This window comes from Miniopterus natalensis, chromosome 9 (genome assembly GCF_054644295.1).
Source record: "Miniopterus natalensis isolate mMinNat1 chromosome 9, mMinNat1.hap1, whole genome shotgun sequence".
NCBI lineage: Eukaryota > Metazoa > Chordata > Mammalia > Chiroptera > Miniopteridae > Miniopterus > Miniopterus natalensis.
In genome coordinates, this window is record NC_142089.1 from 4603088 (window position 1) to 4719713 (window position 116626).

Sequence of the window (116626 nt, forward strand, 5' to 3'; positions counted from 1 at the left end):
CCTCGCCTAACTTCCAGGCTTCCCACGCTTGGAAAGCGCTTCCCCCAGGCCTGGCTAACGGCCCTACGCTACGTCAGCATGTAGTGGACAGGGCCGGACGCCCGGCCCGACGGCAGCATCCCCGAGCTTATATCATTCATTCTATGGATGATATTCTCTTAGCTCATCAAGGTCAGGCAACTTTAAAGGAAGCCTCCCTGACGTCCGGCTGTCCTTGCCGGGGTGGGGACTACGGATCGCCCCCGAGAAGGTGCGGAAGGCCGCTCCTGTTCAACACTTGGGTGGTCTTATCGAAGGACGCACCGTTCGTCCTCAGCGGACACCTTGTCTACTCTAAATGATTTTCAAAAATTACTTGGGGACATCAACCGGTTGTGTCCGGCTCTAAAATTAACGACTGGAGCATTGTCACCCCTCTTTGACGTCCTCCGAGGGGACCCTTCTCCTACCCCTTCCCGGCAGCTGACTCCGCAGGCACGGGGAACGTTAACGTTGGTAGGGGTGCTGGTCGGCGCTCCCAGCTCCCTAGACTCGATCCTGCTGAACCCATTTCTATTTTAATTTTTCCCACGCAACCTACGGCAGCTGGTGTGCTCCGGCAAGAGGCGGGGATCTCAGAATGGCTGCATCTGTCTCACTGCCCTTCTAAAGTGCCTACCCCTCCCACGACCTGGCCGCTCAGTTAATAGCCAAAGGCCGCCGTCGATTACGGCAACTCATAGCTCAGGAGCCGGCTACCTGTCGCGGTGCCTTTCACACTGTCCCAGCGTTCCTGGCCGTGGCAGAATTCTACAGGCTGGCAGGTGGCCCTGGCCAGCGTTCCAGGCTCCAGCGACAGTCCCTATCCAGCCGACAGGCTCCTCCAGTTTGCCTCTGTTACTTCATCTGTATTTCCACAGGCAATGCAAGCTCAGCCCACTCCGCAGGCTATCGCCGTCTTTTCTGATGGCTCGAGTTCTGGCCGAGCCGGGTACTCGCGTGCCCGGGGCTCCAAAGAGGAACAGACCCGCCATTCCTCTGCACAGCATGCAGAAATTCAGGCTCTTATTTGGGCTCTTATGCGATTTTCAGCCGGACCTCTTAATATTTATAGTGACAGTTCAGACACTGCCGGAGTCGCACAATCGATTGAAACGGCGACCGTAGGTCACACAAATTCTGGGGCGTTGTTCCATCTCTTTACTGCTTTACAAAGGACAGCGCAGTGCCGTCCACAGGCCTGTTTTATTGGCCATATCTGAGCCCGTTCTGGGTTACCCGGTCCTCTGGCCACAGGGAATCAAAAAATAGATCATGTGGTCACTCACGCGAACACCCCCTCTGCTCCTGCAAAGGCTTCCCCTGCGCTGCATCACCAGAGCGCCTCCGGCCTCCGCCGGGATTGTCATCTCACCCGGGAACAGGCTCGGGGGATCGTAAGGCGATGCTCTCAATGTCCCAGTCCCATTCCGGCCTGGCCGTCCGGGGTGAATCCTCGGGGTCTCAAACCCAACCAAGCCTGGCAGATGGATGTTACGCACGTCCCTGAACTGGGCCGACAGACAACGCGGGGTCCACGTTCGTGTGGGCACCTTCTCCAGATTTATGTTCGCAGCTGGTCAAACTGGTGGAAATGTCAGCAAGGTTACGACGCGTTGCCTAGATGCTTTTGTGGTCCTAGGGAAACCCCTAGAAATAAAAGCCGACCACGGACCCGCCTATACCAGCTCCTCTTTCCAACAGTTTTGCATCCAGTATGGCACGGTCCGTAAAACGGGCGTCCCGCGCAGTGCTCAAGGGCAAGCTGCCGCGGAAAGCACAAACAAAACTTTAAAAACTCAATTATTAGAAAGGGGGAGACGGGTGTCGTACTCCACAAAACCAACTAAATCAATCCCTTTATGCTTTAAGTTTTTTGAATTGTGACGAGCAGAGCGACGTCGGGCCGGCTTCCCGCAGGGGCCTGCGGGGCGAACATGGTGGAAGGATTCGCCACGGTGGAAGGAAGCCGGAGGGGGCCTGACCCGGGACTAACGCGGGAGTGAGGTCCTGTTTGTGTTTTCCCAGGAGACGCCGATAATCCAGATAATCCCGTCTGGGTGCCGCAGCGAGTGGTGCGGGAGGACCATGGAGGGCGACGACTTCAAGCCCAGCTTCGAGAGACCGAAAGCGACTCGGCCGGTGGGGTTCCTGGAAGACCCGGCAGAGCCACTCGCCAGGTGAAGCTCCCTACTTGGGGACAAGTGAAGCGCTTGACAAGCGAGGCCCAGCACAGACGTGGTTCACCTCCACCAGCACATACAAGCTCTTCAAAACGGCAAGGCCCCCGGGCTGGATCCTGCAGAACTTGCTGGGAATTTGTGAAATGACCTGAAAGGTTTTAACCCTTTTAATTTGCTGAAACATGCTGCGTGTTATCTGATATTCATATGAAGTTTGCTATTGATGCTATTTTGCTTGTTCTTGGTCAGCTGCAGAATCTTTGGAGCCCAGGCCCGAGAAATACGGACAGCCATGCACCGCCTACACTTAGAAAATAAAAAACGGGGAGATGTGGAGAGCGGCTGACCCAGGAGGCTGGTCGGGACTCGGGCAGGAGCGAGGCTGTGCCCTGCAGACCCCGAGGGACCTGGGCCGGGGCAGAGGCAGAACCGTGCCTGGAGCAGGGGCCCCGTCCACCACGTGGGCCGACACACTGGCCCGAGCAGAGCTCCTGCCAGAGGCTAGCAGATGCCATCAGCCAGGCCGCGGGCAGGGGCCAGCTTCCGTGTACACCGGGGGCAGCTGTCACAACAGAGAACCCCCAAGATGTTCTGGGCGCAGCAAAGCAGCATGTGCTGAGAAAGCTTGCCAAGGGATTGTTCCTGACATTTTCAGCTAGCCGAGTTTCCTTGAAGAATTGCTACCCTGATGTATGTGATAAAGGCGCTGAGCTTGCTTGGGGCCCCTGTCTCTCCCTCCGAGGGCAGGGTCCCACCCGGCCCCAGCTTTAACTGTCCTCCGTGTCTCTGTGCATTTCTTTTCTTTTCTTTTTAAAAATATATCTTTATTGATTTCAGAGAGAGGAAAGGAGAGGGATAGAGATAGAAAGAAACATCAATGATGAGAGAGTCATTGATCGGCTGCAGCCCGCAACCCGGGCATGTGCCCTGACCGGGAATCGAACCCCGATCGCCTGGATCCCAGGTCGACGCTTAACCGCTGAACCACGCCCGGCCGGGCTGTGTATTTCTTAATCTCCCATCGCTCCCTCTCAGGATCCCCCACTTCCCCACACAGGTCGTGGCACAAGAGGCCCCGTGTTTCAGGGTGCCCCCCACCCCGGGCCCTGCATCATCACTTCCCCTCATTTTAAGGCAGAAAAGAAGACCAGCACTAGAATCCTCCTGTGGTGCCTCAGTCAGCCGGGGGGCCCAGCAGGGGTCTTGGCCCTGTCCTCTGTGGGCGCCCCCTGCCCCGCATCCATCCTGCGTTTCAGGCATCCCAGACCACGACGCTGGGCCTGGCCCTGCTTCCCAGGTTCCAGGGCCATCCGTATTATGATCCACCTCAGCAAAGGAGACAGGACTATCCTTACCCCCCATTTACAGATGAGAAAACAGAGACCCAGAGACACGAAGCGTCCTACCTGTCTGCCTGCGGCTGCTCGGCCCGGTGCCGGGATTTCAGCGCCGATCCGAGGGGCTCTGGAGCCTGCGCCCTTTCCTGGCCTCGAACTGCACTCATGGCCGCCCTGCTTGTCTCACGATGTTTCTTCGAAAGAGAGGGAACCAGAAGCCGTGGGTCTTGGTGCTGTTTCTCATTTTAACTCACCGTGCATCAGAGATCGTGGGCATCTAATGAGATCTTAAAAATGAGATTTTAAAAATGAGGTTTTAGGAGCAACTTCAGTCCCAATAAGACGGTGAGTCATCTTCGCCTAACGTTCCTGACAACTCTGTGAGGTAAGAATTCTTCGTGTCTCCCATTTTACAGATGAGGAAACTGAGGCACAGAGAGGTGATGTAACTCGCTCAGAGTCACGGAGTGAGTGGGTGGCAGAGACAGGATTCCAGCCCACCCAGCCTGGCCCTGGCGCCTAGGCCCCTAACGACGGCACCACCAGCCTCTCCCAGGTCAGTGAGCCGGGCTGGTTGGTGCATCACTCAGCTCACACTCGGTGCCACAGCAACCTTCCCTCTCTGCTCAGCTGATGGAGATAAACCCCTCCCGGGACACCCCCTCCCCGCACCAGCCAGGCCCTGCAGCTCTTCCAGGTGTGTCTGCTCTCCCACAAACAGGGCTCAGGTGGGGGAGTCTGTTCATGAGATACAGACCCATCCTGCCAGCGGGCTTTTCCAGGAGAGAGAACCCCAAAGCCACTGTGAAGGAGCCAGATGACGGCCGGAGGAGGGTGGAGGGGAGGGGGTGGCCTGAGGTACCCAATGGAGTGACATCTCCCTGGGCGCCCTCTGCGTGGTGTTTCTGGGCAGCACACACCGTCTGTGGATGTCCCTTAAAACCAGCGTCCTTAACGTGTGACCCCGGCCCCTTCCAACATGCCCCCTCACAACTCCAGCCATGCCCTAACCTCCCTGACTCCCCTATTACCAACCTCCGTCCGCGAAGGAGCTGCCAGATCTCCTTGTCGCTCCATCTCCACGTCACTTTAAACTTCCCAGAGAGATGTGTTGGTGAAATAGACCCCAGGAGGTCTAGCTGGTGCTTCCTTCAGAGCCAGAGGAGGCTCAGCAGAGGGCAGGCAGGCCTTGCTGGGTCTCCGATGTTAGGGCACAGAGTTGGGCCTGAATGCTTCCTCGGGTGGCCAAGTTGGCACCTGCCACATTCTCGAGGCATGTTCAGCCCCTCTCCACCCCTCTGGGGCAGCTTTGACCCTTCTGAGAATGATTGGAGGCAAGAAAAAAAAAAAATGCATTTCTCTTCTGCAGAGGCAGGTCTAAACAAGGTCATGCACTTGGCCATTTGCCTTTGTTCAGCGTGTGGTTCTCAGCCTCGCAGCCCCGTGTCTGTAGGATTTCCCACGCACGGCCTTAGCTTCAACGATCAGTCCGATTCCACGGCCTGACTTGTTTCTCCCATGGGGTCAGGAGCCAGCTCCGCACAGCTGCCTGGATGTCCTGAAGCACCTCTAAACCCAAACGACGCACCAAGCCTGGGACACAGGCTCCCAGTCTCGTGCGCGGAGCTCTCGTCTCTCTGTTGCACACGGTCCCTGCCCTCAACGCTTCAGGGCACCCTAATTCCATCCAGCAGTTCCCAGCTTCCTCCGGCAGCCAGCTGCGGCCCACTCGGCTCCCCGGGTGCGGGCAGGAAGTGCTGGGAACTCACTCGGCCAACATCCGGCGGGAGTCGGCGGTTAAAGACCCCAGCGCCCTCGATCCACAGGTGGGCCCCATCTGATGCCGGTTCCCAGAGTCCTCTGCAGGGAGGGAGGGTTGAGCTCCAACTGCCCGAGGTGGTCGCTGACTTGCTGCGTAACCTGCTCACTTCCCCACTCTCCTGATGTTCCCTGGGATCTGCTCCAAAATAAACTACCTTTGCTTGGATCTTCGCCTCAGGTTCTGGAAAACCCAGACTGAGACACCCCCCGGTTGAGTAAACCTCCCCCCAGGGCCCCGCCCTCGATGACTAGAGTCCTGGGAATCTCCCTCGGCCCCAGTCTCTGGCCTCCGGTGGGCCACCCAGGCAGGTGCGGTGTCCACACTGCCTCCCTTCGAGGCTCCTAAACCAGTGAGCCTGAAAGCAGATCTCGCAGCCGAGCCCCGAGACGACCGCAGCCCCCGACAAATCTTAACGGCAGCCCGTGAGGGCCCTGAGCAAGGAGCACCCCCTGGGCAGGGCCACGTGCCTGATCCACAGAAACCCTGAGATGACAGATGTGTGCCGTTTTACGTCGCTACGGTTTGGGGTAACTTGTTACGCAGCGACGGTTAACTAATACACTTTGCCTCTCACTCTTGCTCCCCTTGAACGGGAGCCCCCATGAGCTTTAGCAAATGAATTTCACCTTGGGCTTCATCTCCTAGGGAACCTTCTCCGCCTCCCGTCCCAGGGGCCTCCATACTGTACCAAAGAGACAGATCCTTGTCTTCAAAGTCAGAAGCAACCGTCCCTCGATACGCAAGTGTCCCACCCATTTCTCCAGCTGGAACTTCTGCTTTAGACCAGTTGGGTCTGACGGACTCGTGCCATGAATACGATGGCTTTTCATACCAGTTACGCACGTGTGACATCGCTGGGCCTATGGCTTCCCAAAGCAGCCCACAGCATCCCCATGGAGGGCGGGAAGCCGCACCCGGGCTAGAAACTGGAGATACCCCAATTCCGGCTCCTCCCCCCATTCGCAGCGTTCATTCCGTATGCGACTAGCACGGCTCCTTTCCGGGGATAGGGAAATAAAGCCTCTGATTTTCCAGCTACGGGGAGGGGTGGGGGTGGGGGTGGGGGATCGGTTTTCTGCGCCTTTTACGTTCCTTCTCTCTTGCAGGCTGGCTCCTAAACACCCCACTGAATAATTGCTCCCCGTAACATTCGGGCTAGAAAGTGTATTTGGGAACTGCCTGTGTTTCCTCGGGTCCACTTAGTGCAGGGGGTGGCATTGGTTCTACACAAAGTCCTCAGGGCAGCAAAACGGAATATTCTTTTCCTCGCCAGCCCCTCTGCAAACAAACAAACAAACAAACAAGCCCTGGCTACAAACCCTGGTTAACCAGAAACTCAAGGAAGGACCCCCGCCCGCTCGTTTCACTCCGGGAGAGGAAAATGGACTGGAGTCAATGGAGGCGGGCGAATTCTGAAGCTCTCTGTCCGGAACCTCGGACGGGACTCCCGCTTCTCCTCGGGCCACCCACAGGCTTCAGCAGTGGCCCAGGACGGGGGGGCAGCACCGGCCCTCAGAGGCCACCCCCGCGACGCTCCTGACCCGTCTTTGCGGCATCAAAGGCCCGTGTTAAAGGGCATCTCCGGGGACGGCTGCGTGACGCACACAGCACGGAGCCCCGGCTCCTCCCCGCGCTGCTCGCTGAACCCTCGGCTAAGAATAACCTGCCAGCCTCGCAATTAAGCCCCGAGCACGGCCCAGGGGCTCGTCAGGATGCGGTGGCTCCTCGCCCCGAGGGCCCCTACTCAGAATCACACCAGTTTCCATTTCAAGCTGTTTGTCTGACCCGAGTCAGTCCCCGAAGGCTCCTTCCTCCTTCTGTCTTAAATAAAATCACCCGGGGACACCTCTCGGGATGCCTGGCCACGCACACACTGCCCTCTCGAAATAGAACAGCCTGGCTGCCTGGGAGCCAAGGAGTGAGCACCGCTGGGGAGGGGTCCGGCCAGGCCGGGGCTGGTCACCGACACGCATTTCCTGAGCTCCCGTGGGGACGCGTTGGGTGCGCCCGCAGGTCGGGGAGGTTGAACACAGACCTGCTCGGCGCACAAAGCTCCAGCCCCCAGGCAGGGGAAGGTGAGCTGCAACCTGAGAGGTTGGGAAACGGGTGTGTGTCACCCGGGACTGTACCTAAAGGGCTTGTAAGGAAGGCCTGGCTTTCAAGTCCTAGTTCTGCTGCTCATGACCTTGGGCAAGTGACATAAGCTCTTAGTCTCAGTTCTGTTTCTCTGTAGGTGGGAACAGTACCCACCCACCTCCGGGGGGGGGGGGGGCATCGCAAGCTTCCAACGCAAAGAATCTGGGCTTCTCTAAGCCGCGAAAGGAAAACAGGCGTCTGCTTAGGGCCCATCTCCCTCAGCACCTCGGAGGGGACCCTGGGGATGGAGGGGGGAGGGGCTCTGCTCCCAAAGGTGGGGGGAATGATGGTGCTCCCCGAACTTGTCTTGCTGTTCATATTTGGGAGCTGGGTTCTGGGGGCATTCATCACCTTCGGCTCCCGGCTGAGTTAGTCGTCTGAAAAACAGCTTGTTCTTCACCTGACCTCGGGGAGCTGCTGCTAAAAGTGGGGGCAGCCCCACCGCCGGAGGGACAGGCTCTGCCCTCGGGACTGATGAGTCAGGTGCGAGGCCAGCACCAACATCCGGACTAATTTGTCCCCAGCAGCAGCCGGCTGCCTGCCGTTTCCTCCTCTCCCACCCTTATTTGGAGCCCCTGACAGCTGAGCCGCAAACCCACTGGGCGACTGAGCCGTCACCCTCTGCTTCCCGGCATGGGTCCCACCGCCCAGGAGAAAGAAGCCCCAGGCATCGCTGTGAGATAACCAAGGACTCTTTTTTGCTCTTCTCACACCTTTGAAGTGGGGACCTCTTGAGGCAAATCAACAAGAATGTGGCTCTTGCAGCCCAGGTTCCCGGGGGGCAGTTGGGGCTGCTCAAGGTGGAGGGGCCGTGAAGAGCTCTGCTGGGCTGATAACTTTAAAAGGGCATCTTCTGCGGGCTCCTCGCTCGGCTGCTTTATCGCCGCAAGTGACAGAATGGGGAGGGTTCTGCCCCTCCTGCGCTCGCCGAGAGCCGGGGGGGCTATAAAAAGAGGAGGCGCAGGGCAGCTGGGAGACGGAGCCGAAGGTCGGTGGAAGGGAACCAGAGAGGACAGAGAAGGCAGCAAGCAGCAGGCCCCCCCTCGACCGCCGGCATGGGCTCCTTCCCCACCATCACCGCCGGCCTCTTCTTCTTCTTGGCCGTGCAGCTCCCGGGCCAGGCCCGCGCCAACCCCGTGTACAGCTCTGTGTCCAACGCCGACCTGATGGATTTCAAGGTAGGGGCCGGTCTGGGGCCGGGGGACTTTGGGGTGCTCTGCCAGTCGGTGACGCCTTTCTTCCCCTGGCTTTCCTTCCACGAAGAATTTGCTGGACCGTTTGGAGGACAAGGTGCCTTTAGAAGAGGAGGTCCTGCCCCCACAAGGACTGAGTGAGCAGAATGAAGAGGCTGGGGCCGCTCTCAGCTCCCTCCCTGAGGTGCCCCCCTGGACCGGGGAGGTCAGCCCAGCCCAGAGAGATGGGGGTGCCCTTGGGCGGGGCCCCTGGGACTCCTCCGACAGATCGGCCCTCCTGAAAAACAAGCTGAGGGCGCTGCTCGCCGCCCCCCGGAGCCTGCGGAGGTCCAGCTGCTTCGGGGGCAGGATGGACAGGATCGGAGCCCAGAGCGGCCTGGGCTGCAACAGCTTCCGGGTAAGAGGAACTGGGGGTGACGCGGGGTGGGGGGGGAGGAAGGAAGCTGGGGTTTCACTGAGTCTCACGCCTCGTCATAGAACACCTCCAGGGGATGCTCTTGGCAGGAAAGCGACCAGCATAGAAGCTACTCCCTTGGGAGTTTCTGCCCCAACTTGGCGGGTGTCCCGTGACTCTGGGGACAGCGCCATCACCCTTAGCTACAGCTTGTTGAGAGAACGCTGAGAGGAAAATATTACCGCCGTGAGCACCGGGTACTTAACAGGTTCACGGGGCCAAGTCTCCTTCATACGGTTGCCCGGCAGGGGATGTGCCTCCCTGGGACCGTCGGAGCCCAAAGCTCAATTGCAATTGACCAGAACTCACCTTTACGCGTCCAGTGATCAACCTATCAGCTCGTGCGACTCAGAGGGTCGCCAGGCTGACGTGGGGACTGGGGCGGGGGGCCGTGAGCAGGGTCCCACGAAGCCGGCTTTTCCAGCAGAGCCAGGTCGCCAGGCCTAACGCGTCCGTCTGTGTTTTCTTCTCAGTACCGAAGATAACGGCCATGCCCCGGCAGACTTGGCGAGACCCTGGTCCCCGGGGGCCTTCCGCTGCCCTTTGTCCCATCTCATCGCCGTCGAGCTGTGACGAGCCCCCTACTCAAGCCGCCCGTCAGCCTTTCTCACGCTTTAGGCTACGTGTAGATACAGCGGCCTCCCCGCGGCTGCCCCGCCGCCTCCCCCGGCCCGCGCCTTACGCTTTAGGGTCACCCCTCACCTGCTACTCAGAGAGTTTTGAAAAATGAATAAACTTCAGCACCACGGACAGAAGCCGGGGCGCGGGCGTTGGCGTGATTTCTTTCTGTTTCCCGGGGGAAAAAGGATTCGGCCGGATACTCCTTCTCGCGGTTACTTTTGCCAGACACAAGGCGGCTCAGTGCCGTTTAAAAATAACGGATACGCTTTGCTTCTAGAGCAATTTGAGGTTCGCAGCAAAGCTGAGCGGAGGGTGGTGCAGGTTTCCCGCAGACCCCCAGCCGCTCGCGCGCCAGGCCTCCCCCGTCGCCAACACCCCCACCGGGTGGTGCATTTGTTAGCTGCTGAGCCCCAGTGGGCACGTGGTTATTACCCAAATCCCACAGTTTACGGAGTTCCCTTTTGGCGTGCATTCTGCGGACTTGGACAAATGCGTTCCTCCTCTCTCCTTCCTCTTTATTAGTATTTTTTTGGGTGGGGATTTGGGACTCAAACTGCAGTTCTCAGCCGGCTCTCTCGCTCCAGCGTCATCACAGGTCCTGAAAACGCCCCAGGAGACCGACAGGGCATTTTGATTTTTAGATTTGCTCACATGCAGGGACCTTATTTGTTAAAAAGAAAACTGAAGCATCTAAGTTTTTCTCTCCCTGGTTACACCTAATGTGGCTTGTATGCAATAGACAGTTTTTGCACACCTAGTGCCTTCTGGTTACAGCTTTTTTTTTTTTTTTTTTTAAGGCACATTTAGAAAATGAGCGCACCAACAGGGGTGGGGACGGGATAGAAGGGGCCAATGGGGGAAAAAAGGGGACACCTGTAACACTTTCAACAATAAAGATAAATGTAAAGAAATGAAATAAGGGCACTACATTTTCTCTAGTACACTTAGCTGGGGACGCTTAGCTGCTGCAGCTGAGTCAACTGCACTTTTAAGAAGAGTAGGCGAAGAATTGGGTTTAATAGCTGAGCAAAGTGAAGACAGAAATGTTTGCTATGCAGACAAACTGCAAGTTCACGCGCCTTCTGGGTACTGACGTGTTTAAAAAATAGCCACGGTCTTTCCCTAACTCAGGCCCAAGGTGCCTGGACTTGTAGCCTTGACTACAGGGGGAGCCCCTGGAGAAGACGCAGTTTCACTGTATCTGCTTCTGAAAAGGTCTCCGAGGTGGAACGACCAGGCACTAAGCCCCCCTGCAGCAGGGAGACGCTCTCTACCCTATTTCCCACGTCACCTCCCCGCGCCCCACTCCCTGGGGCGGCTGCCGTGACCCTCCTCCTACACCCACACGGCCGCTTCTCCGTGCCCAGATTCACGCTGTTCCTTCTGCCTGGAATACCCTTCGTCCAGTGCTCCCAAGAACATCTGCTCATTCTTTCTCAAGGCTCGTTGGGAAATGCCACCTCCTCCAGGAAGCCTTCCCTGATACCACGTGCCCAGTATGAGTTACTCTTCACTGGCAGCCTTGTGTGCATAACTGTTATAACGGGGAGCAGTCTGTCTTGGTAGCCATAGTCTCTGTCCCCGGGTTGCAGGCTCTCCGAGGGTAAATGTCCCTTTTAGCACCCCCGGTGGCACACGGCACAGTCCATGCTCAATAAATGTCGGTCAAATTGTATTGGTATTGTACGGAAATTGGGAAGAGGTGATAAGGGAGCGACTGGCTCCGTGTAGAGGGACAGGGAAGCCAGGAGTGGGTGGTGGTCAGGGAGTGGAGTCGGGAAGGAACTCTAACCACTTCCAGTAAATACTCCTCGTGTGGGCTCCACACGCGGGAGGGCGAGACACCGAGAAGCAGGCCGAGGACAAGGGTAGAGCGCGGAGTCTGTCCCAGCCTGGCTCCTGAGGTCAGGCGCCGGGGCAGCGGGGGACAGTGGGTCGGCCGAAAGCGCCAAGCGCACAGAAAATGCCCCTGGGGGTTAGGAACCGTGGGGACAGGTGGAGGGGACCGGCTGAGGCCATTCCTGCTGCTGCTGGAATGGCAACTCGAAGCGGATCAGTTAGAGGAAAAGTCACACTGCTGGCAAGACCCGAAGGGAACGAAAAGCAGTGGCACGTGGCACCGACGGGAGCCACAAGGTCTAAACATCCAGACTCGGCATCGGTTTCACGTCCTCTGGTAGGCTCTCAGGGGAACCCGTTTGTGGGGCGAACCCCTAAACACAGTCGGGGATGAAGATGGGCGGTTTCTCCGGCGGGAGAGGAGCAGTGAGCAGACCCGAGTGTCAGCCTGAGGGGGACAGAGGGCGCCTGTGAAGGTAGTGAGCGGGCCCCGGGAGGAGTCTGCTGGGGAAACTGAGGAGCGCTGAGCTATAAACTGCGTTCCAGCTCTGGATTTGCACAGCAGAGGGTGTAAGGTAAACCAAGTGCGCGCTGGAGAGGGAACCGTGCAGACAGAGGCTAACGGAGACGGATGAAGGTGTTTTATTCCGACACGGTAAGGTTGTAACGAGAACTTCCAAGTTCCAAAATTCAAATAAAAATAGGATTTTACAAATTAAAAAAATACAATTTATATACACAGTGGAATTAGCTAACGTTACTGTATAAACAAACAGTGCAAACGGAAAAAAGGAAGCTGCTGCTGTCAGAACGGCCAAGGCCTGCGGGGTGCGGATATCGGAGGCCTTGTCGCCCAGGGCTGTCAGTGCGCAATCTCACATCAGCAGTGTCACCTGGGTGGCTGGGTCAAGCAAGCGTCCATTCCAGCCAGGAGCCGCTAGTTAATCAAGGTCACGAGCAAACCATCCCTCAGAGTGCAAAGGCCCCAAAGCCGCGGGGGCTCTTCCCCTCACTCCCCCACTCACTGCAGCCAGGGACCCCGAAGCACCACGCTGGAGACAAGACAACCACCTCTAGCCAAGCCCAGAGCCCCTCTGTGTCATCTGTGGATGGACCACATCCCTGGGAGGCCACGGCTGGGGGGACCAGGGGAATGTTGGAAATGCAGGAGCGAGGCGTATTTTGTTACAAGTGGGCAGTGGTTGTCATCGGGCTTATCTGGACAGGACAGCCGTCCCCGGAGGGCAGGAAGCGCCTTCCCAGAGTGAGCTCGGGGAGGAAGGCATTGCGTCCTGCTGTCTGTCTCTGGACTACATTGATGGGGACAAATATCTGGTGGCTCACAAGCAACGCGATGGCGCGAGGGCTAAATTCCGATGGCATTTACCAGCGGCCTTCGAGACGGGTGGGTGCCTATGACCCAGCCCCGGACGCGGGCCCCAGCCCCGCCCATCTCTGGGAGGCTGGGAAGGGGGGCAAAGCTGGGGCCACTGGCCTCCGAGAGGAGCGGAGAACGCAGTCACGCCCTAACCGCTGCTCTGAGACGACACGGTCACACGGAGAAGGGCCTGTCTTTTTGGTCCTTGTGATTTCCCCAACGACGCACTGGGGGTTTCATGCCCGCTTCACAAACCCAGTTTACCCAGGGAGCTGAAACACTCAGACCTCCAAGTGCTTCTGGGCAGAGACAAGATAGAAAGGAGGGACCTCGGTCTGTGGGAAAAGACCCTGAAGCGGCCCCTGGCCTAAGAGGGATTATTCGCTGAGTGTACTGAGCACACACTCCGCCCGCGGAGCCAGGGCTGACACATCCCCAGCTGGAGGGTCTTGGCATCGAGGTCAACTCGAGGCGGTGAAGGAAGTGGTGCCAGGGCCAGGCATCAAGGCCTGCAGGCAACTTCCAGATTAATACACAAGAAAACTAAACGCAAGCGAATGCCACCCGAGTCCCAAAGCACACCTGCCACAGGGCTGCCTGATGGGCCCAGGATGCTCGTAACACATACAGAGAGCAGAAGGAAGGGGCCAGTAAGAGCAAATGCCCAACGCCGAGGGCACTTCGGGGCCCTGTTCAGAGAGGACCAGCAGCCTGGGGAGAAGCTAAGTCGCCGAAAGGCAGAGGGAGGCTTCCTGGGTCTGATGCTAACACACTGGGGCACGTCCTGGCAGGAAGCACCCCCCTCCCCGCTCCAGGAAGACCCTCCTAAAGTTTCCATTTCTGGGTCCCTCAGCAGGCAGGGGTGGTGGCAGCAGGGAAGTGACGGGTTTGTGAAGGGCGGAAACCCTCCTCCTTGAGCATGTCACCTGTCTCATCACCACACCTGGGTAAGCCACATTGCGCACCTTGCAGTGTCGCTGGCTCAGGACTCACTCCTTTCCATCGTGGAAATAACCGTACCATTCCCCAGAGCCAAGGGGCTTATCTGGGGGGGGAGGGGGGACGGGGATGGGGACGGGACAGGTATGACTGCTTTTAGTTAACTTGGGGGGCTCGGGGGCGGCACCAAGCTCCTCTGGGCTTTACCAGGAAGCTGCAGGCAGGAATGGAAGGGAGGTTTAGTAATTCAGTGGAGGGGAAGGGAGGGGACCGTCAGGTAAAGACGTGTCACCAGGGGACCGTGAGATTCGGGAAGTGGAGAGGAAGCTGAAATGGTAAAAACCAGGGCAGAGGTCAACCTGGCCCGACCATCAGATTTACATTCAGAGAGTGTTAGTGGGGGTTCAATGCTTTGTGCTTCTGGAGGGTTCTAAGGAGACTGAAACCACAGGGGCCAGACCAGAGCGCAGAGCTCACCCCGGAAGCAGGACATCTCCCCTAAGTGAACGGCTGCAGGCGCTGCGCTGGGGGCCCAGCAGGGGAAGGCCTCCCTGCAGCATGGGTCTCTGCTCAGTGCCCAGCTCCTGCACTAGGAATTCACTTCATTTTGCAACTGGTGTTCCCCCAGTGCTTGCACGGTCCCTCGCGTCCTGGTTTAAGGCAGCAGCCGCGCCCCCCCAGGAAAGCAGCAGAGGGGGTAGGAACACTGCTCTCTAGGTGTCACCCTCCACGGTGAGGCCTGACCTCCCTCTCTAGTCTTGGCATTAGTGGGGTGGAGGGGCTGGGGCCTGTGCCAACTCTGGATGGAAGAGCTCGGGGAACAGGAAACGGAAAGATACTTGCTGAGAAAGACAAGTCCCAACTCTGACGGGTCAAACCACCCCCAGGATCTTGACCAGCAGGGCATTCGATGACTGCAGGCTTTCCAAGCGAGTGTGTGATGGGGATCTGCCATGTCCTGGGGCAGCCCCCACCAGCCACGACAGGGGGGCATGGAGAGCCGCCTCCCCAGGGAGCTCTGGCAGAGGGTGCTGGCCCTCAGATGGTCTGGTAGTGCTGCCGCAGCCGGGCCTGCAGAAACTCGTATGTCAGGTTGTGGCGGGTGATGATCCCAACGATCTAGGATGAGGAGAAAAAGACCCATGTCACCTGAGTCACACCCAGTGGGGTAAGACCATGAGTGGACAGAACTCGCCCCGCCTTCAGCAGAAGTGGAGGAGAGACCAGGTCCTGCACAGTGAGAGCACACACGGCATCAGGACACTCGCTTTAAAGGTCACCGATCTCCAGACGGAAGGAGACGCACAGGTAACTACGGCTCATAAACTGGGGCCAATGGGTTGCAGTCGGGCCGCTAAAATCTGATTTCTCATCTGTGTAAACAGGGCATAGGCTCCAGCTTTCTTAGTCCCTGCCACCCCCAGCCTGCTTCATGTACGTGGACGAGGCAGAGCCCAGGGCACATTCTGATGGCTGTGACCCTACAGCTCGTAAATACCATCTTCAGAACCACTGAGTCGCTGTCATACTGATTTATAATAAGAAATACATATTAGGAATTTCTTAAGTGATAGACTAGCAAGAGTGTCTTTTATTTTTCATGAACCCCTTTCAACCATACCTGAGTTTATGGTGATGATATAACTTTTAGAAAGGCCCTAAGGATGGAGGCTGGTTGCCAGGGGAACCAACAACGTGACTAGAGGATTAGAACTTTCAGCCCCAACCCCCTACCTAGGGTGGCTGGGCTAGAGGCTGAATCATTCACCAATGGCCAATGAAGTTATCAGTCATGTATGTAATGAAGCCTCCACTAAAACCCCTGAATTACAGGGTTCAGGGAATGTCTAGGCTGGTGAACGTGGAAGGTGCTAGGACTGGGGTGGCATACAAGAGGGGGCACGGAAGCTTGGTGTCTCTTCCCACAGACTTTGCCCTACACGTCTCTCCTACCAGGCTGTTCCTGAGCTGCATTCTTTTATAACAAACTGGTAATCTACTCAGTAGATTGTCTTCCTGAGTTCTGTGATCAGGGGCCACGGGAACCCGATTTATCGACAGGTCAGAAGTACAGGTGACAATGGGACTTCCGATTGCACCTGAAGTGGGGGTGGAGGGACAGTCCTGGGGGACTGAGGCCTTGACCTGTGGGATCTGACGCTCTCAGGTAGACAATGTTGGCTGGTGTCCAGAGAACACCAGCTGGTGTGGGGACCCCACATCTGTGACAGATGTGTGCAAGGTGTGAGTGCAGAGGAACAGAGCTTTTCCTAAACAGTCAACTTTCAGTTGCTGCAGTGACTCCCATGTCCCTGACGAAGGTGCCTCGCACCATGAGCTGCTGGAACTGTCAGTGCAGTTGTGTCAAAGATACGATTGGACCCCCTGCATTAACCAGCATCGGAACAAGCTGTGCTGTGCACTTTGACCTCAGAGACGTGTCACTTTCTGGAGGGGGATTTGGCGACGTATGAAAAGTCTCTAAAAGGTGATCACTGCAGGAAATTCAAGTGCTCCTCAGCAGAGGTCAGTGGGAAAGTGAATGGACAGGCACAGAATGGGTGCTGTCGAGCCCTAAATGCCATCAGTGAGTGTTTCTGCTGTGGGAAGTCACTCTCTCTAGGTTACGCAAAATACCAGGTATTAAACTATAAGTAGTGATGGCCTTTTCATTAAAACTTGGTATATACAATCTCTATTTATAGATGCAAAGAAAAAGATAAAGCATGTACCTTGAAAAATTAGCATGGCTACCTCTGTAGAGATAAGCGTTTGGTATTTGTTTTTGTTTTTTTGCTTATCTGTATTTTCTTACTTTCCTACAATCAAACAAAATCGTGTAATAAGGAAAGCATGGAGTTCTAAGAAAAAACGGAAATCTGCAGCAATAATTACTAGGTGTTGTATTTTTTAAAACTCCCAGTATTTTACCTGAAATTCTCTCATTTAGTGTTACAAATGCCCAAGACAGCCAGGGACTGACATCGCCCCCCCCACCCAGCTGCTGCCAGGTCAGCAGGGAGGAGGTGGCCCTGAACTTTCTAGTCCACAGTGCCACTGGCGACATCTGCTGGCCACGCTGGACACAGCATATAAGAAACAGGAGACAACAGGGGGAAGGTGGTGAAGCCACCCTAGGGCCCACTCCCTCCTCACTCCAGGTGGGAGACATTCAGAGGTTTTAGTCTAGAAACTTCCCTGCGGATTCTGACATGTCCTTGGGGGTAAGAAGCCCTGTGGTTAGTGGGTCCCTTCCAGGAGGTGGTGGGTGGTGAGGCTGGCGCAGCTGCAGGCCTGTGGGTTCTCCCTCCTCCCCGGACTCAGACTCACCTCTCCCACAGCATTCACCACCGGCAAGTGCCGCAGCCCCATTGTTCTGAACAGGTTGAAAACTTGGGAGACGCTGGTGTTAGGTGACACAGTAAAGGGTGACGGGTTCATGTACGGGGTGACATCCTGCAGAGAAAAGACAACTCGAGGTACCTGCGGCCGGTTCTGCCCTAACCAGGACAAGACGCAAACCAGCAACAACTAGCAGCAGTCCTCTCCTGGGCCCGACTCTAGGGGACAGCCCTTCTCACCACAATCATCCGTGGGTTCAGTAGGGTCAGGTCCAGGTCGTGGATGTCAGGGTACCGTGGGTAATCCTCAGCCATCTCGGCGTAAGAAAGGCGCGGCTGGCTGGCACTCTGCAATCCCAATGAGACACTGTACTTGCAGGAACTGGCAGGGCCATGTGTAGAGGCCCCTCCCTCTTTCTGTCCATACCTGCCCAGCCACAGCCCCCCAAGAAAGACCTGAGAGTGAGGTTGCGCAGAGCAGAGGCCAGAACAAGTGCTTTGGGGTGAGACACAGTGACCCAGAGCCAGTTCCCAGCCTGTTCCTAGTTGTGTCACCCAGGCAAGTCTCCCAATCCCTCTGAACTTCCCTTTCTTCATCTGTAAAATGGACATGGCCATTCTGAAGTTTAAATGAGAAATGTGCTAACAGTAGCTATGTGGGTTGACTTGTGTCCCCCCAAAAGATAAGTCCAAGTCTAACCCCTGGTGCCTGTGAATGTGGCCTTATTGGAAATCAGGTCTCTGCAGATGTGATCAGGCTTTGAGATGAGGTCACATTGGATTGGGGAGGGTCTTAAATCCAATGACTCTGTCCTTATAGAAAGTGGAGACACACAGAGAGAAGACCAGAGGAAGCAGAGATGGGGTGCTAAGTCTAGGGTCAAGGAGCGCCAAGGACTCCTGGCAACCATCCCACCCTAGAAGGGTAAGGAAGGATCCTCCCCTGGAGCCTCCAGGGACACCGTGGCCCTGCTGACACCTGGACTTCAGTGGCAAACGGAAGCAGCAGCCACAGGAAACTTGGACAACAGCTCTGTTACTGTTCGTACACCTGAGTCTCACTGCTGCTGTCACTGGGCACCTGGGCCACCACCACAAGCGAGACCATAAGTACTGGTGACTGCTCAGCCCCAGTCTTCCTCCCACTCTGACATGTCTTCGTTCACCCCGACTCCGTGCTGCACCCAGCCAGCTCTAGCTGGTTCCTGCCTGCAGGCGAGGCCTCTGTAATCTGCCCACTTCACGCCTCCAACTGCCTTGTCCCCTGTGCGCCACTCATCACCCCTACCCCACCCGGCCTGTCCAGTCCTCCACACTGACCACACCCTCAAGACCCCGCCTCTCCATCCCTTGCTCCTCCTGTCTCGCCCCAGGTTGGCTGCTCTTCCATAGGCCAGTTGGGCCATGAGTGACCTCAGGCTGACCTCCCATGGGCAAGACCTGAACCAGGAGAGCCAGTTTTAAAACTAGGTCGCTACAAAACTTTTTCAGTCTCCTTTCTCAGGCTCCATCTAAAGGAATGAAGTGTGTGAGACTGAGAGGGTCTCAGGTCGCTAGGGACCACTTTGAACAACACGCCTCACCCACTCCTGATTATCGCTAAAAACCAAACAAAAGAAAAAGAAACTACAGGGGAGTTCACGGGAAGAAAGGTTTCTTTTTCTTCTGGTAACACATGTAAGGAAGTTCATGCATACCAGAAACTAAAATGTACAAACCATATTAAAAGCCTGTAGCTGGCAGGACACCTGACAACAGGTGCAGAGACCAAGTGGAGAATGACCGGGGGACTCACGCCTCCTGCAGCAGAGGACCTGGGGGTAGCACGCTGGCATGTCTCCGTGTCCACCTCCTCCCGGAAGTGGAGGGCTATGCTCCCACCCTCGAGCCTTCCAGAATCCCGGTGCGGACAAGAGACACTTACCGACTGGCTCTCGGAATAGCAAACTCCGCGAACCAGCAGGGTGACAAGTTGCGACCGAAGGATCAGGCCGTGAAAGGTCAGAGGGCGGAAGCGTTCCTCCATGGTCCAGTCTTCACTCGGGGACTGGTCAGGGTATAGGTTGGGGTAGGGGGTGTATCTGTTATATAAAAACCAGACGCTGCCTAGTACACCCTCAGCAGGGCTGTGCCTCACCCACGTCCCAACCGACTCCCCAGATTCCCTAAAGTCTCAGGAGCTGCCCAACAACGCCCGGCCAGAGGGCTGACCCGTCCTGAGCCCCTGCGGGCGCTGGCGCCTGCGCGGCGGGAGCGGCTGTGCCCTCACCTCCGCTCCAGCATCTGCTGCAGGAGGTCCTCCTTCTCGGCCGGCTCCTCCGAGGTCCCGTGCTCGTCACACATGTTCCGCAGCTCACTCGACGGGTAGGACTTCATGGACTGGCTGCGCCTGCGCTGCTCGCCCGCTCGGGTGAGGATGCTGGATTTCTGTGGGTGAGGGGGGCACATGACCCAGGTGAGGCAATGGGACTCTCCCTCTGCCTGGATTTCAAACCAGGAGCATCCCAAGGACAGAGAACAGCCAGCTCCGAGGCGGCCTGGTCAGAGGGGCCACTAGCAGGTGCAGAGCACACTGCTCTGGCTCCTTCCCTTCCCTGCAGGTCCCATAGCTTCCAGTGGCGGCTTCTCTCTTAGAGTTCATTTCTGTTGATGGCAACTCTAGAACCCTCCCCTCATACAACCTGCAGGAACCCTGCAGACTGCTGATTAAAAACAAATCTGTCCCTGTGCTAACTGCGCGAACAGACACATCCTGATGGCCTGAGAGTCCGTACTGGCCATCGAGTCTACACTCACTGTCCCACAGAATGGAGACTGCTGATGTTCTGAGAGCCAACCTTAGCCGCCTCATCTGCAAGGTGTGACAAGCACTAGTCAGTGTGAGCACTAAGGAACCACTTGTCGCCTGTCACCTACCTCTCCTCTCGGGCTGCTTTCCTACCTTGAACTTGATGTTGTTACTGATGAGCTGGTTGCCCTTCATGAACTCCTTCTCATTGCCGCGGTTCTCGGTGACCACCGGGAAGGCATGGTGGACCGTGGTGCGCAGGATGCTGACCAGAGACTGGATGCGGGTGTGCGGGTAGACGTAGGTCAGGTTGGGCTCCATGATGTCACTGGCTCTCAGTCTGGGGAGGGAGGGAGGGAAGCCATCCAGACTCAGGCCTGAGCCCACAGCACCCGGGGAGCAAGCCATGATGGGCTGCACTGGCTCTCCCTGCCTGGGCCCCTTGGGTGCCTCTCCTGAACTGCCTCCTCTGCACATGCCCTTCCCCAGGCCTGAAATGCCCTTTCCTCGACTCAGCCCTCAGCTCAACGTGAAAAGTCCTCTCACCACAAACCCCTCCTCTTGTCCAGGGGACTGACTGGCGACCCCCTCCTTGCACTCCATGGCACATTCCCTGTGTAACTACTGAATTGCTAACTACACTATTGGAATTAAAAAAAAGTTGCTTGGGTGCCCCTTTAGACCAGGGATGGCAGCTGCAGCCCAAAAGTCAAGCCCCTGCCTGTCTCGTCTATGCACTGTCTACGCTGCTTCTGTATCATGAGGGCAGAGCTGGGCAACTGACAGAGACCACCTGGCCTGCAAAACTGACGTTTACCATTTGCCCCTTTACAGAAGCTTGCTGACCCCCACATGAGACCACAAGGGCTGTGTGTGGTACCTAGACACAGAAGGCCCAAACCATCGGAGGGCTGATGGACCACTGGGTGATTACAGTATAAGATTTCATTAGGAATGCATGAGACAAGCTAGTTCTCAAACAAGGATTAGCATATCCTTAATTTAAACTTCAGTCTTAACACAGACTTATGCAGAGCCCTTGCTTCCTACTTAACCAGAATACCACAGGAACCAGAAGAAACCCTGCCCCAGCTCCCAGATACACTGAGCTGCTCGATGTTCCCAAACCTGCTTGGGAACAAATGAGCTGGCTGTTTTAATGACCTTCCTGTTATTTACCGTTTCACTTAATTCCAACCCAATAATCTAAGCACTTCCTACCCTCATACAAGAGTCTATAAACCCTGAAACTAGGACATGAAGAGACATCATGGCCTCACTTGTCCATCTCCACCTCTGTCTCCCACTCCAGGAGCGGCACTCCTCGCAGGCCCACGTGAATGTCGTAAATGCCCTTATTGAAAAAGTCCCCTGTCCACTTGGCCACCTGAAATACAGAGTAAAGACTTGAAAGGAGGCTGCTGCGGGATGAACTTGGCCGTGAACCGGGAAGAGGCCTGGAAGGGGAGTGCTCACCATCAGAGTGACCATAATGGGAAGCCCGTAGGTGATCTCATTGGTAGATTCAATAAGGATGACGGTGAGACTGACAGTCATACGCACGACCCCGCCCAAGAAAGCCGCGGCACCAATCAGGGCGAAGGTCCCTGAATAGATATGGCCCAACCCAATGTAGCTGGTGAAGGAAGAAAACGAGACCGTGGCTTAGGATCGCACCGCAGGGCGGGGCAGGGGCTGTGGTTCGCCAGCTCGCAGAGCACACACAAGCATACACACACAGTACCTTTTGAGGACATTGGCCACTAAACGCCCAAAAGCAGCTCCACACAGCAGAGAAGGCACAAAGAGGCCGCTTGGAACAGAAATGCCGTAAGTCCAACAAGCGAGCAAGAAATAGAAGACGAAGAACAAAGCCAAAGTGATGGGGCTGAAGGTACCTGCAAGGCAAGGACAGACCTGAGTCCCACTGCCAGGTGCCCGCCAAGGCCCACCTTGGTTCCTACAAGGCCCTTCCGTACCCCAGCCGGTCCACCTCCAACACCGGGGGCAGAAACGCTAACATGTCTGGGCTGGTATTACAAAGGGAAAGTCCTGTTCTTGCTCAGAATTAAGGGGAAGCCTGGCTGTGTCCGAAGGCCAACAGGGGGCACAGGGATACTTATTTCTTCTATGTAAAAAAAAAAACCAACCTGCCAGGAATGGGCAGGCGCACAGGGACTCACCATCCTGGTGGAAGAGCTGGAGGATGGCGGACTCCTGGGGATTGAAGAAGAGTGTGGCCATGTCATTGTAGGTCTCATTGGGACAGAAGAAGGTCTTGACACTTGAATTCACATCTTCTGATGTGACCTAAGAAACCGAAATCAAAGTCAGTACAAGGACAGTAAAGGTCAGTACATCTAACAGGGGCACTTGAATCTCTAAGTGGGAGGTCTCCAGCTACGTCGAAAAAGTCTGGCACCCAAGTTTCCCCTGTAAATTAAACAGGCAGTAAAAAACAGATCTATACCCAAGAACAGCCAACTGATACTGTATCCCCTGCATTTTGAGAATGAATGAATCAGCACATGGTCCCTCATTCATCCACATTCATAATGAGAATGTACTGCAATTATGATTCACCGTGGGCTGGGTCCTCCCTCTTCTCCCGGTGCTGATTGTGTGTATGATACTATTGGAAGCCTGGCCCGGAAACCCTGTGGACTGGGGGAAGATGAGGCAGGTGACAGACCAGTGGCCGGGAGCTGACAGGTTCGCTGAGGAGCGTCCAGGGTATGGCTGACCTAATGCCCCAACTTTGGATTCAAATAGAAAAAGCCTCCATCCTGAATTAGCTGCAGAAGCAAAACCACTTCCACGTGAGGCCTGATGCAGACACCGTGCTCCTGGCTGCCTTCCCAGGAGGCTGAAAACCCTGACTGGGAAAAGAGATGCTTTCTCCACACGTCAGACCTCTCATTTGCTCCATCATTCAGTGTAGGAAGATGAAATTCTAGTGCTGCCTAACTCATTAGAAAGCAAGGGCTGCCCGGCTGGGCGTGGCTCAGTGGTTGAGCATTGACCTAGGATCCAGGCAATCAGGGTTCGATTCCCAGTCAGGGCACAGGCCCGGGTTGTGGGCTCGATCAATGACTCATCATTGATGTTTCTCTCTCTCCCTCTCCTTTCCTCTCTCTGAAATCAATAAAGATATGTAATACTTTCAACAATAAAGCTTAAGCCTATAAAAAAAAAAAAAAAAAAAGAAAGCAAGGGTATCTGGATTATGAAAGCTCTGGTTTTCTACTTGATGGTGTCCGATAGTATGGGGGTGTACTTCACACCTATCGCTGGGCATACAAACAGTGTTATTACAAAGCTCGTTAAGGGGCTGGACTTTTCCTGGACTCAATTCTACTGATAACACTGTAGAGGTGCCCTTATGTGGACACTGTAAATACACTAGGTGATGGGTTTGTATAATCCTACCAGATGAACCTGGCTGGGCAATACACTCAGATGAAGGCTGTCGTAGGAAGTAGGGCAGTGCCCCCTGTTGGTGGAACATGGCAAGGAAGAGCTGGCAAAGGAGAAATGTGTTCAGAACAGTGGCAGGTAGACAAGCTGAGAGGACTGTTACCTGGAGCAGCAATGAGTCATTCCCGATTTGACTCGAAGACATCTGTCGGCATTCTCCTAACACCATCGAGGCCACGAACACCAACACCGTGGTTACCAGAGACACCAAGAGGCTCTCTAAGACTCTAGGAAGCAAAGGGCGGCTGTGATTAGGCGATAAGACGACACCCCAGTCTTGGGACTCAAACGCACAACCCCATGTACCCCCAACCGTCATTTCCCCAAAGAGCATGCACAGTAGCTCCCAGTGGGTCAGCACATGTGCACAATCTGTCAGCGACGTGCTGTGTTCAGCCATTTCTAGGTAAAAAGTGGGCAGCCGTGGACACATCATCTCCCTCTGGGGAACAAAATAACCTTTCATTTCAGGTCCCGGGGTGAAAGTCCCACTGACCCTTCTGACTTTGCCATGTGTCCTAGTGGCAAGTCAGGACAGGCTGGGAGTCAACCAGCAACTCATATAAATGAAGCTCAGATCCAGCCTTTTGGCCTGTGTGACAAATATAGCAGATTTCCGGCCCATCTACGTTCTGTCTTAGATGTGAAATCAGAGCTGGTGTAGGAAGCAGGGTCTGTTCACGTAATCGCCTCCCCGGGGAGAGGTGGCCTGGTCCATACGAAGCTCGGGGAGCTGTGCCAGGCTAGGGGAGGCGGCTGCTCAGGTACCTGACGAGCTTAGGCTTCGGGTGCACGTTTCGCATCCGGTACTTCGCAAGCCTCTTGTTCAGACAGTTGAATGTGGCTCCCAGGAGGCCCCCAATGACCCCCATCACGATGAAGAAACCCAAATCCACAGCTGTCCAGAGGTGACATTTTTTATCAGAATCAGAGCACTGAGAGAAGGGGCAAGAAAGGGAGAGAGGAAAACCATGGTGCCCATGAGAACAGGACGGGGTGGAAGCAGAGGAGACAGACGCAGGATGCGAGGCCGCCTTCTGGCTTCGGGAGCCTGTGCCAGGCGGGGGCCTGCCCACAGCAGGGGGCATGCACAGCAGGCCACGCGGCAGAGCCCACCAGAGGCTGCCCGACCTGCTGGCGGTCTCCGGCGCTTCACTTAGAGTGGTCACCACGGGCCAAGCAAGAAACTGCGGGGAAGGGACAAAACATACCTTGAAGTCGCCGAGGCTCAGCAGTCCCGGGAGCTGGAAGGAGCCCCAGCCCCCAAGCTGAGTCCCAGAACGAAAGAAGCTGAGGGTGAAGGTGGCACACATGGAACAGAAGAGCTAGGGACAGGTGACAAAAACAGAACGCCCAATAGCGGCGAGTCCTACTTTCTCCCTGACCCTCCTCCTAAAACCTGCTGCTCCACCCGGAAACCTGCCAACCCAGGTCTGGAGCAAGGACCCGGTAACCATAGCGGGAAAGGCGCCCCCACATGGACAACTGCACAACAGGCTACAAGCAGCTTTCATTTCAATAGCCTGTTGTGAGAACCTATTTAGAGCAGACGATGCACCAGATCCTGTGCCAAAGAGAAACAGTAAACACAAGAGGAAGAACATGCTACTCTAAGACAGGCAACGGGGGTTCAAGCCTGGGCTCTGCCGCCACCTGCCTGATGACCACGGCCAGTTCCACGTTTTCACACCAGGTGGCTCGAGAGAGGACAATGGCAGTTTGATGTGAGGAATGCAAGGGCACGCGTGTGGAAAGTACAGGAAAGTCCGTATTTGGCTGTTATGAGTGTCTAAAGCACAGGACTTTCCAGTATGGTTGACCATGCTGGTCTCGTCAGAACTAGTTTATAGCTGGGGAATGGTTAAGTTTAGGAGGTTCTCATGGAAGGTTGTTCTCACCACTTTCCATGTGAGCCCTTGGTTCCAGAAGGATGAGGCCTCCTCCAGACTGAACAAGGTCCCCCCAATGGGAGCCCCGAAAGCTGCAGCGACACCGGCAGCCGCTCCTGCTGATACAAAGTCCCGCTTGTCTCTGAGGAGAGAAGAGACAGACACTGTATTGGACAAAGAGCCCTTAGGCCGCAAAAGGCAGTTTTCCCTTCCTATCCACCAACGTTTTATCCCGGGGCCCCGATGTCAGGGCTGGAGGACAGTCTCTGGTGGGGCTGACTGGGCAACAGCTTCCCCTGAGCACCAGACACTCTCCCCAGCTTGAGTTCCTCCAGGAGGAGGGGTCCCGGTCTCCTCTCAATCTCAGCGCCAGTTCAGTCCTGCTGGGCACACTCGCCCCAGACCTTCCTTCCAAAAAGCCACAGCTTCATGAAAACCTCCAAGTGCTGCTGACATGCAGAGCAGCAGGTACCAGTGACCTGCAGGAATACCAAGCGGGGGAAGGTGCACCACAGCTGTGACCCAGGGCCCGATCCCAAGGGCCTTGTGTGCTAGATAGTTTCACACACACAAGTCCCACAGGGCAAAAGATCCCGAGGAGAGCACCTTCCAACCCAGGAAGGCGGTGACCCAGCACACTGCTCTGGAATATGAAATACCCTCTTGACAGTATGCCTGGAGGCTGTCTCAGTTATGTTTTCCATCTCCACTGCCTGAGATGCTTCCAGGACTCAGGTCACGACAAAGCAGAAGCCACCAGGCCAGCCAGGCCCTTGCTGCTTATTTTCAGGACAGTAGCTTAAAGCCCACCTCCTTTCTGACACCAGGGTTCACACGCAGCCTGCCCAGCAGCGGAGACGACGAGCGGGCTAGAGCGAGGATCACGTCTGAGGGGCAGTAAGTGAACAGCTCATTGTTTCAAGAGAATCCAATCCGCTCTGGGTGGCATGGCTCAGTTGGTTGGGAGCCGTCCCATCACCAAAAGGTTGCCGGTCTGATTTCTAGTCAGGGCACATGCCCAGGTTGCAGGCAGGAGGCAGCCAATAATATTTCCCTCCATCTCCCTTCCTCTCTCTAAAAATCAATAAAAAATCTTTAAAAAAAAGGAAATCTAATCCCTATTATCAACAAGGCAAGTAGTAAAAGTGTTGGAGAGGTTGTGGAGAAAAGGGAACCCTCGTTCACTGCTGGTGGGAATGTAAACCGGTACAGCCACTATGGAAACCAGTAGGGAGGTTCCTCAAAAAATTAAGAGCAGAGTTATGATATGACTCAGCAATCCCTCTTCTGGGTATCTACCCAAAACATTCGAAAACATTTATTTGCAAAGATATATGCACCCCCATGTTCGCTGCCACATTATTCATGGTGGCTAAGACATGGAAACAACCAAAATGTCCTTTGTGGGTGGCTGTATGAAGATGCTGTATGCAGACATACACACGATGGAAGGCCACTGCTCAGCCACAAGAAAAGATGAAACACTGTCATTTATGACAACATGGACTTGGAGAGTATCATGCTAAGCAAAATAAGTCAGTCAGAAAAAGCTAAGAACCGTATGATTTCCCTCATATGTGGGATACAAGACTGGAACTCACAGACACAGACAACAGTAGGTTTGTTACCAGAGGGAGGGGGTGGGGAGTAACAGGTAAAGGGGGCCCAATATATGGTGACAGGCGATGTGACTGTGGGTGGTAGGAGCACAATGTGATAAACAGATCATGTATCATAGAGATCTACACTTGAAACCTATATAATTTTATTAACCAATGTCGCCTGGATTATTTAACTTAAAAAAAGAAAGGGGGAAAAAAAAAAAAAAAGAAAGAAAATTCAATTCCTAACCTTTCCATACCTGTCACTTCGGAAATAGGGGAAGTTAATCTGGATCTTCCGGAAGGAGATGCTCTGAAACTAAGACAAGAGGAAACAATGTCAGAGAGGGGCCCACAAGGGCCCCATCTGCAGGAACCCAGGGGAGTCCCCACCTTGAGCACACTTGGGCGGATGTGCTGCAAGAGGGAGAGTCCAGAACAGAGCCTGGGAAAAAAGCAGTGATCTTTGAGAGGCACTTCCTTTCCTGCCCCTAAATTTCTATGATCTTCAGAAACTGCATCTGTACATAGTCAACAAGCCAGAAAGAAAATGGGGAAGGAAACAGCTGAGCGCAGGGCTGGGAGGAAATGAAAGCTGCTGCAGAAGATGAAGTGAGCCCTGCGCAGGGAGTGGCGGTAAGGAAGGGCCAGGAGCCCCCTGCCAACCAGGCACCACATGCTCGCGCTCGCCCCATCCCCTCACTCCCGGGAGCCCGGGGCCTGGGTGTGAAGGTGAGGCGGCAGCAAGAGATCGGAAGATGGGCTCTGGACGAGGCAGTCCTCTCGCCTGTGCTTCAACCACTCACTACCAGCCGCTCATGCCCCCAGGATGTGAGAGGGCCACATCCACAGGTGACAGATCGCAAGGAACTGAGCATCTCCAAGCGGCAGCCCGAAAGGATGGGAGCTTCAGAGCCCTGGGCGAGCGCCTCGCCCTATGCTGGGATTAGTCCCCTGCTACCTCAGGTGCCCTCAGCGCAGCCCTGTGCCCGAGCCACCTCAGATGTGCTTCCAGCATCTTGGGACTCAGCAGTGTGGAGCTGACCCATTGAGCCACTTTACACAGAGGTGCTGGGCAATGGCTGTGGGGCCACAGGTGACTTTCATTTGAACAGACTTTATGTCCCATTTCTGCTCCTAGGACTTCATTAAAACTGAGGCACCAGTTACCCCTCTCCCAGGGGACAATTCATGCAGTTTTCTCATCAACCCCAGCTGACATCAGATTCCAAAGTCATGCTCGGGTGCTCCCAATGGGTTTCTTCCAGACTGAATCACAGGACGCCCCTACCCGGGACTCACCCTCCCAACCTACGCACCCTTACCTGAGGGAGGCCAGCGCCCACTACGGCTCCACTGTGGATCATGGGGCCCTCCTTCCCCACAAAGAGCCCTGGGAACAGGTGAAGAAGGGAAGACCATCAGTCAGCATAGAACCGCCTCCAGTTCAGACACCTCTGCTGGGCAGCCCACCGCTTGACAATATAAAACAGTGGTGCTCCTGTGACTAACAGGGGAAGTGAGTCCAATTCCCATCAGGTAAGAGGAAATACTCTAAACTATAACTTGGGCATCGGCAAACTACAGCCTGTAGGCCAAACAGACTCGCTGACACAGCCTAAAATATTAACTATTGGCTGTTTACACAAAAAGCTCTCTGGCTTTGCTAAAAGCCATCTCCAGAAACCAACTAGATGGTCTGTCTACTTCCAAACTGAATGGTGAGTCAGTCAGAGAGCTCTGAATGGTGACTTACCTACAGCGTCTGCACTTAAAAGCCAAGCCAAGGACAGAAAGTGCGGAGGTCTGTTTGGGGGCAGGCCCTCTAACCCAAATCTACTTCATTCACATACATAATGCTTCCTGTCATCTTCACCCCTTGAAGACCTGAAGGTAACTACCAGAAAGACCCTCCTTACCTCCGGCTACACTGAACAGCACTCCGAAGGCTTTGCAGAGCAGGGTTCGGAGACGGACAATTCCGGGCACCTTCACGCCATTCAGGTAGCATTTGATCTCGGGTATCCCAGAACCTGCTGCCACGGGCTGGCGGGAGAGTAGGCACAGCCACACACTCAAACCCACCGGCACTATGGCCTGCCCTCACCGACCTCAATGCAGAGAGACAACGGGCTCTTCACCACCCGCAGCATCCCCTGGGGCCCGGGTTTCTGACTCAGTAGGTCTGGGGGGATGGGAAGATGTGCAGTTCTACCAAGTTCCCAGTGACTCGGCATCACCTGGGGAGTCTTTCAGCGATCCGTGCAGGCACCCCACTTCCAGAGACTCTGATCCCATTTGAGGTCCCCGGGGGATCCGTATGTGCTCCCCAAGGTGGAGAGCCACCCTCCAAATCTAGATGTTTACTCTTTAATCTCACCAGGGGTTAAAACCTTCACTTTCAAAAACATTTCTAAGTGAAGGAGAGGCCACTCTCTGCAAGAACCTGTGTTCCAAGTATAATTCAGCTCTCTGACCTCCCAGCAATGGTGAAGACGAGTGTAGGACCCAAGACGTCAAAAGCAAAAAGGTAGCACCCACAGCCCTCACCTCTATCAGGACAAGAAGGCTCCCAAAGAAGACGAAGGTCAGGTTGAAACCCAAGAGTTCGAGGAGGGACAGGGCGAGGCACCCTTTCTGGCTGCATTCCTCCACCGCTAGGGAGTGGGTTAAGGAAACGTGTGCTGTATGTTTCTAAAATTAAAATAATGGTGCTGTATTTTAGGTACATACTCCAGCTTCCTTTATTCTCAGTTGACAGTACATTTTTGAGACTTAGCCTTGCTGATACAGTTCTGGTCTGCGTTCATATTAACTTCTGCACAAATTGTATCATATGAACATCACGTGATTTTTCCATTTTCCCGTAACAACCTTTCACAATCACAAAGCTGCAACGAACATCTCTGCACATGTCTGAGAGCCACAGCTGGGAGAGGGAGTCATGAGCTGAGGGAAGGCGCAGCTTCCTATTTATTAAACTTCCATTTCCCTGATCAGCGGCGAGGTGAGCACTTTTCCACAGGTTTATTTATTGGCCATTCAATTTTCCTCTCCTGAGAAGAGCCTGTTCGAACCCTCTGCTAGTTTTCTATTGGGGTGTTTGGGCCTTTTTCTTAGAGTTGTAGCTCTTCCTGTATTCTGGAAAGGAATTATCTTCTCTTAACTGCACAGTGAAAACCTCGCTGAGACTGTAGGTTTTCACTTAGTGTATACTGTTGTTTTGGCTTTTTGTTTGTATAAACAGAATATTGACTTTGATGTGGTCAAGTTTTCTGACCTTTCCCCTTTCACTGTCTGCCTTCTGGGGTTTAAAGAAATGATTCCCTACTCTTACGATCTCTTATTTTACATCTTCAATCTACCGGGAATTAATTCCTAGTACAAAGCAGGAATCTCACTTTGTATTTTTCCAGATGGATAACCAGCATCTTTTATTAAGTGGCGCATTTCATCCTGACTTATCACACTGGCTCTGTCACTCGCTGTACCTCTGTACCCGTACGGGCTGGTTTCTGTGTCTCCATCATGTCCCATTGTCTAAATGGGTATTCCTGCACCAAGGGGACACTGTTTCAATGACTGTACCTTAAATTATATGTCTTGACATCTATGAGGGCAAGACCCCCTGCTTGTTGTTCAAAACTATCTCAACTACTTTTGGCCCTTTACTCTTCCAAACAAATTTAGGAAGAGAGCTTCCAAGTTCCATGAACTATTCTATCGGCATTTTCATTGGAACAACATTGGATTCATAGGTTGACTGGGAAAAGCAGGCATCTTGGTGGTTTGTGTCTTACCAACCATGAATGTGAGCGTCTCTCTATACATCCTTTTGTGTCTTTCAATGGTAATTAAACACCTTAAAGCCAAACGGCTAATAAACAGCTCTTCACAGATCACGTCCACTGTTACACTCATTTCCAGACAAGACAGCACGATCAGCACCCGCTGAGATCCAGGAGGGCTGAGAGCGGAAAGGATACATGTCTGCACCACTCCAAACTTGAGCTGGGTGAAGAGGCGCACAAAGAAGTCCACGAAGAGACCCACCTGAGGGGAGCAAGGAAGCATCCGTCACACGGCTTTCCCGGGTGGTACAGGCACTGCCCTCAAAGGCACGGGCGCGCCCCGGCGCTCACCCAGCAGCGGGTGAGTGGGCTTTGGAGAGTGACTCTGGCTCTCCGAAGGCCCCGCTCCACCCTGGCCCCATTGCCCACCAAAGAGCAAAATGGAGGGGTACAGCGATGTTGAGAGGAGGTGAGTAAAACAGAGGGGAAAGGATGCCGGCGAAGATGAGAACAAGGAAGACCAATGTCTTCAGCGACGCGCAGCTACATGAGCACACAGCTTAGATTACTTTGAGGGGAAAAAAATTTTTTTTTAAATTGATTTAGAGTGAGGAAGGGAGAGGGAAAGAGAAGGAGGAGAGAGGGAGGAGAGGGGGGAGAGGAGAGAGAATCATCGACTGGTTGCCTCCCATATGCACCCTGACCAGGGATCGAACCCCCAACCTGGATACGTGCCTTGACTGGGAATTGAATCTGCCACCTTTTGGTGCACAGGACAACGCTTAACCAGCTGAGCCACTCCAGCCAGGGCCAGCTTAGATTACTTTGAATGACAACATTCACTTAGCTGTATGTGGGTTTTGCATGTTGGTTATTTCTATTTTACATAACTCACAATTTTGACTTATAACTGTCTTATACAGTCAATGGTTACCCTGGTAAATAAGACAGAACCACTCACATTCCACTATTCCACTCTCATAAGACGGGCTCTGGGCTTAAAGGAGACCTGGGAAGACTTCTGATTTTGTAGATTCATGATCAAAGGCTTCATGCTTTTAACTCCAGACTTCCCTCAAGCCAATGCCAGAGGCTTTTAAATACCAAAGCAGTAAGTGGTGACAGATCAAAGGACAAGAGAGCCAGGAGCAAGAGGAACCAGTAGCCACATTATAAAGGCAGGCCTGCCTTCCTAAACCATGAGGGTACAAGGTTAAGTTGCTAGTATTGATAAATGGCAGTTCAAAGGAGTTTGATCTGAAAGTGGAAGGAAGACTAACAACTAGATGGCTAGGGACTATGCCTATTGCAGGGAAATTTGCAATCAGAACCATATACAGCAAAATTCACACCCTGAAACTACAATATAACAATTAGATTGGCCCAAGTTGCCCCACACTGGTATCCATCAGAATGTTACTAGAGAGGCCTCTACATGCCATTAGTCTTAACTACTAAGATGTTCCTTGACCTCCAATTTACTACTAGTAAAAATCTGACAAGTGCCATGAAGACAAAACTGAGTGGCCCGTGTGGCTTTACTACACTAAACACATGTTTACATCTTATGGGCATATCATGCAGGCTTAAGTATGAGACTTGTGGTCAAGTCCAGAGAAAGGTGACAAACAGGCTGCTGCTTAGGAAAATATAAGACCCCTATTAAAGACTGAATGATTGTGTTTGTCTCCCACCCCAAATTCATATTGAAATTCTAGCCCCCAATATGATGGTATTTGGAGGTGGGGCCTTTGGGAGGTGATAAGATCATGAGGGTGGAGCCACCATGAATAAAATTAGTGCCCTTATAGAGACCCAAAGAGGGAAAGGGGATTGGGGAGGGCAGAATAGGTGAAGGGGATTAATTGTATGGTCATAAATGGTAACTAGACTTATAGTAATGAACACTATGTAGTATACACAAATATTGAATTATACTGTAGTATACCTAAAATATATATTGTCTTATATACCAATTTTACCATGATTAAAAAGAGAGAGACCCCAGCCAGAGAGCTCTCTTGTTCCCTTCTGCTATGTGAGGACAGAGCAAAAAGATAGTTATCTATGAACCAGGATGCAGGCCCTCACCAGACACTGATCTACCGGCCCTTGATCTTGAACTTCCAGCCCCCAGAACTGTGGGAAATAAATGTCTGTTGTCTAAGCCATCCAGTCCATGGCATTTTTGTTACAGCTGCCCCATGGACCGAGACAACCCCCTACTCTAACACTGCACTGATGGAGGATCAGATTGGATGTGTACTGCTTGGATTGGCTGCTCACTTTTCCAGCTTTTTGTCTCCAGGTTAACCATGGTAAGTCAGCAGCTATGGGTGGTTCCAGCCCTGTGCTACTATAACCTTTTACAACATTTCATAATCTTTTCTTGTCGGCGATTCATGTGTGAACGTGCTGACCCCAGAACCCAGTGCGTTCAGGCATATTCCTCTGCCCACAACCACCAGCTCTACCTCATAGAAAAAAATGAGCAATGTGCAGGGAAGAGACCCAGGACAGCACAAAAAGTCCACTGAGACCTACGGTGTCCTGCTGACTGGCACGCTGTGCTACAGGCGAGGGTGCACTGTTTACAGTTTTGTTCCCACGACTTTCCTTTTCCCCTACGGTGACCTCAACACCCACTGAGGACTCTCCCTTCCATGTTCTCTATGTGATAGGGTCACACCTTATCCTAAGACACAGGGCTTAACCACCTTTGAGTGCTTTAAAGAACACCAGGGCTGCATGGCTCACTTTCTTTTCATAAAGCAAAAGCAAAAGAGAAGCATGAAAAACGCTGTCAGGTTATTAATTAAAAAGAGAAACAGGACAAAAGACAAGGCGGTCCCTGTAATGACAAACAACTTACCTGTCAGGCCAGAGCTTACCCCTGACCCCCTCCACCCCCCATGCCCTTCCTGCTCACCAGACCGGTGCAGACTCCAATGGCAAACACCATCATCCACTTCACTGCCTCGAACCTTCGGCCTTTCTGTTCACACAAGGAAAGAATGACTCAGTTTATTACAGGGTGACGTTGGCTCCAGGGAAGGAACATGCCTTGGCCAGCCAGTTTTAGAGTGACCTTCGCAGGGAGGGTGCTTTACAATGCAAGAATGATGAGTTTAAGAGGCTGGGCTGGGGGAACTCTGGCTGGGGGGAGGAAGGTCAAGGAATAAATGCCAGATCTCATGAAAGGGGTCAAAGGGCAAGGGGTAAAGGTAAAGGAGCTGTCGTGAGACTTCCTCAGCCCCAAGAGATCAGTAAGGGACTCACCTTATTATCCATGGTCTCCAAGACTTCCAGGTAAGGGTCATTGATACAACGATCGTAATCCAAGCTCTGAAAGAGTAAAAAAGTCATAATATGGTATCATATGATCCCATTTTGAGTAACAGATATTAAGCTTATTTGTATGTCGGCATACATGAAGCAGAAACGTCTGGGAAAACTGTTAGCAGTGGTTATCTCTGAGGTGCTATTTTAGGAGGTGTTCACATCTGGGTATTTGAAATTTTCATAGCAAACATGGTATACTTGTTATATCTGAAAAAAAAACAACCACCCTTTTCTTTTCTGATTATAAAACAAAAAAACCACAGTAAAAAATTCTGCTGGGAAACTAGGCTCATTCATGAGTGACTGTGTGTGTGTGTGTGTATATATATATATAATTTTTTAATCATGTGAGTGACATCACATTCCAGGAACAAACGGGGAAAAATTAAAATGTTGAAAACTGAATATCCTTCATACCAAATATTTACAGAAATGACTGGCCAATGAATTATTTGCTTGATGGTGTTGTCTAATAACGCTATGACTCCACAAACATTGAAAAGGTTTTCAGAAGTCCAGAAGAGGCAACTTTACAGCGACAGAAAGTTGGCTAGTGGTTGCCCAGGATCAGGGACAAGGGGAATGGGCAGCGACTCTGCTAAGGGGCGAAGGGCTTCCCTCCGAGGTGCTGAAAATGTTCTAAAATTGATTTGGTGAGAGCTGCACAACTCCGAATACGAAACAGACCATTAAATCATACACTTTAAATAGGTAAATTGTATAGTATGTGAATCATATACTAACCCTGACCCTGAATAAAGCTGTTTAAAGGGGCATTTAGAAACAGATGCAATGCCAGAACATCAATCTTTTCTTTCCTGTTTTTAATAAATCAGTTGAGAGCCTAACATTTTGGAAATATGTACTATATAAGATCTATATAATGAACTATATAAGATTTGTTATGAAAATCAGACGCTGTCACTTCTCCTTTGCCATGACTAGCTTCCTTTTATTTCTGCTATATACGCTGCTCTTTGGTTTGGGGGACTAACAACTTTAAAAAAAAATTTTTTTTACAGGTAGCCTATAGGGCTGCTGCTTGTGGCATCTGGCCATGGGGAAGTGGGGGCTAAAATGCAGCCCAAATTCAACCAGGCAGGGTACCTAGTGCTCACCCAAAAAGCACCTTCAGTGGGCCTTGAGCTAGGGATGTTGCTATGGCCCAGAGGGGTAGGCCTTTTATTCTAAGTCCTCTGCTCTGAGGGGTGCCTTTTTCCAACTCGAAAGAGTACGTGGCTCTGGCCAGTGTGTCTCAGTGGCTGGAGCATCATCCCAAGCACCGAAGAGTCCAGGTTCAATCGGTAGCGGTGAGTACGGGAAGCAACTAATTGATGTTCCTCTCTCTCTCTCTCTTCCCCTCTCTTTCTCTCTAGAGTCAAAGAAAAATCATATCCTCATGTGAGGATTAAAAAAAAAAAAAAGAGCCTGTGGCCTGCATGAAAACGTTACTGTTTGGTAATGGCACCATCTAACTCCCAATGGGACAGGTAGGGAGTTATCATTCTTCAAACCATCTAAGTGAATGGATGTCAAAAAGGGGATTCTAACACCTTATGCGACCTACAACTTATCAAAGAGTCAAGTATGTGTGATGGACTCTTCCTAAGGCAAGAAGCACATTTTAGAGATTTTCAACAGAAGGGTTTTCTAGGCGAGCCCTAAGAAATACAATCTGAGCAGACTTTTCTGATTTAAGTACCTGGTTAAATTTGCTCTTACACAAAGCAAATGCTCTCAGGAAGCTCTAACACAAAAGATGGCTAATTGAGAAATATTAATGACTCACATAAAAGAACATTAACCCACAAAATTTACATAAATGTGCCTTTCAACTGAAAGCAAATGCACTACAAGCGTAAGAGCAATTCAGTGAAAGGAGTGGAGGGGGCTTGGGAACAGTAGGGTCCATGGCACAGAGGAGTGGCGGTGCTCTCCCGGGACTAGGATGAGGGCTGAGACTGGTCCAGTCACAGTAACACGGTCAGAATGATACCACCAGGTTCAATGATGAGACAATACAACATAGAGCGTCTACACTAACTCCTGCAAACCTCTCAACTATATACATAAAACAGATATTTGAAAAATATAGGAAAATACATCAGCAGATACCATGCTTTCCGGTTCATTAAAAGAAGTCCCATCAAAGTAGCACATTAAACTACACCATAGTGAGGCAAGGGGCAAATTCTGGAGTCCTAAAATTATTTTGTCAAGTAAATTTAAAGGGGGAAAAAAAAAGAAAAAGATGGAGGAACTTAAAGATAGAAGAGATTTAAAATATGTATCAAACAAATGCAATATGAGGGCCTTATTTGGAGCCTGACTCAAACAACTATTAAGAAATACATATGGCCCGGCCGGGCGTGGCTCAGTGGTTGAGCATCGACCTAGGATCCAGGCGATCAGGGTTCAATTCCCGGTGAGGGCACATGCCCGGGTTGTGGGCTGCAGCCGATCAATGACTCTCTCATCATTGATGTTTCTCTCTCTCTCTCTCCCTCTCCCTTCCTCTCTCTGAAATCAACAGATACATTTAAAAAAAAAAAAAGAAATACATATGGCCCTGGCCAATCAGCCCACAGACTGAAGGGTCCCAGGTTCAATTCCGACCAAGGGCACGTATCTTGGTTACAGGCTTGGCCTTGGTCAGTTGGGGCACGTGCAGAAGGCAGCCAACGAATGTGTCTCTCTCACATCGATGTTCTCTCTCTCCCTCCCTCCTCCACCACTTTCTCTGAAAAGCAATGGAAAAAAAATCCTCGGATGAGGGGGAAAAAAAAAGAAATACATATGACGTTTATAAGACAACTGGAAAATCTGAACACTGGATATTTGATATCAAAGACTATTGCTAATTTCACAAGTGTGAAACTGGTATAATGTTATGCCAGAAAAAAGGTCCTTATCCTCTAGAGATGCACATTGAATTATTTATGGGTGAACTGATGTGAGGTTTAGAATTTTCTTCAAAGCAACATGGGAAGGGGGACAAGGAAAGAGTGATCATAGCCAAGCTAACAAAATTGCTTTAATCAGAATGGGCTGAAACACGAGATTTTATCTCGCTGTAAGGAGCCTGAGGACTTATACTGTGGAACTTTGCAGCTGTACATCAGTGCCTGCGGATGTACGTGTAACTCCTGTAGGTAAGCCTCCGAAGAACTCAGGAAGGAATGTTTAAGCATCCAGACCACCTGACATTTGGAAGATCAATATCACAGACCGACCCAGAAGCTAAGAATGCAGGAATGATTCTTCTTAGGAATGTCCTTTTTACCTGTAAAAACTCTCAACTTTTCTCTTTTCTTCAGAACACTCTGGGTGTTTCTGATTTGCAACTCTTAAGACCCATTAATAAAATGCTGTCATTTAATTCTGGTGAAGCCTCCTGATTCATTTACTCTCAGTGGACAGGCCAGTGGAAGGGAGCAGAGATGAAACAAGGTCAGGCAGGAGCTGAATGACTGCTGAAGCTGTGGGATGAGTACAGGGGGTTTCAATACACTGTTCTGTCCACTTTGGTATATGTTTGAAATTGTCTGTAATAAAAACTTGTGTGTTTTTTTTTAATTTCATGCTACATGACAAGTCATAGTAGTTACACCAAATTCTGCAGCAAAAATAAGATAAAATATTAAGAAAATGAACCTGAGTATATTATTGCCCTAGATTATTGAATTCTTAAAGTCTACCTGGTATTTTTTTTAAAAAGCATTAAACATAAACTTCCACTTCTTAGAATTAATCTTAAGGAAACAATTAAGGTTGAACAAGAAAGGATGGTAACCACCATGCAGTTCATCAAATAGAAAAGTCAGATTAAATAAACTGTGACACAATAAAAAAATACTTCCCTATTCAAAATATATTATAGAAAAGTATCTAGTGACAGAAAAGTGATAATCAACTGGGGAGAAAAAGAGGTTAAAACATTTTGTAGAATCTCACTTCTGTTACTTAAAAAAGCATATATGTAAGGGAAAAAAAGGTTAATAAGGTAGTAATAGTCATTTTTTCTTTTTTCTTTTTTTAATATGTCTTTACTGATTTCAGAGAGGAAGGGAGAGAGAGAAATATCAACGATGAGAATCATTGATTGGCTGCCTCCTACACACCCCCTGCTGGGGATCAAGTTGGCAACCCCAGCACCTGCTCTGACCGGGAATCCAACAGAGATCTCCAGGATCCTAGGTTGATGGTCAACCACTGAGCCACACTGGCCAGGCAGTAATAGTCATCTTTTGATGAGCAAGGTTATTACGGGTTTTTCTCTAGCTTCTTTTTGTAAATAATTTTAAGAATTCACTATCACAAGCATGCCTTTTTTTGTCATGTCAAAACTCATCATGAACTGATTACATTATGTTTCACTCCAGCAGTGTTGGCCTTACCCCCGCCCCCACACGCACATGAGTCCCATATTGAAATCGGGAACTACGCTCAAGAACGTTTCACTGAGAAGCCTCCTGAGCAGAAAACAGTCTTCTGAAAACTAAGCTCTCTCCTAAGAGAGGCAAGGTCTACCGGCCCACACCTGCTATGGGCATACACTTATCAGTGGCTTTGACTCTGGGTCTCTCTGAGCTGTAAAAAGCAAAGTTTAATGTCAAACACATTCTGTGTCCAGGTTAAATGAAAGCATGGAGACAGCCAGACCTTGTTTTGTGGTTGAGGTGAGAAAAGGGCTTGTTAAACAGCCCCTTTCCCAGAGGGGAGTGACCTCTCAACCGCTTTCTCCCTTGGACAGAAGGTCAGCGAGCAGCCCCGGCTGGGATCCTAATGCTTCTGTCTTGAGGGGCCAGGCCATTCACTGTGTGTTACTCAAGACGGCATCTAGGAATCTCACCTCATAGTCTTTCCTTGGAAGGATCTCCTCCTCCTCCTCTTGCGTTTCTCCAAGGATGGTCTAGAAAAACAGATGCACAGAAGGGAGACCCTTTTAGTGGTTCCCAGTTACAAGGAGGCAGGAGCGTTGACTGAAATCTGCTGCTAGTTTCTAAATCATCTGGAACCACTATCGTCCCTGGGAACAAGACCTCCAAACAACCCCCTTTTGGGACAGAGGGTGATGGGGGGGGCGGGGATCCAGTTCAGCTCTTCATTTCCATTGATACATTCCCCAAATAGCCACTCTTGTGTCTTCAGGACACCTCAAAGATGCCCCCTGCCAGCTTCGGGGCGGGGGGGGGGGGATTCAGATGCCATCCGACAAAGCGCCGAATGTGAAATCAGAAGGGACCTGTCAACTCTTGGGGGACACAGCGACTCCAGCGTTCCCAGGGTGCTTTGCAGGGAAAAGCTGGACTGTCAGTGACCCAGAAAGGGGTAGGGACAGAGCGGGAAAGGGCTGGAGACGCGGAGCCAGCTGCTGGGTAAGCACAAGGTCCAGGGAAAGGGCTGATGCCGGGAACGCTTCTTTCATTCAAAACCCCTTTCGGATGGAAATTGAAAAATAAAAAAAGGTATGGGATTCATTGGCGCGGGCCTGGATTCTGACTTCGATTCCAGGGAGCGGTTACGAGAAAAAGACTCCTGGGCACGTGAGGCAGGGAAGATGCTGAGAGCCCGGGGCGCGGCCCCCAGGCCCCACGCGCGGCGCCCCGCACGCCCGGCTCGGCCCAGCCCCACCTCCCGCAACGCCTCTCACCGTCCCTTAGCAACTGCCCCCGCCCCCGCCCCCGCGACCCCGCCCGCTCCTTACCAGCTCCTCGGGGGTACGCGTCTCCCGCTCCCCGCAGCAGCAGCACCACCTGCAGCAGCAGCACCAGGACCCCCTGCACCCCGCCATCTTCCTCGTTCGCTGCCGCTCGGGACGCACGCCCCCCCGCCCCCCGCCAGCCCCCTCCCACCCGGGGATCTGCGCCTCACGTGACTGGCCCCCGGCGCGTCACGTGCCCCTCGCGCGCCGGGCGACAGAGACGGGGAGTGGCTGCGGCCGGGTGGGGCGAGGGCTCGCGTCACGTGACGGCGGCGGCTCCCTCGGCGAGGCCGCTGGGCGGGGCCACGTCGGGGGCGGAGCTTCCGGTCGCCCGCACGGGTGGTTTCCGACCTGTGGCCCCGCCTCCCTTGGCAACGGGGTTGGAACACGCGCCTCTGCGCCCGCGGCCCGCCCCCTGCGCACGTGCCTCGGCCGCGGCCTCGCAGCTGGGGCCGGCGCGCGAGCCCCGAGTCACCCGCGACCGGAGGGTGAGTGACGGCGTGGCCGGGGGTCGTCGGGTGGACAGACCCGGCGTCGGGGACCACCGCCGGGGGCGCGGAACCAGAGAGGCCGGCCTGCCCCGCTCGGTGGGGGCGCCCGACCCTTCTCAGCTTGATTCCCGGGGACTGGTGTCACCCCAGGTGGCTGTCACCCCCAGCAGCCCCCAACCCTGAAGCGAAGATTCTGTTTTGGTCCCCAGCCCGGACGGACAGAGGCCAGGAGATGAGGCGGCCCTGAGATGGAGGTGGTGACCCAGCCCCCCCTTCTCCCCCTCCCCCCGGGGACCCAGCCTCAGCCCCCTCCCGTGACCCATTGACCCGGTGACTTGATTCAGGGCCACCTGGGCGCGTGCGGGAGGCGTTTTTTTCCCCCAGCTCCAGCCATTTAAACCCGCCCCCCCGCCGGGAACCTGGAGAAGAGCCTCCGGGCGCCGGCACGGCCGCCCCCGCCCCGCGCCGGGCTGCGCGCAGGGTGCGCCCCACAGGCCTCGCTGCGCCGGGCTTGGCACCGGTTACATGCTCAGCATAATGGCAGAGGGCTGTTCTGAGATGAGCGACCGCGCCCGGCCCGCTGGCGGCCACGTTATCTCGTGCCAGTCACAGGACCCCAGGCAAACGCAGGGGGTCCTGGAACCCCGGGGAGGGGGGTAGCCGGACCTGTTGAACCCACAGTTACAACCCAGGGCGCTGTGGGAGCCCAGCTTAAAGTGGATCAGTTGTGGCATGAGAAAGAAGGTGGGAAGAAGGCGTGTGCCCGGCACATGCTAGGAATGCAGTGTGTGTGTTTTTTTTTACCGAACAAATGAAGGAGCGGATCATTTGTAGGCGGTTCTGTCTCCTCCCCTCTCCTGATGTTGTTCCAGCAGACAGTCAAGAGGCGCTCCCTGGAATTCATGAGACAGGCCCCCTGGGCTGATCTGCACACTCACCCCTTTCTCACTTCCCACGGCCGGCCTCACGGAGAAGCTGGAGTTTTAGGGCTGAACCAAAGTGGGCCTCCCTAGGGAGGGCAAACGCGGGCACAAGGGCTCTTAGTCGGGACTTGACTCCTTGATTTTGGATGCGTCGCTGTGTGTTACGCACACTTGTGTGTTTTGTGGGGGAGAGGAGCTTTGGATTTCATTAGTTTCTCATGGCTCTAGGACCCCAGAGGGGTTAAGAATACCAGCTTAGCAGTGGACGTTCCCTGAAAGGAATGAGCTTGGCCGGATTGTTCCTCTGATTTCCAGGTCACCACACACCAGATTTCCAGGACTGTTTTTGCACATAGTTGTGCAAGAGTAGTGTTTTTGTTTTGAAGTATTTGTCTCATTTGTCCCACTAAACCGCCCAATGGCACTGTGCCCTTAGTTGGCCTGCCTGCGGTTGCCATGGTTCAGGGCTTGGGATGTGGTGGCTGTGCAGCCACTATAATTACTTTGACTTCAGTGGTGTGTGTAAGTGGTTGGTGTGCCTGGAAGGCAGCCTTGTTCTTTTTTTTTTTTTAATTTTCTTTCCTATTGAATTTATTGGGGGTGACATTGGTTAATAAAATTATAAAGGTTTCAGGTGTACAATTCTATAACACATCCTCTGTACATTGTATCGTGTGTTCACCACCCCAAGTCAAGTCTCCTTCCACCAGACAGCCTTTGTTCTGAGTTGGACATAAATTCGTGCCCTTACTGAACTTGGTTCTGGCCACTTTTGGAACCCAGCCAATGTGAAGTTCTAATGCATGACATGGTCTTTTTGGAGTAGCACAAACTCAGGAGAAATCTGGCTGCTTTGTCAAGCCCTCGTCTCTTTCATCGTGCACACAAACTGTTGCAAGCAATGAGAGATGTTGCAGGCAGGACCAGGAACAGCTATTTCTTCTCTGGAGAGTGATCCAGTGACCCTGAACCCCTGTTGGCCATATCTCCACCAGCCCCTGCAGTCTCTGGCCTGAGTCACCCTCCTTCCATCTGCCTACTACAGCTGGAGTCACAGCCCTCCCTCCCTCCTGGAGGCCTCACCCCCCCGCCTTCCTTTCCCTTACCGCTGGCCCCAGCCCTAGCCTTAAGCTCTTCCTCTGTCTCTGCTCCGCCCATGAAGTAAACACCCGCGGGCAGTGTTCCAGCTCACAGTCCGTTCTGGGTCTAAGCTGGCAGAGATGGACCATCCAGCACCTGAGGCCCTCCCAGCCAGGCACCGCTGCCCCTCCCTAGGAATGCTGGCCTCGGAGGCTGGCATCAGGAGGTTCTCAGTGCCATCCTCCATCAGGTAGCTGTCACTGAGGATCCGTGGGCCGAAGGAGCATGTTTCTGTGCGGGTGGGGCCTGCCACACACGGAGCTGGGCAGCAGCGGAGGGAGAAGCCTGGGGTGAGACAGCGTAGTCGGCCGTAGCTGTGGCTCATGGAGCCACACCGTAGGGGCATTGTCACCCTTACCCTCGGTGGCCTTAATCCTGCGTGGAAATGCAGCAACTCACTTGACCTTGCCCCTCTGGGGCTCAGCAGCCCACCGACTCCTGACGCCCTCTGCCCCTACCCCGTGCAGCAGGAGCCCGGCCATGGTGAACGAGCCCAGAGGGAATGGCGGCCCTGGCCCCCGCTTGGAGAGCAGCAGCAGTGGCATCGAGGGCTCCAAGGAGGGTTCGAGATGTTCCTCTCCAGGGCTGGACCCCGAGCGGCACGAGAGACTCAGGGAGAAAATGAGGCGGAGGATGGAGTCAGGCGACAAGTGGTTCTCGCTGGAATTCTTCCCTCCGCGGACGGCACAGAGAGCTGCCCAGCTCATCTCCAGGTGAGCTGGCACGGGGTCGGGGAGCGGGCCGGACTGGGGGGCGTCCCCTCAGCCCGCCACGGGCCACTTTGACCCAGCAGGGAGAGGCAGCCAGAGGGGCTCAAGAGAGTAAACACAGGGTCAGTCCGTCGTTTGACCTGCAGCTTCTTGGTTGTCAGTAAAATTCCCCCCAAGCCTCTGGGTTTTTGGACACGCTCTTCAATGAGTTAAAAATGTTGATTCAGTTCTCTGGCGGAACGTCAAGCTGGATCCGAGTATAGTTTAGGAAGTCACATAGCAGAGCCTGGAGGACATTTCCAGCAAGTTAGGCCCTTGGATTATGCCTCTTGGAATCTAGAAATGCCAACCGAATGATGTTAGCACTCTATGAATTGCAGTTCCTCTTTTTAAAGTTTATGCGTTTTACCATTTGCACTTCTCATGTTTCGCTCCCAAAGCTTGAAGTTTAGGGCACAAGGATGTTTCAATACACTATTAACCAGCTTGTAACCCAGCGCATGTACACGCCTGGGCCACTCAAGTGTGGTTCCTGGACTGTGCCCTTGCTGTGCAGGACTGCTGGCTGCTGCACCAGGACGGGGGTGGGGGTGGGGGCGCGCAGCATGATGGAAACTTTGTCTCTCTTTTCCTCTTCCTAGAATGAGGCCCTGCTTGCCACACTGAGGGCTCCCCAACTCTTAGCCACTGAACTTAACACATCCAAGATAATAAATATGCGAGCACTTTGAAAAATCTGCAGTACTGCTCTTAAACAGAATGGTTGTATTGTTGTTATATATTATCTCCACAATAGAAATCATAGTAACAGCAGCTCACTGTGTCCTAGCATTGTTCTAAGAGCTGTGGGGCCATCTGTCATAATAGTCTCATAGAGTTATTATGAAGTAAGTACTGTTCTCTGTCACATTGTAGAAATAAGGAAACTGAGGCTCAGAGAAATTAAGTAATTTTCCCAAGATCACATAGCTAGTAAGTAGCAAAGCCAGGATATGAACACAGGCCAGTCTGATTCCAACTTGCTCTGGTGCCCCGCTAACTCCCGAACCCCATGGGAAGGTGGTGAAGGGTGGTGTGCCCTCAGCAACCTCTCTTCAGAAAGGAATTCCCTGCAGGTTTGACCAGATGGGGGCAGGCGGTCCCCTCTTCATAGATGTGACCTGGCACCCAGCAGGAGACCCTGGATCTGACAAGGAGACCTCCTCCATGATGATCGCCAGCACTGCTGTCAACTACTGTGGCCTGGAGACGGTGCTGCACATGACCTGCTGCCGTCAGAGCCAGGAGGAGATCACAGGCCATCTGCATAAGGCCAAGCAGCTGGGCCTGAAGAATATCCTGGCGCTGAGAGGAGGTATGGCACCGTCAGTGCTCTCTGGGATCTTGCTTTCCCGAAGGCCTCTTCTGTCCCTGAAATGGTCCTTTACTTCTCTCCGGATCCCACACTGAGCACGCTCAGGGGCCCATCCCTGCTGATAGCGTCAATAGGCGTTGCCCAGGTGGAGCCACCTCTTCACCTCTTGACCCCAATGAAGGCATTGAGTCAGAAAAACAGCTGGTGCCTGATAACCCTGTGCCCTAGCTACACAGCTTCATCGATGGCTGGCTGCACCCAGCTCTTGGCCCAGTCGAGAGTGCAGTTCTGGCATTTGTCCCAGGAATGAAAGTAGCTGCTTGTGCCTCTGGCCACAGAGTGGAAAGAGGGATCCTGATGAGTGGGGTTGTGTGCCTGTGCTCCCTACCACAAGACCACTGCTCACTTGAGATGAGTGGAAAATTCTCCCAGGAGGCAAGAGCTCCAAGAGGGTGGTACAGTGAGCAGTGGGGTTGGGTGAGGGTAGGCACCCAGGTTTGAGTTGGGGGTCTCTCAGATACTCCAGGCCAAGAGCAGCAGCTGTCCCCTGTTGTCCCCTACTTGCCACTGCCAGCCCCGTGCCCACAGAGTCAGCACTTGGTAAATGTCCGACAGGCTGGGCGCTATCTTCCCCCCCACTATTTACCAAGTGCTGTGCTAGGAAGAGGAGACACCAGTTTGAATAACATGCAGGCTCTGCTTTTGAAGAGCTCATGGTCCTGGGTGTAGGGGTGGGGAGAAGGGACAGAAAGGCCAGCTGGGGATCAGTGAGCCCCGGTGACTATGACCTTCACCAACCCTGCAGACCCCGTGGGTGACCAGTGGGAGGAGGAGGAAGGCTGCTTCCGCCACGCCACAGACCTGGTGAAGCACATCCACAGCGAGTGCGGTGACTACTTCGACATCTGTGTGGCAGGTGAGTGGCTGGAGTGCCCAGTGGGTGGGGATGGAGGGGAGAAGGGAGCACCCAGAGGCACAGAGCTCAGCTGCGTTCAGTTCAGCGCCTGGTATCCCAGCACCCCGAGAAGGGCGGGGCAGAGGTGAGTGAATAGTGTCCCCACTCGGGGTCTGTCATCTGCCGCCCACGCTGCCACCACCCTGAAGTTTTGGATTCTCTGCCTTTTCATGCTCTTAGCTTGCTTCCCAGCCTGTTTTTCTTCTTTAAAACAAAAGAATATTTATTAAGAGGGAGGGAATCTCAGAACCCAAGGGCAGGAAACAGCACCAGACCTCACTAGGTGCTGGAACCAGGACGCAGTCAGAAACCCAGCCCGCCCTGGCCAGTGTGGCTCAGCTGGTGGAGCGTCATCCCGAGCACCAGAAGGTCGCCGGTTCAATTCCCGGTCAGGGCACATACCCAGGCTGCAGATTCTTTTCTTTGTTCTTTAAGCAGAACATCTCCCCTTTCCATAGTCCTTCCTCATGTAACGCGGTGTCTGACTGTTCGCTAGCTTGGACCTCTGAGTAACTTTAATGTTAAAAGCGCTGCTTTAGCCCAGCCGGCAGGCTCAGAGGTTGAGCATCGACCTAGGATCCAGGAGATCGCGGGTCGATTCCCAGTCAGGGCACATGCGCGGGTTGTGGGCTTGATCCCAGCAGGGGGCGTGCAGGAGGCAGCCGATCAATGACTCTCTCATCATTGATGTTTCGCTCGCTCGCTCTCTCTCCCTCTCCCTTCCTCTCTCTGAAATCAATAAAGATATATTAAAAAAAAAAAAAAGTGCTGCTTTAATCCAGTGTCTAGGGTCCAGCGCAGTTACCGCAAGTGTTGCCACGCTGCTGCTGAGCCCTCGGAGCCTCTCTCCTCTATGGCCACCCAGTGCAGGCCTGGTTTGCGGGGCTGGTTGCAAGGGGTGCAAGGCGGGACAGTGTGGGGAGTTTGGAGCAATCCACCCCCAGTCTTGGGAGGGTGGCTCTAAGCCACTGCTCACCAGAGGTCATCTCGAGGGTGCGGGGGTGCATCCACTGTGAGCCAGCCACTCACCCGTCTCAGCCTGTCCGCGCTGTGGTGCTGGAAGGTCCGGGTCTGGAACCCTGGAGGCGGAGAACTCTGCTCCCGGCCCTCTGGTTTCTTACTCACTCTGAGCAGCTGGAGCCAGCCTCTCCCTACTGTCATCCCTACTGCCAGGTTACCCCGAAGGCCACCCTGACGCAGAGAGCTTCGAGGCCGACCTGCAGCACCTGAAGGAGAAGGTGTGTGCAGGCGCCGACTTCATCATCACGCAGCTTTTCTTTGAGGCTGACACCTTCTTCCACTTTGTAAAAGCTTGTTCCGAGATAGGCATCACCTGCCCCATCCTCCCCGGAATCTTCCCTATTCAGGTGAGGGACCCGGGAGAGCTGACGGGCCCTCCCACCCCGTCCTCGCTCAGCCAGGGCCCTGGGGGTGGTGAGGTGCTCGGTTCATGGTCAAGTTCTTCTTTGATGCTCATTGGATTTCCTGTGAGATGCTCCTTGCAAAATGTTCTCACCACCCCATTTTGGTTACCTCTACCCGCCCACCCCCCCAAAAAAAACAGCAACAGCACCTGATGGAGGGGCTTGTTGTACTTTGGCTTACTGGCAAGTATCACTACAAGGGATTAGTATAACACTCATCCTAAATTTTGATTCAATCAACGTTTCTCAAACTCACTGTCATTAGAATCACTTGAGAAGCTTTTTCAAAAGATGGGCCTCCAGATCCCATGCCTAAAAGTTCTGAGTTAGATCTGAGGTGGGGCCTAAGTTTCGCAGGTGATTCTGAGGACCCATGAGGCTTGGGAGCCCCTGGGACTAAGCTGGCTGAGACTGATGGCAGGAGTGCTCTGGGCAGCTGCTGTCCCTGCAGGCTGGAAATAGGGCCAGGCAAGGGTCCTCGTACAGTGTGGTCTGACTTTCCTGGGTCACTCTGTGTCATGCTGCAGTTGGCCAGGAGACCTGGTAGGGGGCTTAAGGGGGAGAAGCAGGGTGAGAGACAGGCAGGACTTGACTCCACGGCCCCCTGGTGTCTCGGACAGGGCTACCACTCCCTGCAGCAGCTCATGAAGCTGTCCAAGCTGGAGGTGCCGCAGACCATCAAAGACGTGATTGAGCCAATTAAGGACAATGACGCTGCCATCCGCAACTACGGCATCGAACAAGCCGTGAGCCTGTGCCGAGAACTGCTGGCAAGTGGCCTGGTGCCCGGCTTGCACTTCTACACACTCAACCAAAATATGGCCACCACCGAGGTGCTGAAGCGCCTGGGAATGTGGACAGAGGACCCCAGGTGAGGCCAGCGGCCCCAAATTCAGGTCCAGGAGCCACAGAGGGAAGTCAGTGGGCAAGGAGGTCAGAGAAGTCACAGGAAGAATGTGCCTAGCAGTGCTGGCCGCGACAGGCGTGCAGGGCGTTGTCTGTGCCCTGGCGAGCAGCACTCAGGCTTCCAGCCTCAGCAGCAGGGCCACATGTACCTTGATATTTGCAAGTCAGGTTGAAGAACCCAGGCTCAGTGGGTTCCTCCTCCCTGCACCCTCTAGCCAGTCCCTTACCCTTTGTGTCCCCATCTCACCCAGGCGTCCCCTGCCCTGGGCTGTCAGCGCCCACCCCAAGCGCCGGGAGGAAGATGTGCGTCCCATCTTCTGGGCCTCTAGACCGAAGAGTTACATCTACCGCACCCAGGGGTGGGATGAGTTCCCCAACGGCCGCTGGTGAGGCCGGCACAGTCCTTTGCAAACGGGTCCTATCTCTTGGGAGGCAGGGGGCAGAAGGAGTGTGCATGCTTATCTGATCCTTGAGGGACAGGAGTCACAGGAATGGCCCCTCAGTGGTGTGTGGGACAGCTGTCCTTCTGTAAGGGACCCAGGGTCAGGAGTGCACCTTGACCTCCGGGCATGTCCTCTGCCAGGGGCAATTCCTCCTCTCCGGCCTTTGGGGAGCTGAAGGACTACTACCTCTTCTACCTGAAGAGTAAGGCCCCGAGGGAGGAGCTGCTGAGGATGTGGGGGGAGGAGCTGACCAGCGAGGAAAGTGTGTTCCAAGTGTTCGTCCACTACCTCTCTGGAGAGCCCACCCAGAACGGCTGTCGAGTGAGTGCTGCTGGGGTGGGATCCCTGGTTACACCCCCTCCCATCTCCCTGTGGGCCCTCCCACCCCGCGCCTCATCTCCCTGGTCGACCTGGCACCTCAGCAAAGGGAAAAGGCTGAGTGGGGAGTCGCTTTCTGGGGGGCCTGGAAGGGGCTTATGGAGGCAGAGACAGGCAGGTCTCTGACAGGACCCAGGGTGCCAGATCCGATGGTCGCCCCAGCCCAGCTCACCCTCTCCCAGGTCACTTGCCTGCCCTGGAATGACGAGCCCTTGGCGGCTGAGACCAGCCTGATGAAGGAGGAGCTGCTGCGTGTGAACCGGCAGGGCATCCTCACCATCAACTCGCAGCCCAACATCAATGGGAAGCCGTCCTCGGACCCGGTCGTGGGCTGGGGCCCCAGTGGGGGCTATGTCTTCCAGAAGGTGTGCAGGATGCGCAGGGCTGCCCTACCTTGACTGGCCCCCAGGAACCCTGGAGGTGGGCACAGGGAGCCTTCCTCCCTGGGGTCCCTGAGTGGACCAGGGTGGACGGGGGAGCTCCTGCTTTAGGTCACGCAGACCTGGGGGGGCAGGTCCCTTGACTGCTCCGGGCCTCCACCTTCTCAAATGGGGACCTACCGCATCCCGTTCTGGGGATGAAGCGTGACAACGCACACAAAGCTTAGCACCGGAAGGACACAGGAAGCTCTCTAACGGGGAGCTGTTACTACTCTTCTGAGTTGAACCTTCCTCCCGGGGCTGCTGGAGTGAAAATTTGCTTACCCAAGCCCCTGGCCCTGGAGTTAGAGAGACCTGGGTATGAAGAGACCAGCTCTGCTGTTTATCGTCAGTGAGCCCAGTTGCTCACCTTGCCTAACTTTCCCCATCTGTGAAGTGGGGATAAGAGGGCCCCCCTGCAGTGTTATGGGCATTACAGGAAATGACTTTACATAAACCCAGCTCAATCTCTGATATACAGTTGGGGCTAGAGAAGCCCTCACTGTCACCGTCCAGGGAGTGGGGTGATGGAAGGTGGCAGAGTGGGCCTCCTGTCCAGCGTCTGAAGTGGCTTCTCCGTCTGGCCTCCCCTTCCTAACTGAGGAGGGCTGGCGGAGGTCCCCCGACCGGCCCAGCTGGGGACTCTCACATACCTGCTCTATGACTCCACCCATATGGACACCACTAGTCCCAATGTCTCGTGTCCTTCCACACCTGTGTGCGGGGGTCCGTCCCCGGGGACGGTCGCGGGCAGGCACCTGACTGGTGTTGCTGAGCGCCGAGGAGGCGGCCAGCAGGGCCCAGGTGGTGTGACAGGTGCCTGCCTCCCACAGGCCTACCTGGAGTTCTTCACCTCTCGAGAGACAGTGGCGGCGCTTCTGCAGGTGCTGAAGAAATACGAGCTCCGGGTGAACTACCACATCGTGGACGTGAAGGTGGGCCGGCTCCGGGGCGGGTGGCGCTTGGTGGGCAGCATGCCAGCGAGGGCACCCCCGGTTACTCCCCCTCAGCGGGCCCCAGGCTTGTGCAGGACAGACCCGCAGACAGAGCTCCCAGCCTAGCGAGGGAGGCCCGGCAGTGGATGATTAGCACAGTTCAGTGTAGGGTGGTGGGGACCCAGAGGGACACCTAACCTGGGAGGTCACAGAAGGCTTCTCGGAGGGTCCTCTGTGGCCTGGATCTTTAAGGATGGGGAAAAGGGCTTCCTGGGAAAGGGCCAAGGGGGTGCGAAGGCGTCGTCTGCACCATGGACTGGCAGCAGAGTGGGGCTGAGGTATTAGGCAGGGGCAGGGGCCAGGTCCTCGGGCTCCACGGTCCCGCTTGGAATGTGGGTTTTACCCGGAAGGCAGGAGGGAGCCTTTCCCAGCAGTGGAGAGACTTGGCCCCGTTTTATTTTAGGCAGGTCACGGTGGGCAGCTGATGACCAATGGGCCCGGGAACGCTGGAGTCAGAAGCCCTTGGGGTGGTCTGAGTAGCAGAGAGAGGCCGGCTGGGCTAGACACGGGCAGGACGGGAGGAAGCAGGTGGAACCACTGGGCGTGATGCTGAGTAAAGTGCGGAGAGGAGGAAGGAAATGCCCAGGTTTCAGGCCTCTAGGTTTTGGGCTCGTAGAGCTGGAGGAGGAGCAGTTGCAAGGTATGGGCAGTAAGAGGGCTCTAGTTGCCTCTGTCCCATCGGCTCTTACGCTCCGCCCCCAGGGTGAAAACATCACCAATGCTCCCGACCTACAGCCCAACGCTGTCACTTGGGGCATCTTCCCTGGGCGAGAGATCATCCAGCCCACGGTGGTGGATCCTGTCAGCTTCATGTTCTGGAAGGTAAGGGGGCTGGGAGCGGGCCTGCCCTGCCCACCTGAAACACCTAGCGCAGGCAGTGTCCCTGGGTCCCCAGCGTGTGGCCCCAACTTGGCTCCCCTGGCTGCACCTCGCCCGTGATTCAGTTTATTCCTGCCCTGCGAGTGGGAGGTGGCACTGGCAGTGGCTTTACTCTGTTCCTGGAAATGTCCTGTTGGGCTGTGGCAGAGGCTCTTGCGGCACTGAGCATGGAGCCCTGACCCGAGGGCAGCCCTGTTAACCTTGCCTGTGTGTGCCCGTGTCTGTGTGTGTGGCTGTCTGCGCCTGTCTGTGTGGCTCGTGTGCACGCGCAGGACGAAGCCTTCGCCCTGTGGGTGGAGCAGTGGGGCAAGCTATATGAGGAGGAGTCCCCGTCCCGGCTGATCATCCAGTACATCCACGACAACTACTTCCTCGTCAACCTGGTGGACAATGAGTTTCCGCTGGACAACTGCCTGTGGCAGGTGGTAGAAGACACGTTTGAGCTTCTCAACAGACCCACCTCGGAAAGAGAGGGAGACAGGCTCCGTGACCCTGCACCCTGACATCCTTAGCTCGGCCGGCTGTGTCCTGCCTTCCTCTCCCCCAGGATTGGCTCTTCTGGGGAACCCTATCTCCATCTGTCCCCAAGCCCTGGCCTGCACTCCCCCACATGTAATGGCAGCTAGACTGGTGTGAGGCTCTGGGCTCTGGCTGGCCCTGAGTCAGCCCCACGTGGGAGCCTGGCATTCCCTGCCCAGGCGGGAGATTTTGCTCTTTTGTGGGGAGCACCCCCACCCCATAGAGGACCATGGTGGGTGGAACCCTGTCCTCCCTGTGAAGGGGAGGAGGCTGGTTATTGCTGACTGGACCCTCCCTGCCTGCATGAGACTGCCGGTGACCTTGCGCTTGGGGCCTACGGGAGACGGGCAAAGCAAACATGGGCAGCAGTCACTGGCAGCCCTGCCAAATAGCTGTGGCAGAGTGAAGGTGCTGCCCTTCCACTTCCACATTGGCAGCTGGGCACTTCCTGCTTGTGACTGAAGGGCAGATACTACCCTGGCACCAGGCCCCTGGAGGGCCTGGGGCTGAAACCCAGTAACAGGCACTTCCTGCCACCTTCTACCTGAGAGCTTAGCTGGCTTTCACCTTTTGGCAGTGCTGCTTTTTGAAACAGTTGTCTCTCTCTTCTGGTGGCTCAAGAGATAAAGCACCTCTTAAGGGTGTCTGCACCTTTGTGCTTGGTGGAGCCCTCGCCTTCCCTTGCCCCCCACCCTTTACCTATATCTTCCTGGCTGATTTTCATCTGTCCAGCTGCTCCCACCCTCTGTGCATCCCAGAAACTGCCTGCCTGGCCCTGCTCCCCTGGAATTGGCCTTCAAGCCCTGCTGCCCAGGGTGGTAACTGGCAGGTGCACAGGCCCTGTCCCATCCCTGCCTGCTAGCTTCGAGAAGGAGAGTGGGGTGGGTGTCCACAGAGCAGCCATCAGCACATCCCCTCACCGCCCTCCAGGCTGGCTGGCTGGCTAGGGAGCCAGAGAAGCAGCTGGGACTAAGGAGAGCATTTTATTTATTCATTCAGAGCTCCCAGAGCTCCTCCCTCCATGGCCAGGCTGCTGGATGAGCGCCCGACAGCCTGTACTCCCTGGGAAGGCTGGGCCCAGTTCTGATTTTCTTTCCATGGCAACAAGTCACAGCTATGCTGGGCCCTACGCCACCTGGAGTCCACCACACGCAGGGGCTCGGGCAGTTTCCAGCCAGCTCCCAGGGCTCCTGCTGCCCACCTTACTCAGGGGCCTCAGGCTGCTGGTGGCTCCTCCTCGGGCCCCTGGCTGCCAGGTTCTCGTGCCACTTCTCAAAGGCCTAGAACAAGGAGGGGGGAGGAAAGGTTATTCAGCGCCCTCCCGGTCTGGTGCTGTTTGTGCCCAGCTCCTTCTCTCCCTTGAGGAAATTAGAGGTCTCTCCCTGTGCCCCAGGCAGGCAAGCGGCCAGCCCTGCCCCGAGCCAAATGCAAAGGCTCAGAATAGATCTGACCTGGGATCTGGGAAACTGTGCTCAGCAGATATGGGAAGGGACGCTTGGACTATACCCTGCACTGGCCGTGTGAGTCAGCTGTGTCACTGGCCCAACTTGCTCCCAGTCTGAGTGCTGGGCAGGACCAGGCCGAGCACATAGCTACCAGCTCTATCGAGGGTTCCAGAACCCAAGCTGTTTCTCTACCCAAACTGACCCTCCCCTGAATGTGAAGGGGTCCTGGGTGGCAAGCAGGGAGGACCTGCAGCTCAGAAACGTCCAGCGCTGGTTTTAGAAGGGCCTGCTGGGGGTTAGGGGCTGCCCCACCAGTACCTGAGAAAGGACCCAGCCCTGGTCTCGTCGCTGTAATCGCTGAGCCACCTGCAGCCGCACAACCTGTCGCCGCCACATTCGCCAGGCCCTTCTCAGGTGCCACTGCCTGAGCTGTGGGGACAGCTGGTGAGAAGGCCCCAAACTGGGCGGACTGCTGCCTCGGGCACCTGTGCTCCCCTCAGCCCCCCAGTGGCACCAGGATGAAGGGCATGTGACAAGGAGGATGTCATCTGAGGTGTGTGAACAGTGCAGATTCCTAGGCCTGTCTCCAGCTTCCAGACTGAGTAGGTCCAAAGACCATACTTTGAGAGGCTTTATCCAGGGGTTAGGGTTGAGAATGGGATGAGATGGGAAACCAGTATGAGGCTGGGGAGGGGTCCTCCCCACTCACCAGCGACCGCCCCAGCTCCTCTGCCCCCTGAGCATCTACCCAGCACTGCCATGTCGCTGCCAGGTGCCTGGCCTGCTGGGAGCCCTGGAACCGATGAAGCAGTGCCTCAAGGTGCCAGCGTCCCAGGTATTTCCTCCTGGGGATGGGAGGGAGAGGCCCTGTGTACAACCTAACGGTCAAGAGCATCATGACCCCCATTCAAGGCCAAAAAAAGGGCCGAGCTGTGGGCCTGGTTCAGCTCCTCCAGGATCCTGTAGGGACGAGCACTGGCCAGAGAGGCCCAGCCCTGGCCACAGCCCAGACAAGCCCCTCAGCCCCGGCCCCAACCCCACCCTCTCCACAGGATTGCTTACCCCAGCCACCTCTTATCCACCTGGCCTTTGACCTTGAGGGCACTGGTCTCAGAGATGCAATCCCCTCCTGGTCCTGGAGGGGGCTGGCCCTGGGCCCAGTGGGCCCATCCAGGCCACTGCATCCAGAGCTGGACGGCACTGTCGCCTGGAAAGGGGAATTGAGTCAGAAAAGGTAAACGCTCGAGTTCAGGAGGGCACACTCCCCTCAGTCTGAGAAGCTGAGCACACAAAAGGGGTGAACCACCAAAGGGGCTGAGGTAAGCGTTGTGCCCCACCTCCACACCTGCCCAAGCTCCCGCCCTGGGCTGCTGCCCACAGAAATAACAGGTGGGCAGGGCAGAATGCATTGTTTCTGAAAACGCTGAGATATCCCAGAAGAGGAAATGGCTGGGGGAAGTGCAGGTAAACACGTGATGGATTTGCCAAGGAGCGTGGAGCTCATTAACGAGCCCGAGGGCTGGAGACCGGGCCACCCCTGCACTCAGACACTGTCCTTCCCCAAGGGCAGGCCTCCTTACTCGGAGCCCAGGACGCTTCTGTCCGCTTCCTCTGCCCACCGGGGCCGTGCAGCTGCGTCGGGCTGGGCAGCACGGGCCCCGGGCCCTGTGGCCTGCAGCTGCGCGTCTGAGGGACAGCAGGAGGGGAAAACCTGAGCCCAAAGGGCTCGGCCCTCCTGGGGCCCAGGTGACCTGTGGGATTCCTCTGCTGCCCTGCTTTGACCCCAGTGGCGGGGCCTCCTACTTGTGTGGGCACATGTAGGATAGTTCATGTGACTGCATGTCCTCCCGTGAGCCCCAGGACTCCCAGGGAGACAGGTGCCCAAGAGGAGTATGGCCGCCAGCACACACCACTGCCCCTTCCCGGCCCCCCACGTGGCTGGAGGCTCACGCAGCGGGGTGGATCAATAATAGCTACCGCTCGGCGACAGCTCACCTGTGCCAGGTACGGCCTGAAAGGGGGCGCTCTCCCATGAAGCTTTACAAAGTTAATTCACTTGCCTGAGGCCCCACCTCTCAGGAGCAGGCTGACTCCGAAACCTAGGCCCCAGCTACTGTTCACACGGACCCCGGGCTCTCTCGGGGACTCTGTGCCGCCAGGGGATGGCACAGTACCTGCTCATGATGTAGGTGAGGGCTGCCGAGGCATGTGCGTTCATGTGGCAGAAAGGGGGGGCCTGGAATTCAGCACCCAAGCTACCATTCCCAGCATTGACTTCTAGTTTCTACAAGCCTCAGTTTCTCCTTCAGTAAGTGGGATCCCCGCCTGCCTTTGCGGACAGGAATGGATGAAAGTGTCTATAAACATACCCTGAAATAAAATTGTAACACAGATCTAGAAATAAAATACCCCGAGCCCCCAGAACCTGCTGTTGCCAGAGCCCCACATCAAACAGGTGGATTCTGCAAATAACCAGAGCTAGTCTCTTTCCATTCCATTAAAAAGCCACTTAGTCTTTTTTTCTTAGACACTAGTCTATTAGCTACTTCCCCGCATTCTGAAACAGGATTCCTGGGCATGAGGGTTCCTCTTTAGAACACTAGGTGGCCTTGCCGGTAACTCTGGGGCTGTCTGTCCCACAATGACACATCCCTGGACACCGTGTCACTTCTTGTGCCTGGCTTTCACTGTGGCCTCTCCTCTCCTGCTAGGCCGTCAAGCTTCTGCCACCATTTGCTAGTCTCAGAACTAACTGCTGCTGGTCTGGAGAGGGTCTGGCAGTTCTCTTTGGGTAGAGAGTGTTACAAAAGAAAATTTTTTTCATTTACATTTTCTGCTTTTTCTGAAATTAGCATGTTTCATTTTTCCAATAAGAAAGAAAAGCTTTGGACAAAGAATTGCTGCTGTTCCCATGTTCCTATCCTGGTGCTAGAGGGCACCATGACACGTAGTGACTTTAGGTGCCTAACAGACTGTGACCCCCGCCTTCGTCTCTGCAGCAGACCTGAGCTAGGTTGGCCCTCAGGAGGCACCCAGTAAATGTTTGCTGACAGACGGCAGCTGGCCGCCTTCCAGAGCCAGGAGGCTGGCTAAAGACTAGGGAGGGGCCGTGTCCACAAGGCTGCTGGGCCCCTGGGGAAGTATCGGCCACCATGGGCTAAACCAAGCTGATTCTGAGGCCACTGGCCCTCAGGTCATGTTTGGACCCTTTGCTCCGCCTGGACCCCACCTCACCTGCACCCGCGGGGCTGCCCCGTCCATCAGCACCAGGAGGCGCCCTCTGCCGGCCAGCCTGGGCCAGTGCGTGAGGCCGGCCCAGGCCCTGGGGTGGGCTGCGCTGGTCTCCTGGGCCTCTGTCGGCGGTTCCAGCCGCACTCTGAGCAGCGCTGTCCGCCACTGGGCCCAGTGGGTCCGCAGCAGGTGACTGTGCTGGAACTGGGTGATGGTGACATGCTGGACACGACCCTGGGCCACCAGCTGGGCCCAGGCCTCTAGGACCCTGGGAGAGAGAGAAGAACCCATACCCACGGCCATCAGGGCCGGGGCTCTAGGGCGGCTGTGCGGGGCCCTCCCCAGACCTGGCCAGTGCCCTGCGGTAGGGGACGTCCAGCCAAAGCCCCGAACCCTGCTGCTCCTTCCCCACTGCTGGAGAACACGGGTGAAAGTGGGCACAGAGAGCAGCAGAATATCACACGGCAGGGACGAGCGTCCCGGTTAGAGGAAGGACAGTCCTGCCCACTACACTGTGCCTCTCTTGTCCTCACAAGAACCCGGTTTATGGAGCACCTGCTGCGTCTGTCTGGCCCTGGCTGAGCTGATGCTTCCATTCCTTAGCTCTAATCTCTGGCCACTGGGTCGGTTACCTTCCTTTGACCTTTAAAGTTAGACTTGCCCAAGAGGGGTCACACAGCCCGAGTGCAGAGCTGAGATTTGGTCCAAGCCTGGCGGCAATGACCAGGATGGCCTCTCCCTATCACCCCCAGCCTCCTGAGTCCTGGCCCCAGCCACCAAATCCCTCCACCCTGGCCCCAGACGAGCTCCAGGCCTGAGCTGGAAGCATAGGGAGGCCTGCCCTCAGGCCATGGACACACCCACCTGGCGCTCAGCTTCTGGGCAGCGTGGGCTCGGCTGAGCCGGTGTAGGTGGGACTCATGTACCCACTGTGTCCAGCACAGGGCCACCCGGGTCTGGGCCCAAGCTCTCTCTTCTGCCTGCTGGTGAGCCTCACAGGGCTGGCCCAGGGCCACTTGCCATGCCGCAAAGGTCTGCTGGGCCTGGGCCCTCCTCAGCTGCCTGTCTGTCCAGCCCCCCTGCACGTGGCTTCTCCAGCAAGCAATGGAGGCCTGGGCCACACAATGCTCCTGTGCCCGGGCTGAGGCCACTTGGGCTTCCCGCCATGTGCCAAATGTGGCCCCCAGTGCCCGGCTCCTCAGGCCATCCTGGAAGGCTCGACATTGAGCCCGGAGCATCCCTGTGTGTCTCACAGATCTGCACCAGGCCTGGAAATGGCTGCAAAACAGGAGCAGGGGAGGGCTCAGCTCCTGTCACGGTGAGAAGTCACATTCAAAAGTACATCCGCAATTGCCCCTAAAATCTTACAGGTTACACACGGTTTCATGCACAACCCTGTGTTAAAAATGAAGGGAGCAACATATAACGGGGAAAGCGCTGGCTTTGGTTTGGGGCCTTGGCGCACACACTCCCTGTGAGCCTGTGGGAGCCCAACAGCTGTGGGTTCAAGTCCCAGACCCACTGGGGGACAGCCACTCCCGCCTCCCCTCATAAGCCCGCTCTGGGACAGGTGGGCAGTGAGTGGAACACAGTCCCCCACTCCAAGGGCCCTGAGAAAGGTGCACGGCCTTCAGATGTGAAAGTACAGGGGCTAGCCACTCTGCGGCCAATGTTCGCTGGCCATGGGGACACTGAATGTTCTCAAATTTGTAACCGCACCGTGGGCACCATCTGTCCCCTCTCCTTTCCAATGGCATTAATGGACTATGAACACCTCTAAGATTCCAGCCTCTCCTTTGGGCCCTGTATGAGGAATTCCCCTGTGCTGACACCTCAAACAACACACGGTGCTGAGACACAGGTTAAGCTGGATGTCTGAGAAGCTCATTTCTCCATCTTAATGGTATCCTCTGAAACCAAAGGACTGACCCGGTCAGGAGGGCGAGCTGAGGTGGGATGAGGGGCTTGCCACCCCACCTCCTGCATAAAGCAGATAGTGGAAGGCTGGTGGCCGTGGCTCTGCAGCTCCAGGCTAGGGTCTCCCTTCACGCCCCCCATTTCCCAGGTCCCAAGCCTCTAGCCTGGACTCCCCTGGAGCTCCTGACGCAACCCAGCCTCCCATCTCCAGGGCTCTCTCCCTGCGTCTCCCAGGGTGCAGATGACCCCCCGCCTCCCACTGCCTGTCCCACCCACCTCTGCAGGAGGAGCTGCTCTGGCCCGGCTGCCCTGTGCCTCCGCCTGCCGGCCGCCTGCTGCCAGCTCTGGAACGCAGCCCTGCGCAGGCCCTGGCGGTGAGCGTGCACCCACCTCTGGTACCGTTCATGCAGGAACTGCTGCCCTGTGGCCAGAGAGAGGCTGAAGTACTACTGGGTACTCATCCTGGCCTCACCCCTGGGCCCTGGGTCACCATGGGTCCCTCCCTAGCCAGCCCTTTGCCTTCTACCCAAGTGGGGACAGAGGAGACCACCTCACTGTCTGGGTTGAAATGCTTTGGTTACAGGTGTCTTACTGGTAACCAGGTCAACCCAACTCATAGGGTTTTTTTGTTTTTAAAATTTCTTGGTGATGGTCAGGAATTCTGAGAATTTCATAAATTTCCAGCTTTTCTTCTAAAAAACTAGAAGGTCTGGCAACACTGGGCCAGGCTTTCTGGGCAACGACACTGGGCTGGAGAAGCAACTGTCTCCTATGGATAGCGCATGACCTTCCAGAACAACCAAGTCCCACCCGCCAGCCCGTTGATATGTGACATGGATGTAATGGGACACCTCCAAAATGCCCCTGCCCCGGTGACCCCTGCCTCCTGTGCTGGGCTCCAAGGGGGCCGTGACTCGGTGCTCAGACCCGTGACTCCCGAAAGCCAGGCGAGGGTGACGATGAAGATGGACAGGAACCCTGCCAGGAGCCGGGTTCTGAGCCGAGCGTGTTGGTGGATTGTCTCACAGGATCCCCACAATCCCCCCGTGAGGTGCTACTACAATTATCCCCATTTTACAGGTAAGTGAGCTGACGCTCAGGTTAAGTAGCTTGTTTACAGTCCACACAGACAGGGAATGGAAGTGGGGACATGAACACGGGACCAGTGTCCACGCCTCCAGGTCCTGTTCTGCCACCCCGGTCCTGCACATGCCCTGTGGGATCCCACCGTTGGGCTCTGTGCTGAAGGATATGGACTCCTGGGCCTCCCTGATGGACCCTGGCCCTCCTTCACCCTCAGAGGCCCGTCCCAGCACCCCACTCACTCTGCCAGCAGGAGTGCCAGTGCTGCAGGGCGTCTCGCACCCGTCTCCGGCCCCGCTCCTGGGCCCACTGCTCTGCCTCCCGCCGCTGCTTGAGTCGCCGCCGCCACAGGCTCATCACAGCCCTGCAGCTCTGGTCCCAGGCCCAGCGGGCAGCCAACTCTCTCTGGGCCCCTTGGGCCACTGCCCAGTGGCTCCAGCTGAGGAAGATGCTGAGAAAGGGAGTGTCCGCCCTAAGGACGGTCACTGTCATGGGGCGGCCAGCCCAGCCCACCCCTCCCGCAGCAGCAGGGAGGGGCTTGGAGTGACTCTCCTCCCTGTTTCCATCCTGGGGGAGAGTCGTTGTTGAGGGCTGAAGGACTGAAACCCTCCTCCAAGTGTCACAATAACAGGTGATGGGGATAAGATGGGACCTTAGACCTCCAATGCCAGTCCTGTACTCAACCTCTAGCGCTAAACGTTGCTATGAATAAAGTGGTTGCCATGTGCCGGGCACTGTGCTAGGGGATGCATGTGCCCTACTTCATTGATCCCCATTGAAGTGACTACTATTATTACCTCCCCACAAATGGGGAGATGGAGGCACAGAGAGGTTAAGCAACTTGCCCAAGATCACACAGCCAGTGAGGGGGAAAGCCGGGATTAGAACCCAGGCAGACTGACTCTTAAGCACCGTGCTATGAATGAATGAACGAACCACAGCTGTGAAATCCCTGAGAGAAATGTTAGCCCTGACAGGTGCCCCCCAACCCACACACGCCTCTCAGCAGGGCAGGGAGGAGGGCTGGGGGAGTTGAGAGGATCTGAGTCTGGGGCATGAGAGGGGAGGCCCCTGGGATGCAGACCCCAAGGGGGTGCTGCTGTGAAGGACAAGGAATGAGGGGAAACAGTAAATCCACAGAGTAGTGGGCAGCAGGGCTCACCGTCCCGGGGAGGGGAACCTACCGCCTCTGAAGGGCGCACTGGTGCCACCTTGCCGCACTCCGGGACTGCGGAGCCTGTGGCTGCTGCTGCCCAGCTGCCCACAGGAGGCGCAGCCGAAGGGTCTCCAGGTGGGCGGGGGCCCTGGAAGCCTGGGGAAGGGGATGTGGAGTCCTGGGTGTCTGTCCCCCGCCCGTCCCCACCCCTCCTCCCACCTGTCCCCTACCTACCCTGGCCCATCCCAGCCCCTACCCTCACCTTCTCCAGCGAGCTGCGGGGTGTGCTCCAGCCCAGCGAGGCCGCTCCTCCCGGTAGCCTGCCCAGCGGTTCTGGGCCTGGGGTGGGCCTGGCACTGTCTGAGCGGGTGCCTGGACCCCACACCCTCAAGTGCCACGCCCTCAGGGTACGCCTTAGCATCCGCTGCTGCATACCCTGGAAGAAGGAGCTACAGGAAGGGGGCAGGTGAGTCCCTGGCCCAGCCTCATCCCCGGTTGGAATGACTGCCAAGCAGGGGCTGCCCTCAGCTGGGCCGCTGGGAAAGAGCCCCTGGGTAACAGCTGCGCCGGAAGGTGCTGCCACGTGCCAAACACCTGGCCAGGGCTCTGCACTACCGCCTCCCAAACGGCCATACTCTGGGACCACTGGGGCTCTAAGACACACTGATGCCCACTGGGGTCCCACCCCCAGAGATTCTGACTTAACGGTCTGGGTGTGGCCTGGGCTTCCTGACTTTTCCAAAGTTCCCAAAGTGGCTCCTGAGCAGCTAAAACCAAGACCACCGCCCAACCTGTGCTGATCACCTGGCTAATCCTTGACATGCTCCAGGGGTGGGATGGGGGCCACGCAGCTGATGAGCGATGGAACTGGGCCCCAGGTCCAGGGACCCCAGCCTCAAGAGGCCACATGCATGACCACACTAGTACTTCTGCCTCCATTCAATAATAAAGATAGGGAAACTGAGGCCTGGGGGAAACCATTTCCCCAAACTCCAAACAGCAGCAGACCTGGAATCCAAACACTCATCTCGGGCCACCAGGCAGCAAAGATATGCCGCAGGGAGATACAGACCGTGTCCTGATGCCCAGAGCCCAGAGGATGGACTGGGCGTGGCAGGGCTACATTCTGAAGGATCATGGTGAACTGAGTTTCCCTGCAGTTCTAGGGGTGCATTAAAAGAGACTGAAGGTCAAAGTAGACAAAGTAGGTGTGGGACTGAGGGATGCCAGGCGTATGGCTTTCATGGACAGAATTCTTAACCCTGCAACTGCTGGCTTATGTCCCGCCTGATGTCCTGTGAGAGAAGCTGGCCCCTCCTGACCTCACCAATCCCCTCATACAAAACCATCAGCCTGGGCTCTGAATCCACACTCTTGCTCCTGACCCACAGTGTGATTGAAAGCAAGCTGCTCCACCCCTGAGCTGCAGTTTCTCTAGCTGTATAATGTGGCAGGTGGCGCCCAGGGATAAGAGGCTCCTTCACTTATTCATTCCCAGTATTTGTTCCGTGCCTACCACAGGCTGGGCACCTGCAAGGTGCTGGGAGACAGAGGCGGGGAGACAGATATAGTTCCCGCCACCAGGAGGCTCCTGCCTGACCAGGAGACGTGGGAGAGGTGATTCTCGATGCTGGGGAGGGAGAGGAGCATTACATCAACTTCTCCAGCAGGTTCCAGCCACCGGGTTGGACTACGTGTCTGTCCCCACAGCTCTCTGCTCAATCACTGTCTCCGTGTCCCTGGGCTACCTCCCTGGCCCCACACCCACTGGGCACCAAAGTGTTACAGGCCACATGCTGGAGTCACTAGGAGGAACAGGATGTGGCCTGTTCCTCATGGGACCCTCTTCCCAGTGTGAGCACTGCTTATGTGCCCACCCCTGACCCCCAGGCCCAACCCCAAGCCGCAGGCCTGTGGACACCTACTTGGCCCGCCGGCGCTGGGACAGCCTCGCCCTCCAGAGCAGCAGCACCCAGCGGAGGGCCAGCGGAGGGCAGGCTTCCTGTGGGGAGCCCCGGCCTCGCTCCTGGGGCAGCCCCTGGGCCTGAGCCACCCATCCCAGGCCATGGCATGTGGCCCCTCCATGAGCTGAGCTGCAGAGGGCCATTTTCCCTGAGAAGCAGTCAAGAGACAAATCAACCATGTCCCCAGTGGCCTCCCTCTGCCCAAAGCCATTGGTGGCTGCTGCCCCAGGCTCCCCTTAGGACCTCTCCTCCCTCATGGGGACTTCACCCTCCCACCACCCCCAATCCTCCCCTCCAGGGCACCTCAAATATCCCATCTTCCAATCAGGCTTTGGTGGGGGCAGAGGCTGTGTGTAACTCACCCCAGGAGCATCCCGGGAGCAGGGACCACATCCCTTCCTGGTGAAGATAAAGCCTCTTGCTTAGAGGAGCTCACGGTGGGAACAAGGTCCAGCCAAGGTCGACCCATTCCAGGGACCCCTCCTGGACCCTCCCAGGCCTACCAGGCTAATCCCCTGAGAAAGGGCTCAATTCCATCACCTCCCACTTCAACAATCCATAATTCAACTTGGCCCCCTGCAGAAGGTGCTTAAATGACACTGTTTGCTGGGGTGGGAGGGAGGAGAAGCCCTTGGTCTGCTACTTGCTCACCCACCTTCTGCTGGCAGAGGGACAGCTGAGTCACCTTTTCCCCTTCCGAAGCCCGGAGGTGCTTCATCCGCACCCACTGTTCCAGGCACATCCTCAGGGTTCCCATCTGGCGGTCGGTCAGGTGAGCCCGATACTGGGCCCCTCTTTTCACCAACTGCTGCCAGGCCCAGAAGCACCTGGGAGAGACAGAGAAAGTGCGGGCGCTAATCCTAAAGACTGCAGGTGCAGCCGCCTGCCATGTGCCAGACACACTGCTCGGGGACGCCACTTCACCTCTCTGGGCCTCCACCCTCTCATCTGTAAAATGGGGCTGCAGGAAGGACTTGACACTGTCCCCTCTGGGTGCCTGGATGGCCTCAGCAGCCTCCTACCTGGCCTCCCATATCCACTCGTGGCCCCTGCAGTCAGTAGCTACTCGGCGGTATCCAGAGTGATTTTTTTCAAATCTCAAATCAAACCATTTTACTCACCTGCTAAAATCCTCCAGTGGCAGCCCCCCTGCTTGCGTGATAACATTTCCACTCCTCCCCAAGCCTGCAAGGCCCCCCGCCCCACACTAGCAGGGCTGCAGCTGGACTGCCGCTCTCCGGGTTTCCCGCGCTTTGCGGTCGGGGCCTTCGCACATGCTGTTCCCTCTGCCCGGCGCGCTCTTCTGCTCTCCCTCCACTAGTGGGCCACTCATCCCTCACACCTCGGCTGAGCTCTCGAGGTCAGCCCCTCTGCTAAACATTCTCCTGGGAAACTCCACTGGGGGATGCAATCAACAAAGTGCAGGCCACGGGCAACTGCCGGACAAGCAACCTGGTTTCTTCAACAGATAAACTGCAAGGCAAAAATTCAGGGGAGTCCATAGCTGACAAAGCCTTTAACGTGACCCATCAAGCAGTTCCAACAGGTGGGCCTTACTTAGATCCAGATTCACACAAACTGTAGCAAAGTGCATGGTTGTGAAACAACTGGAAATTTGAATGCTGGGCAGGTATTTGCTGGTATTAAGGAATTTCTGTTCCGTTTTGAGGTGTGAGCATGGCCTGTGGTCATGCTGTGTGAGAGTCCTTGTCTTTCAGAGATGCTACGGAAATATTTATGGGTGAAATGGGATTTGCCTCACAATGATGCAGAGGGAATAGTTGGGTGATTTTCTTGGAGCGGGGTGACTTACACAGGTGTATCATCCCATTTTCTTTACTTTTGTGCAAGGTAAAAATATCCCATAATTAAAAGTTAACAAGGGGAACAGCTCATAGATCTGTGTTCCTTCCCTTCACAATGCTGAACTCGGGGGGTATTCGCCCACAACCCTTCTGACTGCTAATTTCCTGTCTGTGCCCCCACCTGGCCACGGGCTCCACATGGGGCAGGTGACGAGTGGCGCTCAGATTTACTTATAACTAAATCCCAGCTCCTGGGTGGCATCTAGCAGGTCTCGGGCTCTCAGTAAGTGGCAACTGCTTTCTTTTCTTTTTTAAATCTTCACCCGAGGATATTTTTTTTCATTGCTTTTTCAGAGAGAGTAGAAGGGACAGAGAGAAACACCGATGTGAGGGAGACACATCAATTGGTTGCCTCCCGCTCACACCCTGACCAGGGCGAGCCTGCAACCGAGGTACGTGCCCTGGGCCGGAATCGAACCCGGGACCCTTCGGTCCGCCAGATGACGCTCTGACTGCTAAGCCAAGCCAGCCAGGGCAGCTGTTTTCATTTCTTATTTTCATCTTTGTCTCTCAAGACTAGGAGGAGTCAACTCAAAGGGCATCTCCCATCTGCATCCCACCCTCCGCCTCCGGGAAGGGGATCCCCACCCCACGCCCTCCCACCCCCTCCTACCTGCGGAGCCAGGCTCTCTGGTGCTGGGGGTCCAGTGGGGCTGCCCAGGCTGCATCTGTGGCAGGAGAGCACCAGGCCTGGGGGGGCCTCCCCGTGCTCTGAGTCCTCAGCATGGCCCAGGAGACCTCTCTCTGGACCCCCTTCTCCTGCCCAGCCCTTTCCTTCTGGTGGCACCACAGGAGGAAGACTGTAAATGGGGGATGAGAGAGCGAGTGAGTGGCCAGGAGGATCAGGGTCAGGAGGGCCACTGACACCCGGGACAGCAGGCTGTGTGGCCTCCGGCCAGTCGCTCCTTGTCTCTGGGCTTGTTTCCCCGTGAGTCTAAGGGACTTTCCAGGTCTAACACTCGAGCTTCTGCTGGGCCTGGACCGGCATCAGTGGCACACAAATCTCATACTGTGTGTCCGTCCTTGAGCTGGTCACTTAATTTCTCTGTGCCTCAGTCCCCATCAGTAAAAAGGGCACAAGGCCTTGCTGAGGTCACTGTGAGGCTCAAATGAGATCGTGTCTGGGAAGTTGCCAGAGCAGATGCTCAATAAACACTCATCCACTCAGGACCCCCTGCCCTGCCCCGTGTGGGGGCTCCGCCTTCCCAGCTCCATCTCCCCTGCTTTCCCAGGACCCCACATCTCACCAGCCAGTTGTTGCAGAGCCTGCAGGGTCTGGACTCTCCTGTCTCCTCCATCCGGTCTCGGCCCAAAACGCAATGGGATCGACCGGGCTCCTGCCTCCTCCCTCAGACTCCCTGGACTGACAGTGAAGTTGCCCAGAGAGAAAATGATGCCCAGGGCCGAGCGAGGGCACACGATCCACCTGTCCAGCCCAGCCCAGGGGGGATGCTGCCGGCCCACAGCGGCAAAGGGGCACCGAGCCACCCCGTTCTCTTCCAGGCGGTCCGCTTACCCGATTACACGAGTGATTTGGGGAGGGGGTTCTGGTTTTGCTTTGTACTCTTCCATACTATTTGGATTTTTTAAAAATAACAAACATGTCAATAACTGTTAAACACATTTTAAAAATTAAAAATAATAAAAACAATACATCACGGCAGTGGAAAATTGAGGAAATGAAGAGGGAAATTAGCCAACTTTAACCCCACTGTTCCAGAGGTAAGCACCATTTGCAGTTTAGGATTTTGGGGGTGGGGGAGAAAATATTTACTTTTATGTTTAAGAATGTAAGACACACATAGCTTTACCATCTTAACCGTTTTTAAGTGGACAGTTCAGTAGTGCTAAGTCCTTCACATTACTGTGCAACACTTTAGTATTTTTCTTTCAGGTCTTTTTTTTTTAATGCAGTTTTAAGTGCATAGAAAAAAATACCTTCGCTAATATTTATTCTTTTTTTTTTTTTCCATTTAACATCGTCATAAACATTTTTTCTTGTCATCAAAAATTCTACACAAATATCCATAAAAATACTTCCAGGGAGGGGGCTACATGGGGAGGAGATGAAATTTCCAACTGTATTGGATGTTTTTTTCAAATCGAGTGAGCAGGACTGTCACGATTGGAAATCAGAATGAAAGGGATTGAAATGAAGAACAGGAAAAGAGAGAGGGGAGGAAACTTTTAAGTCTTTGTAACTATCATGCTGAAAGGTTACCAAATTTTCTCTCTCACTGGGCATTTAGGCTGTTTCCAAATTTTTGCAAGGATAGATGATGCTGTGATGGACATCTTTTTGCACAAATCTTTGTCTACACCTGCTGGTTGCACCCTCATTCTTGTGACGGGGAGGGGAAATGGGGGACAGGCACGGGAGGCTACCAGCATTGCCTGGGCCACACTGACCAATCTGGGGTGTCCCCAACTACCTGCTTCTCTGGGCAGGGTCCACCACTGGCTTCCTTCCTGAGGGGTCTTGGCCGTGGCCTCCCCCAGAGGGTGGGGGCCCTGGCCCAGCCTGGATGTGGGGCTCCCCTTGTTTCTGCTGCTGAGTCAGGCCTCTCCACTGGATCAAGAGAGAAGCAGAAGAGGGACGTTGGCTGCAGCCTCAAATGTGCCCTGAGAGGCAGCACCAGGGAGGGGCAGGGACAGGAGCCAAACATTTCTATTGGCCTCCAAGGCCTGTGGTCTTAACCATTAGAATACCCTTCCTCTTTGGAAATGCACGAATGAATGGAGAGGCAGAGCTTTCCTTGGGAGACCAAACCTGGAGCTGGGTCCTCCCAGGGCACCCCTTTCCCAAAGCAGGAGGAACACAGAAGCGCCCTCCCAGTCCTGGCCCACGCACCACTGGTGAAAACGAACAACCGTGTGTATGACAGAGTGTGAGCTACGTGCTAGGCAGGGCTCTGAGTCCCTTTATTTATTTAAGCTCACATCAACCCTAGGAGCATGTATAATTATTACCCCATTTTAGAAATACAAGACTAAGGCACAGAGAGCTTAAGTAACTTGCCTACAGTCACAAAGCCAGCAATGTGAAAGAAAGAAAGTAGTGAAGAGAGGACACGAGCTGAGGCAGAGCCGGTTCAGGCGCCTGGGCTGACAACCACCTGCTCTACTGGTGATCACTCTGAAGTCCACTGGTGATACCTGAGCCCCAGAAGAACCTCCTCCCGAGACACACCAGCATTTCATCGCCTCCCCATGACCCAACCTGGAGATCTCTGACCTTTTGGAAGCTCCGGGCCAGAAGGGCCCTCGTGTGTCGGCCCCATGCCACTTCCAGCTGGGCCTCCCGGAGCCACAGTGCCCAGCGCAGTGCCTGCAGACCCCTGCGCAACAGCTGCCGGCGGCCCAGGGCCACGGCCATGGCCACTGCCCGCTGCCTCCGCACCAAGTGCTGCCAGGCTCTGAAGCATCTGGATAGCAGCTGCCGGCTGGGGACAGACAGGGGCCGGTCAGGGGGTAGGCCGGCCCCTCAGCCCCAGGCTGCAGCAGAACGGACTTCCCTCTATTGATGGCTTGGAAATTTCAGACAAGACAGCCCCCGGAGGCGGGAGAAGGCTTCGGCACTGACAATCCCCAGAAGCAGCAGTCCCCACATCCCTGTCCCTGGGGCCCTGGAGGACCTTGTCATCCCCAGCAGGGACAGTGCAGAAGTCCCTCCCCCGTGAACTCTATGGGGATCTGCCGCCAGGGCCTTATCTCTATGGAGCCTTAGTGTCCTTCGTCCCAGCCCACAGCTGTGGCCTCACCAGGCTGTCTTGGGCTCCAGGCTCACACTTCCGACTTTGTTCTTGGAAAACAGAGGGATTAGGCAGTCAGGCCAAGAAGCAAGCCGGACAGGACACCCCTGCCAGGCCTGCCCGCCAAGACCTCCCTTTCCGAGGGAAGAGGGTGTGACAGGGTAGTGACAAGTCTGGCTAGCTTGGAGTGAGAATTCCTGGGGGAGGCAGCAGCCCCCTGGAGACCCCCAAAATCCCACCCCCAGACTCCTCTCTTCCTCCCTGCTGACCTGCTCCCTCGGGGCCTTCTCCTCTGCTTCCTGCGGGGGAAGGCCACCCAGCGCTGCTCTGGGGAACGTGGAGGAGAGGGGTCTGGCCCCTCTGCTGCCCACCTCTTGAGGGAGCAGGGGGTCCCTCCTCCGCCCCCTGCTGTATGCAGGCCCCTCTCCTCGCCTTAGGATGCAGGCAGGAAGGACCCCCTGCTCAGGGTCAGGGGAATCCCCAGTCAGCACCTCCAAAGCGGTCTCCGGTGGCAGTGCGGGCTTGTGGCTTGCCTGAGAGTCTGAGACCCACCTGGACCCCTGGTGTCTCTGGGAAACTCACAGCTCCCCTGAGACCTCGGGGCCGTTTCTTCCTCTTGTCCCAGGAAGCAAGAACAGGCTGGCTGGGCTGGGGGCAAGCAAGGCGGGCCTGGCCATCACCGGTCCAGGGTTCCTGCTGCAAAGGGCCTGGGGGCTCCTGGGTCACCAGGCACCTGAGGCGGGCTGCCTCGTGCTCCAGGCCTTGCACGGAGGCCAGCAGCTGGGAGATGGCAGCCTGGGATGGGGCCCAAGCCTGGTTCTTGGCAGGGTTAGCCAGGTCCTCCAGGGTGAGGGGTTCCCCTGTGAGCCTGGAGGTCCAGTTCCCCAGGCTACACCAGGATCTGGGGTCTGGCCATGTGTGCCCAACAACAGGGGCATAGCTAGCAGTGGGCCTGAAGCCCGGGCTGGGTGAGTCTGTGGCCAGCAGCTGGGACTGCGTCAGGGTGAAGGATGGGCGAGGCTGTGGCCCTCCGGGTAGAGGGCTTCCCTGGGGCATCACAGGAGGCCAGCTTTCCTGAGGCTCCAACCAGGGGTGGGGGCTGCTGCGACTAGCACACTCAGCCCAGCTGGCCTCCCGCATGCTCAGGTTACTCTGCTGGACTGCAAATGCTCCGGATGCCCCCTGGGGGAGGGCTCCCGGGGGCTGTAGGTTGCTCTGCTGCTGAAAGCTTGAGTTGATGAGCCGGTCAGTCCTGTCCTTTAGGGCAAGGCCCCGGCGGGGGCGGGGGCTGGTCAGGTTGCTCTGGACTCGGCAGGGCCCTGGGGAGGTTGTGGTGGCAGGTGCTCCCCTCTCAGCCTGGCCCCTGGGCCCCCATGGGCCATGTCCACTGCCCAGGAGGACACCCAGGTTCTTCCGGAGTCTCCGTTGCTCTAAAGAGAGTAGAGAAAGTCACACCCTGGTGGGAAGGGGCGCTCGGTGTTCAGTGCTCAGGTGAGGCAGGTGGGGCCAGTCAGGTCTCACAGCCCAGGAGGGACAGGGTCCCAGCTCTGCAGGCCAATGGCCAGTGCCTGGGGGTCTTGAGCAAGAGTCATGACATGGTCTCACTCTGTGTCCTGGATGCTTGGAGCAGGGACGGGGCAAGGTCAGAGGCAGGGAGGAGGGCAGAGGGAGCCTGGGGGACAGGCGGCTATTGAGGGTTCCCAGGTGAGAGATGACTGGTTCTGGAATCAGGGGTGGCAGGAGGGGGGAGAGAAGGAGACAGATTCAGATGTGCGATGGGGGTAGAGGCTTAGGAGAGGGGTGAAGGAAAGGGAAGTGTCAAGGATGCATCCCTGATTTCCAGCCTGAACAAAGAAATGATGGGGCGGAGGCAATGGCTGGAGATGAAAGCAAGACCCACAATATCAAACAGCTAAAAGTGAGCTGCTCTGGGGACCTCAGGGTGGAGCTCAGAGCCTTCCCTCCGATTGTCCCCAGCCCCGAGGGCCACCCAAGGGCTGGTGTGATGCCTGGGAAGGCCTGGAAAATATAGTGTGGGCCATAAAAGTTTGTAGATAGGAACTAAAGCTCAGAGAGGTTAAACAACTTGCCCACAGTCACACAGCTAGAACACAGAGAAACTGATATGTGGATCAGAATCTGAATTTGTTCTTGGGCTGCTTCTACCCTTGGTTGTACCAGCTCTGTGGCTTTCTTGAAGCCCCAGGAACCTGAACTCTGAGGTTCCCCAGCCCACTACCCCTGGCACAGACCTGCCTGTGGGAACCCTTTCTCAGCCAGGGGCCCTGGCCAGGCCTACTCCTGGTCCAACCTGTTCCAGGTTCCTGACCCTCCCTTGGACCCCAGGCTGCGAACTTTGTCTATGGAATTAGTGAGGCTCCCGCTGGCCGGTCTGGGAAAGGAGCTCTGGGCCACTACTTAGTGGGGACCCTCCTCCTGCCACCTCCAACCCAAACCCACTTAGCCTCTTGCCTGGCCTCAGGGGGGTCGCAGGCCCCGGGGACACATTCTCCTTGTGGCTGGTGTCAGGTCTCAGCTCCATGGGCTCCAGGGCAAAGCCAAGGTAGCAGCAGTGTCCCTGATCCACACCACAGCCAGCAACCTATTTGATCAGATGAGATCTGACGGGCAAGAACAGGGTGCCCTGGCTCCCACCAGGTCACACTCCAGCCCTGGCCCACACCCCACCCTTCACCAGCACCCCTGGCTGCCCTCAGGCCCAGCCCCAGCTGTCCTGGTCAGGCCCTCTTGGAATCTCCTCTCCCTGCCCCCCAAACCACTTCCTTTCCATCTCTCTTTCATCTCCCAGCGTCCCTGCCCAGTCCCCAAAGGGGGTGAGGCTCTCTTTGCTTTCTGTCTCCACTCCCAGGCCCTTCTCCCTCCCTCCCCTCTAAAACACTCGGTTCCAAGCTCCAGGTACTCAGTGCGGGAAGTCCTGGTCATTCCTTGAAGATTTCAGCAACTGGTTCCCTGACCCTTCCTTCAACACACACCTGCTTAAGTTCTTGGTCATTTCACCATCCACATGCACAATCCCTCCAACCCCTGGCCTGTAGTCAGCCCTTCAGTCTCAAGTCTGCCCAACAGGCTGCTGGAGAATCAGCTTCTCTTCCCCCTTCCCCACCCTCCTAGACACCAATTCACACTTTCCCCTGTCCGCAAACCGCTGCTCCCCACAACCCCTCCAGCGGACCTTGTTTCCTACTCCACCCACAAAATGGCCATCAGAAGAGAAATGCCACCAGCTCCCCCACCAGCTTCATGCCCACTGCCTCTCCAGCCCCTCTGCCATCCTGTGTGGTCCCATCCCCAGCTATACTCCCCTCCCCCAAGCTCTGGGTACTATTCTGTCTCCCTCGCCCAAGGGCAGCTCCCAGGGCCATCGCCAGCCTCGGAGATGCCACTCTCTGAATCAGGAAAAGGACCCACACTTCCCACACCCCACCGCTGACTCAGCCACACACCAGGCCACAGAGCTTGGTGGGCAGGACACAGGCTATGATGCGTCAGAGCCCTGTCCTTGCTCCCGAAGTCCCCTCCCCCCATCATCTACACTTCCCCCTTCTTTACTCACTCAGCACTTAGGCAATAAGCAAAAACACCCAAAACCCTCCCTCTCTTGAGCTTCCAGGTCCCAGACCACTTCTCCTCTTCTCCCCAAATCCCAATTCCTCTCCCACCTCCATGTGGCTCTGATGACCTCACTGCAATCAGCCCCTCCCCAAAGCTGCTTTCCTCCAGGTGACCTCCAAGATGCCAGGTCCCTGACCAGTTCTCAGGCCCGAAGCAGGACAGTGGTCACTCATCTCCTTGGAGCCCTCTAGGACGCCACCTCTTGGCTTCTGTCCCTCCTGCCTCTTTCCCAGTCTCCTCTGCTGGTTCCTTCTCTCCTCCTGAGCACTTGGTATTGGAGGTGCTGGGGCCTCCTCCCTCCCCTGATACATGCACCCCAAGTGATCTCAGCTTCAGACAGAATGGCAGCTTGGAGAATGGCAGCTTCAGCCTCCCGCTGGCTCAGGGGACAATCCTGGAGCCACCCTGACGTCTCACTCCCTCACCCCACCTGCCCTACCTTCCAGAGATCCAGAATCCAGGCCCTGCTCACCACCTCCACCCCCACCTCCTTAGGTCAAGTGACCATCCCTCTTGCCTCCTGACTGGGCTCCCACCCTGCCCTCATTCCCGCACCCTGCATTCTTCTCCCCCCAGTGGCCAGAGTGATCCTGTGAACTTAGATCAGAGCACGTCCTGACTCAACTCAAACAGCCCCAAAGGCTCCCCCCACCCATTCAGTCCTCGCTGATGGCTTTCAAGGCCCTACACAAGGGAGCCTGCTTGTTATGTAAATGCAGTGACACGGGGACACAGCTTGTCTGTGGCTACTTTCTCACTACATGACAGAGTAGTTTCAACAGACACCTTGTGGCCCACAGACCCTAAAACATTTACCTTCTGGCTTTTAGAAAGTTTGCTTAAGAAGGGGAGGGGGGGTTGGGAAATGGGTGAAAAGGGAAAGGGGAATATAGTTAATATTGTGACAAGTTTGCACAGTGACAGGTGATCACTAGAATTAGCGGGCTGATCACATTGTAAGGTATAGAAATGTCAAATCACTCTATTGTGCACCCGAAACCAACATAACCAATATAAGTCTGTATACCAAGTATACTTAAAAAGAAGTCTGCTGCCCCGGCCCCAGTCGCCTGGCCCTCAGGTACCTCACCAACCTCATCCCCACGCCTCTTCCCTTGCTCTCTCTGCTCCACGCCCCCAGCCTCCCCCGCTGTTCTTCCAAAATGCCCTGCGTGTTCTGACCTCAGGGCCTTTGCACTTGCTCCCTCTGCCTGGAACCCTCCCCCTCTCCTCTCCTTCAGGTCCTGCCGCAGACATCACAGTGAGCCCTTCCCTGACCGCCGTCTCTGGACCACAGCACCCTCCCCATTCCCTCCTCTCTTTACCCCGCCAGATTTTTCTCCGTGACTCAGCCCCACCTAACGGCCTGAAGAAGTCAGCGTTTGCTTTTCTCCCTCCCGTGGGCTATGGGCCACTGTCTCTTTTTCCCCGTGCTGCAGTCACGGCCTGTGGAACGGCACCTGGCACACAATCGGGGCTCCCACACTGTGTTAAAGGAATGAGCCCCGCTCGGCACCGGCCGCCTTTGGGATGCATCCTATCGTTTAATCTGCACCGCAGCCCGAAGGATCGGGTCCCAGGTCAGCGGCTGCGGAAGGGGCCACGCTCCCCGCCTTTCCAAAGGCGACTGCCCTTAGCTCCATTCAATCCGCGCGTCCCTTTCTCCCCCCATCCCCTCCCCTCCCCTCCCCTCCCCACCCAGCCTGGGCTCTCTACCCGCTCCCAGCCCCTCTGTCCGCCGAGCCCCCCCCAGTCCGCGCCGAGCCACCCCCGCACCCACCCCCGTCCTGCCCAACGCCAGGAGGCCCCGGGCCGCTCTCCTGCCCCGCGCCGCCCTCCGCGCCCCGAGGGCTCTCCCGCGGCCGGGCCTGACCCTGGGGCGCCCTCGGGCGGGGGTAACGAGCCGAGCACGCAGGCGGGGCCGCCGTTGCCGAGCGCCCGCCCGCCGCCCCGCGGCCGCCTCTGGGGTGCTCGGGGCGCCCCGACGCCGCCGGCACGCGCGTGGGCCGAGGGCGTGGCCGGGGGCGGCCGCGAGCATGCGCGGCGCTGCGCCCCGGGGCTCTGTCTCCGCCCCGCTCCGCCCCGTGTGTCGGGGCCGCGCGCAAGACAGGCCCGCGTGGGGCTGCAGCGCGCCCCGCCCCGCCTCTCGGCCCGCGCACTGCCCCCGCGCAGCGCGCCCCTGGGGTCCCCCCGCGCCCGCCCGCCCGCCCTCTCCTAGCCCGAGCGGGGCCGTCCTTTCTCCTTTCTGAGCCCCGCTGCGGGGAAGGGCACGGGGCCGGGAGTCGGAAGCCCCGACCGAGCCGGGCTCTGCCGCCTGGTGACCTCAGGTCCCTAACTGCCCGAACCTCGGGCTCCGCGTCTGTAAAGGGGGGGTGGCGACGCCCACTCTGCTGCCGCCCTCGGGCTGTGTAGCCAGTGCCGGCCGCCTTCCAAACCCTAAAGCAATTCTTAAAAGAGGGGGTGACTATTATCGCTTCCTTAAGCCTGTGCATCTCACGTCACCTCCTAAACCTGCCGGGTTGAACCTGCTGGTATTCTTGGTTCCATCTTTGTCCCCAGCAAGACTTTTTTTTTTTAAAGGTTCTCACTGATTTCAGAGAGAGAAATATCAAGGGTGGGAATCACGGACTGGCTGCCTCCTTCACGCCCCCGCCTGGGGATAGAGTGGAAACCCACGCATGTGCCCTGACCCCGGGAGGAACCGCCACCTCCAGGCTCATTGGTCGTTGCTCGACCACTGGGCAACACTGGCCAGGCTCCAGCAATTCTTTTGCCTTAGAGTTGGTCTGATACTAAATCAGCTACACCAGCTCTACTGCGGCTACTTGCCTGGTTTAACTTTTGCATCCTTTCACTTTCAGCCTTGCTGTGTCCCTATATTTTAGGTGTCTCTTATGAGCACAGTATGGCTGGATTTTTAAAAAACTATTTACAAGTGTATGATTATGACACATTTATACAAACCACTTTATTTTTGTGCTTGCTAATGGTCAAACTTCGTGTTTCTTTTTTTCCTCCTTTCTTGTTTTTGCTCATTCGTGCCCCCCCCCCCAACTGGCTTGGAACTCACACAATCTATTTCTATTTTTTCAGTGGTAATCCAAGACACTTTAATATGTACTATTTGACAAAGTCTAAAGTTAATCCAGTATTTACCTTCTTTCTGGACAAAAAAAAAGACTACAACACTGTGTCTGGTCAACTCCTCCTGAAACGTATTATTGTCATGAACACTAAACCATGTTTATGATTTCCTTCATGCTTGTCACATTTTCCTTATGGAAAAATGTCCTTCCACAAAAACATTCTTTAGCTGTTTCTGTCTTGAAGGTCTGTGGGTGATAAACTCTTGTCATTTCTCGGAGTGTCCTTATTTCACCCAAATCCCTGAGAGATAATCCCTAGCACACAACTTTGGGTGGTTATTTTTATCACTACTTTGAAGATAACATTCCTGTCTTCTGACGTCTGTTGTGGCTGCTATTAAGTCATTAGTTGCTGGTGTAACTCATTCCTTTTAGGATGGTATCTTTTCTACCTGGCTGCTTTGGGGATCTTAATGTTTGTGGCTGGTGTTCTGCAGTTTTCCTTCATCCATTCATTCTCCCCCTGCTATAAAGCACTTGAGGGGTGCGGGCACTGTTCCAGGGACTGAAAGTACAGCAGTGAGTGAACCAAGTCCCATGATGAGGACTGTAAGCAGGGGTTTCTTCTTCATTCTGTTTGGTGATTATTTGGCTTCCAGAATCTGAGCTTTGGTGTTCTATCTCGGAAAATTCTTTGCCATCTTTCTTTTCAGTGGTGCTCCTCTCCCATGGTCCCTGGCAGGAACTGACTATATTGATGTTGGACCTTCTGACATTAACCTTTCTTTTTTTAAAAGGTCTGTTTAAAGAAGTCTTTTAAAAAAGATCTTTTTTAAGTCTTTTTCTGGATGTGTTCCCAGCTGTGAAATAAGGACCACCTAGGGAAACACACCCCTCCCCCACCCAAGGCCACCACAATCATAAACTTGACATGTGTCCTTCTCGTTCTCACTTTTACATTTTACCGCATCTACACTCAAAAATAACATAGGTATTGCTGTAAGGTTTAAAAATTCACAGTAAGGTTGTCCTATCATAGACTGCCATTCTGCAGTGTTTTTTCACATTTGGGGGGACCAATGTCAAGAGAAAAAGGTCTGGTTGATTCACTTAACTGCCGCACAGGATTCAGTAGAGTGAAGGTACCACAGCTTGTTTGTCCCTTTCTGACGGTGAGGCCATTTCCTTTTTGTCGCAGCTGCGGCACTTGGCATCCCTTGGCCCCAGAGCGTGAGTCCCTTCCGAGGCCGTGTTCCCTTCCTCCAGGGCTCTGGCCTCCCAACAGAGGACTCTGAGTGTCTGCTCCCAGAATAGGCACAGAGTTCACCCCTAGAGCACCAGCACTGCCAGGTGCTTGGCCTCCTTGACGGATGCAGACACAGAATGGCAGGGGCTGTGCACTAGGCCTTGACCTCTTCATACTGGGGACAGGCCAGGACGGGCCAGACACCTGGGGCCCCATGGTCAATGTCCATCCCAGTCAGTGGGGTGGGGGCCCTGGCCAAGGGACCCTCTGAGCTTCTGGACAGGTATCAGTTCTGGTTAGCTCTAAGGCCAAGACCTGGAGTCAGCTAGGAAGAAGTCACCTGTCACCTCCTGACCCAGTATCATCACAGGCTCGAGGAGCAACCCCAACAACGTAGCTGTCATCTTGGGTAGCCTGGGCACTTCATGTTTCATTTGCATTGTCACCCTCTGGCAAACATTGGTCTTCGCCCAGAGACACTGAGGTCAGGGAGGCTAAGTGGCCCAAGGGCACACAGCCAGCCCATGGCAGAGCAAGGCTAAAATCATTACCTGAGTCATCTGATTCAGAGAAACAGACATCCATGTGCCACACCGAACACAGGCCCAGCTGGTCATGAGCCCCTGCCTCCTGCAACAGCAGAGCAGGCAGCTCAGCCCAGGAGCCCTGGGGTTTTGCAGAAGAAACCTTCCCAGGAAGGGACGGCCCACCCCAGCTGGGATATTAAACATGGCTCAACACACACCCAGCTACACAATTCCCCAAACTTTAATGCTATGCCTCTGAGAAGGGCAGCTGAGGAGTATGGTGGGTCTCAAGTGTAGCCGACACCTCCTGCCTCCAGCCCCGGGGTTCCCAGGACCAAGTGATCAGGTAGTGAGAAGTACCAGGACATTACCCTGTGCCCCTCTGCGGGAGGGCCTGACAACTGCGAGAGGCCCAGGGCAGGGGCATCACTGGCCCTTAGAGGCTGGACTCTGCCAGGTTCAGGAGTAGCCTGGCCTGAGGCCTGCACGGAGCAGCTAAGGCAGAGGTGAATAAAGTGACCACGGTTCCCAGCCTGGGACCAGGGGGTACCTGGAAGGGAGGGAGGGCCTCCGGAGCTTGGGACAGGTGTATGCACAGGTGCACTCAGGCAACACCTGAGATGGGGAACAGGGGGACACATCCCACATTAGGTCCAAGAAAGGGGGTCAGGTGCAGCCCAAGAACAGTGTCCAGGGCACAAGGAAGGCCCTGCAGACCCTCCCCTACAGTCTGTCATTCCGGCCCTTGAGCCGGGCCAGGGCAGTGGGGCTGGTTTCAGTACCCTTGGGGGGTATAACCCTTGCCCTCCTGGCTGGCATAAAGGCCTGCAGGGACCTCTGGTGAGTCAATCGTCTGGTAGGCACTGCGCTCCTGTGATGGTCCAAGAAAACCTAGTGGGTGGGGACATGAAGAGAAAGGAAAAATGAAGGGTGAAGGCTCAGGACATTCCGCTGAGTCCAAACCGAGGCCCACTCCACCCCCACCAGGCAGGCCAGAGCTGGCATCCTGGCACCCGGACAGTGGGCGGCCATAGCCCCAGGCAGCATGCCTTTCACAACAGGTATTGTTCATGGGATCCTCCCATAACCCTACGGAGCAGGTATTTCTATTGTCCCTACTTTATAGATGAGGAAACTGAGGGTCAAAGAAATGAACTGACTTGCCTGAGATTACACAGCTCAAAGCTGAGGACTAGGATTCAAAGGTAAGCAGTGTGGCCCCACAGCCAGGGCCCCTGGCCACCATGCCTCAGTGCTTCCTGAAGCAGTGCGCACAGGAACCTCGCCTGAGGGCATCTGGCCCTGGGCCCACGTTCCCCTTCGCTGCTGGCCCAGGCAGGACGGACACTGTTACTTCAGCTGCTGGCCCAGGCAGGACGGACACTGTGTTACTCTATCCCAGCGCTTTTCAGCCTTGTTCATCTTGTGGCACATAAACTAATTACTAAAATTCTGTGACACACCAAAAAATATATATTTTTTGCTGATCTGACCAAAAAAAGGTATAATTTTGATTCACTCACATGGAACAGCTGTGTTGGCTGTTGTCATTTTTAAATTTGACAATCTAAGGGAAAACAGGTCAGTGCTCCTGACTAAATAGTTAAGTACTGCATGTTTTAAACACCCTTGCGGCACCCCGGCTGAGCATTACTGCTCTGTCCAAAGGGCCCCGAGCCTGGCAGCTGCAGAGCCCAGAGAGCTGGGGCTGGGGTGCAGGGCAGGCGGCAGGGCTCTTAGTGCCCACTCTGAACTCCCATCCCTACTCCGCTCATTTGTCCTATGATCCTGAACAAATCCCAAGGGTCCTGGGCCTCAGTTTCCCCATCTGTCCAATGGGAAGAATGTTACTGGTTCCCCCTCACCCCAGGGCAGGCCAGGCAGTGCTGAGGTAGATCAAGGTGGGTGCCCCTAGGCCACTCCTGCCCTTGGCCCCACTGCTCCCCCAGGTGGGGGTCACAGGTCACCCTGGGCCTCTTCGCAGGAGTGAAAGGTAGGAAACTATACCTACCTCTCTCCCCACTTCTTTCTGAGAGAGAGAGAGGAGGGAGGGGAGATGAGAAGATGGGTGGGAGAGAGCAGGAAAATGTCTCAGCCACCACGAGAAGGGGTACAGCTCGCAGGGCGGCGAGGGCTGGGTTAAGGCGAGAGGGCCGGCCGCAGGGTCAGCACCTACAGCTCAGCGCTGTCTGTGGCTGAGGATCCCTGGCTCATGCCGACACCATCTCCCCCTTGGCCAGCCAGACCCCAGGAGGCAACGGGGGGCTGTCCTATGGATGGGTTGGTGGGAACTGAGAGAGGGTGGCCCTGCAGGTGCCTTCCAGCCTCAGGGTGCAGACTGCCCAGAGCTGCCTGTGGGACTGGATCACACCCCCAGCTGCAGGCAGTGCTTGAGCTCAGAGGGGGGCTGTTGCTGCCCCCAACTCTGCTTACAGCCTGATGTCGGGGAAAAGTCACACCAGGGTGGGCCAGCTGGGGGCCCACAGAGCTCCTGCAGCAGGGGCCAGGAGCAGGCACACCTTCTAGCCCTGCTTCCTGGTGCACGCTCACCAGGACCGGGGGAGGGCTGTGGGTGAGGCAAGGTGGAGGCGGAGATGTGGGGAGACGGCCGTGCGGTCAGCTGGCTGGGGAAAGGGTGGGCAGCTGGCTGGGGGGCTCACCGGCGTGCAGCACGAGCTCACCCCCGCGCTCCCGGTACATGTGGTAGACCAGGCAGCAGGAGGCCGGCTTGAGGAGCAGGCTGAGGATGGCCATGCCGGCACCGAAGCGCGCCGTGTCCGTGAGGCTGACCCGCGGGTAGAAGATGCTGATGTGGATGATGTCCAGGAGGATGGTGGCCGCCAAGCCACCCAGAAACTGCGAGACAGGCCAGCACAGGGCCCAGGTGTGACACGTCATCGGAGTTCATGAGCACACTGCCTCCCTGTCGCGCCCCTGTCACTCCCCACTGCATATACCAGACCAGAAGCTGCATTCGAGCCCTGCTGTGTCCCTAGGGTTTGCTGGAAAACAGATCCAGCAGGTAGGCAGGGCCCTGTGGGTGAGATGCCCGACGGGACTGCAGGGCTGGAGCAGGGGCTTGGGGGCCCTGAGGTGCAGACCCAGCCTGCCAGATCCACCAGAGCTCCCACTCACCTCCTGTCGGCCTTGAGGCCATGACAAGGCACAAGACTTGGTTCTAGAAGCTCCGAGATGGAAGGTACCTCCGAGTTCCCCCCCTCTGTCTCCATCACCAAGGAAATCCCTTCTCGGTCATCCTGAGAGGCCCCAGCCACCACCCTCCAGGGCTTAGTGGGTGTTGGGACACCCTCCCCTTCCCCGCCCCATAGGAGAGCTTGGCTGGACTGTATCCACTCTGACCTCACACAGTAGTGGAGTTCCCTCTTTGAGGGTATCCCAGCCAAATCCCTCCCTCCTAAAAGAGGGTCCTGGGGGTTGGGGGTTATTGAGTACATGCTCCACTGCGCTCGAGGAGTGGCCAATCTGGGGCACTGATGGGACCCCGCCCTAGGCCTTTCTGTGGAAAGACAGCGAGCAGACTCCAGGCTCTCTGGGCCAGGCGAGCAGAGGAGCAGGCCAGGCCAGCGAACACAGCCTGGGCAGGCTTATCTGCAAGGCTTCAGAAAACGGAAAACAGGCACGAGGAACAGACAGAAGATTGGGACAGGCGAGAAGAAGACAGAGCAGGGGCCACGGGTCACGCTGAAGCCAGGGCCCCTCGCTGCTCCCCAGCTCACCATGCTTATGGCGTCAATGGAATCCCGCTGAGCGACGGCCCACACGCCCAAGGCCAGGATGGTGAAGTTGGCCCAGGCATAGGGGCCCCCGAATGTGAGGCAGCCCCTGCGAGAAGATGCACCTGAGTCAGGTTAGCAGGTGACTGCCCCACAGGTACCCACCCCTCCCACAGGTCACCTCCCTCGAGCTCCAGGATCTCAGGGACCCCCTGAGAAGAAGCCACAGTCTGCCAGGCCACTTGTTGCCCAGCTGTGAGCCAGGAATGTCAGCAAATCCCACTGGCTCTGCTTCCCAAATGAATCCCTTCAGGTCTGAACCCCCATCCTCTCCAGCCAGCCTCCCCATTGGTCTCCTTCCTTCCACTCCTGCCCCCTCCAGGTTGTTCTCTATATAGCCACCAGTAATGTTAATCTGGTGATATCACTCCTCTCCTAAAAGTCCTCCAATAGCTTTCTGTCCCACTTGAAATAAAATAGACTCTTTCTCATGGCCTAAGGAGCCCTGTGGGAGCCTCAGGTGACACAGCTCCCCTTTACCTCGTCACTTACCAGGTGGTCAGCAGCCAGTGCACCAGGATGATCATCTGTGGCACAAAGCGGGGGGAAGGGGGGGGTGTCTGTGAATATGACCACTATGGGGCAGGGGGTGGGGAAGCTTTTGGAGCCAGAAAACACAGGAGGTCCCTGCCTAGCACCTAAGAGGCTACACACATTTGCTGAAAAGCAACATCAGCAAGGGTGAATGGACCGGCAGTGGGGGAGGAGGCCAGGCCAGGGGACACTGCCACATCACCCTCCCTATCCCCTTGGGGCAGCTGACACCCACACTGCTTCCTGCTCCCGAAGGCTGGAGGCTCCTTTGGGGAACCAGGAGTCTGCTCTAGAATGGAGGAGGCCTTGATGGGAAATGGCCAGCGGGGGAGCAGGGAGCTCTAAGAGGGTGATTTCTTGGGACACAGGAGCTGGGGTGCTGTGCAGGGCAGGAGCGGGGCGCAGCTGGGTGGCAGGGGCCTTGAGGGCCTCGGTAAGGAGCGTGGATTTCCTCCTGAGTGCGCTGAGGGAAGCCACAGGAGGCTCTTCTGCAAAGAAGCAGCTCAGTATGATTTTTGTTAAGGGGGAAAAACCCTCCGGCTTTTTTCTAGATTTCTATAATATTCTGCCCTTTTTATTGCCAATTATGCCCTTAAAGTAACAGCCCCCTTGACTGGAACTGGTCTCCACTACTGGTCATTGAAAGGGAACTGGGAAGCCAAGGCGACTGGAGAAGATTAGAGGACAGTGGGGGTGGGGCAGGAAGCTGGGGTGGGCTGGGCAGGGCTGATCTTTATCTTAAGAGCCAACCCCTGCCCACAGAGGAGAGGGATCTGCCAACGGCCACACAGTGGGGCCAGCCACGGTGGCCCTGGTATCTGGCTTTCAGACTGAGAGGAGCAGGCACAGGGGAGGCAGTGGATTTCTTTTCCCAGGGGCTTAAGAGAAGTGATCAGATAGTGCTAAATTTCTTGAATATTTATAAAACAAAAGTGATGTCAGGGGAGGCAGCTCACACCACCTTCCCCCTGAAAATCAACACCTGACCCTTCCCACTCTTGGCTTCTGTGGCAGAACCGGTCTTCATTTCCCAGTGCTCTGGCTCTCACATCTAGCCTGTGCACACAGTAGGTCTTCAACAAATGGCCCTGCAGAGCCCGGCTTTACTATGGTTGGAGGAAAGGCTGAGAGGCAGGGAGGGCAGCTGATTCTCGGGGAAGCGTGTGGGGAAGGCACTCTGTATTACCTGTGAGACAAAGATTTTTCCTAGAGGCGGAGAGGCCTGCAAGATGGAGGGACCTGGCTAAGGTTTAAAACTGCGCCATCTCTTTGGGGAAGGAAAGAGCATAACCTGGAAATGTTGCAGGTCCTCAAAAGACACACAGTCCCCTCCATGTGACATCACTTTTGTTTTATAAATATTCAAGAAATTTAGCACTATCTGATCACTTCTCTTAAGCCCCTGGGAAAAGAAATCCACTGAAGACTAAGCCCCCTCTTCCTCAGTTTCCCATCTTTGTAATGGGAGGGCACACGCAACCAGCCCTATGCTCAGGAAAGCTCCAACAAGAAACCTGGCCAAACCGGCCCTGCCCTTCCCCACAGCACCGGAACAGTGACTCATCTCAGCCCAGGACTGTCTGCTGGCTCCGGGGAGGTTTCCGGTCACCAAGGGGGCACCTGGGATTCTCAGGTAGGGCTCAGCTAACGCGGAGGGAGGGATTGGGATCCGAGAATGTGCCTGGAGAGCCAGACCTCTGCAGGCTGGGCAAGAGGAAAGAAAGACTCTTCATGTAGTGCTCGGCCTAGGAGGCTGCCCAGCTCTTTTCCAGAGACAGGCATCTGCACGGTTCTCGATGTATCCACTGAACAAGCCGAAGTGTCTGTGCCCGACAGGCACAGCATTAACAAGCACAGCCCCTGCTGCTGAGGAGGGTGTGCCTGCCATGTGTCTACACTGCCCCGAACACTTAACCCCTGTCACCCTTGCAAATATATGGGAGAGTATCAATCCCGTTTTACTTATGAAGAAACTGAGGCTGTGAGAAATTAAGTAACCTGGCCCAAAACATAACACTCATAAACAAGAGAGCCCAGATGCAAATCTCAGAATCGGTTTATAAGTTCGAGTTCTCATGCCAATAAAAACATAATGCTACACCACCTCCTGGACCACTGGACCCTCCTCTTATCACCCTGGAAGACAGAGTTTATTTCTGTCCTCTTTTTACAGTGAGGAAACTGATATTCAGAGAGGTTAAGAAGCCTGCCCAAGGTCACACAGTTAATAAGTAGCAAAGCCTGGTCTTGAATGCAGGTTGGCCCCAAGGCCTGCATGACACTGTCAGGATCTAGAAGAGCAGGGGGCGGGCAGATGGAAGTGAGGTTTAACCTGGAGAGGGGAAGGCTAAGGGGAAACCAAGGGGTCATGTGGACCTAGACTTAGACCCTCTGTCTGCCACTAGAGCCCATGGGGATTGGGGCAGGAGTGGAGAACTTTTCAGATAGGTGGTGGACAAAGCTCAGATCAACATACAGATCAATCTATGGAATACATTCCTACCAGTCCCATGCAAACATGACCTGTTAAGTGAGGTAGTGAGATCCCCGAGGGTGGTTGAAGCTAAGGGACACCAGTCAGGGCTGCCCTAAAGGGGAGACAGAACCAGGCAGCGGTTAACTGCATGAGCACTGGAGCCAAATATATGGATCTGAGCCTGGCTCAGGTAGGCAGCCCTTGATGACCAGCTGTCCTCCTTAGTTCTTAATCCTAATGCTACTCTACCCCCCACCCCTTCCCAAGGGCCTTTCGACAAGGCCTCACGGACCCAAGCCTAGTCCTTTCTAAGCTTGTCACAATGTCATTCCTCTAGCTCAGGACTTAGGGACTGCCCTTTGTGCAAAGGGCCTGGGGCAGTTGTTTCTTCTTATTTGGCACACTACCCACTCTGGCTGGGCACAAGCAGGCATTCAGCCAATGAGGGAGTGCAGGGACACAGGGGCACATTTCCCAGCTCCCTCTGGGCCCTGATCTCCAAATATCCCAGCTAAGTGCCGGTGAACCAGGAATCAACAGCTGCCCTCCACAAGGCAGCCAGATTTAACAACAAAAACACAAAACACCCAGTGAATTTTTAATTTCAGAGCATGACTATTTTGTTAGTATGTCCCAAATATTGCATGGAATATACTTATGCTAAAAAATTATGCATTGTTGATCTGGAATTCAAATTCAGCTGGATGGCCTGTGTGTTACCTGACAACCCTAGTCCCTCGGGGCCTCCCAACACTTACTTGTCTCTGACTAGTAGCAGCTAAGGACCCTTAGAGGCTGGATATTATTTCACAAGTCAAGGGAAGGACCAGCAGTTTCACCAAAAGCCAGCACAGCCCACACGTGGGGCGGTGCTGGGCTGTCAGGCCCATAAAGTTGCTCAAAAAAAGCCACAAGCAGACCAAGTCCTTCCTCCTGACAGACACAGACTGTCAAGGCAGAAGTCAGCCCCTAACTAACTGGTGGGCAGGAAAGGACGGCTTTGAAGTCTGACCCTGTGGGCTCAGATCCTGACTCTGCCACCTAATCCCTGTGGGACCTCGGCAAGTTATTTACTGGATCTCAGCCGAAGTGTGTTCATCCGTAAAGAGCCGATGGTATCAGCTTTCTCGGAAGGTTGCTGCGATTAAATAACCTGGCACATCACAGATGCCCCTTTCAATTCCTGCACCTCTGCCCATCACTTGCTTTTCTCTCAGCATTATTTTAGGCAAATCTCTAGTCAGAGAAAAGGCGGGTGGCGTTAACCCCACACTGTCTGAAAGAGACTGAGTATGGATACCCACGAACCTCAGCTGCCCGCATGTAAATTTCTTCCCAGCTAACACAGGACCCCAAGTCCACCCCCCTGCTCCAGCCACCTCCCCAGGCAGCTGCTGACCGGCAGCTTCAGGGAGGTTTGCCCAGGCCACGGTGACTAGGAAGCCCATCGCTGCACAGGCCTCCTGCGTTGTTTTCTAGTCATTTATCACTGGGGTTCCTTTAGTACCAGACACCCCCTGGCTGCTAAGCGCTTTGTCACTTGTGCGTATTCCTGACTCCAGTCTCCAAGGAGGCCGCACAGAGCCCCAAATGGCAGTTTTGGTCCAAGGTCCACAGCCTCCTGACCAAAGCTACAGGCTCGGCCCCTGTGTCGCAAAGGAGACCAAGCAGCACAGCGGGCGGGGGCGGGGAGAGAAAGAACAGCCGAGGAAATGAAGACACCCCAGGAACCCGGGCAGTGTTTTCTTAAGGGCGCAGAGTTGGGGTTTTCTGCTTTTAAGCAACTTCTCCTTGGAGTTCGTGTTTCTTAGAAATAAGGGCGCTGGGTTTCCCTATTTTGGAAAAACTACTTGCCTGGGAAATCTAATTCTCTTGGCCTGATTTTGCAAACAAACGGGGCTACCAGGCGCTGCTGGGAGGCCAGGTAAAAGGTGTGGCCTCCCCGCCCCCCCGTGGAGGTGGGGTGCCCCGCCCCACCCCGCCTTGGGGCTCCGGGCGAGGCCGGCCCCGCGCCCTCCCAGCTCCCCAGGGGAATTCGGGGCGCGCAGGCCAAAGCGGCCCCCGGGGCCGGGCGCTCCGGGAAGGGGCGGCCCTTCCCTCCCTCCCGCCCGCCCCCAGTTCCATCGGGCCGGCCCCGGGGGACCCCTTTCTGAACCCCGCTCCCCGCCGAGACACGTCTGCCCGCCTCCTCGCCTGCGCTCCGCACACTCTCCTCCCTCCCGTCCTTTCCCAAACTCCCGGCCCTCGCGCCGCTCAACTCCCGCTTTAAAAGAGCAAACGCCCCCCGCCCCCGGGAGACCCGCCCGGCGCCCCGCGCCCCGCGCCCCGCGCCCCGCCCCCGGGAGACCCGCCCGGCGCCCCGCGCCCCGCGCCCCGCGCCCCGCCCGGCGCCACCTTCAGGTTCACGGCCGGCAGCTCCATCCCGCCCCCGGGCTGACGGCACCTGCGCCCCGGCCGCGGAGGGTCCGGGCCTGCGAACTCCGACGGGAACCTCGCCCGTCCCGCCCAGCGCGCAGCCCGCGGCCCCGGGCGCCAACCCCGGCTCAACTCCCGGCCACGTGAGCCGGTCACGTGGGCGCGGCGCGGTTGCTAGGAGACGGCGTCGGGCCGCCGGCGCGTCCTCGGGGCTCCCGCCTCCCGCCGCCGCTCCCGGCTCGGGCCGTCCCCGCGCCTCCGGGGGACGCCGGGGTTTCTGTCCAAAGGGCGCCCTGTAGGGCCTGTGACTATGCCAGCAGGTGGGCGGAGAGCACCACCTGCAGCCGGGAGGGCGCGGGGGCACGTCCAGGTGCGAGCTGCAGGTGTGCCAACAGCTGGCGTCCCATTTCTTAGGGCGCCCTCGCTGCTCCCTGGAAGTGGAGACAGTTACAGGACCTACCTACCTCCTGGCATCCTTGTCAGGATAAATGAGCGAACTCACCTTGTTAAAGAAAGATTATTTTGACACTTGTTAACATGGCAAGGAAGCCTTTATTCGAGACGATTGTAATAGGGATATGGCAAGGGAGGGGAGACACCAAGCTTAATTAGGAACGCGGCAAGGACAAGTGGGGTTTTGCAGCCAAGCAGCGGAGTGAGGGGTCAGTGGGTGGAAAATACCAAGAGGAGACAGATGTCAAGCGTAGGCGGGATCATGCTAACTGACCTAGCAGGATTCCTGCAAATGCAGGCCAAGGGGCTTAGGCCTCAAAAGTTCCAGGGGTGAGAGCACAGACTTGATCAGATACAGATACTGAAGGTGATCAGATATCAAGGTCAGGATTCCTTCCCCCCCACCCTAAATATTTTTACTGATTTTTAGAGGGAGAGAAACATCAATTAGCTGCCCCCTGAACACCCCCTACTGGGGATCAAGCCTGCAGCAGGGCATGTGCCCTGAAGGGAATCAAACCAGCAACTTCTTGGTGCACAGGAGGATGCCTAACCAACGAAGCCACACCAGCCAGGGCAAGGTCAGGATTCTTGCTTAAACTGGGCTTTGCAGGCTCAGCAAGAACAGGGTGGACACAGAGGCCAGGTTGAGGCCTCATCGAGGAGAGGGCTCAGAGGAGCCTAACTAAAGTTTGGTCAAGGACAGAGTTGTTGTCAGGGTCACGTGTCTGGCACTTAGCAAATGAACAGTGCATATAAGGTATTGTTACTGTCAGTACACAACAGGCCAATGGTTGGCACCCTCTTGAGTCAAGATACTAAAAAATCTTTAGAGAAATCTGGCTGGAAGGCCAGCGGAAAACCTATAGGACACATCTGTCTCCAGAAGGAAGAAGAGCGGAGAAGACAGGCTCTGGCAACATCCTGTTTGCCCCTTGACTGCGAGTGGAAGGAACTGAGGAAAGAAAAGGCTGTCTCACCTGGCCTCTCAAAGACTGCTGACCTCCCCAGAACAGGAACATCAATTCCCACTACCTCCTTCGCCCATGACCAGAGAAGGCTTTCATTTAGAGTCACCTGGGGGGAAGGTTCCCCAGGGTCCATCTGAGAAGTTCTTCTTGTTTCCAGGAGGGGAGAATCCACGTGGGAACCTGGGAAGCTGCCTACACGGGGCCTGAGATCATATCGAGACACGTACTGTCTCCAGACACGAAGAGGGGATTTTTCTGGATGGGCGTGGGGACGTTTGCGGGGCCCACCGGCCTAATCTAATGCCGCGTGTGGAGATACAGCGCTCCTGCCCCCGGGCACCGCGGCGCAGCGCCTGCCACCTAACTCAAAGCTGGCGCGCTGTAGAGACCAGCCAAATGGCCACGTCTAGCTTGGTTTTTTGGGATTTAGAGCACAGGGAACAGCTCCAGACTGGAGCCACAAGGGTGTGAGTCCCCGGGCCTTGTCCACTTACTATTTGAACTTGGGCCAGTTGCTTTACCTCTCTGTACTTCAGTTTTCTCATCTGTAAAATGAAGATAAAACAGTATCTTCCCCACAGGGTTGTTAGGATTTGTTAATACATGAAAAACATGTACAACAGCGCCTGGCAGGCTAACTCAGGATTAGCTATATTTTTATCATTAATGATTAGTTAATTATCGTTGTTGGCTGAGTACCTAGAAAAGAGTAATTCCTCAATAAATGGTGGGCATTATAGCATTGTTATTAGATGATTATTTATCAGTTTCCTTCTAAGAAATACTCCCCATGCACCCCAGATCCTAGAGGCGTTTAACCCAAGCCTGTAGGTCTGTAACAAGACTGATCGCCTTGTAAGGAGAAAATGCAAAACAATTCCTAGGATTAAAGCTGACATTTATTAAGTACTTATTTTGTGTCAGACAGTGTGAAAAGCCCTCAGAGTAAACACCCACAACAACCCCCTGCTGTAGGGACTGTTCTTATCCAGAGTTACAGTAGGTGACTGAGGTTAAGGGACGGTAAGGGGCTTGCCCCAGGGCACATCGCTAGTTGTAGGAAACTGGCTGGGCTCCAAGGAGGTCTGGCTCCAGGACCCTGACATTCAGCCGCTCTGCTCAGCCGCCCACATGCAAGGAAAATACTGCCCAGGCTGAGATGCAAAGGATGGAGGCAAGGAGGGGAAGACAGGCTGGAGCCGGATGGAGCACAAGGCTGGGTCTGTGGACTGTCCCTGCAGCTCACCCAGTGACACTGCATTCATCCCCGTCAGCTGGGGCCTGAGCCTGGGGGAAGGGAGAGATCCAGCTGGCTGGGGTGGGAAGGGAGCCCAGAGGAACAAAGGAAAGCGAAACTATTCTCAGAGTTCTGCTATGGAAGGACGAGTGGACCCCCCACAAAGCACGTTCCACAAGGCTTTGTGGGGGGTCATACTTTCTGAGTACACTTGGAACTGAAAAGTGAAGTTAGGTTTTTCATGTCCCTCATCAATCCCGTCTGTCTCAGCCAAGTTTTATGTTTTTACCTTCAACCAAGAAACCAACATGCAGAATAGACTCGTTCATTCATTCATTCGCTCGTTCAGGGACTGGTTATGGAACAACTACCTGGGTAAATATTTGGGAGAGGAGCGGCTGGATCACATGGTGGGTGTCTACATAGCTTTTTAAGAAATTACCAAACTGTTGTGTAAGTTGGTTGTACCATCCTATTTTCTTTTCTTTGTAGCACTTATCAATATCCGAAGGTATTGCCCTGTCAATTTAGTTGTTTACTTGTTTGTCTGCCCCCCCCCCAAACTAGACTGCAAGTCCTAGGAGGGTCTTGCAACCTCAACACTTGCCTGGCACATAGTAGGCGTTCAGGGAATGAACCAACGTACACCAACTGAACACATTTGTGTGCACCGCTTCCACCTGTCACCCAGAAGACCTGCCACCCAACTCCCTTCTTGTCCTCAGGATGCCACTAACAGTCCAGGCTCTGTTCCGGAAGTCCCTTGGTCAGTGTGGCCAGTTATGGAAATAGCTGTTTCCTTCCTATGGGTGCTTGTGTCCTTTGGTGAAGGTATTTTTTTGGATCCCTGCCTTGCCCCCTCCTAGCAGAGTGATCTTGGGTAAGTTATTTCCCTTCGGGGTGATTGTGGGGATCACATGAGATAATTTACACAGCCCACCTGGCATAGGTCCTGGCGCTTTGTAAGTGCTCAGCAGGCAAACAGCTGCCCTGCTGCTGTGGAAAAAAGGCAGCATCGTTCAGTGCCTCTCAGCATGTCCCGGCCCGCGATACATGCAAGGACCAAAGGAGCAGGAAAGGGCCCCTTTCATGGAGAGATGACTCCACCCATGCCCCTTTCCTAGGAGCAAAGTCTGAGAGCCGGGCCTCAGCATTTGAGCGTGCTGTGCCTTCCCAGCCCTGACCCCCCAGTGCTGCCACTTTGCATCTATGTGACCTTGGGTAGCCGCGTAATCTCTGAAGTTTTTTCTGCATCTGAAAAATGTTGCTGTGTGAGGCACGTGGGCGTCATCAACTACGAAAAGCTTTGAGATGATTTCCAACTGTCCTTTGGTCCTCAGAGTTCTGAACACCCCACAATTTGGATGTGGCCTGGCCACTTCCTTCCCCAAGTAGGGAAATCAAACTGGAACAAAGACAATAACTAAGCACTGTCTGCAGGGCACGTGTGCCTATGAGAACGCAGGCCCCTCCACCTCAGAGAAGGGTCTGACGGCAGAGCACGGCTCTTGGTGGCACAGGGAATGTTGCTGGGGTTTGATCTGGAGACCTGTCCTCCAGGGTTTCTGCTCAGCTTGTCACAGATGCTGTGTTCCTTGGCCTGAGTCCTGGCGGGTGGGGAAGGAAGGCCTGGCGTTTGTTACTCAATGCTGTTCTTTGTATCTGTGATCTTCTCGATCTTTCTGAGGCCAGCTTCTGGGAACAGAGGCAGCAGGAAATGAAGACAGGGAATGAAGCCTGGGAGCCCAGGAGAGCCCCCCTCTCCAGAGAAGATGCTTGGTTTTATTTTTTTACTAGCCAAAATGAAGGGGGGCTGATTCCGAACTCTGTCCTGACGGCAGATTTCAAACTTACAGCAGCATCCACAGCCGACTTTTATAGACCCGGCCAGGCTCCTGGAATAATCCTCCTCGAGCTTTAAAATGCAGCCAGTAATCCTTACTGTTCCTATTGCTTCGCCATCTCATCAGCGTCCCGTGCAAATGACTACTGGGTGAGCTCGTCCTGGCAAGTCCTCACCAGAGACTTAGTGACACTACCCCGTGTGCTCAAGGAGGGCATCAGACAGCCCATCCGAAGGCTCCACGGGCCCGCGGGTGACTGTGGAAGGAGCAGAAAAGGAGACCACCTGTGACGCTTTGTATTCCAGGGAGCAGTGGCCATTTAGACACCAGCCTGAAAGAGGGGCTGCCGGGGTTCAGAGGCTGCCGCCCAAGGCGAAGCCGGCCCACGCCCCAGAGCTCGCGCTCTCTGTCCCGCGGCGTTTCTTCGCTCCCCTTACCCGACCCCAGCGACCCTCTTTATGTCATCGTGTGTGGGGACGCGTGCAGGCCCTCACTGTGTGCTGGCTGCCTCCCGCCAGCTGCTGCCGGTCCTGGTTCTGGCCCCGTCCCACTTCTGTCTGAGTTCCAGCTGCCTCCTTCCATCTGTCCGGCCTCCCATCTCCGTGTGGACCGGGGTGGAATCCCAAGGGAGGCACCCCAGGGCTCTGGTTGTGCCTTGGCGGTCGCTCAGACACACGAACAAGGCCAGTGATGGCCCCTGAGCCCTGCAGCCCCAAGATGCCTGCCCCCCGGGGGCTTTCTCCTGGTGTTTGCTTTCACCCTGTGGCTGGGCTGCCTCACCGCAGAGGCTTCCTGCCTGGCTCTGTGCAGGCTGCCCGGGGGCAGTGGGGGGCCTGTGACCAGAAGGTGGCAGGTAGGCCGGGTGCTTCTGCAGCCCCTGGGAGGAAACCCGAGGGGCCTTCCGGGAGGCAGCGTGAAGGTGAGTGCATGACCTTTGGTTCTGGAAGCCCAATGCTGGGGCCTGTCCCATGGAGCTCCTGTCCCCTGCAGGCCCTGCCAGCAGCCTTGATGATCCTGGATGAGCTGGGGAGGGGGTGGGGGGCGGGGGTGAGGACAGGTGACTGACTAGCAACATGGGGCCGGCGTAAACATAATCAGGTTTTGGAGTTGGAGAGACTTGGGGGGAGCCCCTGGCACTGGCACTACTGCACTACTTTGACAAGCGGCCTTTATTTCTCAATGTCTTAGTTTCTCGCCTCTGCAAACTGGGCTCCAACAATTCCCAGCTAAACAAGAGGACGGGTGCCTCGCGCAGCAGGCACAGCTCAATAAACGGGCCAGGTTGTATTTGGATGGACGCGTTTCCTCTCTAAACATGTGCAGTCCCCCCTTACCCACCCCTCCCCCCCTTAGATGTTCCGAGACCCCCAGTGGATGCCTGAAACCGCGCATAGTACCAAACTCCATATATCCACCCAGTACGACATATACTATGCTTTTTCCTGTACAAACATACATACCTGTGATAAAGCTTAATTTATAAATTAGGCACAGTAAGAGATTAATGGCAATAATGAATAAAAATGGAACAATTATAACAAGAATACCATAATCAAAGTTATATGCATGTGTTCTCTCTCTCAAAATATCTTGCGCTGGACTCACCCTTCTTGTGACGATGTGAGACGACACGAAGCCCGTGTGATGAGATGAAGGGAGGTGAACGACACACTGTCGAGTACAATAAAGGTTCCTTGAACGCAAGCATGGCGATAGTCGGTCTGATAACCAAGACGGCTACGAATGGGAGTATGGTCTACAGCGTGGACACACTAGACAGAGGGATGGTTGATGTCCCGGGTGGGACAGGGCGGGGTGGCATGAGATTGTATCGCGCTACGCAGAATGGCACGCGATTTTTATTCCTGCAACTTTCCATTTAATCGTTTCAGGCTGAGATTAACCGCGGGAAACTGAAACCGTGGAAAGCAAAAGCATGGATAAGGGTCATACGAGGTCAGTGGAGCTGAGCAGTGCTGGCTGCAGCCGCCACTGCGACGAGACGTGTCCCTCCTGGCGCTAAGCCAGACCACCCCCTTGTCAGTGCACGTCCTTTCCCAAGATGGCATCTGAGCCTGCCCAGGCCCCCTGCAGATGGCGTTACTGTGTTCCCCATCCTGCCAAATTTGGCACCTGTATTTCTCTGCACTCGGCCACCGAGGCCTGGAATGAGGTTGCCAGAGGCCAGCCTGCTGTGACCAGCTTCCTAATCTCTTTGGGACCTTAGCTGCCCCAACCTGAAAATGAGAAGGGGAATAAAAATAGAAAACGCCCACCCAAGAGGGCTGGTGAAAGGGCCATGATGAGGCCCAGATGAGGGCAGGGGCCCTGTCTGCCTTATCTATTGCCTAGCTCAGAGCAAATGCTCAAGCAAAGTTGGGAGTGAATGAATGAGCCGTGGGGGGGGGGGGAACCCTAAGCTTAGAGTCCCCTCCAAACACCCTGACCACGCTCACTGCCTGCACAGACAGACCACCTCCTGGAGGAACAGAGAGAGACAAGTCAGTTTATTAACCACCATCCCTTTATTTACAGCTCGAGAGATCACATGCAACACAGGACTACAGGGCGTAGCACCTCCCCCACCTCCCCCACTTCAAAGAGGAACCACAGACCCCCGGGGAAGCTCCTAAGAGTCAGAACACCCAACAACTGAGGCCCCAGGCCAGGCGCCCCACTTGATTTTCTCTGAAAATAAAGACCAGTCCCAGCCCTGGAGGCAGGGCCTCGAGCCTGTGAGTTCGTCATCGCTGGTTATAAACTGGGCCGACTGGACTGCCAACTCACCCCTGACTATAAATGTCCCTGAATCATCCAAGGTCCCTGACCCAACAGTTCCGTGTCCTAGGCCTGTCTCTCATTTATGGTGCATAAGAATGGCCTGGAGAACTTGCTAGAAATACACAGGGTCAGGCCCCGGCCCCAGAGGTTCTGATTCAGCAGGTGGACCAGGGTCCTGCATTTCTCCCCAGCTCCAGGCGACACCACGCTGCTGGTCCTGGAGCACAGCGGGAGTAAGGAGGGACTAGGAAGCCTCTTTCACCCAGAAGAGGCCACGGATCCTAAATCTCTGACATAGGATGCAGAAAACACACTCCCTGCAATGGAAGCACCAGGTTTTGCAAACAGCGGGTTCCTGCGGCCCCTCCCCAGCACACACACACTCACACACCCTCCTCACAACCTGCCATGAGAGTGAAGGTCATCACAGAGGTGATGGTGCCCCTTCCACCTGCGGAGCCCCTTTGGAGGAGCTGAAATGGTTTGCTTCTGAGCCCCCCACCTCTCCCAGCACCATCTGCCCTGCTGTTCTGTGCTGTAAACCCGGTCCTTGCAGGGGCGCGTCTTTAGCGTCTCTCCAGCTGCAAAGGGAATCCCATTCCGGGGGGCTGCGTGCCCACCACGCAGCACTCGGCTTTATTGGGTGTGTTGAACACGGCTCGAAGGAAAGATCCACCTGCAGCATCTTCTGGGTGGAGGGGGTCGTGGCTTTGAGATGGGACTCATGTCTCAGTTAATCCCCAAAGAGCGAGTGAAGCTGTCACTTTCCCATGAGGCTTGGCCTTCGTGTCCTCTGACCTTCAGGGCGTTCCCAGCAGCCTCGGGAGCCACTCTCAGCATCACCAGACAAATCACGGAAAGGCAGCCCGTGGGAATGGGGACTATCTCTGGGGAACGGCTGCAAGGCTCCGCTGGAGGAATGCAGGAGGGCACAGGTGACTGTCTCAGCAGCTATTGGTTTCTACTTGGCCCCTGCTCTCCCCTGGGGATGCATTTTTAAAAACTCATGAACCTGTTATCTCAAAGCCACGTGCACCTCCAGCTCTGCCCAGAGTCAGTCCCTGCGACCTTAGGCTGAGTCCAGAGCAGCTTCCAAACCTCTCTGGCCACAGAACCCACGCCACCTTCTCTAATGGAGTATCTCATGGCCCCAGTGTTCCAGGGGACACACTTTGGGGAAGGAGACTGAATGGAGACTTAGAAATGGTCTTTGAATATGTGATGGATCATTAGCAAAGAACAGAAACCTACTAAAATTATCCTAGAAAATAAGTTAGCTAACACTGGGGGCTGGTTATGTGCCCAGCACTGTTAGAAGCACATTAGAAGGATTTTGCAATTACTCCTCACAATCCTCCTATGAAGGAAGAGCTATTATCCCCATTATACAGATGAAGAAATCAAGGCACAGAGACCTTAAGGAACTTTTCTAAGGTCACGACGGTGGTGAGAGCTGGAGCGGGCCTTTGGTCATTCCCACAGGCAGTGGGACAAGAGCAGCTCTTGGGCCCAGCTCCACGTCAGTCACCTGCAGAGCTTTGAAAACACAGGGAACCCAGACACAACCCTGACCAATTAAACTGGAGTTTCTGCAGGTGGGCCTGGGAAATCAGTGCCTTTAAAAGTTCCCCGGATTATTCTAATGTGCAGCCCAGGCTGAGAGGAGCAGACTAGAGCAGGGATCCCCAAACTGTGGCCTGTGGGCCAGATCCAACTCACTGCCTATTTTTAAATATGGTTTTTTTATTGATTTCAGAGAGAGGAAGGGAGAGTGAGAGACAGAAACTTCAATGATGAGGATCATTGATCGGCTGCCTCCTGCACGCCCCCCCACTGGGGATCAAGCCCACAACCCAGGCATGTGCCCTGACTGGGAGTCAAACCCTGACCTCCAGGTTCATGGGTTGACACTCAACCACTGAGCCACACTGGCCGGGCCCCACTGCCTATTTTTGTGTAGTTCACAAGTTAAGTTTTTACATTTTTAAATGTACTTTAGAAAATCAAGAGAAGGCCCTGGCGATGTGGCTTAGTTGGATGGGTGTCGTCCCATGTACCTGATTCCCCACTCGGGCACATGCCTGGGTTGTAAGCTCGATCCCAGGTTGGGGGTGTGCAGGAAGCAGCTGATCAATGTTGTGCTCTCACTCTCACATTAATGTTTCTCTCTCCTGCTCCCTTCCTCTCTCCCTAAAAATCAACTTAAAAATCTTTTTAAAAAATCAAGAATAGTAGTTTGTGACATGTGAAAATTATATGAAATTCAAATCTCAGTGTCCATAAATATTTTTATTGGAACACTCTGGCCCTTTGGTAAAGTTTGCTGAGCCCTGGATTAGAAGAAACTGACTACTGTACCAGCAGGAGAAATTTAAGATAGACCTAAGAAAGAACTTCCTGGCAGAGAAGTTTGTTAAACACTGAGGGGGCTTTGGAACCCCCTAGAGATAAAAGGATTCCACCCCACCCCCACCCAACTTTGCAAATGCCAAATGCAGATAGCCAGGGTGAGGCCCCAAGTTTTCCCTCCCCTGGGGGGAAGTGAGAGTTCTGTGGGGCCTTCCAGCTTTGTCCCGACCTTCTGTTTTCCATTGCTGATGTCCAGGCCCATCTCACCGCTCACTGCCCCCCAGACTTCATGCTGGACTGCCTGCCTGCAGCCCCACCCTTAGGGCTCTATCACAGTCTCCAACCAGCTACCCCATGTGAGGCACACACAGCACAGGTATTGTTTGCTCTCTAACAGACAAAACTGCTGGCAGATTCAGGATTCGATTTCCAAAGAGCTGGCTTTGATCTCTCTCAGTTCTCCCGCCCCACCCCGCCAGAGCCCCATGCCCATCAAACTTGACTAGGAGAAACGAGCAAGCATATTTGGTTTCTGCTAGATGAGTCTGCTTTCCTCGGTGCCAGACCCCTGATCCCAGCTGATTTTCTCAGGGGAGCAAACAGCCCTGGCATCCTGTGGGTGTGGCCCCTCCCTCCAGCAGGTGCCCAGGGCCTGCAAGGAATTCGGATGGGTAGAGTTTTTGTCATTTGCAACCTGGTTTGCCCTGGACCAGAGAGCTGGCCAGGAATGAGGTGCCAGGTGGGGGGGATTCAGGTGGCCCCTAGAACTAGCTCTGTGTAGAGAGACGTTCTGGGTGGGCATCATGGGTCTGGCCTGTGGGAAACAGTTAGCTTCAGGCACCTCAACCTCAGAGGTTCCCCAACTCCTCAGGGGGCTCTGCGGCAGAAGCGTGGGGTGAGGGTCCTGACATGGTCTCTGGGAGGCCTGGGAACCACTAAGTCGTAGCAAAGTGGGTGCACATGGCCAATGTGTGTGTTTCCTGTTTATGGTTTGTTTTCCTAATCCTCACTGAGGATATTTTTTTCCATTGCTTTTCAGAGAGAGCAGAAAGGAGAGAGAGAGAAAGAGAGAGAAACATCGATGTGAGAGAGACACATCAATGGGTTGCCTCCCGCACGCACCCTGCCTGGGGCGAGCCTGCAACCGAGGTATGTGCCCCTGGTCGGAATCAAACCCAGGACACCCTCAGTCTGCAGGCTGGTGCTCTAACCACTGCGCCATACCGGTTAGGGCCCAATGTGTGTGTGTTTTTAAGTCCATGCTTGCATTAGATCCTCAAAGGGCATGAACTACAAAAACTAAAGAGCCCCGGTCTGGAAGGTGTCAGGGCAGCTGCGAAGTGCATGTCCCAGGACTGGGTGGGCAGGGCCATCGGAATCCAAGGGACCCGTCACATCTCAGAACGCCAGCTCCCAGGGGGCAGGGGCCCATCTGCCCAAATCATGCCTTATAGACAAGCAGGTGCCTAGTGCAGACCTGGTTCTGCCTTAAAGATGATGCCCATTTGCCCCGGGAAGGAAGAGAGCAGTCGGCCCCTGCGGCTTTATCCCAGCAGAAGCACAACCGGGGAACACGCCTCTGGCCGCAAGCCCCGCAGAGCCTGGATAAGTCCTTAGTTGTAGACCAGCAAGAACGTGGGCTGCGGAGCCGCACAGCCTCGGGCCAGGCTCTGCTCACAGCTCCACATCTACTCCCTAAGACATGGGTGGGTGCCCTTGGTGGGGTCCCCGGACCAGCAGCGTGGGCAGGCCCTCGGAGCTTGTTGGAAAGGCAGAATGGACTGAGTAGGAATCTGAATTTTCCCCAGGCCCCAGGGGATTGGTGCACAGGTTCAGGTTTGAGGAGCATTGATCTGGGCAAGTCCTGTGACTCAACTGTGCCTCAGGTTCCTCACCTGTAAAATGCTGATAAGGTCATGTGATAGCTGAATGGGACCACGTATGCCACGACTTTAGCACAGCGCCTGGCGCATAAGAGGTGTTTCGTGTTCATGTCCCGCCCTTGAGTTCCCCGTCTCAGGGAGTTTCTATTTCCTCCCGGTTCAAAAACCTCCTTTTAAAAACTTGAGGGTGTGGCAGTGCTGCGAGGGGACAGCAGAGGGCACCCTCGACATTGCTATGGCGGAGAACAGGGCACCGGTGGCGCAGGCCGCCCAGTGCGGGTGCCCCAGGGGTGCCTGGCTCCGGGGCAGAGACAGTCCCCCAAAGCGCCCCTCGGGGGCTGCGGGTCCTGGGCCGAGCCTGCAGCCTCAGGCATCTAGTCCCCCATTTGCTCTCCCGCTGCTAGTTGCAAACACATCGCCCGCTTCTCCAAACCTCCGGCACTCAGTCCCCAGTCCCCGGGCCTGCGGGGAGGCCAGTGCGGGCCACTAGACGTTGATGAAGGATCCCTGGTCGCTGTTGGCTGTCTCAGGCTCCACGCAGCGCCCCTTCCTCCGTGTGACCCTGCGGTTCCGGTGGAACTTGGCGTAGCAGCGCAGCCCTGCGCGGAGAGGCGAGGGGGTCAGGGGTGCACCCGGCCAGCCCCCCCCCCACACACATACTCTGGGACCCCTGCACCCTCTCACCACCACCCCCTTCTTCATTCTGCTCTATAACCAACCCATCCTCCACACAGCAGCCTGAATGCGAGGAAGGGAGGGGGAACAGACAGAGCGCAGGGGTATTTGGGCCCATGACACTATTCTGTGTGACCCTGCATGGCGGACACATGTCATTATGCATTAATCAAAAGCCACAGAAGGTAAAACATGAAAAGCAAAGAGCAAACCGTATACTACGGACTTTAATTAATAATAATAATAATGGTGATGCATCGCCCTGGCTGAGTGGTTCAGTTGGTTAGAGCATCACCCGGATACATCGAAGCTGTGGGTTCGGTCCCCGGTCAGGGCACATGCATGACTCAACCAATGACACATAAATAAGTGGACCCACAAATCCATGTTTCCCTCTCTCTCAAGGCAATAAATAAAAAAACTGAAACTGCTCTTATTTAAAATAATAAAAATAATGTATTGAGACTGGTTTCTATACAATCTTTCTGTAAACTAAAGCTGCTCTAAAAAAGTCTATGAAGCCCTGGCCGGGTGGCTCAGTAAGTTGGATCATCGCCCTGTGCACCGAAAGGTTGAGGGTTTGATTCCCGGTCAGGGCACATACCTAGGGTGCTGGTTTGATCCCCGGTCAGGATGCGTATGGGAGGCAACTGATTGATATTTCTCATATCGATGTTTCTCTCTCTCCCTTCCTCTTTTTCTCAAGTTGATAAACATATATTTGGGTGAAGATGAAAAAAAGAAAGTCTATTAACTTTTTAAAGGAAAGCAGATTCTGCCCTCTCCCCTGTGAAACCTCCCAGGCGCCCCACTGTACTCAAAAGGAAACCTAACTTCAGTCTTCTTGCTTTCCCTCCCATATCCAGCCATCTCTTGCCTCGGGACCTTTGCACTTGCTGTTCTCTCAGCCAGAAATCCCTTCCTCAAGCCCTTTCAGCTGGCTCCTTCATGGCCTGCAGGTCTCAAAGAGACCCTCCCTGGCCACCCTAATTAAAGTAGGCATGGCCCTCTCCACATTGGCACAGGCACCCCCTGAGATACATGGGCAGACATGCTTTTCATTTAACCCACATCTTCTTGATGGTGGGTGAAAGAGATGTCAGTGTGGCCTGAGCAAGTCCCTACACTTCAGCTTAGGAGTGACCACAAGAGAGAGAGAGGACATTGCTACTTCAAGATCCACTTATGTCACCGTCAAGAGAATAAAGGGACTGCTATAAAGTTTGTACTTAGTGGCTTAGAATTGACACCTGGGTCACTGGGCTTTTAGACCTGTGGCCACACAAGTGACACAGGAGCGGACAGGCATTCACGAGCAGGAGTGGTTGGTCGCCATAGAAGCCCTTCTGGCACCTCCAGGACTCAGCTGGCCCCGGCTGCTGGATTCAGCCCTGAGCCCTGTGCTCAGCCTTTTTTGGATATCTCAGGAGTCCTCAGGACTCTTGGTCCTCATGAGGGTTCCTGGCACCCCTAGAGCCCTCTGGTGTGGCATCTGAGTGGCAACCTCCTCCTAGACGATCTTTAAGGAGCTGCCCGAACAGTCACTTTCACTCTTTTTTTTTTCTGAGCCTGAGTCTCCAGGGAGGAAGCAAGAGTTTAGATGGAACTAACCAGAGTGAGGGATCAGCGGAAATGAGTAAACGCTGCTTTGTTTGCAGACATATCCGGAGTGCCTGGAAAGCTGTCCCCTTCCACCTGAGGCCCAGGAAGGGACGGAGGGAGGGAGGGAGGAAGGATTGATTTCTGGGCAGAGGGGCCACCACTGAGCATCCAGCTGGGCACCAACTGGGCTTATGCAGCTCAGTAGGGCCAAGTGCCCCTCACTCATGTGGGCTGGACCTGGAGGCCAAGGACTGAGGTTTGGCCCCAAAGCTGTTCTGGGCTCCCTGAACTGGAGTGTCTCCTGTCCACTCTGCACCTCAGTCTCCTCCTCTGTGAAATGGGGCCCCAACCCTGCACACAGGTATTGGAAAGAAGCTTCCCAGTATCCCCTCTGCCTCCCACTCCTGCTGCCTCCATCTCCTCTCACCTCCCAGCTGGCCCTTCCTGACTCCTTTCCTGCCCCCACAGCCCTGCAGCCACAGTGAGCTTTTAACTCCGAAGCCAGACCATGTCACTTCCCTGCTTAAAATCTGCCTGTAACTTTCAATTACAAATCTAACAAAGCCAACAAGGTCCTGTGTCACCCTCCTGACCAGCTTCCCCCACCTCCCTGTGTGCCACCTCCCCATGGCCACTGTGTGCCAGGCCCACTCAACACAGTGGCCTCGTTCCTGCCTGAGGGCCTTGTCTTTTCCCTGCCTCTCGCCCAGGATTCACAGATGAAATATCTCTAAACTCCCAGGAGTTGTTTCACAATCGTACTGGAATGTGGAAACTGGGCAGGGGAGAGCCGACACAGATTGGCAGTGAGTTGGCAATTGTTGAAGCCGGGTGATGGAAAGTGGGGGTTCATCATACTGACTCCTATTCTGATTACTTAATATATGTTTGAAATTTTTCAGAATACAAAGTTAAAAATATTCCCCTACTTTCTTAGCTGTGTGAGTTTGGGCAAGTCACTTAACCTCTCTGTGCCTCAGTTTGCTGATGTGTAAAATGGATGGCTGTGAGGCTTAAGGAGACATAAGGATTAGGATTAAGGAGGGTAATGTGAGTAAAGTATTAGGCACAGAGCCCCGCACACCTGGGCAGCGGGGCACCTACTGCTCCGTGTTGGAGCTCAGAGGAGTTAAAGAGGGGGCCGGCCAAGTGCCTCCTTCCCGGGACGTGCTGGGAAATCCACCCCCTGCCCTGTTATCACGCTTGGCATGGCTCCCCTGGGATAGAGTTCTGGCCTGAAAACACCAGCCTTCTCAGGTTTGATCTTATTTAAAGAGATAGGCTCCTCTCTCCTCCCTCCTCCAGCCTCCAGATCGTGGGGGATCACGCCAGCTTGTGTTTGGAGAGGCGAGAAAAGCAAATCTGAGAAACGATACCAGGAATTGAGCCTGAGTGAGTTCACACGTCGGGAAGCCACCAAGCAAAGCTGTTCTTGCTCACGGCTTCGGCTCCCCAGGGTGTCTCCCACCCCCTCCTTCCCCGCAGGCCCCTTGGCCCACCCTGTGCCACGAAATCCTGTCCTCAGCTCACTGCAGAACCAGCTTCAGGGGAAAAGGGTGGTTTCGTGGTTCTCAGAGCATGAGGGGCCCCCATGCCCCAGGGGAGTCCAGGCTCACCTTCCACACACATGCAGTCGTCAAAGCATTTGTTGTTGAGGCCCCGGTTGTGGGGTGTGCAGAGATGCCCCCGCAGGTCACAGCAGGTCCCTGCAGATACAGCAAGCACTCGTGGTCAGCCAAGCTGGGGGACCCTCCCCACCGCCCGGCACACGGTCCCCCCGGACAGGAGATCCATCATCTTTGTGGCAGGGCCGTGCCCTGGCAGGGTGGGGCCATCTGGTGTGCAAGGCTCGCAGCCGGAGCCACTGATGGATGTCATGGCCGCGGCCCTGTGGGCGGGTGGCAGAGACCCCAGCTGCCCCAGACGGGCGATTGATTGATCACGGGAGGAGCAGGCTGGGGGCCGCCAGGTGTGGAGTCAGCTTGGAGCTGGGGGAGCCTCAAGGATCACCGACACCAACGTCCTCATTTGACAGATGGGGAAACTGAAGCCCCCTGGGGAGCAGCGACATCTCCCCAGGCCCGGCCTCGCCCACCACGGAGCCTGCTCTCAGAGCCACTGTCCAGTTGGACCAAACTCCAGCCTTTTCTTTCTGCTCAGGGTGTAAACAATGGTTTGGAAAGAAAACAGCCCGTCGGGGAGCTGGCGGTCTGCCCCGTACAATGCCCGATGCCGGTTAAGTCGCTGGTTTGTAGACTTTCCTGGCCACTGAACGAACAGCGCGGCCCCATGGGGCTGTAGCACTCGGCTCTCCCTCTGGACGGCATTTGCTGTCCAGCAGCGAGGAGAGCAGTTAGCTGTTAGCATCCTGAGGACGTCACACTGGGCCCATGTCGTGTCCCTTGAGTAGCCCCGGCCCAGGACTGGCCTGGCTGGCGGGGTAGCAGGGCTGCCTTGCTCTGGAGCGCCCCCCGTCGGCTGGAGGAGGCTGCACCAGGTGTCCCCTCCATCCCTGCTCCTTCCCCTGCTGTCACCCATAGGCTTCCCTCCCACCCCAGCCTCCTGCATCTCTCTCCCCACCGCAGTAGATGCCAGGGCCCGCGGTCTAGGGCGTGGGTGAAAACATCAGCCCCTTGTTTTCAGGCTCTTTGCTTTGAGTCTGTCCTGACGTGCGCGGCTGCTGAACAGGGGAGGGTGTCACCGGAACAGCCACCGAGAGCCCGGCGGCGTCAGGGTGGGCCGAGGGCAGGATTAAGCCGGAGGGACTTTAGGAGGACGTCCAGAGAGGGGTCCCGACTTAAGGCCCCGCGGGGCAGGGGTTCGCCTGGCAGGCTCAGGTTCGAGCCGCTTCCTAGCTGTGTGGCCTGGGCTGAGACAGCCCCTCTGAGGTTTAATTCCATCTGAAAGTGGGGAGTGAACGGTCTCCTTCCCTGGGTTACTACGAGGATTAAACTGTGATCTGGCAACTCTCAGTAAAGTGGCTGCAATTGTTACTATTTGTTATCCCTAGAGGGTCAGGGACCCGAGGGCCCCCCTCCTGTGCCTGGGAAGGTGCCCCCCAGGTCTCCCAGCACCCAGCCTCGCGCCCTGAACATGATGCCGGCTCGGTACCTGGCAGGCAGTCGTGGTGATGGTCACACGGCTCCCCTTCGGCCGGCGATGTTTCATTGCCATCGCTGGAGAGTTTACCCCGGTTTTTTTCTGGGGACGAGAAGATCCGCGGTCAGAAGCTGAGGCCCAGCCGAGCCGAGACACAGACACTGGTGACAGAGAGCTCATCCTGCCACACCACAGCGTGGCTGGGGCGCTCTGCCTCAGGCTATCTCCTTTCTAAAGCGGGATCATCAGCAGTATTGACCTAACTTTTTTTTCCCTTTGGGGTAAAATGAGTTGATACATGGAAAGCGTTTGGCACCCGGCCGGTGTGGTTGAGTGTCAACCCACGAACCGGTTCGATTCCCAGTCGGGGTACATGCCCGGGTTGCGGGCTCGGTCCCTAGTAGGGGGCATGCAGGAGGCGGCCGACTAATGTCTTTCTCATCATTGATGTTTCTCTCTCTCCCTCCCTCCCCCTTCCTCTCTCTGAAATCAATAAAAAAATATTTAAAAAAATATGTTTGGCATGTGATAAGTTCTGGATAGTGATGTTTCCCTTTGGGGTGTCTGTTCCAGTGTGGACTCCATACCCTACCCACCCCCCACTTTGGGCACTCGTGGGTCAGGCTGGGCTGACCGACAGACGGCGGGGAAGGGAAGGGAGCCCAGGCACAGGGGTGGTGGGGAGGTGGGCGTACCTTTCTTTTTGGCAGAGGGCCAGACCTCAGGTTTCATGTCTTCATAATCCGTCCAGTCGAACAAGGCCATGTCCAGCGTGGGCATCACCTCCCCATCGAGCCTGGGCGGAGCCTGCAGAAGGTGGGTGGGGAGGAGGGAATGTGGAGCTTCCAGCGGGTGGGAGCAGAAATGTGGGGCCCAGGCTCGAGGGCAAAGGAGGGGCCTCTAGAATCCCAGCCCCGGGACATCTATGCAGTCACCCGAGGTTCCTGCTCCAGCAGTCACCTGGGTACCGTCCTCACTTTACATCCAAGTCGGACGGTGCCTGCAGGCAACCAATGCAGTCAGAGGGGCCCTCTGAGGGAGGGGCTGGGCAGGCAATCGTGCCCGCTCAGGGGGTCTACGTCCATGCGGAAGGAGTTGGATGAAGCCAGCTGCTCACTTCCCTGCCCCCTCTTTCCTGGGCAGAACTTATCAGCTCTCCATGGCACCGCTGAGGCCACGGCCACGGCTCCGTCCCTCTCACAGCCATCTCGGGGCTGGATCTGCCCACAGCAGGACATGGGCAATAAAGGCACCTGCCAGGGCCGGGTGCTCAATGGAGGGACTTCAGGGGTCGGCGTTGGCAGGGGTAACCACGTATTCCTTGGGGGTGGTCCATAGCTTTTATCAGAATCTCAGGGAGTGCAAGAGAATAAAAAAGATCTGCTAAAAAATAAAGTTCTTTTCGTCTACGTACATTTTACTGATAGTTGTAAATGATATTATTTCAAAAAATATTTCAAAGGCACAGAAGAGGCGCAATGAAGCACATCTTGTTAACTGCAAGAAGGATGCGGTGAACTCCCGAGTTCCCTTCATGTGTTTGCTGGTGGTAGCAAACTGGCCACACGTGCCCGCCTGCTCGCTCCGTACGTCTTTCGTAAAGGTCTGAGGCAGATGTTGAGTGTTAACCGGCGCTTGTTAATTCTGGGTCGCGGGGACGTGGATTTTTACAGTGCTGTTATTTCTGTACTTTCCGGTATGTATAAAATTCTTTGCCAAGGGCCCTGCTGTTCTCACCGCAGAGGCCGGTGTGCTGAGCGGGCACTGGCTTCCTCTGCTGTTCCCAGAGTGAGCCCCCAGGCCCACTTTCTCCGGGGCAGGGGCAGCCCTTTCAGGGCAGGGTGCCCACCCGGCTGTAACTGGGCTGGACGGGCATCTGGAGACCTGGTTTCCAGCTAGCCCCAGTGGCCTCCACCAATTTCCTCCCACCCCTGTGCCTCAGTCTCCCTAAATGTACTAAGAGGGGTTTGCATGATGTGGTCTCAAGGACTCTTCTGGCTCCAGGGCCGTTCTGAGGCCCCTTACCTGGGGCCACAGGGATGTGACAGGCAGGATCAGGGACTCTTCCGTGGCAGGGGCTGCCTCGAAGGTGGTGAGGTAGAGTATGGTAGGGGCCAGGCTGGTGGAGGAGTCCTCCAATGCGGCGTCCGGTGCCTGGTCTTCAGAGAGCTCCACCCTCTTCATCAGGGAGCTGGGACCTCGGACCAAGGCTCGACCTGAGACACGGAGTGGGCAACACAGGGCCTTTATCTGCTCACCACCCACATCAGCCCAAAGCAGAACCCACATTTCCTGCTGCAAACGAGGGGGCGTGGCAAGCACCAGGTGACAAGCCTGACAGCCTGACAAGCCACCGGCTCGGCAAACATCCCTGCTGCCCACTCTCCTGGGCAGGTGGAAACCGGGGACTGGGGGTGGGGGAATGTCTTGGATGAACTGGCGGTGTTGCTGGGGAGACAGTCCAAGGATTCCCAATCGAAAGCAACATTCCAGCAGGTCCAAGTCTGGGTTGGTGGGGTGCAGCCAAAGGTGTAAGTACAACAAATGGGAACTAACTAAGTAGGGAAGGCTTCCTGGAGGAGGTAAAGTTTGAGTAAGGGAGCACCGTGATGAGGCTGAGAGGTGCTGCAGGGGGTGAGGCCTCTGAGAAGTCTGGGAGGTGAGAGCTGAGGCTTGTCACATGCAGGGAGTGCTCCCTATGAGGTGATAATCATTCCGCTTACTAAGTCCTACTGTGCATGAGGACCCTGTTGACTGCCCCATCGTGCTTTATACCCATTATTTCATGAGCTCTGCAGGCTCTGGGAGGTAAGTACTCTTTCGGCCTCATCCACAAGGGGGGAAACTGAAGCACAGAAAGGTTAAGAGACTTGCCTGAGGGCACACAGCTGGTAAGCAGTGAGGTCTGAATTCAAACCCAGCTCCACCTGAGTGTAACATCAATACTTTTAACCACCAGTGCCACCTTCTAAGACACATGGGCAAGAGGTCGGGTGAGTGTGACTAGGCAGGTTGGGGTGATTGGGAACAAAGGGGCTTCGAGAGAAGCTAAAGGGCCCAGGCTCCTTCCTGCCTCTTTTTTTCAGGCAAGATCTGACTTTAAGGTTGGTTGGGTCAGTTGGGATCCCTCACTCTCCAGAAATGAATCCCAGAGAGTAGCAAAGCCACGTAGGGGCCATCGACTCTGTTCCATTCACTTTCCAGGCTTCACGGCTGGTCAGCAGGGCTGGGGCTGGCCTCCAGAGCTCCGCTGTCCCCTCCTCTTCTTGCCCACTCTCTTAGGAGGGCCCCACTGGTCCACTGGAGCTGGAGCTGGGGCTGGAGCTGAGATGGATCCACATCCCATGTGTGCCCTCTGGCTTGTCTTCAAGGATGCCAGCATCCAGAAGAGGGAGGCTGAGAGTCTAAGTTGATCCCTCACCCCCACACACCTGCCAGGGGGTGTTCTGCCCACTTGGGGGGGAGTCTCAGTAGGCCTGGCAGGGAAGCAAGCCCCAGCTGTTTGCAGGGGAAGGTGGGGCTCAGGCTCCACCACCTTCCTCCTGCAGAACCCCTCAACCCATCTGTGTTTGCAGCACTAGACCTGCCCCTAGAGGCAGGCTTGTCAGATGAAGAGACTTGGAAGCCGAGGTTTAGGGCGTGAGATTGGGGAGGAGCCAGCTGAGCGGAGCTGCTGAGCCGTTTGTTCAGAGGCTGAATGGGTAGCGGGAGGGGGCGGCTGGGGCCAGGGGGCAGCTGGATGCTCCCAGGATTTGGGAGTGTGGAGGGAACTTAAAGGGAGGCGAGGAGGGCTGTGGGGGTGGGGAGCATCGCCTGAAACAAACAGGACAGAGGCAGGAGAGAGAGGATGTGACGCTTCTGGACCACCTGTGTCCAGACTGGAGGGTTGGAGGACACTGATTCAGGATCATGAAAACGCTGAGAATCGACCAGTCACAGCTGCTCACTGTCCCTGCTGCTTGCCAGGCACCATCCCGAGCACTCCACATATCAAGACGCCTCCGCACCTACGCTGAGGCTGGATGGGGCCATTGTCCCCATTTTGCAGAGGGAGAAACCAAGGCACAGAACGGTGACTCCCCCAGGGCCGTACGGCAAGTAAACAGTGGAGCCAGGATCCGAACTTGGGCAGGTCTGGCTTCAGAAGCAAGCTCTCAGCCCCTGCTCTACACTTGGGAGTCGATAAGCGATGTTCTTGGAGGGCACTGAACTGGCCCATCTCCACTCAGTAGGACGGACTTAGGTCAGATACAAAGGAGAACTTCTGACTTAGGAGGATCATCTACTGATATGACTGAGTTTCTATTGCCACACACCCCTCTCCTCCTCCCACGCTCCAGCCCCTGGCCTCCCCAGCCTCCTGCCCTTACCAGATCCCTTGGACTTTAGCGAGACCCCCTCCCCTCCTCTGGGTGTCCACTGCCTGCCTCCTTTGGGGCCTCTGGATGTCCTCCCAGGGACCTCACACCGTTGACACACCCTCCGGGTCTGCCTCTAAAGCCCTCTCCCCACCCCCACCCCACCACCCCTTTCCAGGTCCCAGATATCCAGCTACCTCGGTGCAGTTTCAACCTCTCCCTGCGTCTCTTGTGCTCCCTGCCGCGTTTCTTCCCTGGAGATTGGTTCTCCTTCTCAGGGTAGGGCAGTGCCAGTCCCAGGAGCAGATTCTTGTCCTGCAGTAGGCCTGCAGGACTTTGCCCAGGCAGCAGCCCCCCTGCCCCTGGCAGCCTGGAGGCCTGCCTGGTGGAGGTGACCACAGCTCCATCCTGGGCCCGGCCAGGCATGCCTGGGCCCCGCTCCTTCTTGCCTAGGCCCCGCCGGCGGTGGTGGCTGGCCTGAGGTGTCCACAGCGCTGGGCCTGGGAAGTTGATGTGATTCTCAGGGAGGTTTCGAGCAGGGGTTCCAAGGCCCAGGGAGCCTGCCAGGCTCAGCTCCAGAAGCACCAGGAGAGCAAGGAACAGCATGGGGACAATGTGGGTGGTGGGCCCAGCCATGGGCTCCTCCCTGAAAGAAAAAGCAGCGTTTGAGGGGCAGCACAGCCCTCCTCCCCCACTTCCTACTCCCAAATCCCCTCACATCACTCCAGCCCGGTGCTTCTCACCAGGGGCAGAGGGGGACTTTGCCCCCCAGGGGACATTTGGCAAAGTTTGCCAAACTGGGCAGTGCTACTGACTCTACTGTGTGGAGGCCAGGAATGCTGCCAAACAGCTCACGAAGCATGGGACAGTCCCCCACGACAGTCCCCGAAGACAGAGACTCGCCGGCCCAGAAGGACCACGGTGCCGAGGCTGAGAGCCCAGTACCAACAGCTTGAGCGGCATCCAGGCTCCAGATTAGCCTAGAATCCCCTTCTCTGCACAAACCTCTGCCCTTTGCTGAGACCCCGGAATAAGCTCAGAGCTACGCCTCTAGTCCCCGGGATTGGACTCGAACCCAAATGCAAACAAACGGAGTAACAGCGTCTGAGCACGTGCCGCAGGCGGGACTTGCGTTCAGCGCTTTGTGGGAATTTTCAGCGCTCAGTCCTCTCCGCAGCTCTCTGACCTACTGTTTTCCGAAGTGACAGTTAAGGTTCCGTCACACCCAAGAAGTGTCATTTATGTAATTTTTTTTTTTTTTTAAAACAAATATTTATTTATTTTTAAATTTTCACCTGTGGATATGTTTTGGTTTTGTTTTTTTAAATATGTTTTTATTGATTTCAGAGAGAGGAAGGGAGATGGAGAGAGAGAAACATCAATGATGAGAGTTATTGATTCGCTGCCTCCTGCACGCCCCCACTGGGGATCGAGCCCGCAACCCGGGCCTGTGCCCTGACCGGGAATCGAACCATGAGCTCCTGGATCCTAGGTCGACGCTCAACCGCTGAGCCACACTGGCCGGGCTCTTTTATGTGATTCTTATGCCTGTGCTTGGAACCGTCCTGTGGCTTTCCCTGGGCATCCCGGTTCTGTCATTGCCCCTTTCTTTCCTCCAGGGTCTGGGCAGGTTCTGTTCCTGCTGGATTGAGGGGTTCTGGAGGACCTTGGAGCTAAGGCTCCTGAGGCCTGTGGCTGGGGACGGCTGGGGGTGTCTGCTGCCCCTGGAGACCACCCCCTGCAGCACCTCCTCCACAGCAGCCACCCCCACACCTGTCTCACAGATCCAGACAAGCTGGGCACCAGGTTAGCCAGGCCGATTGCATTTTTATGGGCTCCCTGGGTCCCTCGAGTGTTCCATTAGGCTCACAGAGGTGCTTCCAGGCGTTTCCTTGTGATCTGTGGCCCTGTAATTGCCCAGGGCTGAGGAAGGGCTGCTGGGCCTGTGGCGATTCCCGAATGTCTGCCTCCAGCTCTCTCAGTCCCTGCAGAGCCCACACTGGCCCTCACCCCAGCTCCACCCTTAGCCACCCCTGCCTGAGGGGCCCTTGCCATGGGCAGGGAGGGCAGGTGGGACAGGGTCTGGGACAGGACCAGGCTGACCCACGGTGAGCGGGCCGGGGGCTGAGGGAGGGGAACAGCTCCTCCTCGCCCGGCTGGGTCACCTGCTGCCCTTCACCCTGCTCTCTCTTCATCCTGGCCTGGCATGTCCTGGTCCCCTGGGAGGCCGGGGCCGGACCTCCACTGCCCTCGGTTCTGCTCTTCCTGGAACCATAGAGAAAGAGGCTGTCCCATCACTTCTCATCTCATCCTCTGTCGTTGGAGCCACCTGTGTATCCTAGGTGAGCCTTGGTGAGCTGCTTGTGACAACCCCCATCTTGTCACACATCCTTCCATTCCTGATACCATTAACTCTGCAGCCCTGACCTGGTTTCCTGTCCACCTGGTCTCAGAAGACAGCATGTCCCCTGCACCAGGAGATAAAGCCCAGCCCCACCCTGTATCATGACCCCTCCTGTACTTGCCATCCCCCCCCCCCCCCCCCCCGCCACTCTACTGAAGTGCTGTTGGAAAAAACCCTGCCAGTGGCTGTGGATCCATTCATTGTACCCAGGAACCCAATTTCAGGGCCATCTTTGTTCCTTCCTGCCCTTTGTACCCCACAAATCGTGCACGCAGCATGCAGCCTGCCTGGGGCAGGGGAGAGGGGATTTCAGTGTGCAGTCCTGGTGCACACATGGGGGAGCATCCCTCTCCCCAGCCCTTATCAGCACCATCCTGCCCCCAGACCCAGCCTGTACTGCTTCCAGATTACCCTGATCATGTCCTCACCCCCATTCGAAACTATCCATAGCTCCCTATTGCCTTCCCTGTTCATCACAGACTCCTCACTTTGGCACTTACGACCTTGTAGAATGTGGCCCCAACCTAGCTTTGCAGCCCTGACTTCTGCTTCCTCCCCTTCACAGACAACAGAGACTATTCCCTGGGCCCCAAACACACCCCACCTTTCCTGTTTCTATTCTCCCTCAATTAGATGTGCTTCCACCTCCGAGCTCCTGCCCAGCTCTGCCCAGCTCTGGAAGATCTCCCATGCCGTTTCGTGCTGGGTGATCAGCTTTTTAGGGGGCTCTGTCCGACTGCCCCTCTCTTCCTATCAGATCTATAGGACCCTGCAAATAATAGGCACTAATAACTATGGATGGGAATGGAAGTGGGTCAAATGGAGCACAACAGAACTGACACCTGAGCACAAGATCATAAATATATTCAAAGTGGGGGGAGGAGGGGAGGGAGGGGGAGTTGGAGTGAGGGCTGGGAGACCTGGCACCACTTTGTCCTGACAACTGCTTGGAACTCTCTCTCCAAGCCCATAGGGCTTGCACGCAGATCTTGGCACAGCCCAGCAGCCAAGATGCCAGGCTGGCAAAGAGCCACTCAGGAAACGTGGGCTGCTACAGAAGTCGTGCCAAGGATCCACAGTGGCGAAGGGCTCCAATCCATTTCTGTCGTTCTGGAAGCCTGTGGAGGCCGTATTACAAAGCGCCAAGCATCGAGGCAAAAAGGGGCAGCAGGCGCCCCCTCCCCTCCCCTCCCCTCCCCTCCCCTCCCCTCCCCTCCCCTCCCCTCCCCTCCCCTCCCCTCCCCTCCCCTCCCCTCCCCTCCCCTCCCCTCTCCTGTCCTCCCCTCCCCTCGCCCCCCCTCCCGTCAGCCGTGGATGGTTCTGCCTGTGGCTTGCTCACAAAGCCCCCTCTTCTGGGGCTGGGGCTGATTCCCGCCACCCCCAGACTGGGGACAATCAACAGCTTGGAGTTGCCCCAACAAGAGTTGTCATCAAGGGACATCAGGACCACCCACAACCTGGAGATGGCGCTCTCACAACTGAGATCTAATAGCGACTCATTAAAAGCAAAACAAAACAAAAGCAATCGTGATAATGGGAACCGCCACTCCCTGAGCAGCTGTGAAGCCCAGGCTGTTACACGCTTATTTTTTCCATTTCTTATAGCATCCTCTCAACAGCCCTACAGGGCAGGTGGTTTTCCACATTTAAAAAAATGAGGACACTGAGGCTCTGGGAGGGTAAACCACAAATCCAAGGAGACATGACTGGTGAGTGGTAAAGCCACGCAAGGCCTGGGTTCTCTCGGCACAGGGGAACCCTCGTACTCCATCACACGTGCACTGAGCTGCACCAGGGGTCACCTGCCTCCCCACATCTGTCATCTCCCAGAGGCAGTCAGGACCCCGCAGGGGAGATCAGGCTCCGGCAGCTGGGAAGGGAAACTGCCCAAGGAGGGGAAAGGGGCTTATCTGGCTCATGCCCTTATCCGGTCCCCACACTGTGCAGAGCTGAGCTGCAAAGCTGTTTCCATCCGAAAGCCTGCCAGGAGGCAGCATCACATGCAAATGAAGGCAGCTAATCCCGCCTGGAGCCCGCTTTGATTCCTGAGCCCCTCCCCCCTGACAGCCTCGCATTTGGGGGCCACGAGAGTGGGGGGCTCCCGCCTGGCAGACAACTGTGGAGCTGGGCTGCCACTGGGCAATCCAGAACCATAGGTCCTGCCTTCTTGCCTTGCTGATCAGCTCACCCGCCGCATGGCGGGTTGGGGGAGGAGCGGGAGATGCCTGGGGGGGGGGGGCAGGGCTGGCGGAGGGGGTCACATACATGACAATGACCACCCCATTCCATGGACACCCCCCTCACTTATGGAAGTGGCCTGCCTTGCTCTGTCCATCTCTGGCTGTGCCTCACTCTTGGGCGCAGATGAGACCCTAACCCGGTGAGTTACTGGGATGGACACCCTGAGACCAGCACAGGGTCTCTTTGGGATGACAGGGGCATTTCAGAAAGGGATGCATGGTGCTGGGGTGGGGGTGGGGGACTGGATAGGGAGGGGTCTTGATTCTTGCCCCAGCTCAGATCTTGAAATGACCCTCCGCATGGAAACACCCTAAACATCTTCAGTTCATAAGAGACTTGAAGGCAGCCACCTCTGCTAAACCTGGGCAGGAAGGGCCCTCTGACCATGAGAGGCCAGGAAACATGTCCAAGGAGGTCCTGGTCCCTTGAGAGGACCCAGCTGCGGAGGAACATGCTCAACTCATCCCACACCCATTGCCCAGGGGACCAGCCCTTGCAGCGCCCAGGGGACCAGCCCTTTCAGCTCCCAGGGGAAATGGGCCTGGGGTTTCTTGGCCTGCTGGGCACAGCTGGGCACCTCATGCCTTCCTCTTGGGCGACCCTGAGCATTAAGGGCTGAATTCTGTCCTTTAGAGCAGCAACCTCCGGCAGGACTGGCCTCCATGTGGGTGTCCCCTTGGTATAAAACTCTCTCCAAGTTCCCTGCAGGTTTCAGGGAATGAAACAGCCTCCTACGCTGCTCTTCAGCCCTAGCCTCTGCTTTTCACCAAAACATTCTCTACTTCATGGTCAAAAGAAGAAATCTGATCGCTGGCGCTCCGCTTAAAACTCTTCAGTAGACAGTCTGCAGCACACACCGCAGACCAGCAACCCCTCAACAGGTGGAGAACTCACCCCACCTTCAGCCTTGGGCACATCGCTGGATCCTGGGGGCAGCGACTGTATGTCCAGGATCCCAACCCAGTACTGGGACACTCTGACCAGAGGGCCACAACTCCCGCCCTCAGGAAAAGCAGCCCCTGCCCCAGGAAGCCTCCAGTCTAAAGGGTGAGTTCCATTTGCTGCCCTTCAGGCCTCCCCCTGATAGGAGAGACACAGCTCCAGCCTGGGAAGTTCCCAGAACATGGGGAAAACATACTCTTTGCTGGACGGAGCTTCTAATCTGCAGGCAAAGATGCAGTCGCTGCCCTCCAGGTGTCCACTCTGCCTGGAGAGGCCACAGGTCTCATGAAGGATTGAGGCACAGGCAGGACTATTACTGATTTGAGCACACAGATGTCAGCCCAAACCCATTCTGCTGAGTCCTGGGATGGGAGAGCCCCACTGAGCAGAGTAGAAAGAGCTATGTGACCTTGGGCAAGTCATCTAACCTTTCAGCCTCAGGGTCCTCTCCTGTAAAATGCCGGTGGATGTGAGGATGAGAGGAGGTAAAGATATATGAAGTGGGTGTTACCCAGTAGGGGCGCAGAGACAGCAACTGTGGTTATTTGGAGAGGGAAAAGAGCGGGGTGTGTGTGTGCGTGTGGTGCACTTGCGCATCTGTGCCTGAGTGTGCTGGGGGCAGGCGCAGGTGGTCCCATCCTCAGTCCTTGGTGGGGTGATGGATGGCTTCCATGGGGCAGGGCAGGACAGGCCAAGGCCAGCCTGGAAGGGACCATTGTCTGGCAAATGAGGTATGGCTTCCCCACAGGGGCGGTCCCATCTGCTTTTATTGTTTCCAACAGCAGCCTCAGGAATTCCTACCCCCAATAAGGCCTCAAAAAAAAACCTGTGTAGGGATGTCCTTTTTTGGGGGGTGCTTCTCTCTCCCTGTATCCCACTCCCACCTCTGGGGTGAGACAGAGTCCTACCTCCAGGGTACAGGTGCTCCTCTCCTCCTCTTCTCCTGGGCAACCTTCCCGCCCTGCTGTTCCCCAGACTTCATTATCTCAGTGCCCAGACAATTTAACTCCACCCGCTGTTTGGTCAGACCCATCACTTAATCATCAAGTGACAAAAATGCCTGCTGTTGGCTCTGGCACAGCCAGTGTGGAGTGGAAAGACACCTGGAATGAGACAAGCCTGGGTATGAATCCTGGCTCCAGTACTTTGTAGCTGTGTGATCCTGGGCAAGTCAGTTAACCTCTCTGGGCTTCAGTCCCACATCTGAAAGATGAATATGCTCTTTTGGGCATCATGTATTGGGCCCAAGGTTACACAGTCAAGTAAGTGGTAGAGCTGGGATTTGAACCCATGGCCATCTGACTCCAAAAGCAGGGTTTTGACCACTCATGCTACACTCAGTGAGTGATACCAGGGCAGATGCCATGACTCTCAGGGATGACACATTCTGAGGGCCTTAACCCAAAGCTGGGCACAGAGAGGACCCCTAAAAACGTGTGGGTTCTATAATTCGTTCATCCCAGCTGCTCTGGGTCAGGCAGGGGCCTCGTTCCTCATAACCCCACACAATTCAGGGATGTGTACAGGTGATCAATGCCAGGCCATGGGTCGCAGTGTGTGTGGGGGGGTTGCCAAAGCTGGGACCTAGTGGGAGAGGGGACAGGGCCCCTAGTGATCAGTCTCCAGCCACCCTCTCACGTCCTACCTGGGGAGGTCTACGCTCCATTGGCCATGAAGGCCCACTCGAGAGGAAAGCCTGGGCTAGCACAAGCCTGGAGTAGCAAGAGAGGCAGGTCTCAACCGTAAGGGTCACAACAGGGATGCTCGCGTGACACATCAGGTGGGACCACGCCCAGGACCCCTCTCTGCTTCTGCTGTTCCCAGGCTGTGGAGTCAGGGAGGCCAGGATGCAGATCCCAGCTCTGCGCAGTCCTGGCGAGACAAGCGAAGGAGCTCCTCCGGTCACATAGCTGCTAATCAGCTGGGAGACCAACGCTGCAGACCTAGGCAGTCCCTTCCCTGTCTGGTCTGTCTCCTCTGCTCTGCTCGGGCACAGAAATCACCCTCTCCTTCCAGAGAGATGCAGGGGCCCCCACAGCCGCAGGGATGTTCCAGGCAGCTTGCTCCCCTCCAAACTCCCCTGCCACAGTCCTCTGCTCCAGGGCCAACTCTGCCCCTGGCCTGGCCAGCAGGACCCAGCGTCACTCGGGGGTAACCTGTGGCCTGCAATTTCCAGTTTTTCCCGTCTCCTGGACTAAGGATTCCATTCAATAGAACAAGTGTGTGCAGAGCACCTACTGTGGGTCAGGCGCTGGGACCACGGGTGGAATGAGAACCAGCCCAGCCCAGGGAAGTGAGGACCATGAGAGACGGAGGCAAAGGGGAGCAGGAGGGCGTCCCCCAGGAGGGGACATCTGACCTTGGCCTGCAAAGATGGGCAGCCTTCAACTGAACACAGGATGGGGGGGGGGCATTTCAGATGGAGGGAAGAGCCCCAGCAAAAGCTCAGAGGAAGTCAGGGCATGGAGATGGTTGGCCCTTCATCACCGCTGAAACCCCAGGTGTGGCAGGGGGCAGGCAGTTAATTCGGTGGCAATACGGAGCCATGGAGGGTTTTAGGGCTGGGGAGAGGGGCGGATTGAATGGTGAGGAAGGCAGAGAAGGTGCCATCATTTTCATGTGGGCGAGGGACAAAGAGGCTATGAGTGAGGTTCCTAGAGGTTGCAGGGGCTGCTCAGCTGGCTTTCCCCAGCATGGCTATGGCCCAAGAAGGGAGGGGACCGAGATGGAGCAAGGCTCTCGGTTGCTAGAGTTGGGCCTGTCTGCCAGGCAGGATCATGAGCCGAGGCTGAATGGGGTGTGAGTGTGTCCCCAGTCCCATTCTCGCCCACATCCCTGTGGACAGCTGGGGAGGTATGTGATCGTCTATGATGACACAGACGATGGTCAGAGGGTTGGGGCGACTACACAGAAGGCCCAGGGTCCAGCAAGACGACCCCCTCAGAGGAAAGAAAATGGCTTGTGAGCTAGTGCCAGGGAAAAAGCAATCAGTGCCCAGGCAGAGGTTCAGCATTGGGGGCGAGTCACCTGGATGCCTCATGATAAATGACCAGCTGCTGGCAACACCGACAGCCACGAGGATGGATCTCATTTTGAAAGCAGAGGCCTTTTTTACCCTGATTTTTTGAAACTCTGATTGTAGGACAAACAGGAAGAGGGACAGAGAGAAGGGTCTGTAAGAGTGCAAATGCCTGTAGGGGTGGGTGGCTGGGGGTGGGGGGGAGCGATGTGGGAGGGGGCATAATCTGGTTTCTCTGCAGTGTCTCTAACCTTGAAGTTTTTATAGATTTCCCCTTTCAGTGGAGCCCCCATCCCCACCCCACCAGGGGCTGAAGACTCCCTCCCCGCCCCGAGTGCCCGCTGAGCTGGCGTCCAGCAGGCTCTTTTCACTGACTCCCTGTCCCCCCCCCCCCCCCAGCTAGGTGCTATTATCTCCGTTTTATGCAGGGGACACTGAGGCTCAGAGAAGTGCATCCCTTTGTCCAAGTCACTCCCAGCAGTGTCTGCCCATCCCCTGAGGCATGGTGCTGAATCAGGACCTGGGCACTTTCTTTCATGCCACCAGGCTGGGAGGTGGGCAGCGAGGAGTGCGCTGGGCCGCGGAGACCAGACGGCGGTGAAGGCCCAGGGGGCACCCAGGGGAGGCCAGCAAGGAGACTTGGCAGGAAATCTAAGAGCCCGCTAGGCTCAAACCGTGGGGCCCACAGAAGGCTCAGACCCCAGCTCGCAGACGGAGAGGACGGCGGTGGGGAGGGAAGGGGTTGCGCCCGGGGCGGACGAAGGGAGCTCAGCGCCGTCGGGGTCCCTAGGGCGCGGCGCTGGCCCGGAGCCCAAAGGGAGAACGCGGGGGGCGCACCCCGAGTCCCCTTTCCCTGCAACACACCTCAGCCCCCTGGGTGGCCTCGAGAGCGGCAGGAGGGCACACCTGCCAGCTCCGTCCAGGGCTCGGGGAGTCTTCCAAGCTTCTTGGAACGGTGGCGGCCTGGGGTCCCCGGCCTGAGAGACCAGCCGGGGACTCAGAGACAGAGAGACAAAGAGAGACCGGGCCCGGGAAGGGGAAGGCCAGTGCCGAGGAGGAGAGTGGGCGAGAGCCGGCCCCCGGGGAGGGCGGCGAGGGCGCGCGCCAGGCGGAGTGACGGAGCGTGGAAAAGTGCGTGTCCGGCGAAGGTGGGTGCACGAGGCGCGGGGAGCCGAGGGAGACGCGGCGAGGAGCGCAAGCGGCGGACAGACGGACGGACGGGTCCGAGGGCCAGGAGGGCAGGGAAGAAAGCGGC

At 55.6% G+C, this 116626-nt stretch overlaps 6 protein-coding genes across 7 annotated transcripts; 2 read left to right on the forward strand and 4 right to left on the reverse strand.

Annotated features, from left to right (window-relative positions):
• The first annotated feature begins 8551 nt into the window (after nucleotides 1-8551).
• NPPA (natriuretic peptide A) lies at nucleotides 8552-9628 on the forward strand. The gene is made up of 3 exons (XM_016205632.1): nucleotides 8552-8674; nucleotides 8760-9086; nucleotides 9617-9628. Exons 1-3 carry the CDS (start codon nucleotides 8552-8554, stop codon nucleotides 9626-9628), a joined length of 462 nt encoding a protein of 153 aa, XP_016061118.1.
• A 2594-nt stretch (nucleotides 9629-12222) lies between these two features.
• Nucleotides 12223-39943, reverse strand: CLCN6 (Cl-/H+ antiporter 6). Its single transcript, XM_087820104.1, has 23 exons — nucleotides 39857-39943; nucleotides 39002-39061; nucleotides 34087-34152; nucleotides 33737-33802; nucleotides 31003-31069; nucleotides 29567-29673; nucleotides 28936-29062; nucleotides 28342-28409; nucleotides 27277-27335; nucleotides 25425-25557; nucleotides 24738-24851; nucleotides 24295-24461; nucleotides 23630-23753; nucleotides 22233-22359; nucleotides 21794-21947; nucleotides 21526-21685; nucleotides 21330-21436; nucleotides 20203-20389; nucleotides 19531-19688; nucleotides 19186-19342; nucleotides 17502-17609; nucleotides 17251-17376; nucleotides 12223-15039 (listed from the first exon to the last, which is right to left on the reverse strand). The coding sequence occupies exons 1-23, from the start codon at nucleotides 39941-39943 to the stop codon at nucleotides 14959-14961; spliced, it is 2610 nt and encodes an 869-aa protein (XP_087676230.1). The 3' UTR covers nucleotides 12223-14958.
• Nucleotides 39944-42704: 2761 nt separating this feature from the next.
• MTHFR (methylenetetrahydrofolate reductase) lies at nucleotides 42705-51515 on the forward strand. Its single transcript, XM_016205651.2, has 11 exons — nucleotides 42705-43120; nucleotides 44233-44471; nucleotides 45277-45387; nucleotides 46600-46793; nucleotides 47471-47721; nucleotides 48008-48142; nucleotides 48340-48520; nucleotides 48760-48942; nucleotides 49830-49931; nucleotides 50694-50813; nucleotides 51143-51515. The coding sequence occupies exons 1-11, from the start codon at nucleotides 42888-42890 to the stop codon at nucleotides 51371-51373; spliced, it is 1980 nt and encodes a 659-aa protein (XP_016061137.1). The 5' UTR covers nucleotides 42705-42887; the 3' UTR covers nucleotides 51374-51515.
• An 844-nt stretch (nucleotides 51516-52359) lies between these two features.
• Nucleotides 52360-70421, reverse strand: C9H1orf167 (chromosome 9 C1orf167 homolog). The gene is given in 21 exon segments (XM_087820421.1): nucleotides 52360-52624; nucleotides 52626-52669; nucleotides 53082-53359; nucleotides 53583-53829; nucleotides 53871-54041; nucleotides 56069-56333; nucleotides 56930-57343; nucleotides 58259-58403; nucleotides 59308-59516; nucleotides 60250-60377; nucleotides 60484-60670; nucleotides 62147-62333; nucleotides 62777-63012; nucleotides 64664-64850; nucleotides 65298-65561; nucleotides 66088-66101; nucleotides 66483-66619; nucleotides 67286-67493; nucleotides 67812-68345; nucleotides 68347-69232; nucleotides 70275-70421. Coding segments are annotated over 21 exon segments (4920 nt in total). The 5' UTR covers nucleotides 70345-70421; the 3' UTR covers nucleotides 52360-52515.
• A 4069-nt stretch (nucleotides 70422-74490) lies between these two features.
• Nucleotides 74491-85534, reverse strand: AGTRAP (angiotensin II receptor associated protein). 2 transcript variants are annotated; one of them, XM_087820106.1, is made up of 5 exons: nucleotides 85493-85534; nucleotides 80581-80615; nucleotides 80032-80137; nucleotides 78976-79150; nucleotides 74491-77185 (listed from the first exon to the last, which is right to left on the reverse strand). In XM_087820106.1, the coding sequence occupies exons 1-5, from the start codon at nucleotides 85517-85519 to the stop codon at nucleotides 77070-77072; spliced, it is 459 nt and encodes a 152-aa protein (XP_087676232.1). In that variant the 5' UTR covers nucleotides 85520-85534; the 3' UTR covers nucleotides 74491-77069. The 2 variants fall into 2 exon arrangements, with proteins under 2 accessions (XP_087676232.1, XP_087676231.1); XM_087820105.1 differs by having other exon boundaries at nucleotides 78955-79150.
• Nucleotides 85535-97437: 11903 nt separating this feature from the next.
• On the reverse strand, nucleotides 97438-107404 carry DRAXIN (dorsal inhibitory axon guidance protein). The gene is made up of 6 exons (XM_016205642.2): nucleotides 106963-107404; nucleotides 104433-104623; nucleotides 103103-103214; nucleotides 102420-102509; nucleotides 100925-101014; nucleotides 97438-97630 (listed from the first exon to the last, which is right to left on the reverse strand). The coding sequence occupies exons 1-6, from the start codon at nucleotides 107399-107401 to the stop codon at nucleotides 97518-97520; spliced, it is 1035 nt and encodes a 344-aa protein (XP_016061128.2). The 5' UTR covers nucleotides 107402-107404; the 3' UTR covers nucleotides 97438-97517.
• Between the last annotated feature and the right edge of the window lie 9222 nt (nucleotides 107405-116626).

Coding starts and splice junctions, on each gene's coding strand:
- NPPA (XM_016205632.1), top strand. CDS start 8,552: ATGGGCTCCTTCCCCACCATCACCGCCGGCCTCTTCTTCTTCTTGGCC. Junction 8,675..8,759: donor CCGACCTGATGGATTTCAAG/GTAGGGGCCGGT, acceptor CCTTCCACGAAG/AATTTGCTGGACCGTTTGGA.
- CLCN6 (XM_087820104.1), bottom strand. CDS start 39,943: ATGGCGGGGTGCAGGGGGTCCTGGTGCTGCTGCTGCAGGTGGTGCTGC. Junction 33,803..34,086: donor TGGAGACCATGGATAATAAG/GTGAGTCCCTTA, acceptor TTGTGTGAACAG/AAAGGCCGAAGGTTCGAGGC. Junction 19,689..20,202: donor GTAACAACATCAAGTTCAAG/GTAGGAAAGCAG, acceptor CCTCACCCACAG/AAATCCAGCATCCTCACCCG.
- MTHFR (XM_016205651.2), top strand. CDS start 42,888: ATGGTGAACGAGCCCAGAGGGAATGGCGGCCCTGGCCCCCGCTTGGAG. Junction 48,943..49,829: donor GGGGCTATGTCTTCCAGAAG/GTGTGCAGGATG, acceptor TGCCTCCCACAG/GCCTACCTGGAGTTCTTCAC. Junction 50,814..51,142: donor TCAGCTTCATGTTCTGGAAG/GTAAGGGGGCTG, acceptor GTGCACGCGCAG/GACGAAGCCTTCGCCCTGTG.
- AGTRAP (XM_087820105.1), bottom strand. CDS start 85,519: ATGGAGCTGCCGGCCGTGAACCTGAAG. Junction 80,138..80,580: donor CACTGGCTGCTGACCACCTG/GTAAGTGACGAG, acceptor ATCTTCTCGCAG/GGGCTGCCTCACATTCGGGG. Junction 77,186..78,954: donor TGAGCTCGTGCTGCACGCCG/GTGAGCCCCCCA, acceptor CCCACCCACTAG/GTTTTCTTGGACCATCACAG.
- DRAXIN (XM_016205642.2), bottom strand. CDS start 107,401: ATGGCTGGGCCCACCACCCACATTGTCCCCATGCTGTTCCTTGCTCTC. Junction 102,510..103,102: donor GCCCTCTGCCAAAAAGAAAG/GTACGCCCACCT, acceptor TCTCGTCCCCAG/AAAAAAACCGGGGTAAACTC. Junction 101,015..102,419: donor TCACCACGACTGCCTGCCAG/GTACCGAGCCGG, acceptor CTGTATCTGCAG/GGACCTGCTGTGACCTGCGG.